The following is a 144179-nucleotide window of genomic DNA, read 5'->3' on the forward strand; positions in this document are numbered from 1 at the left end:
AGTTTGAAATTGTGTTGCTTTAGGAGTGATGTACACTGTGGCAGTATGGTGGATGATCCATCCAGACACTACATCATGCAGCCAGAGACTGCAGCCAGTTAATCATCTTATACAGGTAAACGTGTAGAAAAATACACATACATCTGTGTACACATGATTTTAATATTTTTCTCTGTTTTCTTTTTTCTATTTGTTGTTAACTACTATGTTGGCTTAGCATTTTTCATTTAAATTCCTTGTGGAAAAAAAGAATATGTCATTGTTCTTACAGTATCGCTGGGAGCTCAGTAGTAAGAAAATAATATTTCTGAAATACGTAGTTGTATATGACCCTAAAGTGTACATGTTTAAAAGTGCAGTTAGGTTTAAAAGTTATATGTACTACCATAGTCATTAGATATGTCTATAATAATAATATCCATTAAAGAAATCAATAAATGACAGGTTTTCAGTGTAACTTTTACAGTGGCAACAGAATTAACCATCACCTAACACAATTCTAATTGTCTGTTACTAACCCATTTACAAATATTTGTTCCTAAATTTTAACCTATACATTCTCTTCTGTTACCTGCTCTTTTTTATTCCTTATTTTCTCATTTCTTTCACTGCAGATTTCGATTTTCTGCATGCTGTTTGCTTCTTTCGCCTACTCAGAACTCGCAGAACTCAACTCCCAGACTTCCTTGCTCTCTCCTGTCTGATACTGTATATTTACTCAGTGGTTCCTCTCCATGTCAGAGCCTACTGTTTCCAGCCCTCTCTCTTGTAGTCCTGTCTTGTATATCTCACAGCACTTCTGCATGTCTGTCCTGTATAGTTTCAAAGGAAAAAACAAAAGAACAAAGCATAAATTATATATTTTGACACATATATTACGTGCAAACACTTTGGGGCATGATTTGCCAAAGCATTAGTACATGCAAGAGAATAAGAGAAATGTACAAAACTAGCATGCACTAAAGCCATTGGTGAATCAGAACCACGGAAACACAAAACCGCTGCAGCCACTGGAGAATCTTCTAGACTCTACCCCGTAGACTTTTTGCTGAGCCTTAAAATAGCCGCTGTTCACACCTACCGCCATCATGCAGATTCATGCGTGTGCTTATTTGCACGCCTCTATATTATTGACATAAAGCTGCAAGTGTGAATGTGTTGATGTGTACAATTTGATACACATGCCATATCCATGTACTGACTACCTCCAGATACTCTAACATCTTTGTAAATGCTAATAAAAATGCCATCTACTTAGGTTAAATTATGTGAGGCTCAGTATGGGGAAAAATACTTGCATCATTATATTAAATATCACATTAAGTTTTAAGCTCATGGAAATAGACTGAAACTGCTAGTTTTTGGGAACTGACCTGGGATTTAAGGTGTCATACTTATCACTAATTGCTCATGAATGAGGATGGTTCCCTTTCGCTGGTAACATCCTGATCAACCAATCAGGATAGGAGAAAAAACAGGAACTACTGCTTGCCATCACCTGTAAGTGAGTTATGTTGCATGTTTGCTCCAGCACTTTTAAACACACGGTCTGCCAGCCTTGTGCGTGTGCACGCATTCATGCAGATTTTGAGCAGGTCACTCTACATAGAGGGTTTTTGGAGATTCTCGAGATGTGTTTAAAGATGCGTGTCTGTTATGCCTGTTGTCTTCCAGTCTGTCACCCCACCACCAACCACTCTCTCTTTTCCCTCTATACCCTATATTCTTGTTCTTGTATATCAGTTTGACCTGTGTATATCCCATATGTTATCAGAAGAAAAATTAGCATTAGGAACCTAGTAGAAGCTTCTCCCAAATGCTGATACAGGAATAGGTGATCTTACCAATATTTCTACTGTAATCGTCCACTTCTACAGGACTAAACCTTATTAGCGAGTGAGCGACTGGGACTTGAGAGTGTCTACACAAATGCTGAAGTATGTTACCCCATATTTTATGTTCTGCTCCAAGTGTGTACATCATTGTAGTTTATGTAGTTTGTTGGTTACCAGTTGCAAGAGATAAATGTTCATTAAAGACAATGACAAGGATTATATTTGTGTATGTGTGTTTGTGTTGGGGAATGGGGTAGTGCTAAACAACAAGGGTGGTAGAATAGTGATGAGAAAATTATTTTGGTTACGATGTATCCGTTATCTCATTCTTTTGTCCATTACCCAATGCTCGTAACAACTGGTAAAAGTGGGGACAAAGATTCACTGTTAAATGGAGAGCTTTTTCTAGTAGATAACCATGGCCTCAGACTTGGAGGTGCTGATCCATAGACCTCTTTCAATTTGGCTGTAGATTAATCAAGGGCATGCTTGAGGCCTGAGTTAAAAGAGCCCAGCAGGACAACATTATATGCAAATAGAGATGCTACCATCTGAGCCCCCAACACAAGCCCTTCTGTCTCTAGCTATGCCTTGCAACCCTGTCCATGAAAATAAAGAACAAAATTGGAGACAAGGCACAAACTTGACAGAGCTTAACACCCACAGTGAACACTTCACACAGAGGATGGAATCACAATTCACACTCTGAGCATAGAGGAGTGAATGGCTTTGATCAGAGGGGCCCTGGCACACCATACATCCCTACAAAATATCTTGGGGAATATGGACACATGGAGTCACCACCCTAGTTTTCCAGACCAGAGGCACTGTTCCCATTTGCTACACCCCAAACACATTTGTCAATACTCTCTGCATAGGAGGCATGTCTCTCTAGTTAAGGATTTCCTCAGGGTGCTCATGCAAATGCCTGACAATATCCTGTCGAGTGTAGTTTAATGCCATGATTGTTAATGCAGATTCTAAATCAATGGAAAAGGGGACATATTTAATCTTGAGTATGCCATAATGTGGTTGTTTGGGCAGTCTTTTATTTCACTCTGGTCCTTGACAACCTCTGAAAGCCATTTGGGTGTTTGGATTACAATCATTTGAGACACATTGGAACCCTTTCACACCTGTACTTCCTGCCCATTTATGATCAACTCCCCTAAGATGGGTGTTAATGCAAGGTGTGAATGGGAGTGAAGATGCACTTTGTCCACATTGTCCTTTTGAACTCCTTTACCAAGAGCTGTCTGTGCAGTTATAAGAGATTCAGCCATTTCAGCAGGCTTAACCCATCTGGCTAACTGTATTAGCCAGCCACAAGGTTCTAAAGCAAAGAAATTATGTCTAAGTAGCTCTGGCAGGGATGTGGATTAAGCATATTGAAGCCACAATGTTCTAGAAGCTATAGAACATAAATCAAGTAATGACATATTGATTAAAAAAAGAATCTGTATTGTTATAGAGCCCTGTGAAGGACTGGTGCCCCCTCCAGGGTGTATTCCTGCCTTGCGCCCAATGATTCCAGGTAGGCTCTGGACCCACCGTGACCCTGAATTGGATAAGCGGTTACAGATAATGAATGAATGAATGAATGAATGAATGTATTGTTATAGATTCATTAATTGTGATTAAATAGCTCCGGTGAATATTTGACATCGCAAATATGCCTCTGAATCTGCATTTGCCACTTCTGATTTTGCCATTTTAATCTTAATTCTCCAGTTTTAGGGGACTAAATATTATTGGACAAGCTAAACTTACTATTGTTTTTCAGCATAAGGACAAAAGAAGTGTGAATAGCAGGGGTGCAGACATCATAAGACAAAGAACTGGTACATTGTTAGAAGCAAAAACCCACCAGTGATTTATCAGTAGCAAACAAACCAGTAAACTACAGAAGAAATGTGACCCAAGAAAGTAGAGTTGTACACCGAAGTGCTTGTAATTTCTGAATCTTGTCTAATTAAAAACTAACACAATGGCATTTACAAGTCATTCCATTTATATGGCTGAACTTTTAGGTTTTTCTGGCAATATTAATGTAATCTTCTCATTCCAGCACTGCTTGGTTAGTCCCCCATGGGCCCAGAACTGTACTCTCATTTGTCCACATTTTAAAAATTTATCTAAAGGTATCTCACAAAACTACTAACACCAGAAGGACAATGTTTGTGTTTCATGGAAATTGTCCAGTACCAGTAGAGTTGTGGAAATATTTGTGTTGGTGAAACCTAATAAAAGCTAATATGAACAAACAAATCATAATTTATTCTTATTTATTACAATATTTGGCACTCCTAGAAGTGTTGTATAAAAGCAATATCACATAAATGTTTGGCTGTTATATTAAATACATTATTTATTTGTCTCCACAAAACACATATACAAAATATACACATAAAATATATATATATATTAAATATGATAGCACACCCTCGTGTGATATTGCTAAATAATTATTCATTCTTTCGTTGTCTATAATCACTTATCCAGGGTTAAAAAATGGTGTTTTGAAAGATATTGCTTTGTCCAAAGTCATTATGTAAAACTGTCTGGTCTGTGGTGGGTTAGTGGAGTCTGCATGACCGGCGGTGACCAGCGGGCGGCGGTAAACGCGAGTCTGTAGCGAGAAGGAGGGGGGAGGGCTGTGACGACAGCGGTGGTCTCGGGTGAAAGTTGACTGGAGCGCATTGTGTTGTCTTTGTAGAGAAGAGTGGAGTCTGATCACGCAGTTGTGTGTCTTCCCTCTTCCCCCGAATCCTCTCTAAATTCCCTCCCGAACCTTCCCCCTTTTACCCTCTGGACCCTACCCCTCCCCTCAGCGCCGAGCCAGGGCTCCGCCAGGTGAGACACACGCTTATTTGAGTCTTTCTGGGTTTTTTTTTTCGGAGTGTTTTCGCGCTTCTGTTGGGCAGGGGAGACTCGCGACGGAGTGCGTACTCCACTAGGCCGCAGCGAACACTCTCCCGCGGATTAGCACTGAAATGCAGCTCGATATAACGTCAATTAAAGAGCTCCTAAGGCTAAATTAAGGGTGTGCGATGATTTTATTGCCGTCATTTGACGTTAACGATTTATATATTGTGAGTTTGCTGCTTTATGTAGCAGGGAAAATGTTTATCCCGTGATCGAGGTTAGCTAGTTAGCTTGCTAACGGTAGCTAGGCAAATTGATCTATGCTAAGCTAAGGCGCGCGAGTCATTTGCAGGAGCGGGAGACAGTGAATATTAGCGCAGCGGCTAATACTAGCTCGGGCACACAACGAAACCAAAGCGTTTAAAACCACTTAACTGAGTAACTGTGTGGCGCTTAATTTAATATAACAGCGACCCAATGTCAACACGTGACCTCTCATATTAACCTACTGGTCTTGTGTAATCGTGTGAGTCGAAATGATCCATAACGTCAATAGTAATTTTACTGTACGCTAAGCCATTTCAGGACGTCGGATTTTTTTTTAACGTGGCTTAATGAGACCAACAGATCTAGAGAGCGGCAAATTTCACACAAGTACACATGTGCCAAAGGGCAGTGGTTCTTACAATGAGATTTGGCAGTAGAAACATAAAAATCTAAATTTGGTTTAAGGAACACGAATATCGTGGTAGTTATAATTAATATTTATATATATCTCTCTCCTGCCATAAGAACCGTAAAGTGATATGTAGCATACATTTTGTTCGGAGAATTTACATAGGGGAATAAACGAAAAAGCCTACATGTCAGTCATTTTTTGAGAATATACAGGTGAATTTTTCTGCATTAGACGGTGCGCAAGACCCGTAACATATAAAAGATTTAATGTTCTTAGGTTGTTTGTTATTTTAGTAAATCAAGCGTTTTTTATATATTTGTTTTAGAATGTATTTTTAATTAGCGTTGATGCATGGATCCACCCTTGGGGTGCTTTAAAATCTCACTAGATTGATACCTAACCTTATTTAACAAAACTCGAGTCAGTGTTATTTCCACCAGTTAATGGTTATTACTTTGTATCATTGTTTCTTTCTGAACGTTAGACTGTTATTTTCAAAGGTAGATTTACCGCAAGCTATTTGGTTTAAACTTATTTATTATCTAATGTACTGAAATATGTTTTTGTATCTTTCTGTAACATTGTAAGCTTTCATTGCGCTTCCAGGCAGTTATCTAATGTTTTTTCAGAGTGTTTCTTTATTGGAATTGAGCCTGCAAGAAAGTCACCTTCCTAATGTATTATTCCAGGAATTTGATAAAAATTTGTTTTTCCCTGTGGCTGTTAGAGTAATTAAACCCCAAGTCATATTTTTTTCCATAAGAGCTGAAATGTATAGTGCTCTTATAATAATAGCAGCCTTACTGAAATGTTGAACATATTTCCCCAATTTTTAAAATTACCATTTTATTGTGGTCAGCACCTCTCTACTGTAGGGAAGGGTGACAGGCCATTGTCCCAAAATACAATGACACAGTGCAATGTGATGCCCACATGTGCTGTGCTCATAAATATGAAAAGTATACAGGCCTAAACTTTAATAACAGCTGTGAATTTTATTTATTACAATTTTTTTATTGTTTGCAAAAATTGGAAATATGGTGTTGAAAGTGTGCAGTTTAAAAAAATTATTACATTACAGAGAAATATATGTATTGTGCACTATTTGGGTGGAAGTTTTACTTTTTCTTGTTCAACCTTGTGCACTACATAGGGTGGAGGAATTAATTTGAGACTGCCATTAGTCTTTGCTCCTCAAGGGGGGGAACTCTTTCTTGTCTACTGTTCTTAAAATGGAAAGAGAAATACAGATTTTATTTTCGGAGATAAAAAAAATTAGGAGTGATTCTGTGAATTAAACAGTAGTTATTGTTCAGAAATATGCATCCCCAGTAGTAGACCTGACTTTACAGACAAGTTAGGTTGGGATGGTGTAAAGTGTCTGCAGTACTAGTTGCCAACAATGCTATGTGCTTTCTCTTGCCTGTTAAATTTGCCTAAACAAAGCACTCTACTGTCTGAGTTTAATCATTTAAACGTGAAAGTGACTCCAGCCTTTTACAACCTCCATGCAGCAACAGAGCAAACTTCTCATACTTCATCCAGTGCAAACATAATGTAATTAGGCTGGAGTCAGTGTGAGGCAGTGTTACAGTGAACACACAAGCCAACCTTGCCAAACACCCCGTAGCCTGGGAGAAATTAGTGCTGCTAGGCCAAAAAGTGATGAAAAACCTCTGAGGTGCGAAGGAATTGTTACCAAAAAGAGCAGACACATCTGTTGGAATGCTATGGTTTTAGGTGAGATGACCATACTTGGTCTAAATCTTATGCAAAGTATGCCAAGCTGTTGTGGATGCTGTAACGGGGAACATGACAAACCTTGTCGATCAGTTAAGGCACAGCCACAAACTAATGTAAGAGGAAGGTTAAAAAAAACACTGTTATAGCTTTGAAAGAATTAACATGTACAATTTCTGCTCCTGGACTTGTGATCGACCCCATCACAAAGTACCTGGCTAAATATGTTGTGCAAGAGAACACCTAACCCTAGAGCTGGCTCAGAATATTGGGCTATTCAGATATTTGTTTGTTGGGCAGATATTCTGTTTTTCATTTTGAGATTCAGATATTAGGTGGGGTTTTTTTAAAAAATATTTTAATTTAATGTTGCTATTGTTAAAGTCTCCACCACACCCGTATCCCGGCTCTACAGCATGAAGAAGAAGAAAAAAAAAACTCTGCTCCCCCTGCACTCCACCTGATTCAGCCTTGCCAACATAAATGTCCTGAATGAAGCATAAAACAGCCCAACATAATACAACACCCTACTTACAACAAAGCATGACGTAGTGACAGTTAATTTTGTCAGCTTTGTACCTTGACTTGATCCACCTTCATGAAGCTCTGGTTATACAATACTATCAAATCAAAATCAAAGTATCCAGTATATACTTTGAGCAGAGACACAGCACAGCCTTGGGACTTGAAAGCTCGTGTCAGACACAGATTTTCTGAATGACACACATCCTCCCCCAACCCAGCCACCCTTGAATAGTCACAGAATATTATTCTTGAAGCTGTAAAGTGATATTTGGAACAGTCATACACATTGCAAAATTAAAATATCAAAAACAATTATATAAACATGCTACAATATATGTAGCACACTTCTACTGTATTAATCATCTTTACTAAGAGAACACTCCTCTGTTTGGTAACTTCTATTGAGTTCTTACAGTTGTACAGCAGGGCTGTGCCCTTGGAGACAATGAACCGTTCAATTAACCAGCATTCAGCTGGGCCCTGTTCCCTACTGCAGGGAAGTGGAGACCACTGCTGCATCCTTATAAGACTGAATTGTGTTGCAGAACGGAGTTGGCTTGTGCCCTTCACCATGGATATCTTCACAAGATAGCACTGTGCAGCTGTTAAGTGACTTCTCTTACCACACCTTCTGGTCTAGTTACCACACATCGGCTCCATCTGGATTTTGTGAATCTCATTTAGCACAGATTAGTTCCACAAGGACTGAACAATAGCAAAAGGAATCTTAGCATAATACATTTTTCATTTACACAGTAATTGAAGTATGTATTAATTTATGCTAAATTGTAATTGTGCATAGTAATATAAACTTAAATGTGTTACTCTCCAGCATCTCAACACTGAATACCACCTTATTATAATCAGTACTGATATCATTATTTAAGAGCGTGTGTATAATTTTAGTTTTGCTAAAAAGTGAATTATAGCACCACATAACAAAAAGGAAGTAATTTAAATATGAATACAAAAAAGGAACGTCCCATGCAAGTATATTGTATTCAGCTATTTGAGTAAGCATAGCATATGAGACAAACCTGAACCCAGAGACAATGTGCTGTTAAGTTAGCTGGATATTAAATGCCATCCTTATAAGATATGGGAAAACCTGCTGACCAGCAAATATAATTTGAACGTGTACAATCTGTACAGCTTTTATTCTGAAATAACCATTCCAAGAAAACAATTGCTTTGATTGCAGCATGTATGTCTCTAAAAACCCAAAATAAGCCGCCTCCTGAGCAGTACCATCACATATATGCGGGTCACCCATGCGGTAAGCACTGATACATTCCAGTACCATAACAGATGTTAGCTTTTGCACTTGATGCTGATGACAATCTGGATGGTCCCTTTTGTCTTGAACACAGAGGAATGTGTTTCCATATTTTTTGTATTTTATTTATATATATATATATATATATATATATATATATATATATATATATATATATATATATATATATATATATATATATATATATACTTTTAACAAATACAACCTGGAATGTGTACACCTGTGACAACAGCAGTTTCAGTATTTTTAGGATGATTTGATATGAGCATTTCTGTGTAGAACTCAAATTTCTTGTCCTTGTGTAACGGATTTTAAGTTAAATGACAACCATTTTCTAAATTACTTTTGAGCTCACATGACTATTTTTAATCATTGTATCTTCATGGTTTCTTTTACAGTAACATCTAAGGGCTAAAGTCATTTCCGTACTTGCATATCTGACTTTTTCCATTCCTGGAATCTTTCACAATATCTTGTATTGAGAATTGCAAGTTCTATTTCAACTGTCTCATAATTTGACACTGAGACACAATACGTCATTGGTTGAAAAAAACGGACCCTGTGGCAGAAGCTTCTTTTATCTTCTTTCTTTATTTTTATTTATTTTTTCCAAATATTGCTTATAGTGTAATATTTAAAAAAATAAAATAAAAAATCGTAGATATTCAGTTTTTCAGCATTATTCTTTGCTCCTGTGTCGCAAGCATCAAATTCCGAATTTGTTTATGCTTATAAATTATAATCAAGTTAGTCAATAAAAACAAGAAATTTCTTTTTTGTCAATTCAACTTTTGCTAAGTAAATTGATACATAAAATTAATTGGGAAATGATATGTTGGTTCAAAAGCCACAAGTGGAAAAACTATTAGCTTTCTTGAAGACCACGGACACTTTATACACAGTTAATTGTTTGTGTTCCAAGGGACAGATTTACATCTGAATATCATGTGCATCATATTGTATGATTTAGGTTTTTCTTGTCTAAAGGTCTTACCCCCAGTGTAGTAACCACTTGGGCAGCCCCAATGCGTGCCCCTGTTTTTGAAATATATGCAGTGGTTGCCTGGTCACCACCTCGTGGTTTCAGTCAGCTCTGCTTGGTAATTGTTACCTTGAGTGCCAAGTTTCTGGCTTGTTAAACTGGCTCATCCAACTGTGGGTGAGTGTGTGCTTCCTTCCAGTTTTGTTGGTATTTTGTCATTTTTGGTGCAGAGCTGAGCACTAGACAGAGAAATACTTTTAAAATCAAAAGTTAAATGTTTTAGAAAAGGTAAAAATTTATTTTTAAATTATGTTCACTATGTAAATTAAGTCACTCTGGTTTTTGACTAAAGATCATTTGTTCTTAAAAAATAAACATATTTTGAAGCCATTTCCAAGAAAACAACTCCATAAGCGATATTCATAGGATAAGATTTCCCTGGGGGTCTTAATGAAATGGTGGTGACATGCTTTGCTCAGTGACCAATGTCTGATTTTAGTGCTTGTTCCTTTAAATCAGAATATGCCCACTCATCTCAAGAGCCTATAAATGGGGCGAGTGAGCTGAATGTGGTTTTTAGCCATTCATTTGGTTCTCTTCCTTTTTGTTCACATATTTCACAGTATTTAATCAGTACAGGTATTTCTCTGCAGTCATTGTTTGTTTTGCTCCGTTTAACCATGTCTTGGTACTATCGCTTAAATGCGGGTCCAGCTGACATTTCTAACATATCAGCAAACTACACTAGATGCAGAATGACTCCTTTTATCCCATGTTTACTGACAGAACAGACCAAAATATTTTGAAGGCTGGGTTTTATTTTAGTTTGTTGGTAGGTAGGCAATCCAGATACCCAAAATTCAATGTGCTTATGCACTGAAAAACAGACTTTTGTCCTTAGGACCCCTTTATCTCTATCACCAAAGTAGTAATCATGTCTATTTGTGTTTTAACAGAAGGAGCATATTTAGGAAGAGCACATTTACCTATATTTTCTCAAGTACCAGATATACCTTAAAAAATAAATAAATGACACTTTTATCTTTATTTTAACTTGATAGTCATATTAAGGTCAAATTTGCTCTGAATTGACTTCATAAATAATTCGTAATTTCCTTTGTGACAGGTGTAACATTTGGTGACCAAAGAGCATACAGCAGAACCAGGTAGATCTCCAAAGCACAGGGATGGACTCTGGCGTGATTGAAGGTGGACTCAATGTCACTCTCACCATCAGGCTCCTCATGCATGGTAAAGAGGTTGGCAGCATTATTGGAAAGGTCAGTTTTGTGGTTTATACTTGAAACTAAATGTTTTTTTTTTCTTTCTTTCTTAATTTTAAGGTTTTTAATAAGCATTAATCAACGGCAGTTATTTTACTGTCAGTGGTCCCTTGCTACCTGGAAATCAAGTTGCTAATTTTCTAGTCATAAAACAATGGACAATGAGAAGGAAATTAAATATCTTGGAAAATCTTTTATTGTCCTTGAAACTTACATCAGCATTCATTTATGTTCCTTTGGCTTAGAATGAACTTCTAGGCCAGGTGTCACGAATAGGCGGTCCAAGTCCCGACCTGTAACTGAAACTATTATGAGTGTTTTAATTTTAAACAGAGTGTTTGTTTTAAATGGTGTGACCCTAGTCATTACAGTTCAGGTTTAGGACTCCGGGACTCGCATGGGTTTACACATGAAGCTACTCAGTCAATCAGATCTGTGCATTAGATGAGCTGTGACTAGAATAAGTGACACACACAGGGCAGGGCTCCAGACCTGAGAGCACCGTTCGTTGCATGTTGTTTTTTCGTCTCAATTTTCTCCACTCGCAAATATTCAGTTGGATCCGTACGGCATAGATCAGGCTGCTTCTCTTAAAAAACACTCCCAAGAGTGGAACTCTTTCCACCTGGGTAAGCTCTGGAACCACCGGCATCCTGAACCGGATAACGGGTTACAGACAATGAATGAAGGCGTGAAACGGAAAACGTTCCAGCTTTCCTACTGTTCCAAGCACTGTTCTAAGCCTGGTAATGGGGAAAAATGCAATATGTTTACAGTTCAGCACTTGGGAGTATTTTATTTATTTATCATTATAAGTTCCTCTTAATCTATCTTTTTACTCTTTCTGCTTCTTTGAACGCTTGAGCTGGTAATGCCCCAACAATATTTTCATGACACAAGATGTAGATATCATTACTTTTTTGTGGTAAGAAAATGTTATTCCAGTGAAATCCTTCCTTGTGATTACACACACACACGTGTCCTTTTTGTCACAATGTGACAATGTTAATATAGTGATAAATATCAAGATTTATCTAAAAATAAATGATCATGATAACATTTTTGGCCATATTGTCCAGCTCTAATGTCTAATGTAATATACTGGGTCATGAAGTGTTTCTTTTGTAGCAGTAGAACACAGTGGCTGTAATTTCTTATTTAAAAACTCCAGTTAATATATGGAGGGATAAACTGAGCCTCTTCACAATCATAGCAAGCACTACTCCAAGTCATACGTTTAGGTATGTAAAGTTCAATCGGTTTGTCATTACGCTGTCCTGTTATTGATATTGAGAGCAGTTCAGATGGCAGTGATCAAATTAATAAAGTGTATGAATTGATAACTGTAATAAAATAAGAGCCAAGTGTAAGAAGTAATTTAGTATTGACGTTAAAACGTCTAAAGGTCCTCCAGTTAGTGAGTGACAGTGTTAGGTAGAACAAATTCAAGGATGTACAGAATACCACCAGTTCAGACTGACTAACGAACATATCAGAAGATGCAATGTATGTAGGCCTTATTGCAATTTTTGCAACATGTCTTTTCATATTTGTATTATGGGCATCTGAGCACTGGAATTTTGCAAGAGGGAAAGGCCATGTCAAAATAGAAATTGCAATGTTACACTACTCAACTCGTTTTTCATTTTTTTTAAATAAACACATCCATCATTACCTGTCAGATGTTGATAGCCAGTGCAATAGCTAGTTTTCATGGGGTGCAACAAAATGGGCTTACTTTCTATTTTTTAGGGCATGTTTCAAAGTGCATCAACTATACAAGAATGATGCATGTAACATGTAAAGCAGAAAGAACAGCTATAAAACAGACAATTAGGTAGGAAGGTTTACATTTTGAGGGTTCCATGGCAGTGGTTACATGTCTCATCAGCAGTGTGAGGTGACTTAGTTGAATTGAAAAAATGCAACAGCATTGCCTCAAATCTGGATATGTTGATTCCAGACAGATGCCCATTTTTTTTAAGTGCTATTCCACCATGAAAAAGTTTGTCCTGCCTTTTTCAAAAGGAAAGATGGAGAAGAAGCCATCTGTCTGCCTGCTTACACTGGACCCACAAGAAAAAGCTATCCATGTGCCACTCAGTCAGCTGGACATGGCTCTTGCCAAAAAGCAATTGTTTAGGGAGGGCACCTGAAAGTTTGAGAAAAATACAGTGAATATAACGGAGTTCAAGAAAGAATATGTCTCTTTTCTTGGCTCAATGAGCTCCCTTGAGGTTGTGACCATGGTAACAGAAGCTAAAAGTGTAGCAGCGATTATTTGAGAAACTCCTACAGGTTCTCTTCAATGCAGGATGGTGCTAGCTAAAAGCATGAAATTATTATTGAGCAGTATAAAACATTCACATTGAATGTCACTGAAAATGATGAATCCGATTTCCGAGATTTTTTAAGGGGTTGTTGAATTTCATGGAAGATTTGGTTAGATATATCAGTGATCACTTGAAGTCTCCTCTCACTGTCCCATGGACAAGCTACAGTAGGATGAGGTTACTGTCAGCAAAGAGATGCTCCGTAGAGGAGTCTAGCAGCATTGTACTTGGTCCAGATTACAACAGCTGGACATGCAAAAGATGTAGTTCTTTCAAAAGCACTACAAAGGAGGAAGATTGATTTATTCGCAGTACAGAAATGGTTTGAAAAATGGACAGTGTTTTGAAAAAATTATATAAGGACAAACATATTACTGACAAAAACACCTCCATCATGGAATGGCAAGTTCAAACAGCAAAGAATAATGAGAAGCAGTGAGAGGATGTATTAAAAGGTGGACAAAATGGCAGTCAGAACCTAGAAAAAAGACTTCACATTTCTGTCAACATTTAATATGTATATGTTGCAGGAAAACAGGGAAGTTGCATCAAACTCTGTCTACATTAAAATCTGTTGTTTGTTTTAAACATTTGTTTAAATGTGACATAAGCAATATTCTTAAGCAAAGTTCTGCTGCTCACACGGTCCATGATACAGTAGGTATTTTAAGCTATCATGAACATTCAAATTTTATTCTTCTCTTTTTGCAACAGTTTATTTTAGACATGCACTGATCTTCCCCTGATTTTTGAGTAAGGCAGGTTCCATATTATGCTGGGTCCTTATTTTGTCGTTAGCATAGATGGAGATGGAAGAGAATTTGGGCAACAATGGTAGCTGTAATACTACAGTTCTGTTCATCTGCTTGTGTGTCTGCATTCCTTGATCAGTTCAGTATATTTTCTAAGCATGTTAAATCAGACTCCCATGGAGAAGAACATGTTAGTCTGTGGTGCAATCTGTCTGTCATTCACAGTTCTGTCTGTCAGACAAGAACTATGCACATGGAAAAAATGTTACAAGAATTATAGGTATCGTATGGTTGTAATAAATTTAGTTTTTTTTTTTAGGCCTAATAAAATATTTGAGCCTCTTGTAGCATGCATTAGATTATTGCCATTGTTTCTGATTCTAATGTTTTTCTTCTCCTCTTTAGAAGGGCGAATCTGTAAAGAAAATGCGAGAGGAGGTGAGTTCTATTCTGGAATACATGATTGTTGCAATGGTTTTCAGTTAAATTGAAATTGCTGCAAGTCATGCACATTAATATTCCCCTCCTCATAGTTCAGTTGTCTTTACTGATGCAGCATAGAAAGATTATTATTTATTTTTTAAATGTTTGACCCAGATACTCAGGCTCTTTCTTTGTTTGCATCTTGCAGAGTGGTGCTCGCATCAATATTTCTGAAGGGAACTGCCCAGAGAGAATCATCACTTTGGCAGGGCCCACAACTGCCATCTTTAAAGCCTTCTCCATGATCATTGACAAACTCGAAGAGGTATAGATTCATCATCCTTCTATGACTCTTCTGTTTAGTACCAATTATTCTGAAATGGGAGTATAAATGCCTGACCTGATTCAGTTTTGTTCTTGTTTGGAAAGATCTCACGATTTTATCTCCCACATAATTGAATTAATCCCATACAAAGAAATTGTGTGTTTATTTATTTATTTAAACATAAGAGCACATTTGTTGTACAATTGGTGCATTAGAATAATCCATCTTCAGATCACTGCATGACTGTCTGGCTTGTGTAGATGTGCAGATGGTTCTTTGTGATGCACAAGTCACAGAGCTCAAATACAGTGTGTTTTCAAAGCTCTGATTGAATGTTTTTATAAATAAAATTCGGCACTTGCCATTTTCTCTGCTTATGGTGCACTTGAACCTCAGATTCCAGTAAGTTGTTTTCTACTTTGTTCGGTGAATCAAAACGCTGGACTCATTTTTGATTTCATTCACCATTAAAAATCAGTTTGTGTCGCTCTGTTTAACTGAGTCTTTGTGCCCAAACGTAAACGTGGGTCCAGTAATGTGATTGCAAAGACTCAGACGAGGCAGGACATTCCTAAAGTGCCTGCTATCTATAAAATATGCAAAAATCAGAAAGACTTGTTTTATCCAGTGTTCTCAGACTTGGGCAGATCACAAAAACTGAATGGGTTTGTTTTATTTGTGCGCTGGTTGGCTCCAGATCCCCAAATCATTGTGTTCATGCACATTTTTTCAATAATGTGCCCTTTTTAACAGTGTTTTTTCATTTCTTTTTTTCATCAGGACATCAGCAGCTCCATGTCCAATAGTACAGCCACCTCTAAGCCTCCTGTCACACTGCGCATTGTTGTGCCTGCCAGCCAGTGTGGCTCTCTCATTGGCAAAGGTGGCTGCAAGATCAAAGAGATCAGGGAGGTATGTAGTTTTTAATATGCAGGATGTTCAGCTTTTTTAGTGTCTCTTTTAGTAGTTTGTATATTATCTCTTTCAAACTTAAGTTTGTAAGTGTGTGTGTGTATATATACCTTTTTATATCTATAAATATTCTCAAAAAATGCTGGGTAGATTATTGGGGCTAAATTTAAAGTGGGGGAAGAAATTGTTACTACAAAAACTAGTTTAAGTTACCTTGGCTGTGAAATGGATTGATCTTTATTAGGTGAAGTTATGACTCGGAGAACCTTGGCTAAAATGAATTTGAAAATAAAATGTATCACCTGATACAGATACATGCGGATATTGCCAGGAGCATTGGTTTAGTCTCATTTGACTTTACTAGCACATGATCTACTGGTTTAGCTCAGAAATGTAAGAATAAATTAAAAAAGTCTAAAAATAAATTGCTTAGGGATGTTTTAAATATGCATCCATGTAAGTGAATTGGTTAAGCATAGGTGATAGTTGCATAAGTTATGTTTACTTACATCATTAAATAAAATATGGTCCCAGCATTTTTAACAGTGACTTTTTTCTTTGCATTTGGAGACACTCATGCTCATTTTATACAAGGAAGCTCCATAAATTTTCAATCTTTTAGTTTCGAAACAACTGGGAAAGAAAACATTGTGTGTTTTTGGAATTGGGTTCCTGTTAGATCAAATTTAGCCCAATAAGAAAAACATTTAAACAGATTTATAAAAGATGGCTATCCAGGAATATACCAGCAACCATTACACTAATTCAGTGAGTTTATGAAAATAGACATTAACACCACAAAAGCTGTTCTCTTCATAATAGTCTAAAGGTCTTTATAATTGCAACTTATAAATGATGTTTTAGTTAATTTGTGTCACTTTTTTTTCCCCTTTCTTTCACTTTAAGTCAACGGGAGCTCAGGTACAGGTGGCAGGAGACATGCTACCTAACTCCACTGAAAGAGCCATTACCATTGCCGGGACACCACTGTCCATTATTGAGTGTGTTAAACAGATTTGTGTGGTCATGCTGGAGGTATGCAATCCTATTTACTAGAGCTGCACACTATAGGGTACATGTTGATATTATTATTAAGGTTGTTACCAGTAAGCCAGTAGCTGTGCATGTAAAAACTTGCTATATTAAAGTTGTATTTGAAAATGAGAGCAAAAGTAGACAGCCTAGGCTTTAGGGATTTCTGTTTGCACTGTTACAGACAGGGCTTCAAAGTGTGGGGTTTTCTTGTAACATGCAGTGTTATAAATATTTTCCTGTTTTACAGTGAATAATATATTCCATTTATGGTAAAAAATATATATTTCGAGACAGGTTTTTGAATAGTTTAGTGTAAATTATTCTCTCAGCCTTAAATGTTGATACTGCACAAATAATTGGCAGTGCCCCCCACACTTTGTGGAAAATTAGTTTGTAATGACCTCTAGACCCCCTACACATCACTCTAATTGCAATAAAAATTAACTGCCAATGCAAGTGTTATTCATTTAAGTATTTATTTTAATTCATTGAAACACCATTACAATCAAAGTAATTCCTCGCAGGATCTTTTTTTACTTACTTTTGTATTTTGTATTTTTTTTTACTTATTTATTTATCTTTTGCCCAGTCTCCCCCTAAAGGTGTCACCATCCCGTATCGACCTAAACCCTCAGGTTCGCCTGTTATCTTCGCTGGAGGACAGGTGGGTGTCTTTTTATGGAAGTCTCTGGTTGTCAGAATAGAAAATTTTAGTTTAAATGTTGTGATTAATCTTGACACTGAAATACTGATCTTACAGGCATATGCGGTGCAGGGACAGCATGCCATTCCTCAACCTGATGTAAGACATATTTTCAGTATACATTGTTCACAGCTGTAAGCATTCAGCCAATACCCTGTACTGGTTGTAACGTCGTGTTTTATTTATTTATTTATTTATTTATTTATTTTATTTTTTATTTTTTTCTCTTCCCCCCCCCTCCTACAGCTCACTAAACTTCACCAGTTGGCAATGCAGCAAAACCCATTTCCTTTGGCTCCGAGCAGTCAAGGCTTCACTCGTGAGTGCATTCAGACTAGCATGAGTTCTGTGCTTACTCTGTTTTTACAGTCTGTTAATTTGTCCTGTTTTTTTCTTTCCCTTTAGCTGGGATTGATGCCACCGCACAGACTGGCTCTCATGAACTGACCATTCCAAATGACGTGAGATACTTTTTAAACCCTGTCTTTTAATACTGGGAAATCTGTAATTTTGCTGACCATGTCTAAGACTGTGCATATAATTTAGTAGGGCTGCCAATATTTTCACATTTTATTATTTTCTTTATCTTTTTATAATAATAATTTATTATTATTATAATATATGCAATCAAAGATTAAGGTACTCAAAACAGCTTTATTCCACAATATGCAGTAAAAGTTTTGTTGGTTTTAGTCTACGTTTATGTACTATTGTCTTTCATTATGAAATGGTGAAAGTATTAGTCTTGTTTTAAGTGATGTGTTCATTTGAGGGTGCAAATCACTTACACACGCTCGTGTAAAATCTTGTTTGTGTAGTTGATTGGCTGCATCATTGGCCGTCAAGGTGCCAAGATAAATGAGATCCGTCAGATGTCTGGAGCACAGATCAAGATAGCCAACCCTGTTGAGGGCTCCAATGATCGCCAGGTTACCATCACTGGCTCCCCTGCAAGCATCAGCCTGGCCGAATACCTCATTAATGCTAGGTAAAATGCATGTATGCTTTATTTATGTAATGTAAACCTGTTTGTATCAGTGTGTCTAGATAAATATAAATAACATTAGGTGGAAAAGAAGGTTCAATACACTCATAATTGGCTGGAATTCACTTAGCTTCTGCTAAGTGTCTGCAGGGTTTTTCGAGTTGGGCTATTAATTACAAAACCACAACTATTTGGTCTGACCATAACCTAACAATGACAAATGCAGAACTGTAATATTAGGCCTGTCCTTAAGGTCTCAGAGGCTTTGAGAGTTCCCAATTACTTATAATTATTCTCTCACTCTGAAAGTCTTATTACCTTAAGTTCAAAGATGTTTTTGCTCTTATGTGCAGGATGTCAGATTATTGTTTGGTCTATGTTTAAACTTGCCTTTTTACAAAATTGTTTTGCTTCATCTTGCAGACTCTCCTCTGAGGCTACAGGACTGGCTGCAAACTGATCTCATACGCCGCATCTCCATTTAGCCAGTTACCCCCCACCCCCAACTTCAAACACACAGTTGTGCGCACACTCACTTTCTGTGCAAAAAAAAAAGCAACCAAGTATTCTCAACCTAGCTTTTGTCCTCACTCACCCAAGCTGTGCTTCATGAATATATGCTTCATGAATATATTTTTTGGAAGTAAATATGCATAGGTATTTTATTTATTTATTTCATGGACATGTTTTTAAAATCCCTTTGCTTATAGTTTTTAACACTTTTGGTTTTCAGTGTATATCCTGTTGTACACATTAAGATTTGAAAGTAATAGGGGAAAATCTGACAAAGACAAATATCAACTTTTTTGTTCTCAGATTTTTCTTACAAAACACATGGAAAAATAATAAAAAAAAACACAGTAACAGATGATAAATCCACAGCTTTTTTTTTTCTCCCCCATGTATCATACAAAATTTGTGTATTTATTTTAATTTATACTTAGGAAATATTGGATGAATTTGAGCATACAAGCTCAGTCTGTTACCTGATTCCGGTTTTTTTTTTTTTTTTGTCTTGTTTATTTCCCCATCTTTCTGTCACCAGTTGTGGGGTGTTTCAGTGGATTTAAGACTGCAGTGGTTTTGTTGTTTTTTGTTGGTCAAATATTTTGTCATTCCTGTATGTTTTGTATTTTTTTATTTTTTTTCCCCAGAAGTTGAAGGCCATTTTGATAAAAGGATGGGCAAGAGTGTCTTGGACGTTTCTGATAAATTGATAAATATTACTGATATAATAATGAGTTGAAAATATTTCTTTTAAACAGAGAGAATATTTTTTTTAACCTATTGGGGTGGGGAGCCTGCAAAGGATTCCAAACTGACTCATTGTTTATATGGTGCGACTGATTAATCAACTAGAAGGATCATTCTAGAAGTAACACTAGTTTCCTTTTTCTCTATTTGCTTGGTTAAAATTTTTATTTTGTAAAGGAGAACCTAAAACCTTTTTTGTGCACGTTTTCAGAATATTGTAGATTTGAAGTGCAACAGGAATGAAGAATTATAAATGCAAATTAAAATGATGTGAAATGCTGAAACAACTAATTCATATTAACGTGCTTTTGTTTTCAAGAGTGGTGGGTGTAGGAGGTGAAATAATATTGGTTAATTTTGCCTGCTTGCTCGTGCACAGTAATGTAATCAAGAATCAGAAGGTGTATTGAATTCTTGATTGTAGTCACAGGGCATTTCCCCAGAATCAATATCTGCAAGTGGTATGATTAAACTGTAACAATCTTTTTACTAGCTTTTAGATGTGATGCCGCCTTTTCAAATATTGGAAACACTTGAATGGTGCTCATTTTTCTGACGTCTTCAGATTTCTGTATAACCATTTGTGCAGACAATGAGACAAATTACTTAATAGCTTGTGTAGTCACGAGTGGGTTTGGAGCAGTTACCAACTAAGGTGGAAAATATAATACTATAAAACAGGTCTGCTGTAATGGAACTTAATTGGAATTGTGATTATAGTTACCTGAGAAAGTGTGGGCATATAACTTCCGTGCGTTTAAATTTACATTGCACACACATCCATAAACCCAAACTACGAAATTAATGCAGCACCATCTAAAGGGAACGTCTACAATTGTGTGGAATGTCTGTTCTCTCTTTTACGTTCAGAAGCTCTGCGTCTTTTTAAGGTGGTACGGAATTTCTCAGGAGGAAAACGACTAAGGCTTAAATGTAATTTGTCTTTTTTTTAACCACACAAACTCATTTGAAACTCAAGTTGTTTAGGTTTGGAGCAGTCTGCTACACAGCCCATATGGACTTATAATGCAGTGAGCACCTGAATTTTCCACCAGTTCCACCTTAAGTAATCAGAAAAAGCAAAAACAAGTCAATATTACTCACCTTACGGAGCAGGAGTTTAGCAATAATCCTCATCTCGGTTTGTGCTATTCATCGTTTGCAGTTCTCCCTCTTGTCTATAAACCCCAGATGCCTTTTCTATGTGAGACATTTTAATTTGACCTATTTTCAGGCAGTGGGCATTCATATACACGTAGGATCGGTTTCAAACATGTAAACCAAATGGAAAGCTAGCCAATGGTAAAGTATCATTATTAGAAATATATAAATGTGTTTTTTGAATAAAATCATGAACGTCGTCAATAAGTCTGTTGACATTTCTGGTTAAGTGTACTGTTAATGTGAGCTAAACAAATAACAAATACATTTTAACATTTCTGTACCCACAAGCTTCTTATGAATAAAACTCCACAGTATATTAATATAATTATTAAAATATAATGTACATTTAAATGCAATCATTTTTATTTAAAATATTCTGAAAATAATTTCAAACACATATTTAGAAAACACAAAAATTAATGTCTGGAGGTTCTTAATTGCATGGACATAAAATAGAGGTGGGGAAATGAGATGGGTGCTCATTATTATATGCCCAAAGAACAAGAACAGGTTTCTCACCCTCTCGCCCACCAGAGAGGGCTAAGGAGCTCCGCTCTGAGCCCGGTCTCCCGGATCTCGCTTTCCCATTGGTTGATGAAAGAGGTGGGGGGTGGGGCAAAAGTAGGTAGGTTCTGGCAACTTCAGGTTTTTGATTGGCTGATGCAAGAGATCCCAGTACTCACGCGCATTTGGCTTCCGTATTGTGTTTCGTTTTGTTGAGAAAGAAATTATTGACAGTATCTTCATCTACTTGATACATTTGTTCTGTGGGTTGCGATTTTTAGCTAATGTGCATGTGAAATGATGAAATTGGGGATGGAAAACATTATTTGAGAACCTAATAGTTTTTGAGATATTTACTTTCTTTTTAAATGTTTTAACAATAAAATTTTTACACATTCATATTTAATTTCCGTGTTAAATTATGGGCTAAAAGCTTATCCAGTTTTTTGTTAAGCACACATTAGTGTTTCTGGTTGATCTGTCTCATCTCAGTGCAGTTGATGAACACCATGATGTTAGGTAAAACTAAGCTGTTCCAAATAATTTTTGATTATACTTTCAGCTCTACAAGTAAGTAATTTATTTTCATATGACAGTTTTCCTTATTTACAGTTAAAGTTAAAACAGCTTTCCATAGAAACTAATTCAATAGCACATGGCTTTGTAAATCACACCTAAACTTGCACTGAATTCATATATTTAACACAAACAGAAAACAACTTATTGAGGTCTAGTACAGATTTTTATTTTTGATCATCATTATAATTTATTTAAATATATTTTGTATATTAGTTACATTTACAGAGTCTATCAGAGGTGGTGGTGGGGGGGAGGGTCCTTTTATCAATTTATTCTAAAATAAAATATAAAAATTCAGTATGCACACAAAATGACCTGTGATTCAAGATAAACACACCCAGGTTATTTTGTGCACATAACACTGCATTTCCAGAGAAGAAACCTAATACTAATATTTTGTTCTGAATGGCTGACCACTCCAAACGACAGCAAATGATATCATTCTCAAATCTAAAGATGTTAACATGTCTTGATGATGAAATTGGAATCATTAGGTTTTAATAATAATAATAAATAATAAGTGAGGCTGTCCCAATCACAGATCATACATTTACATAAATATCAGATACAGAAAAGTAAAAAAGGAATGTCCTCTGATAGACTCCATACAGTAATGTAAAGCAGCACTAAAAATAAAAAATAAATAGTCAAATAAAAAAGTATAGTAATACAAAGATGTCATGCTGTTCCCTACTACTAAAGGACAGCTTTACCAGAGTCTCTGGAGCTTCGGCTGAGGATGCTCATTTACCTCAAGGAGTTGCAGCTTCTGATTTAGAACCAGCTATTTTTTTCCTTTTTTCTTTCTTTTTTTAAACAAAAATCCAAGTAAAACTAATTTCAGCTCAGTACCAGTAGGCTACAGTTAGACAGACAGAATATTTCAGCTTTTCCTCATGGAAAAGGATTCCAGATTGCTTCAATTTTGCAACCAAAGGAAATTTTGCTGTCTAATGAGCCAAAGGGGAAGTTAGGCAGCGTCCGTCCAGTTTCTAAATGGCAGTGCTCCATTTACTTGCCAAAAAAAGAAACCTTTCAAGATCTGAAATAACTAAATTAAAAAGAAGGCTTAAGTTCTGCATTTTATGTAAAGCACTAATGTACAGTGTTTACATACTTTTACAAGAGGCCTGATTTTATTCTGGATTCTGACAATTTTTTCATTGTAGGGTGAGCTTAATACACAAAGCATGTGTCTTCTTTAAAGAGACCAAGACCATTAGCAAAAGCTTGTACTTCCATGCCCTTTCAATCACTTTTTACTGAATTCTGCCCAATTTTTAACAGAGAAAATACATAATGCTTTATTTGATGCCACAGATTTTCGAGATGCCAGACAAGTTAGGATACAGGTGTCACCAAGAATTGTCATGTGTGAGGTAGTGAGCAATCATTCCAAGCTTTCACCCTTGGCCTGTGGTCATTTTGAATCATACAAGATGTTGGAATGTTACAAAAAAGGAGAATCCCATAATGCCACCTATCTTCATTCTACAATATACACTGGCCTAGTTTTCCTGGGAGATTTAAGATTAGCCTTGGGCTAAATTATATCAGTACTAAGCCTTTTTTTAAACAGATTTAAGACTGTGTTTAACCAGTGCCCAGAAACCTGCCCTGTAGTGACTTCTTTATATATATATATATATATATATATATATATATATATATATATATATATATATATATATATATATATATATATATATATATGCATTAACATACATAATGCCTCTTATATAATTCAGCAATACACACACATTTATCAACATGTGTCTTATTTTAACATGATTACTGTGAAAAGACAAACTCCCTGGATTACAGTGTTACACTGACTTCTAAAGATTACAATTTTGCACCCTTACCTTATATGAAGTAGCCTACATAGGTATCACTTTTAGTGTAAGATCTATACTGATTTATTTACTTATTCAAATTTTTAAACAACGCAGTGTTCTTAGGGCCAGATTTCAAACTGTGAAATTGCAAACATAAATAGAAATATTCAGTCTCACGTACATGGTAGAACCATAGTACTGTTTTTGTATGCTATGCTGGACCACATAAATAAAATTCTATGTTGTACTGAAAAACAGGCATAAAACTGATCCTGATCCAGGATCACAAGCATAATAAATTTATAATTTTGTAGGAGACGAACATGGGAGACACCATGAGTGCAGTGCACTGCTCGCTATTGTTTTTGAAGAATCTATGTCATAGAAATGAACTTTCCTCCCAGAGATCTACTAAACTATAGTACTATGCAAGAATCAGAGACCATCCTTCATTTATAAATTCCAGTCAAAACAGCCATTTTGTCCTTTGCGGGTTGTCATGCTGGTTGGAAGAGGGGGTTGCAGTTTGTTCAATGTTCAATTAGTCTAAATTCTTAGAGAATTACCTCAGTTACCTCAATTACAAATTATTGTAGTGTTTATCTTCCCTGTGAATGGAAATATATGGTTTACATTTTCAGGTTCTAAGGAAAAGTCTTGTTACCTATAATTGACAGGGTCATGTTGATGAAACATAATATTCATTTCTCAGTAACTGCTTCTAGACAGCTACACATCTTTTCAGACCTAAAGCACTGAGTTATCTTTTCACAGAAGGAGAGGCACACCCCTATGTATGAGTCATTTTGCAGATCTGAAGCAATAGTTAATATTCATTCACTCATTCACTGTCTGTAACCGCTTATCCAGTTCAGGGTGGGTCCAGAGGCTACCCAGAATCATTGTGCACAAGGCGGGAATACACCCTGGAACAGGACTCCAGTCCTTCACAGGGCGACACACACACTTATGGACACTTTTGAGTAGCCAATCCACCTACTAACATGTTTTTGGACCGTGGGAGGAATCCGGAGCACCCGGAGGAAACCCACGCAGGCAGAACACACCAAACTCCTCACAGACAGTCACCCGGAGCGGGAATCGAACCCACAACCTCCAGGTCCCTAGAGTTGTGTGACAACGACACTACCTGCTGCACAACCGTGCCGCCCAACAGTTAAGATTTTTATTTTATTTCTTTTGATTTTTCGCCTATAAAGTCTCTAAAGTATCCTTGAGTTTGTGAAAGGCGCTACATAAGTTGAACTAATTATTATTATTATTGGGGCGGCACGGTGGCGCAGCCACACAGGGACCTGGAGGTTGTGGGTTCGATTCCCGGTCCAGGTGACTGTCTGTGAGGAGTTGGTGTGTTCTCCCCGTGGGTTTCCTCTGGGTGCTCCGGTTTTCTCCCGGTTTGACTCCAGTCCAAAAACACACGTTGGTAGGTGGATTGGTGACTCCAAAGTGTCCATGTGAATGTGTGACTGTGTGTGTTGCCCTGTGAAGGACTGGCGCCCCCTCCAGGGTGTATTCCTGCCTTGCGCCCAATGATTCCAGGTAGGCTCTGGACCCACTGTGACCCTGAATTGGATAAGCGGTTACAGATAATGAATGAATGAATAAATTATTATTATTGCTAACTGTGGAACTTGATTTTTGATTTTTAATATATAAGAGCTTTAAGTATTGTTTACGTGATGGTGATGGTTTTGGTGGTCTACCAGATCTTGTTTACTTCTTGTACTTGAAAGAAAACTACATATTATATTTACCTTAAAATGACCTGTAATAAGGAGAATAGAGGCTCTGTTATTGCTACTCAGCACTGCAGAGACTGCATTTTGTAGCTTTTGGAACAGGGTAGAAAACCAACCTTCCTCCCTCCACTTCCCTTTTATTAAAAAAGAAGAAGAAGAAGAAGAAGAAGAAGAAGAAGAAGAAGAAGAAGAATTACACTAGGGGGAGCCCCAGGAGCAAAAATAAATAAATTAATAAATAAATAAAAAATCTTATCTTAGTGTTCTTTTAATGGTCATTTTGACTGGAAACTGAAAAAAAAATTCTTTCTGAATTTTGCATAGTATTTTATACAGTTTAGTTCCAACCCTAAACTTGACACTATCACTGCATCTTTAGGAAATGTTGACTAGCAGAATCAAGAGTGTTGGATTTAGCTTGGAACTGAACCCTGTAGGTAGGTAGATGTTTAGGAGGTAGATTGTTAAACAATTTTCTCCCAAGTCATTTCTGAAGCATGCCATGACAACCCCATTATGATGTTTTGAATAATTTCTCATTTCTTCTATTTAAAAAGACACTGTAAAAAGCTGCGGACATTCTGGTCTTTGATGACCTTGATCCTTTGTTCCTGATCCAAGCTCATTTCTCCACTGAAAACAACAATTTCAGTGTCATGAGAAGGTGACAAGTTAGTGGACATAAACATCCTATTGTAAAGTGCCTACAAGCAACACAACAGTATCACACACATTCAAGGTAAAAAAAAAAAAAAAAGTGCAAACGTTTTTTAGATTTATAAAAACAATGAATCCAAAATTAAAATGCATACAAACATATTTCATGCATTTTTTTCTTTACACCTCTTCAACTCAAAACTTTCAAGTTAAAATTCTCATACATCAAAAAATTAGTTTCGTTTTTTGTTTTGTTTTGTTTTGCTATGTGTTTTTTACAGAAAGTACAGAAAATAAAAGTGTTGTTTTCAGAATATTTGTAATGTACATATTGCATGTCCCTATTGAAGAAAAAAGAATCTAAATGTAGTCAGGAGGCAAGAGGAAGATGGAGAGTATTAGAATATTAATTCAATGTAGCTTCTAAGTTACTTCCTTAAGATCCTAAAAATGTCATCGAGGTGAAACGTCAGTTCAGTTTTGTTTAAATACATTGATCTATTCATGCTTGCATTCCATTTTCCCAACGGTTTTTCAGCATTCTGAGTAGTTGGGCAGATATCATTACCCAGTTGATAATGAGAAATCCTAATCTGACAGATTTAAAAATTTTAAATTCATTCATCATTTATTTTCTAAAAACTGGTGATTAAATAAAAAAGGTTTGTGTTTTATGGAAGAGTTACATCTTTTTTTTCTTTTTGTCCGTGGCATTTTCCTGGGCCCCATTCTTCATAGGCTGTACGTACAAGTTTAGGTTCTCAACTCTGGAGTTCCTGGAGAAGACACCATCCTGCTGAGTGTTTTCCTTGCTCTAACATTCCCATTTCAACCCAGAAAGGAATTGTTAATGGGGTGATTAGTTGGATTAGGTGTGTTAGAGTACGGAGAACAAATAATGTGCAGGGAAATGGGCAGTCAAAGACCAGATTTGTGAACACTTTACACAAGCTTTTTTTTTTATAATATAACAATTCTTATAACAACATATTTTAAGTGGCGTATACTTGATTGCTCAAAGACAAGTTAAGACCGAAACGGGTATTCTGTCCTGTTCTTTCAGTCCATCATTTTTCAGGCCCCCACAACATATTCAGGCGCAGATTTTCAAATACTGTGCCAGAAACTGGTAAAGCTCCACCTACACCCTCATATTTGCCTGCTCTAACTGACTGAAATGGCATTGGAAGAAATAAATGTGCAAATAAATTTTCTTTTTTTTTTTTACTATTTTTGTTAATTATTTAACTGTAGTCTTAATTCTGTGTCATAATTTGTTGGAAATGCAGCAAAATCTCCGTATTTTGTTTTGCTAAAGCAGAGGTAAAATAATGTAACTGCCTCTGAGGAAGCTGCAGAAGGTTATAATGCTATAGTGCCTCTGAGGCAGACTCTGAAAAACTAATTTCCTGCACATTTGGGTTATGACTCTTGCTCTGCTTCTTCCGAGGCACAGGCTAAGGCAAAGTGGAATAGCACCTCATTGCTGACTCTGAGGAAGCAGAGCATTAGTGTGTAACATTTTGTAGCTCCTTCAGAGGCAGCAAAAAAACTCAAGTTTACAAAATGTAATTCTTTTGAATCTGCTTCAGAGGCAGGTAAATTTTATTGTCTAACATTCTGTAGCTTCCCCTGAGGCAGAAGTCATAACTCAAATGTGCAGCAAAGTATTTCTTCAGTATTTGCCTCAGAGGCAGCAGAGCATATAACATTCTGCAGCTTCCTCAGAGACAGTTATATTATCCTCCGTTCAAGCAAAATTCAAACAAAATGCTAGAATTTTTGCGACAGTTCTAACAAATTACGAAACAATTAAACAAGTCTAAAATAAAATAAAATAAAATTATTTTTCACCTTTCTTTCTTTTAAAGTCATTTCTGGAAGTCAAAGCTGGAAAACAAAGGGGTCTAGACGAAGCTTTGTCAGTTTATGGTGCTCTATTTGAAATACCCCCCCCCCCGCCATGTGTTAACCAATCAGATTCATCCCTGCTTTCTGCCTGGTAACCAATTACATCCCTTTTGCCTCAAAGGCAGTGCTGCCTTCAGAACCATTTTGAGTATTGGATTTGCACACGAGCAGCTAAAATATAATTGTATGTAGACATTTGGACACCGCTGGTCAAACGACAAGCTTTGTTAGTTTCTCAAGCTTTGTTAGTGAAAATCACTTAGAACTATGTGTTATATGGAGAACACACTTTTGTAATGTTACACTCTTAGTGCCTTTTACAAATCCAGTGTCGCTTTACAATGCCAGGGGGGAAAAAACAACAATTCAGCTACTGTAAGATGCACATTGGTTGCCACAGCTGTTGAAAATCAATAAGCAATTGAATAGAATGCTCTCTATGGAACTCTCAAGTGATGGAGCTCCAATCTAATACTTGGTGCCTGTGATCCAGAACTCATCACCTGAGTACTTAATCTCACTAAAGCTTATGTGGCTGAATGTAATTGAATATTCACTTAAATATTACAATATGTGGTGTAATACCTTTTCCAGAAAAGTAGACGCTGCTGCTAAAGCAATTCACATCAATAAGTTCTATGAATGCAGATCACTTGTTTCTTTGATTTAGCCTGTTCTTGAGCATCTCAGTAATGCTTGGAACCTTGAACTTGCTTTGAGTAACCAAAAAGCCATATTAGAATCTAGTTTCATGCAAGCCATTGACAAAAAAATGGGACCCTGGTCTTTGGAATTTCAAAAACATCTTAACCAAGTTCTGCATGTGTGTTGTTCTTAAAGTGGCTAATAGTTGCTTTTGATACATTGATTCTACATCACCAGTTTGTGTTACAGGCCCAAAGATAGGGTGGAAGTGTATGTCTGTGTACGTGGGGTATCACGTTTTTCAGTGACACTACATAGGAGAAAGTGAGCTGGCATCCTGTAGATGTTTTGTGTGAACATATATACAGTATGTACAGAGATTTGTGGGAGTGTATGTGTGCGTATGTGTGTATATGTGTGTTAGTTCTGAGGACCCTGACCCCAGCCTCCTGCACTTGGTGGGCGACTAGGTTCTCCGCTCCCTGACTGGTCCAGTTCAGCGCTGTCACAATCTGAATCCTCGCACAATGCACGAGTCTGAGAAAGACAGACGCGAGATTTTGACCAGAGCCAAGACACTGATAAATATAATCACAAATTTAGAAACTGCTGTCATTGTTCATCATCTGTCATACTTCTTGTACTCAAATAAACCATTGTGTTTTTACATTAGGCATCTTCAACATAGAAAAAGGCCCCATCGCAACCCTACACTGGATAAGCAATTACAGATAATGAATGAATGAATGATTTTAAATATATTATTTACTTTTGGGACATTAAAATAGTGCCTTACTGAAATAGCCATGAATATTTCTGCATTTATTATTTTTCTGCAACAGTTTTGAGCAGTAGCATGCTAGCTTTACTGCAAGGGATTGATTAGTGAGAAAAGTAGTTCGGCTCACTGATGTTAAGTCCTACAAAAATCTGAAAAGTATGATGACTTTTAAAACATGTTATATTGTTCTGTGTTAGAAAAATGATGGCAAAAATAGTAACCACTTACAAACTGCAAATCTGTACAACAGCACTCTAGAATTTCAGATTCTCTCAGAAGACCCCTGTAGTATCAGATCAACCCAGAAAATATTATTAACATTCAAATATGTTCTGCTTTTACCTCTAAGATGTTTTGCTCCAGATCAAAGTTTGCTCTTTCCTGTTCTAGGGCGGCAGCCTCTTTCTCAGACAGAGCAGGGTCGGTGATGTCAGCTGGGATTTCAGAGCCCTGTGAGATGAGGTCATCACTGCGATCATCTAGCCGCTCATCCGTATTAGTGCTGACCACATCTGGTGTACCACTGTGGGAGTGATCAGTAGTGTGGCCCTCTTCTCCATCTGAGACTGACAAGTTTTCTGAGCTGAAGGTGGATACCGACTGGCACTTGGTTATACTGGTGGGCCGCCTGTAAATAAACATTAACAAATAAATAAACGTGAAATATGTAAGCTTCCTGAAATTGGCATGAGCAAGCGCTTTTATTAAATAAAAATTCCTCATCATCTCTTCAGTGTTTCATTTTATATTGTATCTTTGCAGGGAATTTCTGTACCACCCTTGTCTGGCTCACGATGGCTCACATTTGCTATTGCCAAGAGACATCACCATCAGCACAAATTCTCCACCATTCTGCATTTCAGAGATGCACTCTTGGCCTACATGTCTTCACAGATTTTCTTTTTTGTTGAGAAACCTCTTGTTATTTATTACAGATCTTATCTTAGTCGTAATTTCCACCCAGCAGCATTTTGTAGGTAAATATTCCATGATAAAAGATGGCTCAAATATATTTGGAATAAGATCTTTTGTTTCTTTTTGTTTCATGTTTCTTTTTTTTTTTTTAGAATGTTAAGAATTGGTTTCAATTAAAAAATTATTTTTGGGGTTTTCTTACAACAACAATGGTAATTTAGTACTAAGTCTGCAATACAGTGCAACTAATAAACACTGTTTAACTGTTAAGCTGCAAAAGAATACACTATTATTTAACTTTTATTTTATAAATTTATATTATCTTCATCCAGAGATATAGTTTGAGTAACATGTACTCATTCCCTAATTTTATATCTGGATGTTGATTATTTAATTTCATGCAACCCTTTGACATTAAATGGAAATTAAGCAAATTCATATATTCCCGTGTTTGTAGATTTTTGCTTATCAGTCCATTGGTTTTTATAATCCATTCAGTGTTTAAGCAAGGTCCACCTAGCACTGAATCCAAACCTTTATTACATTTATATATTACGATTTACCTTTCCTTACTTATTACTTGGACAGTTTAGAAGTTATTCTTAGTCTTTTCATGCAGAATTTTATAGACTGTGAAAACGGAGGCATCATTACTCACCGTCGCCTTGGTAATTCTACTTCACTATCCACCTCTCCCTCTTCTTCCTCTGAAGAGACGCCACGACGCTGAGCAACACCAGCACACACAGATTTGCATTGCATTTCATTTAACATAATTAGGACAGAATGGCAGATGGGTTTATTATAAGGTTGTAAAGATCATCAGTGCATCAGTACATTTATGGAGGATTGTGCCTGAGGGTGTCAAATGGAATGCATTTAAATAATATAAAAACTCAGCCATACATTTTTGGAAAATAAGATTGGTGTATTGTTTGTATTTTCTATAGTCACATGATTACACTCAAACTGATTAAACCTAATATATAATTCTTTATGATAAAATGTACCTGTTTGCGTGTAATAGCTGCCCTGTAGAGTATAGCTGATGGAGTTAGATGACTGCCACTGGCTCCTCTTGGTAACCGAACAGCACCGGCTCCTTCCTCTCTCTCCTCACCCCGCCCCACTGCCACACCCCTCCCACAGGGTGAATCTGGGCTACTGGAGAAAGGGAGTGAAGCTGCATCCTCACTAGCCGTGTCACTTCGTGGTGGAGTCTCATCCACTCCTGCTCCTGCTTCTGTCGTGCCTCTGGCTCCACCTCCAAGACCTTCACTCAGGCTACCAGTGCCCCCGCTGGCTCCTCCCTCTGCCCCATGAGTGGAGCACAGCAGGTCTGGACTGGAGGAGGACAGCTTTAGTGGGGGAGTGTCCAGCTGACCTCCTCTTGAAGCAGCAGCTGCTTGGTCATTAGTAGGAGTCCCACTGGGAGCTGCAGTAGTGGATGTGGGCGTCTCTCTCTCTCTGTTGGAGGCACCAGTGTGGTGTTTGGGTCCTGAGAGGTCACCGCTGCTGCCCCGGCCTCCCCTGCGGTGGCGAGTTTTAATCCTGCGGGCACGGCTTGGAGAAGTGGAGCTTCGATTAGGACAAGATGGAACTGTCACCTGCAGCACGCCAGGGTCCATTTTGGGGAGAATGACCTCTGACCTTAAGAGGTCAGGTCTGGTTATAGGCAAAAAGAAAGAAAATGGGGAAAATATTTTATTTTATTTTATATATATATATTGTATATATATATAAAATATATATGTATATTTCATATACATTTAGGAGTTCTTATAAAAAGTAAACTTTTTTCCAGACTTTTTCAATTATTACCATTACCATTCTTAGTGGAATTGGCCTGGAAATTTAGAGTGGTCTTTGATATCTGCAAACTACTCATTTGTTCAGGATTCCAGAACAAGGGGTTAAAACTTTGCCAGCAACAACCATGTTCATTGTTTTAAATATCACAGTAGGCTGAATATACACATACAAACCCATTTCCAAAGAAATTTGAACACTGTGCAAATTGTAAATATAAAAAAAAAATGCAATGATGCGCAAATCACTTAAACACTATATTTAACTGAAAACAATATAAATTCAACATTTTACATGTTAAAACTGAGAAAGGTTTATGTTTTTTGAAAAATATTTGCCCATTTCAAATTTGATGCCAGCAACATGTTTCAACATGCTTCAAAACGTTAGGACATTTGTATTTTTTTTAGTTAGCCACTGTGTTTCATCGCCTGTAAAAGGTTTGGGAACTGAGGAGAACAAGTGCTGTAGATTTGAAAGTGTAATGTTGACCCATTCTTGCGTGTTATGTGATTTGATCTGCTCATCAGCACTGTTAAAGTGGCTTTTGTTTCATAAGGCACCAAATGATTTTCAGTGGGTGACAGGACCCTTTTACTAAGGAACCATGTTGTTATAATCCATTCTGAGTGTGGATTAGCCTTGTCTTACAAAAGTAACCAGTGACTTCCCTGAAAAAAATGGATGGATGGCAACATGTTGCTCCAAAAACCTGTGTACTCCCCTACCACCACAGACACTAGCTTTTGAACTGTACACTTTTAACAAGATGGATGGTCCCTCTCCCAAGACGGCAACAGCCTTTCAGGATCTTGTTAATATATGGTTTGCATGAATTGTAACTTTTCACAGACAATTGTTTTGGGAAGTATATCTGAGCCCATACATTGATTTTGACTAAATAATTATTTTCTGTTTTTAATGTTGTGCCACCTGAGGGCCTGAAGATCACAACATTTGGGCCTTATCCATTGCACATAGAGGTATCTCCAGATTCTCTGAACCTTTTAATGATACTACGTAGTTTAGATAACAAAATCACCAGGTTTTGATATTTTAATTCTCGGGTTGTTGCACCATTCGCCTGCTCACTTTTTCACAGTGTGTTCAAGCTCTCCCCATCTTTACTTGTGAAATATTCAAGCTTCCTGAGATGCTCTTTTTTAAACTCAGTCATGTCACTGACCAGTTGCTTAGTAACCTAAATTGATTTATACTAGCATTACACATCTTTACCAGTTTTTGTTGCTCCTGTCCTTGTTCCAATGGTCATATATTTTTCCATAAACAATGACATTTCTCAGTTCCTACATATTATTTTCAATCAAATATAGCGTGTAAATGAGTGCAAATCATTGCATTCTGTTTTTATTATAGATTTTGCAGTGTCCCAACATTTCCCAAAACCTGTCCTGTTTTTTTGACTTCCAAGTATTGTCTACACCAGCAAATCTATTGCCTCTTTTTATCCCATAATAGAACCACTACTGTGAACATTACAAGCTCCCTCATGCATATTTTATACACATGATCTTAATTTCCCCAGATAATATCTTTGTCTTTGACACGACATATGTGAAAACTGGTCTCAGATTAGAAGCAAAGGACAACCACAACTGTAACTACAAACTGAAAGCACTCACCTCTTGCCATGGGAAGGCAGTTTCTGGGGTACATTCCTTTTCTTAATAAGTTTGTCCACTGTGTTTGAAGGGTGGTGTTTAAACAGGCCAGGATATTTTTTGTCCAGGCATTGTTCCCTCCTACAAACACAACATGGGTATCAGTTTAGCACTACAAACATCAGGGTTATGAAGCATGTTTCTTTTTTGTCCAGATATTTATAATTCATACATGATGATTTCAGTTTAGTCCCATTGTTCAAAGCAGAAAGATAACAAACTTGTTGGATGTATTGTTGATCCATTGCTTTGTTATCTGGACTGTGGCATATGATTTGTTGTTGTTGTTGTTGTTGTTTTGGATGGATTTATCCATGTCAGTGATAGTAAGTTTGTGGGGTTTTACCTGAGAAGTTCTTTCTCTTTCAGCTCCAGTTGAAGCATGACAGCATTCAGCTCCATATAGAGGTTGTTGGCTCGTTCCAACTTCCTCTCATAATGTTCTCTGATATCCAAGGCATGTCTGTTTGGAGCACATAAAAATGATGAAATCATTTCTGCTTCAAGTACAACTATACAGGGCTTCATAATTTTAATGCTTCATAATGGGTCATTTTATGCAGCCCAGCACAAACTGGAATACTGGAACGCTTTCTGCTTCTTTCTCATATATTTTTTATGCATTCTTCAAAACTTTTTTGCTCTATTAAGTCTTTTGCATGTTTTTAGAGCTTCAATCATTCACGTGGGTTTTAGTAATAACCAAGGGTTTGTGATAACTTCCTATGTTTGTGTGTCTAACAAATAAAATGTAACATATTAATAATAGTACTTCATTACATAAATAAAATAAAATAATAAAAAAATAATAATTCTGTCCCAGATATGACTACAATAGTTTATGCCAACAAAAATTAATATCATCAGATATAAGCTCACACACTATTTATGCCACAGCTGTTAGTCAGATGCATTTTAGCAGTTTAACTTACTGAGACATGATATGAGCTTTGCAGGATCTTGTGCTATAACACAGTAGAGGGTAACACTAAAAGTCTGGTTATTTAACACAGGGCTTTTTCTGATTTTAGCTGAAAGATACTAGAAAGCAAGACAGATAATCTTTAACTTTCAGATCATTTTAGATTTGTGCAGTAATAAAATTTTTTAGTCTATTAAAAATATTGAGAAAATCAGCAAAACCATTTTCTGAGGTGTTAAGTGTACAAATACGTTTTAAAGGATTTTTGTGAAATGTACATTTTTCATTTTAATTTAATTCAATTTAATTAATTAATTAATTCATTCATTCATTCATTCATTATCTGTAACCGCTTATCCAGTTCAGGGTCGCGGTGGGTCCAGAGCCTACCTGGAATCACTAGGTGCAAGGCGGGAATACACCCTGGAGGGGGTGCCAGTCCTTCACCTGTCATTTAAAGGTAACTGTTGCATTGTAATACAAATGACAATTGTCAAGTATATAAAAAAGTATTAATATGCTAAGTTAACAATTGCTAACACAGAGCTCAACATTTTTAAATAATCTAAACCAAAACACATGCATCATTTTAGATACAATATGCTTACCAAGAACAGAACAAATCGGCTTGCTTTTGCAGCACTTTCTCCTTGATGGTACTCACAATGACTGCATTGATGAATAAATAATTCTCACTTGCCATTTTCAAACGACTTAAGTTTTAGGTCATTTTAAAAAATAATATGAAAATTGTCATTTTAACACTGTGCAACAGTTGCCATACGATTGAAAAAGAGCAGGAGAATATTTGAATTTTGAATTGCAGTTGTAAGTTATGCAAATGTGCTTTAAATTTTATTTTATACACATAACAATTTTTATTTAAATTGCTTAAATAACCATGTGGAATTTTGAATTTCATGTAAACTATCTCTCATCTCGCCCACTCTCTTCTCTAGCACACTTTTTCACCCCAGCTCTCTCCTTCTGAAGTTTGGAGCAATGTTGGTGGTGCTGATGGCAAACCCGATGAACCACTCTTTCCCTATACCAAGATTCATTTTTGTGCATTTGTGTTAATATGACTAACTGTGACTTGAAGCTAGTAAATAATAGTTGTCCACTAATGCTGCTACTAATGAACCTTCCATTTTCATTTCTTATTAGCAAACCTAGGATTTTGTGACTCATTTGACTATTAGTATGGAAGATTCTACAGGATTCTGTGTGATTCTCTTGATTTTTGGGACCACTTTAGAAATGCTGGATTTTGTAGAAAACTTGCTGCTTGTTGCTATGGTACTGACCTGAGCTCCTCGCGGCGGCGGTTAATGAGCTCCTCATCCAGTCGGTGAAGACATGTTCCCTCAGACTTGATCTTCTCAAAGTGCTGTTTCACCTCCTCACGCCATTCAGCCTACACAACAAGCCAGCGTGCACACATAAAAAATAAAATACAGACGCAAACTCACGCAGATGAGATACAGACTCTACCTGAAGTGATAAGCAAAAATTTGTGCATCACTGGTCAAATGACACCTTATATTTTTTTAATGGGATAATAAATACACAAACTCAACAGAGAACACATGCACATTTTAATGGTCTATTGTTATTTGTTTGCTTAATTTCACATATTGGGAAAATTAAGAATGGCAAGAGCAAATTTTATGGCACATTTAATATTGGATTTTTTTTTAAATATGTGAACTCCAGGGACCTGGAGGTTGTGGGTTCAAGTCCTGCTCTGGGTGACTGTCTGTGAGGAGTTTGGTGTGTTCTCCCTGTGTCTGCATGGGTTTCCTCCGGGTGCTCCGGTTTCCTCCCACAGTCCAAAAACACACATTGGTAGGTGGATTGGCGACTCAAAAGTTTCCATAGGTTTGAGTGTGTGAGTGAATGTGTGAGTGTGTGTCGGCGTGTGAAGGACTGGCGCCCCCTCCAGGGTGTGTTCCTGCCTAGCGCCCAGTGATTCTGGGTAGGCTCCAGACCCACCACGACCCTAAATTGAATAAGCGGTTATAGACAATGAATGAATGAACATTACTAATAAAATTAAATTGAGGTAATAAAAAATTAGGATATGTTTAAGAAATGGGCAAAAGTCAGTACACTTAATTAAAGAATGAATGAATATATAAAATAGATAAATGAACCAGAGTGTCAAAATGTTTATATTTATGTGTGTGTGTTACCTGTGATTTGAAGTAGGTTTCCTGTGGGGTAGACAGTACATCAGCTGAGGCTATGTCCAGGTGGAGCAGAATCTGTCTGAATGATGGCCTGTTCCTGGGCTTGCAGTTCCTGCACACATATCACCATTATCAAAGTTCCAACTTCTGCTCCTAGATCATTTCCAGCTGTTTGCTTGTGTAAAATAGAGTGTGCAGCCAGAGAGAGTACTGTGTTTCTAGCAAAGGTTATTAAAGAATTTCCTCTTTTGTGTGCATGGGATTTTAGTCATTTGATTCTTCTTATTAAAAGTCTGCACCAAAAAATGTATTAAAGCTTGTAAACATTTTGACTGTTGTCATTTCATAGGAGGAGGATTTTGAGTCTTGCCTCTTCTCGATGTTTCTTTTCTTACACTCTGAGGGAGTTTTTCCTGGCCACTGTTGCCTTAGTTTGCTCAATCAAGACTAAGACCTGGAATTCTGTAAAGCTGCTTTGTTACAACACTTGTTATAAAATGCACTCTATAAATAAAACTGAATTGAATATATATATTTTTTATTTTATAACACACACATCGGGGTACATGTTTAGTATAGTATAGAATGTTTAATACAGGAATACACTCATATAGGACTAGTGGGCCATTTTAAATCTATTTTCTAACTATTTCTAAACATTCTATCTGTCTGTTTCTGTATCTGTTAATCACTAAAACATTTCTGTGTATTTGAAATCCAGACACAGATAAGGCATTTAAAAAAAATTAACATTTTTTAATGTAAACTTGTCTGATTGTAAACATCAGTAAAAGTCTGGCTGTAGTTGCAAATCATAGGGAGTCACTTAACACAAAGTTAAGAATATTATATTTTCCTCCGGTCTGAAATCACAGGGAGAAGTGAGCACAGAAAATGCAGACAGCACAGACACAGACATGACTGCATCTAAAGCTAGCGATGTAGAATGGGCATACACCAGGACAGGGTTTATGCAGTGGCTTTTATGAAGTGGCTAAAAAATATTATAGGTTAAAATACACTAATCAAATAACAATTCAAATACATGGCGTAAACATCTATCACATTTATTTTAGAGAACCAAATACCTGCAAATATCTTTATATGGTTTTAAGCACTATTAAACAGATATAGTACCAAGCATTTTTAATCCATCACAGATCATGCTCACCAGCATTGCTTGAGAAGAATCTTGAAGCCATCAGGGCAGCTTTCAGGGAGGGGCAGCTGCAGACTGTTATTTCCCACTCCCCAGATTATAGCTGAGGAGTCTACGTCTTTGTAGGGGATTTCACCTGTGAGCATCTCCCAAAGAACCACACCAAATGACCTACAGAGAGGGCAGAGAGATATGATGGGAAGGGCATTGGCTGTGATGGTCTTGGTGTGCTACAATTCCCACTGGAATGTGCATAGCACACATGCATGTATAATTCATATATTGTTTGCCAATGCTGTAAAAATGAACTTGTAAATAAACCTTTAACATACCAGAAGATATTTAAAGTAGACATTTAAACTATTGGAAACTGTATCCCAAAGCTGACATCTAATATATTTCATGTACTTATATGCCCATGAAAATGCAAATGTTAATATAGCATTTCCAAAATATACAAAGTGTCTTAAATATAAATTCAGGTGACAATGTCTGCACATCCTAAAAGAGAGGAACTGAGACTAGCAAACATTTGTCCCTGAGCCAGATGTATTGACAAACCCTGCTGCAGTTCCTAATTAGTTTTTTGAAAAGATATTTTTGAACTTGTACTCTTTGTGGTTGTTTGTGATTTGGTCTTTTGTTTGCTTTATTATTTTAAGCAATTTCCAATACTTTTACTAATTTCTACCTTCCCACTATAACATTCAAGCTGTTCATTCACATCCATTAGTATTTTCACAAAAACTCATACCAGATATCCACTTTCTCTGACACAGGTTCATTTCGTATGACCTCAGGTGCCATCCAGGCTACTGTGCCAGCAAAAGACATTTTGGTGCTCTTATCCCGCAACTCCTTTGATGTGCCAAAATCTGAGATCTTGACCAAATCATCATGGGTGATCAGCATACTAATAGCAAATAAAACACATAATTGGAAAGCAATGAATAAGACACATGAAGCTAACCAGGATCATATTCTCTCTTGTTTTGCAGAAAATAAAACCTTTTTATAAAAGTCAACGTTTTTACCATTTTTAATCTGTCCATGGCCATATTAAGCATGATAAATACATCATTATAAAGACTGAACTATTGGTTATTCAAATTCTTTAATTAAGTGTACTGACTTTTGCCCATTTCTTAAACATATCCTAATTTTTTATTACCTCAATATTATTTTATTAGTAATGTCCATTCATTCATTGTTTGTAACCACTTATCCAATTCAGGGTCGCGGTGGGTTCAGAGCCTACCCAGAATCTCTGGGCGCAAGGCAGGAACACACACTGGAGGGGGCACCAGTCCTTCACAGGGTGATACACACTCACTCACACCTATGGAGAGTTTTGAGTAATCAATCCACCTACCAACATGTGATTTTGGACTGTGGAAAAAATAGTTTCCTCTATTTTTAGCTTTAAATGATGCTGCAATGAACATTTAGCCATAATATCATTATAAACTCTTACTGAATAATCTACAAAACTCATAGGTGCTTCAGATCCTCTTTGGCAACCTTAGGAAGAACAATCAGCAAGATGATATGGTACCATTTTGTAAAATTAAGAAATATTTACAGTTTATTTCATCAAATAGCCAAGATATTTTTGTTACTTGAAATTTCATTCTTTTGTATTGCACTGAAAATATAAGCTACCTAATAATATCCACATTACTTTTACACTTATGTAGTATGAATCTATAAACCTTTCTAAAATTGGGCAAAAGTATATCAGAGAGTTAAAAGGTTTAGCAGCAAGCAATCAGGCTTTAAAAATATAGGAGGTTTGCAGACCTAAATTCAGCTAATAGGTCTTTATAGGTGTGAGTATATAGGTGTTGCAGAACTTACTTGGGTGATTTGAGGTCTCTGTGAATGATCTTGTGCAGGTGGAGGTAGTTCATGCCACCTGCGATCCCCATGGCCCAGTCGACCAGCAGTGATGGTGTGATCTTTCTTCCTGCTCGCAAAACCTCATACAGCTGCCCCTGTGCACAGTACTCCATGATAATACAGTAACATGGAGCTTGTGTGCACACACCCCTAAAAGGCACACGTGTAAATGTCAGAGCCTCATATAAAAACTCCAGTATGTATTAATGTCATTTGTAATGTCAGCTGGTATTTACAGTATGTGAACTTTCATGAAAATAAGACAAATAGAGATATTTAATAATTATGTCTGCCTTGAATGTACATTGAAATCTAGTTCTTCAGTGTTACCATCTTGGGAAGACTATGTGGTGTTACCACAGCAACTACACAGTACGCTTATATACACCAATCCACTATAAGATTAAAACCCCTCGTGAAGTGAGTAACATTTGTTATCCTGTGCCAATGGCACCTGTCCAGGGAAGGAATATTAGTCACCACTTTTAGTATGCACTAACCACTTCATACTGGAAACAATCTACAATACTTGCTATATTAGAGATGCCCTGACCATAACAATGTGCCCATAGCACTATTTGGCCCTAGTCAAAGTCACTCACATCATTTTGCTTGTCCATTTCTTAGACACATAAACTCCAAGAACTGAAATTCCTGTCTAATATACCCCATCTCTTGCGGCCTAATACATTCCACCCCTTGACAATGACCGCTGTACGGAGACAATCAATTTTATTCACTTCACCTGTCAGTGGTTTTAACCTTTTGGCTGATAAGGGAATAACTGTAGATGTCTTCTTCACTGTATCCCTAAAGTTTTTATTGCTGTTTAAATGTCTCTACTTTCCCATAACAGTTACATTTTTTAATCAGGACTAGGAAAAACCTATTATACCTAAGCAATACTATATAATTCACAAAATCACTTCTTTTTATTTGGGGAACAACTCAAAACTGTGCACTTAATTTGAACTACACAAACAAAGACTATGCTTTTTACACTCTGACATAGATGCTCAGAATTTGAATGAATATAAACATATAATTCTAATTAAAAATTCCAACATAGCATTAATAAAATAGTTAGTGTTACACACATACTATGCAGTAGTTACCATAAAAAGACTAACGAGTGGGAGATTGTTTGAATTTGAATAACAATTAAACACAAAATTGTTTCAAACATATTTAATATTAAATTTATTAGACTTATTATTAGACTGAATTATTATACATTTATATTGTTGCTTATTGTTTAATAGTTTTCTAATTTATATTTTTCTTCACTAACAGTTTAAATGGATTGCCATGGTCAGCTCTGTCCACAGGAACAGAATTTTTTTTCAGTTAACACTGGTTTATGATTCTTTTTGTCAATTTTGTCAATACTTCTTTTGAAACAGAAATGTTCAGTGCTGTTTCCATTGCTAAACATATCAAATGTGGACTAAATCTGGGCCAGTTGATGTGTCTTAGAGCAGAACTGATGAGGGGTAAAATCTAAAACCCTTAACCAGAAACCAATGCATTCTAAACCACAAGGCCTGTGAGTGTTTACTCACTTAAATGTGATGATGTTGGGGTGTTTGAGCTTGCGTAGGTGCTTGATCTCGGTTTCCTTTATATCTCTCACTTTCTTCACAGCCACCTCTTCGCCGTGGAATTTGCCCAGGAAGACTGCTCCTTGTGCCCCGCTGCCCACCCACTGCAGCTCCGAGATCTCCTCAAATGGCACCTCCCATGATTCTGAGGGGAACATTGGATTGTTTATTGTTTTTCCCCCAAAATGACCATGGACCAGACACGGATTAATTCTAGATTCTAGATTAATTCTAGGTTTTACATTGAGAAGGACAAAAGACATAATCTGTGTCTGGAAGGCTAGCTTTAATCCTTTAAACCCTAAAGAACCCATATGTGGGTCCACACCTCAGATCCTCTCTCTCATGACTACATAAGCTTCCACATAACTTACATAATTGTTAATAAATAATTTATTTCAAAAACTTCAGATTGATACCTGTGTAATAAGCCTACAATATAAAGGTTTGTAATGTATGCTTATGCTTAAAAGTGGGAAATCCGAGTAACTGTGCTAGGTTCCTAAAGGTTATTTAATAGTGTTTAAAGTGGACGGAAGTTTCTAGAAAAAATGGTAGAACCTTCACATTTTACACATAGCTTTTACAAAAATGCTTATCTAAAGAACCAAGTATTGAAAGGTTCTGCAAGACACCAACAATAATTCTTCTATGGCATCTCTCCAAAGAGCCTTTTTTAGCTCCTTTATTTTTATCAGTGTTCAGTCTCTTACTCACCTTCTTGGCTCTGTTTGTTTTCTGTGGAGTAGGCTTTGCCAATCATGGTCCAGACTGGCTTTAAGCAACCAAATAATCCCTCCAGAAATCCCCCGCCTCCTGCCTGCAGTCTGAAGCTGTCTGATTGGCTGCGCACAGCTCCTCCCTCAGCTCCACCCTCCTGCAGCTTCAGCACGCTGTTGGAGAACTGTGATGGCTCGTCACTAGGGGTAGGGCTGTTGTGGGTGTTGTTCCCATCAATAATAGGATCGATTGACAGTACATTGCGGAGGACACACTGTGTGGGGGTGAGTTCGGTGTCAGGGGTGCAGGCAGTTACATCAGAGTCAGGCCGGCGAAACGGGGTCTCGGATATTGGGGTATTGAATCCCGAAAGGGAGGGGGAGGGAGCACAATGCTCATGGACGCAAGCCATGGGCAGCCACACTCATCTATGAGCCCCCCAAGATTAGTGGTCTTTAATGTTCACATAAACAGGGTGAAATCTTTATATTTTCCAAAACACCTGGAATGAGAATTGAGACAAACAGAGGAGTGAGGAGTAGGATTTCACAATACTGCTACAGCACAGTATTTGAAGGTTTTCACAGTACATGATACATACATCGTATACATATGAATCCAGTTCAACAACTTCCATACTGTTCATTCTAGTAGAACACTTTATATCCTCATCTAAGATGTCTTTTGAAAAACAAAGCTTTTCAGTGTCCAGGATATGTTGACATATATAAGAAAAGCTCATTGTAACATAATGTAGCCCCGTTCTATAATGAACCAGACCTCTATAATGACATTTTCACCCACAGAATAGATGATAACCAAAACAATTTTCCCCATATTAGTGCAATTATATTAACAACAATGACAATATATTAGCTTTGTGTGTGTGTGATGTGCTGCTAGCAAGAAATGAAGGATGAAAAGAATGTGATGACAACTCAACAATTCACATCTTTCGACAAACATTGCCATACTAAATAAACTGAAATGTCTCTGGAAGAAAGGAATTTGTCTGACTAGCCCATTAGTTCCAGTGAAGCAAACTCTTGATGCTTAAGCATAACAAAAGAAGACAATTTCATACTCCCAGTTTTGCAGGAACAGTTTGGGGATGGCCCTTTCTTGTTCCAAAATGACTGTGCACCAGTGCACAAAGCAAGGTCCATAAAGACATGGATGAGAAGGTTTGGTATGGAAGAATTGGAGTGGCCTGCACAGATTCCTTACATCAACCTGACAGAACAACTTTGGAATGAATTAGGGCAGAGACTGCGAGAAAGGCCTTCTTGTCCAACATTAATGTCTGACCTCACATTCTGGAAGAATGGTAAAATATTCCAATGAACACACTCCTAAACCTTCTCTTCCCAGAAGAGTTGAAGCTGTCATGGCTGCAAAGGGTGGGCCAACATCAAAGTAAACACTATGGATAAAGGATGGGATATTATTTCAGTTCATATGCATGCAAAGGCATATGAGGGGACACTTCTGGCAATATTGTGTAAATTATAAAAATGTAATCAAAATATTTTCCATAAACCTTACTGAAGAAATATTTAATAGAGCAAAGCCTGAGTATACTCCCAAATCATATTGCCCAACTCTAGTTATGACAGAGAGGGTCAATGGGTCATTAGTAAAAGCAGATAATGTCAAAATGAAATCAGAATTAGGAAATTATTCCCAATAGACGATGGAAACAATCTGATATTTTAGTTTCACCAGCAATAGTGTTCGCCTCTGCAATGTACAGCTTCATGTTTTTCTGCTCTAACACACCTGATTCAGCTCATGAGGAGTGCAATCATTTGCTGCTGGTATGAATCAGGTGTGTTACAGCAGGTGTTAGAGCTAGACTGTGCAGTGAAAGCAGTTCTCTAGGACAGCAATTTGGAAGCACTTAGTTATTAGAGTCTATGCTGGATGACATATACATACAATTATATGCCCTTTTTTGTATTGAGTAGCTGTACAAACATTTACATTATATACTTAATCAATAGTGACATTTGTAGTAAAAAACTGGTAATAAATGTACTACTATCAAATCCCATCAATATCTGACACTGTATCAGTATATCATACAATTTACCATAACACAAAACAGCGGGGAAGCTTATGTTAATATGGAACACCACATAGATGCTAACAAGAAAAAATTGACTACCATCAAGATGTTTGTCAAAAGTATTATATTATTTGCATATCAATATAGCATAGCAGCTAACATAAAAAATGTGCAATTATTTGGCATTGTACAAAATAAAACAAAATGTGTCTTTAACATTTATCCCATATGTGGCATATATATACTTGGTTAGAATTTGGTGTTTTGGTCTTTTAATTGCTTGTCATGAATTGAACGCTTAGTGCAGCCTGTCAAAGGCTTCACACAATACCTCTCTGGAATTTTAACCCATTCCAACTTAACTGGCTGTAAATCTGTCAAGTTTGTGGGCCTCCATATTTAAAGACTTGTTTTCAGTTATTCCACAATCGTTCTATAGGATCAAGTTCAGAACTTCCCAATGACTATTTGAATAAATTTTCCATCTTGTCTTCTAGATATTGTGTTGTGGCTTTGGAGGAATGCTTCAGATCGTTGTCTTGCTGGAAGACACAGATTTGCAATGAAATGACAGCTTTCTGATTGATGCCTTGATGTTATGCTTCAATGTTTCTAAACTATCCTCCTTCTTCTTTATGCTATCTACTCTCTGAAGTGCACCTGTCCCTTTCTTATCAAACAGCCTAATAACATGATGCTGCGACCTCCATGATTCACACCTGAGATGGTGCTCTTTGGATTAAAAGTCTCAGCCTTACTCACACAGTATGGAGATAAAAAAATATAATAATACTCATTTGTACTGATTATGATTATGGCCTAAGTGTTTAAAGCTTGCTTCATTACATAGAACACTGTTCCAACAGACTAGGTCTTAGACTTGATGTTCATTTCCAAACTTCAATCTAACTTTTTTATGCTGTTCCCAGAGTAAGTGCCCCTTGCTTGCATGGCAGCCTTTTCAAGCTTTGGTGATGTAGCATTTTCTTAATGCTTGATGTACACACTTTGGTACTTGATGTCTCAAGCTCCTTCATCAGTTCCTTTGTTGGTGTGTTTGGTTTTATTTGAAACATCCAAAACCAAATTGGCTTTGTCCTGGGACTTATTTTACACCTACTATGTGAACGGAGTAGTCTTTGTGTAAATTGTGAAATTGCTCCTAAGGAGGAGCTGTACTTGTAGAGCTTGGCTAAATTGCTTGCACCTTCCTGCTGTATAAGGAGCTAAAATGTATTAGCTGTACAGCAAGACTCTCAATACAATTAACTAATCATCTGGACATTGACCAATGTGTAGCTTCCAAAACCAACTTTTAAACATTTAAACCATTTAAAGGTTCAGTCAGCTTGATGAATGCAATTTTTTTTGAAAATCTGATTAAATCTGAGCAAATTAAAACTAAATACTCTCTCTTAAATCAACAGTTTTAAAATTATGTGTACAAATTATCAAAAATGTACCAGATAACATTAAATGTATTTAATTGCAGGTAGACAAATGGGACCAGTCAAAAACTGGTCCATGTGCTGTGTACACAAAAACGCAACCACTACCACAAATAGCCATAAGCCTCAAGCTAGAAGAAGCTAATATCACAATACTGGTCACAAAAATCACAATTACAGTAGATAGTCCCTTTAAACCATTCATCCCTAGATCTTTGTTTGTGTTGTCCACAGTCTAGCCTTATACTGAGAGAGTCACACTGTGACATAATAAATGTCGTCAGATTGCCGGTGAAAGTAGAGGATACCCATTAGCCTATGGACGATATTACCAGGCCTTTTGTGTTCCAGTCAGTCAAAAGCTTTTTAGTATTTCACAGGATTTCACGTAACTCAGGGCAGTAATGTGATAGAGCCATGTTTGTGTAGAAACGCCTCGCATTTTTAGGACGATCTCTGACTGTGGGGCACTATGCAGAAGACTCCACAAAGCTGTACAGTAAGCTATGTGCATCCTTCAGCTCTGCGCTACTTGCGTAGGGCGCCCCAAACAAGCAGCGCTTACGTAGGACACGCGCGTACGTCATTTTCGGTTTCCGCACAATACGATTAAATTGCATAACAGTGCACTAAGGCGTACCAGTGTTCCTCAGCCAGTCTCTGTGGACCTGCTGCTCGAATACAGAGACACATAAACAGCAGTACTTGCTTTATACTGTGTGTTCGCACGCGTCCATGTCACATGACGTGTGTCTGTTTGTGTGTCTTTTCACGCTTAAATGTGCCCTGCAGCGAGCTAACAACGACGCTGCACCATCGTCCGCGCGAAAAACGAAATAAAAGGTCGGTGCGGCGGCGTGTGTGCGCGTGCGCGACCGTTTGCGTGTGTGTGTGAGTGTGTGTGTGTGTGTGTGTATATGTGTGTGCGCGCGCGTGTGTAGCGTAAAATGGAGAAGCGGTGTTACAGATGGGGGAGGCAAAAACAAACAAACAAACAAACAAAAAAAAACCACCATAAACAGGAAGCATCGACGGCCGATGCGAAGCGCGTTCACTCATGCGCTGAGCGCATAGTGCCGCAATGTCTGTACGAGGATGATAGGCTTCACGCACGCTCACAAGCGCGCGCGCGCCCGCTCGCTTCCCTCGCGCCTCACACATTTTCAAGCTCCGATTTTTTTAAGCGATTTTCGCTGACGTCCCTCTTCGCGATAACGCTACCGCCGCAGTGAGTTTTGGTAACGGAAGTTTATGGACGTCGGATACGTTAGAAAATACATCTCACCGTGTCTCGGCAGCTGGCTGTTGTCGCGTTGTCAAGTGAGGGGTGGGATCAGATTTTTCTCTCTCCCCTCTCGAGTCCGTGCGCGCTGTTGTTGTCTCTCCGCTCCGTTCTCCCTCTCTTCGTATTCCTCGTTCTCAACGGTCCCTGCACGCGCGGACAATTCACAGCGAGTCCCATCGGGCGGATGGCCCTCGTCGAGGAGGAGAGGAGGTTGGTGGTGATGATGATGATGGAGAGAGTGAGAGAGAGAGAGAGAGAGAGAGAGGGAACTGTTCTACCGTCCGGTGCTGAACTGACGTCACGCGGCAGCAGTAACTCCCGCAAGGGGGCGCGAGCGCAGCTCGATCTAAAATGGAGCTGACTGAGTAACTGAATGAGTGCTGAAATGGCCCTGAGCCTCATCGTCTCTGTACGTCGCTACAAACACTTAGAGCAAAGCAGCCTTCTCCTCACACAGCTATACTTCATCTGTGATCATATAAACTGTTTTTTTAATAAAAATAATTAAACCATAGGCCTATCACAGAGCAGGATTTTCTAATTTAGCCAGATAACTTAAGGATTGTCCAGTTCGCTTTGGGCTTAAAGGGACAATAAGTTTTTCTTTTTCTTTTACTTTTCTTTTCTTTTACTTTTGAGGATAGTCCTGAGTAGGAAAAGTTGGTTTACTTCAAAGTTGTTCCTGGACACTATATATGTAAACAAATATATACCTTTCTGAAAAAAACAACATAGAGAAGCATGAATGCTGGGCTAAGTTGGTCTAAACTGGTTTACAGTTGTCTGCTGGGTGGTTATTTAGCCTCACAGTGTTATACTGATTGACCAAAAGAAGTTTAAGAGATGACTGGGCATTTTTGTTGGTTTGTAGTTTGGAGTATACTTTGTGTTTGTTTGTTTGTTTGTTTTATTTTTTCCATTAAACATAATTTTAATAAATAAATTATTTCATCCAGCTTCTGTAAATCTTTCATCCTGATCAGAAAATGTTTTTTTGTGTGTGTGTGTGTGTGTGTGGGGGGGGGGGGGGCTCGCTCCACCCCTTATCCTTATCAGGGTCATGGTGGTTCCAGAGCTTATAGAACTACAACAGAAGTGAGAACAAGTCAGATTATTTTTATTTATTACTATTTTATTTCTTTCATGTGCATAAATAATGTATAAGCATAAATCTTTAATAACATTTTGTGCTTTTTGCCATGGGCTATGATCATACTCGTGCTGTAATATTAATTATGGGATGTCTTGGTAATGGGAATTTTATGTTTTTTATGTATACCATTCACAACCCCATCTTAAGTCCTCTACATAAGTCCTCTAAGCTTAATTATACAAGCCTATAATAGCACATTCCCCTCCAATTACAGTTGGCAACAAGCAGTGATTGTGGTAATCTTTGAAAGGTTGACACCAAACTTACTAAACATCACCAGGCATTCCTTCTAAGATTATTTACAGACCTTATACTGGCAGTTTTGTAGTAATTCACTGATTGCCTCTTGGATGCCAGCCATAGATGATGATGAAATAACAATGCTGCACTGTCAGTGCTCTCCCTGACAATCAGTTCTGTTTTTGAGTGTAAGATTGTGTGAATATCAGATTCAAATAGATTTGTAGCCCTTGTAAGTGATGTGTTCTTATTTGTGTTTACAAAATAGTGCTTACAAAAAAATATTAATTGACAAAAGGTGTCCAAATATTTGTTATTTGCTGCTGAAAGGATCACCCTGGAAAACCTGAAAAAAAGTTTGTGTGTACTACATGATTTGTGCCAATTGTTGGCCTGGGGACTCCTTAGTTTTAGTGAAGGGAAATCTTTTGGACATACATGCTTCCAAATTTTTGGGAAGTTTGATGAAAGCCATTTCTGTTCCAGCATGAATGTGCCCAGTGCATAAAGCAAGGTCCATAAAGGCATGAATGGAGGAACATAACTGGCCAGCAGAGAACTCTGACCTTAACCCCATCATACACAATTGGGATGAAAACTGAGATTGCAAGCTAGGCCCTCTCATCCAACATCAGAGTCTGACCTAATAAATAAATAAATAAATAAATAATCACATAAATACTCTCCAAATTATTGTATTTTATTGAACCACACTTTGTGTTTTAGAAGATGCAGAATAAGGCCTGCTTGCCTTGCTGAAATAACAATGGATTTCCCAGGAAAGGATGTCACCTTGATGACAGCATATGTCTCCCTAATATCGCAATATACACCTCTACTATTGGGACCTTCTTACATATGCAAATCACCCATTCCATTGGCATTGATGCACCCCATGACAGATATTGACATTTACCCAATTATAATATCGTCACCTATTAACAATTCATCTGCTTATTGTGCAATGTTTGAAACTGGTGTATATTCTCTAAACATTCCATGTTTATTTTCCCTTTACAGTTTGTTGTGAATGTTGCAGGCATCAAATTTCTACATTCTAAATTTACCGAACACAACTGAGAGAACAAAGTGGTTACACAAGACAATTAATAAATAAATGAATGAAAGTTGGGCAGCTTCACAAAGAGGGATTTCTGAATAAGCCAGATAAATTTAACCCAGAGGCGGCAAGGTGGCGCAGCAGGTATTGTCCCAGTCACACAGCTGCAGGGTACCCGCTCCAGGCGAGTGTCTATGAGGAGATTGGTGTGTTCTTCCTGTGTCTGCTGGGTTACCTCCCATTGCCCCAGTTTTCTCCTACGGTCCAAAAACACACGTTGGTAGGTTAGGGTCTTAAAACACAAATTGGTAGGTGGATTGGTGACTTGGAAAATTGTTGATTGTGTGAGTGCATGTGTGTTGCCCAGTGAAGGACTGGCGCGCCCTCCAGAGTGTGTTCCTGCGTTGCACCCAATGATTCCAGGTAGGCTCCAGACCCACTGCGACCCTGAACTGGATAAGCGGTTACAGACAATGAATGAATTAAAAAAATTGAACCCAGTTGCAGGACTGTCCTTCAGCCTTATTTAGACAGGCTTGACTTTGTGCTCAAGATATGGTGAAACAAATATTTTGATTTGAAAACTCAAACCCTCACTTCCTTAGCGACCTCTGTTGTGTCCAAAACTGTGCTCTATTCACTATATCCCTATGATTATTTTGGTGTTCCTTTAGAGTCTACTAACATAGTGGACAATTTTAAGTGTACTCAAGCAATCCCACAATGCGTTGCAATATTGTACAACCCATGTACACTAGCAGATAGCAATTACCCATAATAATCCTCTATGTTGTTTGAGAAAAAAAGGCATTGTCTAAAATAATATAGGTAATAGCATACAGTTAGCCAGTTCTGACACATGTGCTGTTTTGAAACTGTGTCCTTGTCACTGTATAATGCACTATTTTGAGGTTCTTCCATTTCTTAGTAGTGTCCAAAACATAGTGGACTACAACAATCCCACACTGCACTGCAAAAAGAAGTGTACATCCCATGTACGCTGGCAGATAGCATTATCCTACACTGTGTTGTTCTGTATACCCTCATGATGTGGTTTCTGAAATCAGATTACCCTCCTAAATCGAGTTATTATACTATATAGTGAAAAGTTATATAGGAAAGAGTAAATAGGGGGCCATTTTGGACACATAAATAGATAGATTGTAGATTTGTCCATTTTTTTTGTCAAATATGTTTATTTTTGTCTTGAGGCTTTTGTTGTCTGAATATTCAGTCAAAATTGGTAAGTAATTTCTTTTTATTTTGTCAGTTAAACGGGTCCAAAAGTATTACCAAGTCATATGCTTGATTTATTACGTTTAATTGCCCTAACTTTTTTATGTCAGGCGGTCTGTTCTGTGATGTTTGTCCTTCTCGGGGAGCCGTAGCTGAGAGCATGGCGCGATTTCTGGAGCATAACTGAAGTGAAAACTGGTTTGTCTGACTAATTGTTCTTCATTTTACAGTATTTTCAAAAGTACTTTTTTAGAGTATAGGTAACGGAATGCAGACGTTTTCGGACATAGAACCTAGTTTCATGTTTATTTTTGTGCGCGTACTACGTTTGATCACCCGCTACATGTGTTAACTGAAAAACGAAATAATATATTAACTAACTTGATATTTTCAGCATTTAAAAAAACAAAACATAACAATACCGCTTTTTTATTTATACGGTCACTGTTGTGTGTGTTAATGCCACGTTCAAGGCTGGCGTTTACTTTGAATTTACCGTTCTACCTTAAATAGTACGGCTGCCAATATTGAACTGCTGACCGATTTAAGGTGGAACGGAAAGGAAAATATAGAAGTAGTTGACGAATAAAAAGACAACTCCTGTCTCTTACGATCGCATCTTTTATCTGTAGTGTCTTTCTGGCTAATATTTGAGAGCCGTGTTAAGACTCCCTGTGATGTGTTTTTCAGAGTAATATCAGAATGTTGTGCTCTCTTGCCTTGTTTCCTGCGCCGCCGCCGAGCGGACAGATCACATTATATGAAGCCAACAATGAAATGGTGTCGGGCAAACCGCCGGACTCCTTTGAGAAACAGGTGAACACATGATAAAGGTCCAATCTTTCTTTCTCACATTTACCTATAAAAGAATATATCACTAGCTAAACTATGGGTCGTGCTTGATTTCCAAATGGCATTTACACAAATATATGTGGACAACTGCTCATCTATAACTTTTGAAATGAAAAGTATTAAAGGAACTGTATGTAACATTTGGGTTTTTAGCTCCTGGGGCTCCTCCTAGTGTAATTCAGTTTTACAGCACTCTACTGAAATCAATGGCGAGGGAGAAAGGGTGGTTTCCTACCCCCACCATAAGGTACATAGTGTAGTTTTTGCAGTGCTGAGCTCATAGTATCATTTTCCCCCCTAATTTATCAGGATGCTGTATTTTAAGGTTAAATAAGGTGAGTTAAAAATATTACATAGTGTTACTTTTTATAGGTATACTTTGCCATTGTGGGAACAATTTACACTATATATTGGGCAATCACTGTGAGGATTTGATAGCATATTTGGCTGTGGGAGCCTGGAAGGTTACTGTGAACATTTGGTTGAGCTGAGCTATGGGCACATTAGTGAGATAACTTTGATTCATCCCAAAGGTTTTCTGTTAATTTGAGGTCAGGACTCTGCAGGGCAGTCAGGTTTTTCCACACCAAACTCATTCATCCATGTCTTTATATATCTTGCTTTGTGCACTGGTGCACATTATTGTTCGAACTGGAAGGGCCCATTCCCAGATTTTTCTACAAGGTAGGGAGCATGAAATTGTTCAAAATCTCTTGGTGTGCTGAAGCATTAAGAATTACTTTCATTGCTACTATGGGGGCCAACTCCTGAAAAATAACCACACATCTTAATCACCCTCCACCAAACTTTACACTCGGCACAGTGCAGTAAGACAAGTACCGTTCTCTTGGCAACTGCCAAACCCAGACACGTCCATTGGATTGCCAAACAGAGAAGTGTGTTTTGTCACTTCAGAGAACATATCTCCAGTGTTCTAGAGTCCACTGGTGGTGTCCTTTACACCACTGCATTCTTTGCATGTTGATGTGTAAAGCTTGGATGCAGCTGCTCGGTCAAGAGAAACCCATTCCATGAAGCTCTGTACTCACTATTCTTGAGCTAATCTAAAGGCCACCTGAAGTTTAGATCACATCCATTACTGAGTTAAAATGTAAATAATGCACCCATTATTTTATTTATCTCCCATAATTTTGTATTCTATATGTTTATTAACATACTTAACTGAACTTTCTTGCACATCTCTCTATTTGAGGTATTATAGTTCTGTATTTAAAAACAACTGGCTGCTATGACAACTTAATTTCCTTCCAGGGATTTATAAAATTAATAAAACCTAGCTAGCAACAGCAGTCTTCCAGTTCGTAGGAGCAGGCTGGAACAAGACTGAACTGGAAGAAAGCTGAACGCATAACCACTTCAAAACAACAGAAATATTTCTTTAATAGGAATATGATGTTGAATATATCATAGACTTAACTTATTTTAACAGTCATGTTCATATCTTCAGGCTTCTCCATGAACAGTTTATATATTTAGTAAAATTATCCTATTAATTAAAACCAACTAGTTTGAAATTTATATCCCCTTGTCCTTTTTGCACTACACGGGATGTTTTGATACTCTTTCCACCTCTGGTTAAATGCAAAGTCCACATTTTGTTGTATTGCACATTTCATGTTAGATGGTTTCTTTTTGGGTGACAAAAAACATTCCAAGCCATTCTCCAAATGAAATGGTACTGAAAAATTTCTAATGACGGGGGCTGGTGGGGGTGGCAGAGCGTTGCCTTTATTGACTAGCCGCATTTATTTTAAAATAACAAATAACTGAACTGAAATAACTACCAGATAAATGAATATCAGAACAGATGAATATTTGGGGCCAGCCTTTTTCATTTCTGGCTATTTGATTTATTTTGAAGATTTATTGGTTTAATATAAAAGAGTCTTGGTTTTTTCATTAAGCTATTCTGAGATTCTGTTAACACTTGAAATGTTAGAAATGTGAGTTGTTGATGCAGAATGTGTATATTTGTGATGTTGCCCTAAAAATATTTCCATTACCCTCTGTGTGTGTGCTCACTTTTTAGCACTGGGATCCCCCTTGTCTGAATTTTCCTAGGGAAACACTGAAGCCTCATAGTCGTCCAGAGAGCAGCAGCAAATCCGCTTTCCTGGATCATAAAGACACACTGTGGATGAGGAGTGCAGGAGCTTGGTACGCATTGCTTACAAAATCTCTCTTTACTTATTTCAGAAAAGTTTCACTTTTTTTTGACCAAGGGATTGTATGAGTATGTCATTGCTATTCTGTAGTTTTCAGAAACAATTGTGAATACAAAAATATTTTTAACTGCTAAGAAAATTGCATCCTGACTGTTTTCTTTTAAACCTGTGTAGGCGTGATGCAGGACTTTCTGGTCTTTTAGATGAAATCACTAATAGTGCAGAGGAAGGTATGTAAATATACTTTTTAAACACATAAACCAGTTTCTCCTCTATTTTGACATAAAACCAGTTTTACAAACTGTTGACATGTGAAATTTTGCCATAAGTGTTTGTTTGATTCCCACAGTGCCTAAGTGGCTGAGAATGAGTTCTGGGTGTATTTTGGCTCTGCTGCGATGGATGTCTTCATTCCATGGTTCTCTGTTCCCACATCTGACTGTGAGCACTGTCATATCACATCTAGAATTTCTATTGTTAATTTTATGCCAGACTGTCTACCAGGCCAGCCTAGAAGATGCATTTTCCTTTACTGACCGACTGATTGACTGACTGTCTCACTGACTCCTAATGTTGAAACACTTATGTGTGAATAAGAATGTTATTCCAGCTTCTGCTGTTAATTCTGCCATATTTTACAAGGTGGTGCCACTACACCCTCTGTTGTTAGTTTAGCCATGTTTCACATAGAGCTTTACCACCAACAAGGAACTGGAACGGTTACAGTTCGTAAACCAAATTTGGAACCTTTCGGTGTGATTCCATCGGGATAAACTGGTTCACAAACCGGAAAAATTTGTTCCCGGCTGGAACCAAAGAAGAGTAGGTTCTTCAACCTGAACCGTGGCTTCGTTTGTAGGCGTTGAGGTTCAGTAACTCAAGAAAAAGCTCAGCGCCTCAAACACATCGTTATCGCCCAGTGGAGCTGGACTGTGTCATTTAAAATGTCTCATATAAACAAATAACAGGAAAAAAAACATGAACATGCTCCATTTGTGTGTGCTTCTGGGGCTGTGTTTGGCTCTAGGTTACTTACATTTCTCCGCTGTTCACAAGCTCAGCAGGATGACTCGGAATTTGAAAACGTTTACACACGTATTATATATCACAGAGAGAGGAAAGCTGCAGAATTTGACTTATTTTGCGTGTGTCTTTGCCTAAAATATGGAATATTGTAAATGGAAGTGGTGGGGAGACATTTTGTGGCGTTAGTGTGCTTATAAAACTCCATATCACTGCACACAGTGTCATTAAACTTCACTTGCTTCATCTGTTACATTGAATAAATAAGTAATTTATTAAATTTTTTAAATCAACAAAACGTTCTTGGTCTTCTTTGTTCTTTGGTGGTAGATCATCTAGTATTTATTTTTTAATAAAATGAACAAGAAACTTGAACTTTGTGCTCCTTCTTTCATTACTGCAATTATTAGTCCTGCTCTCCATATTTTCTGTACAACACAATCACATAATAAAAACCACATGTAAACAAAGATATTGATATGAAGCACCAAAGCTTCTTCAGATCTTCCAGTGACAAGGGTATGTATTGAGCTTTCCTGTTTTTCAAATGCCAGAAACTACTCTATGACAAAGCCTATATGGCTAATGGAGGTCCAGTAAAACTAGGCTTGCCTAGTTTTGTTTTTTTATTTTCCTTTTAGTTGTCTTTTCTGAATTAGTGTATGTTTTTTGAAAGATACTTTGTTTTTTCCTGTAGTTAAGTGGTGAGGAAATGGTTGCTGAATTTTCACAAGTGCTTGATTGGTAAGTTGCTTTTATAGTGTTGTTCTTTTCAAATCCGTAGATGTTCAAATTTATCTTAAATGTGTACTTGCCTATTTGGAGGTATTATCAATAACTGCAGCAACGATGTTCTCAGTGTTAATTTGATAAAGATTGAAAATGTTACAATCTTTTTTTTTTATTTTTTTTTAAGGTCCGATAGTTCTGTCCGAAGCATTGCATGGCATCCTCACACTGAAAAATTTGCAGTAGCCCTCCTAGATGACTCCATCAGGATCTACAACTCTCGGAGGTAATTTGTATGGCAAAATTATGAATATAGCCATATAGGAATAGTCTGTATATATTCTACTACTGTTCTGTTCAATACTACATTAGGGTCCATCATTGTTACACAATAATTTATATCTAAAATGACAGTCCATAACAAGTCATTGAAACTTCATTTCGTTGAACCAAATCTACCGTAAGCATATTAATCTATGATTTCCAAAAATAATTTAAAATATTGAATTGTCAAATCACAGGACTCTTCCATCTTACATCAGCTCAGGCCCAAAGAAGGCGGCAGCAGCAGTGATTTCCTCTGCAGTGATTTCCACTATAGAAACCTGTATGTTTATATTCCAGGGCCACCTGAGGTCCTGAAGATCACAGCCAGCCAATAATGTTATTATTTACCATTATAATGAAATCCCACTTTTTTTTTTTTTAATATTATTTATTTATTTATTTATTTATTTTTGTAATAAATGCATTGCTGTTGTGCGATTTGAAGTATTAAAGGTGTAGATGGTAGCCTTCTTTACATAGGATTACCTATACCAGATTATACCAGTTATTAAGTAATCATTGGGCGGCACGGTGGCGCAGCAAGTAGTGTCGCAGTCACACAGCTCCAGGAACCTGGAGGTTGTGGGTTCGATTCCCACTCCGGGTGACTGTCTGTGAGGAGTTGGTGTGTTCTCCCCGTGTCCGCGTGGGTTTCCTCCGGGTGCTCCGGTTTCCTCCCACAGTCCAAAAACACACGTTGCAGGTGGATTGGCGACTCGAAAGTGTCCGTAGGTGTGTGTGTGTCTGTGTTGCCCTGTGAAGGACTGGCGTCCCCTCCAGGGTGTATTCCCGCCTTGCGCCCGATGATTCCAGGTAGGCTCTGGACCCCCCGCGACCCTAAATTGGATAAGCGGTTACAGATAATGGATGGATGGATGGAAGTAATCATTTAAAATAAGTTCCTATACTGTCATAATATTCTTCACAATAAATACCTTTTGTGAGCAGTTCTAACTAATAATACATGTTAAGAACTTTTCTTGACGTATTTGCTTTGTTTGTTCTCAGTTCCACAGCTCCGACTCTGAAGCACCGCCTGCAGAGGAATGTGAGTGCTATGCAGTGGAAGCCTCTGTGTGCATCTGCTCTGGCTGTGGCTTGTCACAGCTGTCTGCTCATATGGCATGTGGATCCTACTTCACTGTCTACACGGTACAGTAGATGGATACTATCTGCTATCCCTTTCCATGTACCGTTATGTTACAAATATTGTAAACTTTATTTTTTTCTCTCTTAGACCATCGTCTGGATGTGCTCAGGTGTTGTCCCATCCTGGTCACTCGCCAGTCACTTCTATTGCTTGGTCTCCTTCTGGTTCTTTACTGGTGTCTGCCTCCCCTGTGGACACTTCTATGATGGTTTGTTTTAGTAATGATTGAAATTTAAAGAATATTTAATTCATTAATCACATGTAATATCTGGTGATGTATTCTATTTCCATATCTTGTAAAATAATTTTACAATGTATAGAAAAAAGCATATTTCCATTTTGTAACTGTTCTTATTTCTAAACTGTATTTAGAAGGCCCACAATCCTACATGTTTCCATTATGCCTCCTTTATTACTTAATTATATCTACTGAAATAGTATTGTTATACATTTATTTTACAAACATGCTACATTACCAAGGCTGGTATTTATTTATTTATTTATTTATTTATTTATTTATTTATTTATTTATTTATTTATTTTTTAAATTACCTCAGCTCTGATTAGCTGTCCTTTATTGTGCCATAAACAATAATGGCTAAAACAGTTATATCTCAGAGCTGTGAATTCTGAGCTAATGTTGCCAGAAGAGGCATATGCACTTAATGACATCTAATTTTGAAATGCGCATGCGCGAGTAGGAACTGTTAATTCAGCCGTATTTCACAGAGAGAACTTAAGGTGGTGCCACTACACTGTCTGTTAGTTTAGCCATATTTCACATTCCAGTTTGTGAACTAAATTTGGAACAGTGGTGACCAGATGTCCTCTTTTCTCTGGACAAGTACTCTTTTTGGGACCTAAAGAAATGTGTGTTGATGGTGTCAGAGAGTTGAGAGCTGAATTGGGACACAGTCTCGCTGCTTCAGCGCTGTAAGTCCACCATCCACCGCAGTGAGCAGCTCAGTGTTTTACTGGAGCCTCTGACAGAAATCTGTTGAACGTTGTTGAGGTAATATATATCATAGTCTCTTCTTTATGTTTGGAGAATGTTTCTGTGACCCAGCCTTTTGATTTCTACTATATATTTAACAAACAAAGTCATCTTGTCTGTCCCTATAACGACACAAATACACAGACGCATCTCACCGTTACTGACTTTCTGACGAGTAAAGTACATCTGCACAGCTCTTTGTTTAACTTTACGCGAAAACTGACAAAATCTCTGCCTTATTAGAGCCAGATCACCAGAATGTGTTACTCAAAATAAATGAGGCTGTGAATTTGTTACAGCACAGTTTTATAAGTCAGAGCCTTATAGAAATGTAAGTCAGTACATAAACATCTAGTTCCAGCAATGCCCTGTTTCTTAATCAAGTGTAGATTACCTGGTTGATAAAATGTTAAGATGCTTGGTTTTAGAAATGTTCAAAAATAAATAATAAACTAATTTTATAGTTTATTACTTGTTGTTATTGTAAACAAAAGCATTGATATGAAGCACCAAAGCTTATCCAGACCTACCAATGACAAGGGTATGTATTTTGGGCTAATGGCTAATAGTGGTCTGGCTAAACTAGGCTTGCCTAGTTTCTCTTTGCTCTTGTTGTGCTGTTTCTGTATATGCACTGTATGGCTTGAGGAATTTATGTTCTGAACTTGTACAGTCTTTACATACTGCAAACCTTATTTTGAAAATGTGAGGGGGAATTCAGTTTTCCATGAAATGTAACTTTTACACTGAGGCCTGGAGGCTGTAAAACACTTCTCGGTTGCTGAAGTGCTACATGATATGCTTTTGTGTTTTGTAGGTTTGGGATGTTGCTGCAGAGAACTTTGTTCCACTTCAGCGAGTGGGAGGTGGTGGAGTCACAAATGTATCTTGGTCACCAGATGGCAGTCATCTGTTGGCAGCTACTCCCTCTGCCCTGTTCAGGTATACATCCACATCAAGATTAACAAGGGCACACATATGGCAAAATAATATGTAATAGTTATTAGTTATATAGTTGAACAATTCAAATATATAACTACCAATTTCTATTTCTCGTCTGCCTTTTCTGTATGAGTAGCCTACAAAGAAAAAAAAAAGCTGTGTGAATATCCTCTAAGTGCATTGATTTTGGAATTGTTGCAAGAGGTAGTAGTAGTTTTATTTTTCCCATATATTTATTTATTTTTATTATTATTTTTTTTTTTTACCAAAATCAGTACAGTAGTATATGGTTATGTCTTTGTTTAACTAATGGCCCCTTTTCTGGGTTACCCCCTCGATCAGACAGCAGTAATCCTGTTTTGTCCCCCCAACCCCCACTGTGCACAGGGACAAAAATTCTACCGTTCTATTTCTTTTGTAGAATAACATCTTGAACAGCTCTTTATAACCACAAAACATCTACTAATTTCTTTGTATTTTTTTGTGTGTGCGTGTCTGTGCATGCAGGGTTTGGGAAACCAGAATGTGGACATGTGAAAGGTGGCCTGGTCTGAAAGGGCGATGTCAGGTGATATTGCAATTGCTTGTAATATGCAGTGTTTCTGACCCATGATAAGATTAAATGCTACCCGTAACTCATATTTATTTAATCTATGTCTTGTATCTCCTAGTCTGCATGCTGGAGTCCCGATGGAAGTCGATTATTGTTTTGTGTTCAGGGAGAAATGTTGATATATGCGCTGACTTTTTCAGACATGACAGGTAATTTAATGTAACAACACTAAATATTTTTAAGCATTTTCAGCATTTATCCTGGACATAGTACTTGTTTCAATATAATGATGAAATTCATGTAGCTCTATATCAATTTTGTCACTGATTTTCTTTGACATACAGGCTTTTTTTTTTTTTTGCTACTGATCACATATTGCCCACCAGATGTTCTTCTATGATGTCATCTACTGTTCTGTGCAGTGATGTTTTTAGCAACCAGATGGCACTCTTTTCCTTATCTGATCACCAGTATTGGCCTGATTTACTTATTTCTCTTAGGCTTTTCTACTAAGGCAACATAAAAGTATGCAAGTGTTACCTTGACTTTGTAAAACCTTGAGGATGTTACATTCTCAAATTAGGACAAGTTGGGATGGTATGGATAATGCAAATAAATTAGTTTTCATTTACATGTTTGCACATGGCTTAGAAATATGTGAGAACATTTTTAAAATGTTTATAAACAGTGTTCCTCAAAGAACAGTAGAATGAAATTAGGACATTTCAATATCTTTGATGCATAACTTAATTAAAATGGAAGGAAGCTAGAGACATTTCGGTTTGTAAAAGGCAAGGGTGGAAACCTAAGATGAGTAACAGTGATATGTTTTCTCAGATGGCATTGCATCCAAAACCATCTTTCATTTATAATAAATATAAACACATCAGGATTACTTTGGCAAAAACATTGTCAAGCACTACAATATACAGTTATATTCACAAATGCTAGTTAAAATTTTAACTCCAAAAAGTTTTATTGATTGTGTCCAGGAGTGCCATCAAATTCTCTGGTCTTGGAGGCATTCAGGATGGATTGTTAAACAGTAAAAATGTGTATTTTGGTCAGACGGATCAATATTTCAAATCATATTCGACCTGTGTCCACTGGAGGATATGCAGGAATGCAAAAAGCATCACAAAGGCCTTGTATTTAAAAAAAAGTTTGGAATAAATAAAATTATTATTATTATTATTATTTTTTTTAGTTGTTGTGAAAAGGAATGGCATATGTGATAAAAGCTTTACTGTCCAACATTTAATAATAATTGCTCCAAAATTGAAATAAGTCATTTTAACATAAACAATAAATTAATAATTAATAAAGTCAAACATTGTGAAAGGCCATAAATCACTGGGATAATTAACTATATGTTAATATGATCAATGAATTTCACAAATTTGAATTATTTGAGTGTTGTCTGAACTTTTCATGTTGAATCTTATTTCATGTGATACAGCACATTAAAAAATATATAGGATTGCTCTCTGTTGGTTTTTATTTTATGAGGTAAATGTCATGTAATATGCTGTATTATACCTGTTCACACCAAAACCACTACTGTTATTTGTGACCAAAAAGCTCCTAACTATCAGCATAGTATTTGATTTCGGTTGAAATTCTAGCCATCTTTTGCAAGCTCCATACCTTATTACAGTAGACTTGGTGTTCCCAAAATATAAGCATATATTTTTCCACATTTAACACATTGTTTCAAATGTATTCTTCTTCTTAATTTTTATATAAATTTTATATAATTTTAATATATATATATATATATATATATATATATATATATATATATATATATCTTATGTCTATGGTCATATCATCTTATGTCTTCAATTTTGATAGGTATGACTAGGATGAAACAGGATGCTCTGAGTCATTCACACAAACATATCTTTTACATTTTTAATTATAAATTCTGGGTAAACAATAACCGTAATGTTTTTCAAGGATTTTTGTTGGAAGAGAATGGAAAATAAAAGTGAGTTTTCTCAAAGTTTAATGTAATTTTATGAACTTTCTATGAGTTTTCTTTTTCCTGTTTCAGGAGGCCATAAAGCTGCAGAGGTTGTGGCTGATCTTTCTGAGACAACATTTAATGGGACTGATGGTGATATCACGTAAGCTTTGTGTTTGTATGTAATTCTATGTGCTAGTTTTATCATGTAGGTAAAAATGTAATGTGTTACTCTGTTTTTATTTGCATATTTACTGACCAGTGTTGGAGGGGAGGTCCAGTCACTTGCTTGGGATCCCTCTGGAGAGAGGCTAGCTGTACTCCTAAAAGGTACAATCTGGCAGATCAAACTTGATGTAAAAAGTGCTGTAATAGACATCACAGAATTGACACTGAGATATGGTATCTATATTGCCAGAGAACTACCTTGTAAACTTTTAACCTTTCTCCTTAGCTGCTGATAAATATGTTGTATGAGAAATCCATTCTCTGCGCTGTAATAATGATTTTATATATAGTTATACACCTGCAATAAAGTATTTGCTTTCTTGCATTTCCCTTCCTCCTGTATTTTCCAGCCAAAAAATTTATGTCTATTAATACACAGGGCTTGTTCCCTTGTGAGCCATGGCACACTAGGGTGCTGGCTGCCACACTAGGAAAATGCCACCTAGAATATAATAGTATTTTCCTACGACTAAGACCTTGTCTCCCCCTTTGGTATAAATGATAACTGCACATTTTTCAAAGCCGCATGTTCTGTCCAATCAAAAACGTATCTCCCAAAATAGCAATTTTACAGGTGATGAAATACCAAATAAAATACTCTTAAGTTTCAGTGGAAGTAATTGTCAGAAATTTGTATTGATCCACTCATCATGAAATTTTCACAGAGCGTGAAGGACAGGTGCTGTGTCCTTAGGATGTAGTAAAATAAAAATTAACAAAAATGGAGATGCCTCTTTTTGATAGGACAGTGACAATATATAAGTATAAAACAAAGCGTATGAACTTGGACAGTAGACACATGGCAAAGCTAAAATGCTGGTTACTGTTGGTTCTGTGTACAAACAGTAAAAAAGGCTCTCATGTAATTTCCCATTTCTGTGTTTTCCATCAGGAAATTTGGAAGCTTCTGGTCATCCTGCTGTCATTGCAGTATTTAAAACACGCTCCAGACCCATTTTTGAGTTACTTCCTTGGTGAGTATATCATACTGTTTAAAGAAAAGAAAAAAAAAATATATATATATGTATATATTCAGGTCTTATTATTTAGATTTAGTACCGTTTATGGCCTATGCAGTCCATAGCACGGTCTCAGTCCACTGCAGACCAAATTTCTGCAAGACATTTCTTGCTCTGCTGTGGTACCTCCATTGGGAGCACTTAGTCCGTATACTTCAGAACAAAGGGCAAATTTTCATCATCCAATAGGTCACATCACGTTTGAAGTCAGGTCAGTTTGAAAGGTGTCCGATACCCGAGTTGGCAATGACTTTCCCATGGGAGATACCGAATCAAAGATTACTCTCAAAGCCTTGTTTCTCCAAATCAGGAATGTGGCATCTCACCAGTCTATGATTCAGTAAAAGTCTACACTAGCCAGTATATGGAACATAACTTAAGACAGTGAGAGATCCACAAGAGAGTGACTGATGTAGCATTATTACCAGCCGTAGTTTACACAAACCACTTTAAAATATTGTGCTGCTAGATATATTAGGATTTATTAGAATTTATTATGAGTTATATAATTTTATATTTAATTTTTTTTTTTATATAATTTTTTTTTTCTTTGCAAATTTGTTACAGCGGTTTTGTGCAAGGGGAGGCAGGAGAAGAGCCTAGACTGATTCAGTTCCATCCTCACTTCCAGCATGGCGCATTGCTCACAGTGGTGAGTTATTTAGTAGTGTTGAATATTATCTTAGTTTGTCCATAATCACCATAAAAATATTAATTTGTATATGGACAATGTTATCTGTGGGAAAATGTAAAATTTCATATGGAAAGTAGTGCTTGAACCTTAGTATTAAGCAAACTATTCTAGAAAAAATACTTCAGACTGTGCCTGATGTGATCATTTTATATTTAGAACATGCTACTAAAAATACTTTCACAAACGTGACTCCAAAAAATACTTCAAATGATTCCTTTTTTTAAATCATTCTTTTGAATATTGTGTAGTAACATTCTCTTTAAACTTATTAAAAAAAGACGAGGATGACTTAATTGATCATGATCTTACTGTAAACAATTCCACAGCTTAATTTCTATTTATTGATTTTATACTCTACTTATATAAATTTATTTCATATTTATCCATCTTCGTGAGACAAAGAAATTTCACAGCAGTTCAGATAAAGATGGGGGAAATATCTGATGCAGTTGTTGGCACCAAAACTGACATGAACAGTTATGTTATTTAAGGGGAAAACAAATAAAAAGCTTAAGTTTTAGATTGTAATAAAATTTTGGTCAGTTAGTTTTTCAAATCTGTTTACACTGATTTTTCTGACTTGCCACATTTTAAAAGAAAATCACTCTAATTTTTCATCATCTATGTTTTTCTTTGCAGTGCTGGTCTAATGGGCGGATTTCTCATGTGCCTTTCTACTTTGTTAGTGTGGGGAGGTCACATTCCAGCAGTAGCCCTCCATTTCCTAACTTCACTAAGACAGAAGATGCCAATACACACATGCTGTACACAGAAAAGATGTCCTAAGCATATTTGTTTGCACAAATGAATTAAAATACATTTTCTTTTCATTGTAAGTTCAATTTCATTATATGTGAGATGAGTTGGACTGAATTTGTTTCATCTCTGGGTTTGCATCCCAAAGAGATCATAGCCATTAGTGACTTGTACTCAAAGAAAGTAGATATGGTGTTAAGGTCTTGATGACAGAAATTTACTACTTACAGGCCAGTCGTGCCACATGAATAAATAAATAAATAATTTTAGCACTCTTGTCTAAGCATGTTCTGCTGCCCCTAAGGTGTTGTGTGAGCATCATTTCTAAAAACAGATATGATGCCCAGCTTCACATGCCTAGAGGTGTGTCTTGGAGGGAGGTGGGGGCATGGCCAAATGCTTGCCTTAAAGCTCCCCTCTTGGTTGCTTCTTACAATAGGGCTCCACATTCTGGTGGGATCTGGTAGCGACATTAAGGATATAAAAGCTTTCCAGATGCTAAAGTCAATTTGACCGGGACCAGCTATTTGGCCATATATTTATTTACGATCTCATCAAAACCACAGTCATCACAAATATGTTTGGCATTATATGTAGACATTTGGTCTAGCATTGAGGGCAAGCCTGACCATTTTATCCAATACCGGTGGGAGGGTTCAAACCTTTTATATTGGACGTTTTGCAGAAAGCTTTGATGCAACAATTAAGCTTGTACTTGCATATGAATCACATACATGAAACATCCTGCTTAAATCTAATGTTCAGCTATTCATTTTTTACAACTGCTTCATGTCTCAAAATACTACAATATAAATGTGTAATTATATACAATATAAAATACTAAATACAAATGCGTAAATATTAATCCACAAACAAGTCACAAATATGTTTCACTATTCACAAATTAGCTAATACATTCCAATCTGTCTCATGGTCTGCAATTTGTACAAATACTATTCACAAATGTTTTTGGTTTTCATAGATCATATTTTTATGCAAAAATTAAAACATTTGTTTAAATTTACATTACATATATTTTTAAAGTCGAAGTCTCGAATTTAAAATTTATTTGTAAATTGTAGGATCTGCATTTGTGAATCGAGTCACTTGCGTGTTTTTCGTAACGTGTATATGTTCATTTTGGATTTTGAGACTTTTGCATTTCGCCCGATCCAAATACAAATGCAGCCTGATCCACAAATGTGGTCAGCAGGCAAAGACTGTTGTTTTAGGACGTATGGGGCCAAATTAAACGCAGACACATTTGAGCAACGTTTAATGTGGAAGTTCGAACAACAACCGCCCAAGCCACTGAATTCAGCTTCATAGCACAGACAGTTAGGAGTGGGTCAAGGTCCTGCGGAACTTCCCTAATGTCGCTGCAGACTATGGTTGTCAAATAAAATACTTTAAAAGCACCCCGTATTTGGACACTACAAGCCGTGTTGCGTATTGGGCTGTTACGTGATGTGTTGTGTTCCGTAATTTTGAGATTGGATTGTTAAAACGGGTGGTTTATTTCAGACAGACAGATGCTCTCCCTCAGCCGGAGGGAGGGGCAGATTCCCCACGGTTACGAAATAAAAAATGCCCTTCTCATTGATTATCACGTTTATTTAGCCAATCAACAGCCAGAATTATTTGGTCATCATTTACTGCGGCAGCCAATGGAGTCACAGTCCCACCAGTCAGTCTTGAAACAGTGGGGAAAACAACAGTGCCCCATAGCGATGGCTTGTTCGCCTACTGGCCACATTTGTGGACCAGGCTGCATTTCTATTTAATTCATTCAGTTCATGGTCACAGTGGGTCCAGAGCCTACCTGGAATCATTGGGCACAAGGCGGGAATACACCCTGGAGGGGGCGCCCGTCCTTCACTGCATTTGTATTTGGATCGGGTGAAATGAGAAAGGAAATTCTCAAAATCCAAGAACCCGCGAGAGGAAATGAACAAATACACGTAACAAAAAACACGTGTCTTGATCCACAATTGCAGATTCCCCAATTTACAAATAAATTTCAAATTTGAGACTTTGACTTTACAAATATATGGAATGTAAATTTAAACAAATATATTCATAAAATTACTATATATCTATGAAACCCAAAAACATGTATTTATTAATTGAACTATATTTGTACAAATTGCAGACCTTGAGACAGATTTGAATGTATTCATTTGTGAATAGTGAAACATATTTGTGACTTGTGTTTCATTTGTGAAATAACATTTATGCATTTGTAAAGTATTTCAGGGTTGCAGTGAGTCCAAAGCCCACTTTGAATCACTTACTGTCAGTATCTCTCTCTCTCTCTCTCTCTCTCTCTCTCTCTCTCTCTGTGTGTGTGTGTGTGTGTGTGTGTGTGTATATATATACATATATATATATATATATATATATATATATACTCACTGTCCAATCTCTCAACTCTACTGACTATGAACAGTGGAACAATTATACAGAGCATGTATAATTTTATAATTTGGGTTGTAGAGCATCATATGCGCTGCACTGATGTGAATGTGTTGTGTTGTGTTGGTATGCTTGGAGCAGAAACAATAGAGATGTTGGCATTTTTTAGCACTCACTGCCCACACATAACTTGCTGGTCCCCCTTGTAGATGTAAACTCTGTGTATGTGTAAATTACATATATATTAATAGGAATGGGTGATCTAATCACCAATTCCATAGTGTTTGATCACATTGAGCAGCCTCTGTTGTGGCTCTTTCATCATTAGTGTAGAAGAAAGGGTCTTATGAAAGTGTCTGCATGCACAGTGAGTGCTTAATAAGACAATGACCCAAATTGAGTGGGGGATGGTGGCTGTGTTATGCCCTGGACAAGTAAATATCCAAAATATGCATTTCACAAATCTGAAAAGTGGAAGGGGAAGGTTCGGAAAATATTTGAGGCAAGGCATTTGTAACCATATAATATCATACTTTGTTGAATAGTATATTCGGGTGCAGTGGGCATATCATATATTAAGTGTCCTTCCACAATTAAGTGTGATCCCACAATTAAGCATTTTACCATTTTAATGAATTAAGCTTGATTTAAATAATAATAATAATAATAAAAATTAAATGAAAAATCATAATTATGACAATGAATATTACTTTGCAAACAATCTATAAATGTATGACAAATGTGTATATTATTATTATTATTATTTTATAGCATAAATCTACAAATACAAATGCCTAACAGCTGGTAATAATAACCATCCATGTTCATGGCATGAGTATTAATTATTCAAATACCTCAAATCATTTATTTCTATACATTTTTATTTGTCTTAATTTTAGGTAACATTTGCTGACTTTCAAAGAGATCTTTCTGTGTGCAGCTCAATACTGGTGAAAACAAACAAATGAAATACAATTAATTATATGTTTTTAAAGCTCATCCAATATATTATTTACAGGAAATTGGGATTATGTTTGAGGTTTTGATTTTGGAATATTCTAAACATTTCATAATATTGTGAATGTGTTCAGGTAACTACTGAGTGAAAGTAGCCTACATTTTAGGTAACAAAGGATGATTAGATTAAAAGGACTTTAAGCACTTTACGATAAATGTATTCACAGTGCAAAACTAATGTTACACTGACTACATTCAAGGTAAGCAAAATATATTAAAAGTATTTTAAAATATTAAAAGTTGTTTTAATAGATGTCTAGTCGTTTTTATCTGAAATATGTATATAATAATGTTAATTGAAGAATTGTAAAATAATTGTCTACATTTGTAATCCTATTATGGAATCTCATTTAAACGGTGGTGGGGCATTTGTATATATTTTAAATATATAATACGGAAATCCTTAAACCTCAGTGTTTGAAAACTGGTTTTGGGAGTTACAGATCTGTCATCGTTGCAGTGTTCAGAGGGCCGGGTGATTCCTCTGTGCTCGTAATTTCTCTTTCGGTGCAGGACAAGGATGGGCTTTTTACTGCTGCTCCGCACAAAGTCTGAGAGGGGTCTCAGTGACATCAGCGGCCAAGAATCACAGCGTCCTGCCGCTGACCTGTGAACCATGTTCGTGTAAATTTAGGCTGTGCTTTTTCTGGAGAATTCCCGTTTCTTTCGGCGTTGAGATAGCGAAGTTTGCCGCAGTGAGTTGTGTCCGGACGCTGGGACACTGCAGCTGGAGCGGCGGCCCGTATCCGGATCCAGCGCAGGTAACGTTGATGACTGGAGTGTGTTAGCATACGCTAGCTCTTTTTACTTAACGTTAACGTGCATATCCGACTCTTGTTTTTCTGGATAATTTGGGCACTCTCGAGCCTTAATATAATTTCTTATTACCAGCTCTGCTTATGTGGGTGCATACCAGTTCATATACTGTTCATACATCAAGTTAATTCACGGCAGAGATGCTGAAGGGCACAATGGTGTTTTGTTCGTTATCCCGTTCGGTTCCTATTCTCTGGGAACGGCAAATAAGACAAACTCAGAGGGACTCGGTAAGGGAAGAAGGGCTAGTGTTAGGCTCCTACTACTCCAACTACTCCGCTGGTGCTAGCCAACTCGAGCCAGATAAAAAAACAGCAGAGATGCTAACGATAGTTGCCTCCCCGGGACCAATTGACCAACAGTCATAGATACAACGGAACTAACCACGAGACAATATTCTCAAGTATATCTAAAACAAACTGTTTTTGTTTCGGCATCCACAGAATTTGCCGACAAACTTAACTCGCAGGACTAGGAAGTCCTCAGAAAGTGGCTAGACACGTTAGCTAACCTCAATGTTATGTCTATAAAAGAACCATGCTACCTAACCTTAGCTCACCGGCTGCCTATTAGCTTGAACTAATTTTTACGCCGAGTTTAGCTTTATCAAAGGAAAACGAAGATGAAATATCGGGGACAAAGTCAGTTTCATTCAAAATGTATCCTCGTTTGTCCTTTGTGAAGCACATTTCAGTCGGACTCTGGCCCAGGAAAATATTGGCTGCTTCACAGCAAACAGCCATAGTGCAGCACTGCAAGTATAAAAGATGGGTTACCTTCCAGTAGATATGATTTACATTACACTATAAGGCCAAAAGTTCGTGGACACCGGTTAATCCATCGTTCTTTCTAAAATGAAAGTCTGTTAATAAGTAATTCAGCCCCTGAGATGCTGTAACAGGTTCTATTCCGTGAAGTCTTTAAACTTTGTTGTAAATTTTCTGTGTGTATCTGATGGCATTCAGTCATGAAAATTAGGGAGGATTTGTTCTGGGTCACAAACCTTGCTTCAGCTCATTCCAGAGGATCACTCCAAAGTTCCACTGCTCCAGAGCCAATTCTGGGAGTTTTAAACACCTCTAATTGATGCTTGGCAATGAGATAATTGAATATGTTTTTGTGCAGGTACTCAAAAGCATCTCTCTTTCTCGCTCTGGATGTCAAACAGTCTGCTCAGATGAATCCTTGTGTCCATTCAGGGTTCATTATGGTAGCTGAATAGGTGGTGTCTACAAACATGAATAAGATATTTAACTTCAAGGAACATACTGCAACAGTTATACTATACATATATTAATAGTAAAGACTTGACTTGATTTATGTGTTAAAACAATAAAAAAATTTAAAAGGGTGTGTAAAGAACTTAATTACATCATATAAAGAATATAATTTTCTATTTCACAGAGCAAAGGGGAAAACACAGAGTTTAATTGTCCTGCAATTAACCTTTAGAGAACACTGTAACTCTCAGGACTACTGCATATTGTTGAAGGGAGTAATAGACACTCATCACTGAAAAACACCAATTTTTGTATGTATATTTGTAAAACTATTTTTGAATATGATACTTCAATGTGTCAGCAGTTTCAAATAATTTATTGGAACCAGGCCAATAGAGGGGAATCTTGTGTCCAGAATAATAAATTAAGCTGTGGGCAATTCCAGCATGACTAAGCATTAGCAGAAATAATGCCTCCTTACTTAAAAATCAATGAGCAAATGCAGTTCATCATTCTCAGATCATCATAGATATATTACTGTAGTCTAATAGGTAAAGCACTTTTCACACTATCCCTGATTTTTGTTGTGACCTCATAGATATTGTCAGAGAACTCATATTTCCAAATTGTTAGGTATAAACCTTCAAAACTATTATTGTATAACATATAAAAGTTCATGTAAAAAAAAAATAAAACCAGATTTCAAACTGTGCATTCATCAATATATATTTTTACAGTGTAAAGTACAGCTGGACTGTGCAGATTATGTTGAAATATGAAAAATAAGATTTTGTTCCAAAGAGAATTATATTTTTGCTGAAACCTGCAGAAAATATTTACATGATGATATTTAATATAAAGTTATGTTGCTTAAAAAGTAGCTCGCACAGATATTAACTACAAACGTCACTACGTTGTGTTTCGTTAGGAGGGAACTAGTATACATGCACAGTGACTATTTAAATTTGTTCATAAAATTTTGAAATGTCAGGCTTTGTTTACGTTGAACTAGCAGGTTTAACCAAACTGGAATTCAGTGAAGCCAGTCTCTGATTTGTTTTTCAGTAAAAATGTAAGAGATGTTATAAGATCCATTGCTGGAAATTATGCTACAGAAAGTTTACAAAATGCTCAACAAAAGTGTTGTAAAATCTTTTTGATAAAATTTAAAATAATGACAAAATAAGGCAAAATCCACAATTTCAGCATCTATATCATATTCATTCATTATCTGTAACCGCTTATCCAATTCAGGGTCGCGGGGAGGGGGGGTTCAGAGCCTACCTGGAATCATTGGGCGCAAGGCGGGAATACACCCTGGAGGGGGCGCCAGTCCTTCACAGGGCAACACAGACATTCACTCACAGACATGGACACTTTTGAGTCGCCAATCCACCTATCAACGTGTGTTTTTGGACTGTGGGAGGAAACTGGAGCACCCGGAGGAAACCCACGGGGAGAACACACCAACTCCTCACAGACAGTCACCCGGAGCGGGAATCGAACCCACAACCTCCAGGTCCCTGGAGCTGTGTGACACTACCTACTGCGCCACCGTGCCGCCCTCTAAATCATATTATTTTCTCTAAACAAACACACTTTTATTTTATTGTTTATTTCTGCTGTGGATCTTGACCAATTTGTAATGTCTTTGTAGGCCCTCAAATGAAGTGAGCTCTGATGGACCGGATGAAGATTATCAAGAGACGTTTGTCCATGAGCCTGCGCAGTGCTCGGCCAGTGGACGAAAACCTCTCTGAGCTCACAGAAAACACAGCTACAGAGGAAGCCCCAGTGTCTCGGGAAAATGGTGAGAAAACACAGAGAAGTGAAGAGAATGGCTCAGTACTAACTTTCCTGCATTGTTAATAAGGCTGTGGTTAATGATTTGAACAATTTTCATATTTACTATTGAAATCTCATTTACATTTTACAGTTTTTCAGCTTCATCAGGAATATAATTATTTACTACATTAGATGATTTCAGATAAACTGAGAATGTACAGTGTCTTTGAATCAAAATGAATTAATTCATGGTATTAAAAAAAAATGTCTATGCGACCAAAAAAAAATCTATATGGTTACAACAAAAGCCTGTCAACATATGATTTAATTATCCAAAGACTATAACTAAGCACACAAACATTCTGATTAATACACTCTTAAAACAAATTTCAGAAGTAGAAAAAATACTTTAATGATTTTCAGTGCTTGTTGCACATTAATTTGGGGTCTGGAGTCGTACCTACACAAAAACTGAAAGAAGTCCACCTAATCAAGTTTTGTTTGTTTGTTTATTTGTTTTTGTGCATGTGAGAAGACATGGGATAATATGCATGAAACTGCCCTCCCATTTGTGCATCTCTGTGCCATACTGACATTTATGTGAGCAAAGGCAGGGTTAAACTGTGTAAAACAGACATGAGTGGATAAATGAGAAAATCAACAAAACCAAGAGTTGAAACATGGAAGATACTTACAAAACCTGTGAAAATGAGAGTAGAGTAGGAAGGGAACCAAGCTAAAACAGAGCTTCTGTCTGCTTCTTGTAGCTTCACACTTGTGGGTGAGCTATGTGTGGCTCATTGTCATTTAAAGAACAGGCACTGAAACCAGTCATTCTGCAAAGGGCAGTATAGGCAGGGGGAAACTTATGCTGTTTTGTTTAATACATGTGGTGTTTCATCAAAATGAAATGAAACGAAGACCCCAAGGAACTGTGTTAATTTGTGATTAAGTGCTATTACATTTAATTGTCATTATAGGGCATCACACACTCAAACATTCACACAAACACACACCTATGGGCAATTTTGAGTAGCCAATCTACCTACCAACATGGGTTTTTGGGTTGTTGGAAGGAAACACAGGGAGAACACACCAAACTCATCACAGACAGTGACCAGAAGTAGTGTTAGAACCCACAACCACAGAACTCCAGTTGATAAGTTCATTGCCCTGTGTGTTTGTTTGTTTGTTTGTTTTATTGTCACTACCACAGATGGGGTAAATGCAAAAGGTACATTTAGTTGTACATTGTACAGTAACCAGTAAGTTAAATGTTTTAACTTAAAGGTAGCTACCAGGGATGTCACTAGACCCGATATACGGGGGCATATACTCAATTGTGCCCCACTAAAGTTACAAATATAAAACGTCACTTTTATCCTGAACTGCTGAGCCGAACTAGAAGACAACCATGCATATTCACTATGGGCACTACATTCCCCATGTTGCCAGCAACTTTCAAACACTTGAGCAGCTAAAACTTTAATCAGAGCCAGTTAATGAATTCATTTATTTTTTGCAGAGACATTTGTGAATATTTAAAGGAAAGTCAGCTACAAAACAGATTAATTATAGCTCATAGTGATATATTTTGGTTATAGCAACAAATAAATTTAATCTACCAAAAATTCATAATACACCACTAAAACAAAGAGTCAGATATTCCCTGCCCACAGAAAACAAAGGTAGGGACAGGTAACACCGCAAAGCTTGACAAGCTTTTTCTTCTAAAGACTTTTATGAATAATTCTAGACAATGTCTTATTTAATTTGGAGCTGCAGAAGGTATCTAGCTCTCATGTTCCAGTGTACCCCATGTGTATGTCAGAGGAATGTGGATGCAGTTTTGGCAAATGGTGCAAACCTAAGAAGATTTATACTGTTACTTTTTTATTCGTTTAAAACAGTACTCAAAACCAGAATGAAAGCAATTACTACAAATGTCTTTAGTGTTCATTTATTAATTTCTCATCCATGGCAGAGTAATGCCCAATTTAATCTTAAATCAGTTAAACTGTTCAGTGTTTAACAGGCTTTTTATTAGAGGTGCTTTTGACCTTATGACTGATTGGCAAGCAGAGGGGTGCAGCAGTAACCCTCTAAATTCTGTGTGTATTTAAGTCTTACGGAAGTAATATTGTTAAATTTCAGTTACACAAAATAGCCGGTTTCTTGTGTAGACTAAACTTGGTATTATAATCTGCCCTAAACTGTTTGAGTACAAATTAACTATACAGAACAGGAGTTGTCCACCTTTTTTAATGACTACATCACTGCTTCTCATTCAATAATAAAAGAGCTTAGTGAGGACCTCTGAGGGGAATGTATGTCTGCTCATATGATGATGGAAAAGACAATACAGCTATGAAAGGATATAAAGCTATATCATGTGCACCCAGAGCAAAGCATAGTCAAATATTAGGAGTTCCAACTTATCTCAAAAGGGGAGTTGTGTGAAGCCAAATGTGACTCTGCACTGGGAAACTGGTAGTGTGGCCATACTCATGAATCTGAGCAAATCTGGTATGAATCTCAGCATGCATTCCATCAGACATTGCAGAGTACTGGTTTCCATAAAGCTAACCTAGGAGGACACTATTTCTTCAAGTCAGGCATGCCAAAGTTGCCTAGCCTTTGCAAAGCTTATTTGGGTCAAGAAGACATGTTTTGTTCATCAGTTCTTGAATTTCCCTCAGGGATCAATAAAGTATCCATCCATCCATCCATCCATCCATCCAGTGTTTGTGTACCATTATGTGACATTTACTTGGCAAAGGATAGGAGAACCATTCAACCCAAGAACATCTCCCCAGTTAATCATGGTGGTGTTTTCAGGCAATGGGTTTCTTGAGCTACACACACCGATCAACCATAACATTATGACCACCTCCTTGTTTCTACACTCACTGTCCATAGATGGCAAAAATGACTGACCAGGATGACCGCCAGCTCATTCGAATGTCAATCAAAAACTTTAGGATGATATTGTGACCTAAAAAAAAGGCAAATGGCAGCCGAGGGGAAGTGCATGGCCAAGAGTTTCTAGAGGCAGGGTGGAAGTCATGTAAAGCTAGAATTAAGGCATTCATCAAAAAAAAGAAAAGAAATGCCAGGTTGGGGCTTATACAATATTGTGCAAAAGTTTTAGTCACCAGAGATTCCACCAGAGAGTTTTAAAAACCTATATATCTGAGCAGTAAGTTTTTATTTGCTAAAAACAAACAAACAAATAATGCCCAACATTGTAAAATCAAATAACATTGTTCCAGTAAGTGCAATATTTTGTGTGTGAATATGTTGCTTTAACTTTTTCCAAATCTCTGTTCGTTGGCAGTCCGTATTATTTGAGGTTATCATCCAATACCTAGTTTTACTGTTTAATAAATAATGATTTTAAATAATGTGTGCTGCTGATTTAACTTAATTTAAAATTCATGCAATGAAGGAGAATCTGAACATTGTTCCTCAAATTCACTCTCACCTACTACTTTATAGAATAAAATGATCTTATTTTTTATTTGTTTCATATTATTATTTTTTTTTTGTATTTACTGTGTTTATATATAAATTTATACAAGCCCCACGCTTATTAAGAAGAAATTATTTTAAATATATATAATTATTTTAGGTGCCTAAGACTTCTGCACAGTTCTGTAGATGTCGGTAAAATTTGGACAGTACCAAACTGGAGTAAGATCGTATTTTCTGAAGGGTCTTAATTTCAGTTTAGGCCAACACCTGTGTTTTTAATGATTGGACTGAGGCCTGGAGAGGCCTAGAAGCCAAAGTGACTCTCACCCACAGAGAAATTTGTTGGAGCATCTGTGATGACCTTGGGAAGCTGCAGTGAAGAGGTGGATATCTGTCTTTGTGATGCATGCATGAATCAAGCAAATTAAAAGGTTATTGTGCTCTGACAATGTTCCCCATCTCTGAGAATAGTTTATTTTTCTCCTAGCAAGGCTATGCAACAAGGTCAAGGTGTTGAAGGAGGACTATTAGATTAAAGGCGATGTTCACGATTTAGGTCAAAAGACACTAATAAAATTCACAATTTGCTAGCCCTGCAATCTGTTAGTGCACTGAAGACAGGTCTGATGTGTTTATGAAGCCCAAGCATTAATAGACATTTAAAAATTAAACAAAAAACAAACAAAGGGGTTCTTTCTAATATTGTCGCTCAAGGCAGAGAATTGGCATTTGGAGTTGATTAGACAGTGAAGAGACATAGAAATGTTGAAAGTCATCCTTCTGTGAGTAATACGGACTTATTTTTACTGTTACAGATAACTTAATATGGCCTTGTTGCCAAAGTCAGTTATCCTAACTGCATAACATAAACGCACACCAAAAGTGCTACAAAACTAAACAGTTGCAAAATAACAGATGAGTTTCTGGTAATTCAAACCCTTCTTTCAGAGGATTAGACGTCTCTTGCCTGTCTCTTTCTTTCCCTTGCATGTCCCAACTGTCGTGTATATTATTTCTTTATTTCTCTCTCTCGCTCTCTCTCTCTTTCTCTCTCTCTCTCAGAGCCCATGGTTTGCCCTGTGCCCCCACCTGCATCCCACAGTGCGCCCTCTTTCTTGCGTCAGTACGCAGGGGGTTTGGGCCGTGGTGCTATTCGCAGAGATGGCTTGGACCGACCTTACCTCTCCCTTCACCGGACTGGCTCTCTCGGTGACTCTCTGTCCCAATTATTTCCTACCTCCATTTATTTATGTCTTTCCTACCCTATTTCTTTTTTATGTGTAGTAGTATGTAAAATTTGGTCATTCCTGATAAAAGTTTGGACACATATTGTAATTGTAAAATATGCAAAATCATACCAGAATTTAAAATTGTACCAGAATGTTTAAGTATAGTAAATTATACTTAGGAATTTCTATTTTTTTTTCACTTGGACAATAAACAAAATGCACTTTTAACAGGTATGCCCAAACTTTTACATATGACAGTAGATCTACTTGCAATTGTCATTGGAGTTTGAGCGTATATGAGGGAACAGTATAAATGCACATAATTTTTTTTGTTATCCATAAATTGCAGCACATTTGTAACATAAAAAAATTACTGTAAATAACACTGCACCCGTTTATTTATCCAGGCAGTGCAGTCAAGACAAATTTACGAATATTTATAAAATTTCTGTGTTATTTAAAAAAAATAAAATCAGCCAAATAGATCATTTTAAAAGGTTTGTAGATTTTTTAGTTTCATAGTTAAAAAAAAACAAACTGCTGCCTGGTACCATTTAATACACCACAACTTGTACTGATTAGATAAATGGAAAATGTATGGAGTGTCATTTTTATTTATTAGGAAACAGAAAAGCATGAAGTAATTTATATATTCTTATACATTTTATTACCAGGTTAAGTCAAAATCTTCAGAAAGATAATAAAGTAATTTTCGGACAGTGGTGAGCATTTCCAAATAAAATTACACTGAAATGTCAGAAAAAGTGTGGTTCTTTGTCCAGAATTGGAAGTCATAATTAGGTTTACAACTATAGTTACAAATAATTTTTATGAACCACAGTATATGTTTTGTAGAATTCTATTAAATTAAACTTTTCCCTAACCCCAAACTTAAAACGCATTCTAATGCTAAACCTAATCCTAATCTTGTCCTTACGTCAAAGCCTAAACCTGATTCTAACCCCAGAGCTTAACCCTACTAATAAAGCTATTGGTAGCTGTGTTTCATCAGATTGTTAATGATTAAGTTGTATAGGACTTTAGAAATAACAACTGACTGGTTAAGAGTAGTAAAGATATACTAGGTTTAGGCAACTGTGCCATTTTAGAGAAACATCTTATTTGTTTAAGGAAAATCCTGTCTTAATTCAAGGATGATATCTTATCATGTAACATTTTTATATACACTATATTACTAAAAGTATTTGCTCGGCTGCCATTGCACATCTATGAATTTGAGTGACATCCCATTCTTAATCCATAGGGTTTAATATGATGTCGGCCAACCCTTTACAGCTAAAACAGATTAAACTCTTTTGGGAAGGCTTTCCTCAAGGTTTCAAGGCAGACTTATGAGTCAACGCAGAGCCTACACTGTTGTTAGCGTTTATACTTCTGAGCTCTGCAATTACACTGCTACAGCACTAGGGCTGAATCTCAAACATTCCTCTACACTAGTACACAATGTAATGGTGTAGTAGAATTACTTTTATAAGTCTTTAAAGTACACTATTTAGGTAGTTGGTTGTTGTAACACGCTGGAATTCACTGAGATCCTGACAATGACCCATTCTTCACAAATGTTTGTAGAAGCAGTGTGTATGCCTTGAGCTTGGCCATGGATTTAATGATTTGGATGGGTGAGTGAATACATTTGGCAGTATAGTGTAGGACAGTGATAATTGCTGTACGAAGTTTAGTCATGTTGACTAAATAGGATTGTAGAGGTAGAATTTTTGTTTCTGCAATATGGCCACTGCTGAGGGTTGGGTAAGGCTTAGAATTAGAAAATATTATACTTAGAATAAGCTTTAGGTTATCACATGTATCACATGCAGGCTTTAAAATAACCCTGGTTAACTACATATTTTGATATTCTAAAATGTCCTCTACAGGGAACAAAATTATCTTGCAACATTTAGTGCTGTGCACATTTTTTTTGTTTGTATTTACATTATATTTTACAATAAGCAAATAAACTGTAATTTTGTATTAAAACAAAGGTCTGTGTTCATTTTAGGGGTTGTGCTTTTATTTGCACCGAAAGGACCAATCAGTCAATTTGGTCAATTATTCCTTATCATATACTGACACCTAGTGGCCTGGATGTATTAGAGATTCTTTAATAAATCTAAACTTAGCAAAAAAATTAAGAAAATGTGTGTTTGGTAGATTATTTCTTTGTTGCAACAGTGGTTCTTGGCAGTAAATCTTATACAGTTGGAAAGGCTGTTATATTCCCTTTTTAATGGTTACACATTTCTAAGGAACATGCATTTGTGGGATGAGCAGTAAAAATGAGTATGTGGGCTGTGCCCATGAAAAATTGGCCAAATCTTCTCTGCCAATGCCAAATAGCTTATTCTGCCATTAACTTGTTGCTGTTGCTATTGACACTTGTTTTGAGCTTCTGGTACCCCCAGGTGCAGTACCTGTCAGCATGGGCCCTGCTATAGTGGTCAGTAGGTGTCTGCTTCAAGAATCGGCATGCCAGGTTTGACTGATCTGGATAGGGCCCATGCTATCGCAACTTCAAGCTGGTTCCGCAAAACCAAGTTGTGGCATTATTTGGAGTGAGCCCTAGTACAATCTCCAAATTGAATATCAAGTTCCATTTAACAGGGGATGTCATAGACAGGCCGCGAAATGGGCATCCCAAGAAGACCACACCCCAAGAAGATCGTTTACTCACCCTGTCAGCACTTCACTCGCTGGAAAAATGTGGCTATCGTCATTGGAGGCAATCTCAATGAAGAGAGATATCGAGATGAAATTCTGCAACCAGTGGCAATCCCATTCTGTCCTCCAAGATGACAACACTCTGCCCCACAGAGTGGGGTTTATCAGAGACTACCTCCAGAATTTGGGAGTGGGGAGGATGGAATGGCCTGCCAGCGTCCTGACCTCAACCCCATTGAACACTTGTGGGATCAGCTTGGACATACTGTTCGTGCCAGAGTGACCAAAACAACCACGTTGGCTGACTTGTGACAAATGATGGTTGAAGAATGCCATCCCACAGCAGTGTGTGACCAGGCTGCTGACCAGGCAGTTGTAGTTGTGTATGGTTTTTTCACACTTGACTGAGGCTCCTTTTTTGTTAAATGAATAAATTGTTAAATTGCCAATATGTCTTGTTTCTTCAAACTTCAGTCATCCAGTCCACCAGACACCAAACGAGTCAATGGCAGAATAAGCTGTTTGGCATTGGCAGAGAGGATTTGGCAAATTTTTTTATGGGCGCAATCCATATACTCAGCTCTATTGCTCATCCCACAAATGAATGTTCCTTACAAATGTGGCATCATTTAAAAGGTAAATTAACAGGCTTTCCAACGGTATAAGATTTATAGCCAAGAAGCAATACAACAAAGAAATAATCTACCAAACACAAATTTCCTTTTTGTGCTAAGCTTATTTAAAACAGAAGGCCTATTATATAGAGCATGAACTGATTCATTCAGGACATAAAAAGCCTTGATATATATATATAGATATATATATATATATATATATATATATATATATATATATATATATATATATATATATATATATATATATATATATATATATATATAATATAAAGTAAAATAATGTTTCATGTTTTTGGTGCTAAAATGCCTTAATGCTCCTTTTAAAAAATCAAAAATCAGGTTATATTAACAGCAGTGTGCGCTTTTTTTCTGTGTGTGCGTGTGTGTAGGCATAGTACATGAGAATGTGAAAATGGGATCAGATGGGGAGAGTGATCAGGCTTCAGGCACTTCATCAGACGAAGTGCAGAGTCCTGTCAGAGTCCGCATGCGTAACAACCATTCTCGACGGATTTCCAATGAGGTAACAGAACCTTACAGAAGCAAAATCTAACACCAAACTATATGGCCAAATGTTGTGGTGACATGTTCATCTAAAATGTCCTCTGAAATGAATGGCAGTAATAGGTTGGTTGCCCCTCTTTACTGGAATAACAAATTCTACTTTTTGTGAAGGCTTAGCCTGGATTTAATGATACATGTCTGTGGGGATCTACAATAGTATAATGAGCTCAGGTAATTATAAAGAATAATTAGTTTTAGAGCAAATAAATCTGCTCAAACCTAGCCAGACTGTTTTAAATCATGCAACATTTCCATTACTAATGCTGCTTACAAACCATAACATTTAAGGCTTTATAATATAGAATAAATCGGTTTTTCAGATAGCCTTTCTAGATTGTGAATTCTGATACCCATATTGCATAAGTTCAGCATGTACAATCTCTGTTTTAAAAGCGGAAATGGCCCTGAAGTTACCACATCAAATTCTTCAATAGATGGTTATGAAACCCTGTAACAGTTGGCTGTGTAGCACTGAAACTGCTCTCTGTAGTGATGGAGCAGACCAGACTTTATTGAAGTACTTTATCATTGAATGCAATAGAATCCTCACAGAAATGTTTCAAAATCTGGTATTTTTAACTTAATACCCCTGATTAAGAGAGAAGCTAAAGTTTTAAAATGTAACACTTGTAATGCTTATTAAATGTAATGCTTATTGCTTTTGCCTGGCAGCACTGTTTGCCTTTCCTCATTCTTATTTGTACTTTTTTTTTTTTTTTTCCCCTCCCTTCCCCTTCCACTGAAGGACATTAATAAGCGACTGTCACTGCCAGTGGATATTCGTTTGCCGGAGGGCTACCTGGAGAAATTTGCTATGAACAGTCCTCCATTTGACAAACCTTTGAGTCGAAGGTTAAGACGTGCTTCACTGGTAATGTATTTTATCCTTCTTTCTTTGTGCCACTGTTTTTCTTTCAATCTGTTTTCGTATCTATATTTCGCAACACACAGGCATTATATGATATTTACTGAAGCGAGCATGGACAGTATTGCATAATTACAACAAGTAATTTATTGTTTTTTTTTTTTTTTTTTTTTTTTTTTTTTTTTTTTTTTTTTTTTTTTTTTTTATATTCAGGTACACTAGTACTTCACAGTAGAGTGTGTTTAGTTGATGGGTTTTGTGATATATTTATAGGATAGTTCAGTTTTGAGTGATCTGTTTAAATGTTACCCATCACAATATTCATGCATTGGTCTTACATGGCTTTATAGCGTGATCTATGACCAGAAGAACAACAATTTGAAATACACTGTAAACCTATTGTGAAAACTTCCAAAGACTTTATTTCATGCAGAGGTGGGTGGCTTATTCTCTGTCTAGCAATGACCTGGTGGGGTATAAAAATTCCAGTAGGCACTGCTGTGTCCGATCCACTTGCACTGTGCAACACAAGAAAAAACACCACCACCACACCAGTGTCCTGCCGTGGCACTGACAATAGTCAACTACGTAAATCTGTGGTGGTCTGATGGGGGTCCTGAACTTGGCAGAATAGGGTGAAAAGGGGCAAGCTAATTATGCAGAGCAAATATTTGAATACCATGATGTCTGATACTTCAGACTTTGAACACTACTTGAATATGTAATATGTTATTAAATGATGTTTTCTTAAGTATATGCTTAACATTAAAATGATCAGGGGACCTATTTTACTTGGACCAAATTGTTGACCATTCATGCAGTTTTTTGAGTGTTACAGAAAATTGTTGATATGCCTATTTTTGTCTGAATCCTTAAATTTGTTGTTCAATTTACTGTGAAAAACTGAAAACTACTGATGATGAATATTTGTCATTTGTCCTCTGAGTTGGCACTGTCTCAAAAAATTTACAGACGACCGTCTGTGTTCGAGAGAGAGAGAGAGAGAGAGAGAGAGATTGAAAGGGGGAAACTGAGAATGAAGTAGATCACATGCTTCATTTGTTAAGTTGGTCAGTGGAGATGCTGATGATATAGGACACATGGAATGGAGAGAGTACATTTAGCCTCTAGTGGAAACTCAGCTGTAAGGTGGAAAAAATACAGTATACACACTTTATGCTCCTGGGTTTGAATTAGCCTAGTTTCTGACACTGCAGTGACCAATGCATTTCTGTACCCAGCAGGCACAGAAGAAAGGGAAAGAAAATTGTTGGAGACAAGGGAAGGCATGGAAAACTAGATAGCAGGGTTGAGATGCTGTATACCAATTTCAGAGTCTTAGCTGAATTAAACTAGCAGTTTCAGGACATGTTTTGAATAAGATATACGTAGTTCCTTTAAATAAAAATTGCTTTGTGTGTTTTCCCTCAATTTTTCTTTCCAGTGTTCTTGTCATATTCCTTATGGTCCAATTTATTTTCATATTCAGGTCTTGCTTAAAACAGAGACTTGGTTAATACAGTAATGATAATTCTTGGTCAATATAACGCAATTCTGCCCCAGAAAGGGTTATTTTATTGTGTTAAGGTTACATTGCAAGGTTCTGATTAGAGATTCATTACCAGGATATTTTTTGTCCCAAACCTATGCTTGGCCGGTTTTATTATTTGAATATCCAATTTATGTTAAAATTTTGTGAGTTAAGTACAGACCTTGTGCTATATTTGAAATCTGCTGCTACACCTATACACAAATATCATAGGAATATTGGTCTATCATAGTGATAGCCAACTTCATTTAAATGTCATGTTGCCCTTTTTCAAAGAGCAACTTTTACTTATTTTTTTGCCTGTGTTTATTAGCCATAATCAGAAGATCACACTGTATTGTGTTTCTTGTTTTTTTTCATTTGGCCAGCATGGTGTAAGTTTCTTGTGTAAAACATGACTGATTTTATTATTTATTTGCCAATTGGCTGTAAGTAAAAATGAAATAGATTTGACAAAATGTTTAGTGTTTTTATTTTGTATTATAGCGTTAGATTGTATAGTACACCATTTATAACCAACATTAAAGGTGTTGGCTCATAAATGTACAGAAATGTAATGCTTTATAATTAGTTAATCTCAAGTCCCTTCCTTGATCTTTAGAACAGGCTTTGATCTCCTGTTTGCAGTGCATTGATGACGAACAATGAACCATTATTGTTTTTGTCTCTCTCACACAGTCTGAAATTGGCTTTGGGAAACTGGAGACATACATCAAACTAGATAAACTTGGAGAGGTAGGAAAATAACATTCATAGCATTATTCATCTTTATTTTCATTTGTGATTGAGAATCAATCTGTCTGCTGATGATGCTAGCTGTCACTGGGGTTTTGTTTTTAAAAAGTGTATGTAATGATAAATTTGAAATTTTTATAGCAAATTTGACTAATTTAAACTCAAGTATAAATCAGCTTTTTTTTACTTGCAAAACCATTCATGTTCACTAACATGATTTAAATGCTTAAAAATCACTGTTTCCTCTCCTGCACTGCTCAGAATGAAGTCATTACAATAATGTAATAATTACCAGTAATAGTCAGTAAAAATAAAGATACATGAATGGAAAACGTTCCCATTCTGTGTTAGATAATATTTGAGAATATGTTTGATTGTTACAACTATGTTTATTAAAATTAATCAAAGTTGGAGTAATGCTAAAAGAAATTAAGTTTATAAAGAACATTCTTATTTTTTTCCTGTATAGGGCACGTATGCGACTGTCTTTAAGGGCCGCAGCAAACTGACTGACAGTCTGGTGGCTCTGAAAGAGATTAGGTTGGAACATGAAGAAGGGGCACCCTGTACAGCTATACGTGAAGGTAAAGAACATAGGGTTTTGCTTGACCTTTAACCTTTATAAAGGTATTTTACATGGCTGTAGGCATGCATAAAATAAAGCCACGTTTTCTTATAACTCTCCTTTCTTTTCTTTTTATTTAGTGTCCCTCTTGAAGGATTTAAAACATGCCAACATTGTCACCCTTCATGACATCATCCATACAGACAAGTGCCTCACACTAGTCTTTGAATACTTGGTCAGTCTATAAGTATATGAAGTGTGTGTGTGTGTGTGTGTGTGTGTGTGTGTGTGTGTGTGTGTGTGTGTGTCAATGAGTGTGGAGTTTCTAACAAACTTGTCTTTCTGATGAATACTCAGGAGAGGGATTTAAAGCAGTACATGGATGACTGTGCAAACATCATGAGCGTTCACAATGTCAAAGTGAGTTTCTGCAGATGGATATGCTTTGTTATGGAAAGATCTGCTTAAACAGGGGCACACACGCACTACTTTTTAGAGTTTTATTTTTTTCACACTCTATTTTGCTTTAATCTTCCTGGTCAATTATTACTTGTCCCTTCTCATTATAGGATAATCTCACTAAAGTTTTAATAGGTACTAACAGTGTTATTATGGTCCTCTGAAGAGGGGCGTAGTGTTGGCATATTCAATAGATAAATGGCTACAGAGTTGTAGACAGATGTATAGAAGAGGTAAGCGTCCAAAAAATAGAATTTGTGTTTATTGATTTTTGTTCTGCAAATTTATTTTGGTTTTAAGGCTGGCTGATCTGATATTAATCCTGTTTTTCCATTGTCTGACCTGTCTTAAAAATAGGTGCATGGGCGCTTTAAACCTAAAATAATTCTTATAAATCCACATAAATTATTTTTTGGTCTAATTTTATCTCTCTGGATTATTACTGATCTGTGCTCTATAGATCTTCCTGTTCCAGTTGTTGCGAGGACTAGCGTATTGCCACCGGCGTAAAGTTCTACACAGAGACTTAAAACCACAAAACCTCCTCATTAATGACAAGGGAGAACTTAAATTAGCTGACTTTGGTGAGTATACAAAGTATTGTTCTGTCAATGCCATATGAAAACATACACACCCATTATAATGTTTGACAAGTAATGTTATTGTATTTGAAATCATTGGGGTCAAGGTTTTCATGAACTGGATTCTGGTGTTGTAGGTCTTGCTCGAGCAAAGTCTGTGCCGACTAAGACTTATTCCAATGAGGTGGTCACACTCTGGTACAGACCTCCTGATGTGCTTCTAGGATCAACTGAGTACTCCACTCCCATTGACATGTGGTGAGAAACACACATGAATGCGCCTGACTTTTTTTTCCCCCTTTTTCACATAGAACACAGTGTAAAAAAAAATTAAAACATAGTTTTAATACTAAATTATTAATCGACATTCAGAAAATTTGAATGAAAACAGTGTAGAAACAAAACAGCAATGTTTATATGCTCTAATCAGGCTTGGCTGGTTGGGTTCTCTTAGTTAAAAAAATTAAGGTCTTCTGTTGAATGATGAGGCAAGTTCAAAGCATGAATGAATGGACAAGTGCCTGAAGCCACACACAAATGAAATACATGACAAAAGAAATGAATAAACAGGCTGACACACAGATGAGCTACAGTCCTAGATCAGTTATGCAAGCTACATTTAGCTTTTGTTCAAATTTCTTTACAGTAGGAAACCAAACATTACTTAACTATGGTGGCAAGAACACTGCTAAAAATAAGATTATGACTTTGTACTTTGTATATCATCAGCCCACAAGAGAAAAATGGTCTCCCCAATTAGAAATAATAAAAAAAATTATAATAATCAATTCATAAATGATTTATGATTTACCAAGACTGGACACAGTTTAAGTAAAATCTTTCTTGTTCTGTTGTCACTCCACTTTTGTCATACACAAATCTAGTACTTAAAAAAGCATTTTTATTCTAAACATTTTTTAATTCCATATCAGCAAAAAAAGACATTGCCTACTATGGATATCTCATGCTGCTAAAATTTGGAACAGGTTTCAATGTTCCATTTAGTCTCTGGTTTCTTTGTGGGTAGGAACTACACTTGTATGAATAGTTATATACCCAAAGGTGTGATTATAGATAACTGTTTATAGATGACTATATTTAGGAGCCTAAGACCAGTGAGCAGAGCACAGAGTACACCAACTGTATTTATGTATTTAAAGGGGCCTGAGTCAAACTATAATTTGTGGAATTACTGTCTGACTTCTCTGAGATTCATCTGTATGTGAATGTGAAATCATCATAGATCTACCCTCTTTTTTTTGGATTTTTGGAACATATAGTGGCTTTAGGCATTTTATATATCTTTACAAGTAGATTGTGGTTCTGAAATCAAAGTTTAGCTTTGCTCTCTGTAGCCATTTCTGTTTACTGTGTTCACTTTGCTCCACTTGAAATGAATGTACCAACATCATCTAAGACATTCTAAAAACTAAACGCACAGGCCAGTGCCGATTAGTCTACTGTTGCAGTATATAATACAAATATTTATATAAATATGTACCAGTTAATGTTTTAATGTACATATAAATAATAATAATATAAATACAAAACATTTAATTATTTAATTTTATTTCACAGTTTTCTTCATTCAAATATATGTGAATATCTGCATATGTACATGCATAGTTTCCTGTGAAATATAATTTGAGATGGAGGGAAATGGCTAGCTATAAATATACTGTCTTTTAAGTCTTTTAAAATGTTTTTTAGTATGGGGTATTACAAATAATATTCAGTCGTAAAATTACAAACTTACAGAAAACAGAAGACTGTTATATTAGCCCTTCATTATTGTTCACAGATTTGACCAAACCGAATGAAGTATGCACCATTCATTGTCTGATTCATGAAATTTCCATACTATGTTGAAACTAGTGAGATTTAAATGCAGCTTTATCCCTTTGATTTTATATTTTTTATATTGTTAAAATGACCAGGACTGCAAAATTGTGGCGCAGAAAGAAAAAATAGGCAGTAGAATAATGATTAATGTAGTGTAAAAATACATTAATTAATATTAATATATATATATATATATATATATATATATATATTAGTGTTTTTAATGATTTATACTGCATTGGCTCTATATGTTTATTATGTCTTTTAGTGGAATATGTAGTAGGTGTTTGTTTATAACAGTGAATGTGTAAAAATAATGACACCCTCTTTTGTACAGGATTGCCATGTGTACAAATTATTATTATTTTTATTGTTTATTCATGTTTTATTGCATGGCTTTATTATTGCTATTAGAAACTGTTGATATTTGTTTAATATACAAACGGTCAGTGAAAGTTACATGAACTAATGTCAGATAAGATTTGACCATACACCAGGTTGATAAAGGGCCAGTATTTATTTATTTTTTGTTATCTTTTTCCCTTTTGCTGTGTCTCTCATTCACTCATTTATCTTTGCACCTAGGGGGGTTGGTTGCATTTTCTATGAGATGATAACAGGACGGCCACTTTTTCCTGGATCGACGGTGGAGGATGAACTTCATCTCATATTTCGTATCCTAGGTAACTTAAATTAACTGTACTTCAATGCACACACAACTTATGTGGCTTGCTTGGTGTTTAATAAATATCAGGACCCTAAGTGGCTCAGTATTTTGAGATTTTTATGTTAGATATTAGATCAGGGCAGAGTTATGTGTGTTTTTTTAATCTGTTATTTTATTAAACTTTGTCTTTCTAGGCACTCCTACTGAAGAATCATGGCCAGGGGGCAGTAACAGTGAAGAGTTTAAAACCTATAATTTCCCTCTATATCGCCCTGAACCTCTTGTCAACCATGCACCCAGGTAAGTGTGTGTAATCTTTCCTTCAGCTGAAGAGACCATTGTAAAATGATATTAAAAGTTTTCTTCTCTTTCTTTGCTCACAGGATAGACAGTGATGGTCATGACTTAATTAATCAATTATTACAGGTCAGTGCACACGTTATAAATGAAACGGGCATTAAAATTTTTACTTAAACTGTGCTGATACCCTTATTGAAGAAGATACTATAATTATTGTGGGTCTAAGGGACAGTAAATGTGTTTAAGGTTTTGTGCTTGTGTGTGTGTAGTTTGAGGCAAGGAAACGTGTCTCTGCAGAAGATGCTCTTCGACATCCTTATTTCAAGAGTCTGGGAGAGCAGGTCCAGCACCTGTCTGACAGTAAGACCTACATTAACACTTGGGGAAAATATGTCATTTCATGTTTTCTGAACAATATTGCAACTGCAGTTGAAATTGAAAATTGATATTTCAATAAATTAATCTCCAGGCCATTTGTCCCTGAAGATCAGCACAGCTTTTTAGGCTTTTAGGTTTGTTCAGGCCAGTTTACATGCTCTGAGATATTATGTTAAACTTAAAATGTTTACACTTTTTCAAGCATTATAGATTTAAATCAGATTTAACAAACACATACATGGTTATCTGCCCCCTCCAGGGTGTGTTCACGCCTTGCGCCCAATGGTTCCGGGTAGACTCCGGACCCACCGCAACCCTGAACTGGATAAGCAGTTTCAGACAAAGAATGAATTAATGAATACACAGTTATCTGATGATAGGGATCTACAAACCTCATTTCAGGAATAACTAAGGTTCTTTTTAATGAGAAAAGCTACCTCTAAAAGCTGAAATTTCTGAAGATGTATTGTCTTCTGTGATTACAAGAAGCACAGAAATCAAACCTGATCCAGATTGGATTCTCTAAGTTCTGCTTATTGTAGCCAATTTTAATATCTAGTGTTAGTCCTCAGATTTTAAAGCAACGGCTTGTTAGAAAGTTGAGGGGAAAACAATAGGAACACTGCTCCCACCTGGCTTGGAGATATAATGTAAAAAATAGAAACAAAACAAATTTAAAATGAGTAGACCTGAGAATTTAAAGGGGGGAAGCCTGTCTTGTCAGAACCTCTGTCTGCTTATGCCTCCCATGTTTAAGCATACTAAGAGTGACATATGGACTAAATATTTATCCATGTTAGTATGGAATAAAATTGTGTTGCCAACTATTTTTATGATTGTTTTTTCTTGTAGTTCTACTTATATACACTGTAAACATCTTTTTGTGCTGTTTGTGTGACTATCTGCTAAATTCCTCTCCAGCTGCTTCCATCTTCTCTGTGAAGGACATCCAACTTCAGAAAGACCCAGGAAAACGTTCTATAGCATATTCTGAGTCAGGTAAGTGTGATTATAATACCGTCGTCCAAGCTTGTTTATGTTTTCTGACAATGTTGACTGGTTGATTGGGAAGATGTCCTTTTGAATCTGGAAATTAGATAGCATATAAATAGTTAAAAAAATACACATTCTCTCTTTGCTGTATGTCATGCCTTTGTGTGCGATCTACTCATGACCAACATGTTTTGACTGCATTATTCTTACATCATCGTTGATTTTGTCTAGACAAGCACTTTCAATATTCTGTGCTCCATCTTAAAATGTGCTATATCTACATCAGTCATCCTCTGTAGAAATCTGTCCCAATGTTTTCCTCTTTCTTTCATTCTCTCTCTCAAGCACATGTTTCTTATGCTTCTCTGCACCACCCTTTTCCATTTTCTATCTCTCTTTTCCTTAAACTCTGCCCAACGTGCCCTTTAAAGCGATGCCCCATAAGATGGGTCCCACGCATTTGGAATTTTTCCAGAGAGAAGGAGCAAAACCCACGTTGCATCCTGCCCCCTCTTCCCCCTCTACCGGCTGACTCATTATACCACTCTGGTAAATAAACACTCTTTTCTGTCCCTTTCTCTCCCGTCCCAGCTTTTATTGTCTCCGTCCTCTTTTTCACTGTCTTCTTAATAGTCACTGTGTAATGTTCTTTGCCTTCAGTTTTGTCACACACTTAATTGTGCCTCTTGTCTTCACTGTATACATTGCTATTCAATCTGTCCCTCTCTCTTTTCCACATCTAAAGGCTCAGCTCAGTAATTATACTCTTTTAGGTGTGCACCCACTCACATCACTTTTTATTTCCAAACGTCAGAGAAGGTAGGCTCAGTTCTCTTCTGAGTTTCTGACTATGTATATTTTGAAGCATTTTATTCAGTTGGTAAAAAATTTTGGGTTAAAATATAGGTAAAAAAAAAAATAATAATAAGCAGTAATAATGAAAGTAGTGTTTTAAATGTGTTTCAGTGTTCCATGAATAAAGTGTGTTTGTGTTTTGAAAAAGGCTACAAGTTCAATCAGATTCAAGTTACATTTGTAGGTATTTTCAAACATCAAGGAAGATGTTTTTATTTATTACATATGTCTTCATTAATTACATTTTAAATTTAAAATAATCCCTTTAATTTCTTTTTAATATCTGCTTCATCCTAAAATTATTATGCAGAATTTTGATTTAGTTTTGATTAATCCCTATTTTATTTAAGGAAAGCTGGCTAAAAGCTGTGGCTAACCTGGACAACCGACAAGGTGGCAGCAAAGCCATTTCTACATCACGTTCATTTTTCACTTTATGGGGAAAAAAAAGCACAAAACACTAAGGTGTTGTTTCATATTTTTAATTAAAAAACGTTAGATATAATGGTAGTCTTGCATGATTATAAATATTTCATTATCAAATGTTTAAAGTACCTCAAATATGCAGAAACTGCATGTTCTAACTTATAATATTACTAATAGTAAAGTTATGTCTAATTTATTTGTTAGGTGCTTTTTACAAACTGATGGTGTCACAAAGCAGCTTTGCAACCCAAATATATCAAAATGAATAAATAAATAAAATGAACAACCACATTTGAACAATTCTCTGGTCAAACCATTGGATTACAAATGCCACAGATATAAACTAGTAAGTATGGAGTGGTGGTTTGGATTGTGACAGATGCCAGGAAAGGGCAGGTAAATAGTCTCTAATCTGGACAGTTTTCCCATCAGAGCTGCACTGTATTTATGTCATGGCAATCATTATAACATGGAAAAGAGTGGAGAGATGTCATTAGTTCCTTATGGAAAACAAAGATCATGTATAAACCTGTCAACAAATATGTGTGATCAAATGTGAGATGTGGGGGGAGTAGCATCAACAACTCAGTTTACCACAGTGTCAATTAATCCCTGAATCTACAAACTTTATCTTTTGTGAAATGTTAATTACTAAAAATTCCATCAAACAAGTAAATTTTCAGTCTAGACTTAACTGAAGAGTCCAAAACATTAACTGAAAAGACAGGGGGGCTGTATATCATTGCTGTCCAATTTAAAAACCTGCATCTTCATTTTTGTGGATTTTTAGTTTACTGCATCTTCTGTGTGATGATAAATGGAATAAAATCTTTTTACACTGACTTCCATTAAAAGATAAAAATATGTTTTCTTCTCCTGTAAAATTACTATTATGGGAGATAAATGTTTTTCATTGGACAGCAACTATATGACAAAGCTTTTCCCCCTCAATGAAGCCTTTAGAATTTTTGGGAATAGTAGAAAGCCAGCTTTGTGATCTAAGTGGATGTGATGGTTCATAATAGGAAATGAGGTCTTCAGATGTATTCAGCCTTATACGTCAGTAGAATAGTTTTATAATCAGTATGAAATGTAACTGGAAGCCAGTGCTGCATTGATAGAATTAGATTGATATAATAATTTTTTCTGTTTGTAGTAATGACTCTGGCTGCACTATTCTGAACAAGTTAAACTTCACATAAGCACCCTGACAACAGTGTGTTACAATAACTGTGTATTACATGTATTAAAGGCATTAACTAATTGTTCCGCATCAGCATGTTGCATGTAAGGATAGGGCATTTCTTAACAATAGTTTGAGGATTAAGAAAGTTTGGCAAATATGGTACACATGAATAGATTGTGACTCATATGCCCATAAGCAGAACCTCTGTTTTGTCTGACTTCAGAGAAAGGAAATTATGTGACATCAAGTGTTTTAGGGATGTTTTATGCCATGCCGTCATTGATGTCATGTTTACTTATAACTGTGCCCACTGGCGGCATGTATAAAATGAATAAAAACAATCCTAAAACACTCCTGTTAATTTTGTATGATTGGAGAGTACATTGTTTACCTTTCAGAAATGATTATATTCAGTTAGGTCGGATTTAAACCAGGATAGAGCTTTTCCTTTGATTTCAAACATGCTTTCTAATCTTGCTAACCACATTCAGACCTGCACTGTAACCCAGAACTTTTCCAAACATTACCCAGAGGAGATGTATGTGTGAACGCTGTGGTTTGAATCAGTTCTGCCAGGCATTACCTGGACTTCATCACCATAGAGCTGGCGATATTCCAGCAAATTCATCAAGTGCATTCACTTCATTTACATTCACAGCATTTAACAGACACCCTTATTCAGAGTGACTTCCAAAAGTGCTTTGTGTTTGGTCAGGGTTTTATTCCATCTAATATGTATAGGTTAGAGTCTAAGCATTCAGCTCAGACACTGCCAGAACAGGGCCAGTGCTGACATGAAATGAAATAGAATGCTTTGGAATAGCTACATAAGCCCAAGGTCACGGAGCTCTTGTCAAGGATGAGCTAGAAAGGTATAAAACCCCCTCTTTGGGATGTGGAGCAGTGGAACTACTCTGAAATAATGGAGATCCATTCAATACCTTTGGGAGAGTTTTTGGAGTGGTTGTGATTCATATTTTGTGTTTGTGAACTTGTTTTCCAACATCAGCACCAGACATTAGTAATGGTCTTGTGGCTGATTTGCTTATTTCAGTAATTTCCAAATATATTTATTTTTTATTAACATAGTTAATTCAAAGTAAAAGAAAAAAAAATACATTTATTTCTGATATATATTTAATATTAAATCTGAATCATTAGTATTTGCTATTATATATATTATTGTGTTCTCCTTCTCTCTTTTTTATCTCTACCTCACAGCCCAAGGGAAGTCCCGCCGACAGAGTGTTTTGTTTTAAGGAAGAGGCTTATGTCAACGCACGTAATGCACAAACAGAAGATATCACCACATCAAAATCAAAAGAACCTAGGAACTCAACAACAGAAAAGAGAACCTTAGTTTTGCACCACAAGAAGAAGGGAAAGAGTAATGTTCGCTATGTTTTCACTAAGCAGGAATATTTACTACAATCAAGAAAAGGGATTGGAGTCTTCACATGAGAGGAATAACATACGTGCAGCTCATGAAGACTGACGAGAAGTATCTTCAGCTGCTTGTAGGGATACAGAGGTTTTATTCTTCTCTCCAAGGAGACTTCTGATGTAGTGCGTCTATACAGGAAGAAGAGACTCTGGTCTGGTTAGATATATGCTCTGTCCAGGCACAGATCAACCTGAAAGCATCTTAGGACACTATACATTCAGAAAGGGCATATTTTCCTCGTTTTATTTTTAGATTCAGACAAGAGGCTAAGCTGCTTTTTCATGTTTACGTCATATCACGATACATGCTCTTACCTACCTGTGCACTCAAACATGTAATCCACACCATGCAAGCCTCATGTCTGTCACAGGGTACCTCATTCCTGTCCATAGGTCCAACATCTGCCCACCCTGTGATTGCCTATCCTTCTATTTGGTATAAGTATGCTGGAAATGTTGGTGTTAAGTTACAGCACTGTGCAGACGTCAGAGACCACTCTTCATTATTTAATGTCCAGTCAAAGCTGTCATTAAGAAAATTTGGATTTTTTGTTTTGTAAAATGTGTTTTGTTACTTCCCTTGAATTTTTAACCAAAAAAAAAAGTTCCCATGTTTTCTCTGAACAACATGATTTGTATTTTCTAAATATAAACAAATTTAGAATTTGATACCTGCAACACCAAAAATGTTTTCCTACACCCTAAAACTTGGACTTAACTGACCACAGCACCTATTTCTACTGTCTTTTCACCAACAGGACTAAGTGGCTTCGCATAGAACTGCCTATACAGACTATAGAATCTTTTCACAATAGATTGTGAAGGCCATAAACCCATTTTTTTTCCCTCTTTTGAAAATCCTCTCATGAAATTTGGCACAAAGAGCTCATGGCACATCTTCACACATTTTCAACAAAGTCTTTGTCGGATGCTCTTTATACATTTATATTTTCTTTGTTTATAGGGGATTCCTAAACATATGACCAGAATCTTTTTTTTTTAATATTCTAATGTCTACCTCTTCTTTTGCTCCTGTCCCAACATTTTTGGATTGTGTTGCAGGGTTCAAATTCAGGATTTGCTTACATATACATGATACACTCCAGAATGTCAGGCAAAAGCCTGGATATCTTTACATCTATCGGTTAAATAAGATTTCAAGATAATTAACATGTCATTTATTCTAGTTTTTATTGCATTTGACTAAAATTCTCCAGAAATGGGGTTTTTACATTTTTTTCTATTCTTTTGTTTTATATTTGATTGTATTACACTGTTTTCAAGACACTTGCCTTCTGTTTTTCAGTGAAATCTGCAAAGAAATCTTGCCATAAATTCTGTCTTAGTATTCAGTCCAGGTATTCCCTAGGACGTTAAATAATTTTCATGCCTGGGCTCTCGGGTCGTTGCTCCGTTGTTCTGAGAACACCAGCAGCTTTTCTTTTTAGTCTGCTTTCCTTTCTAAGTAATTAATTCCTAAGTGCTGCGCTTTGAGTGAATTATCTTTTATCAAAACTCCTCATAATTATGCCTTGGATAATCAGTCAGTTCAGTGTGATGGCAGTTTTGACTAGAAATTAAATCAGTGAAGGTTGGCCGTCTCTGACTTTTGTACTGATATTATTTTCAATTGCATTACGGTCAGATGTTGCCTTTTCATATTTGCAGTATACATCCTTGACCCCCTGTCTCACCTGTTGATATGGACTAACTTTTGGCACCTTATGAAAGTTAAGCTCAGGCTGTAATCTGTAAATATAGTAAACGACTCACCTTGGAGGACTGAAAATAAAAAAAACACATATGCCATGAAATTTCAGAGGAAAGATGATTTGTAATGTGGAGTATATAATTATAAACACAAACGTGACTGCTAAATGGGAAAATGTGCATATTCTAGCATGCTCATTGGATGAATTCAAGTATTACACCTCTAAATATCCAGACCAGAAAGGGTATTACAGACTGAAGAGTGTTATGCTACTTTATAGTTTTCAGTAAGTGGTGATAGGAAGATGAATATGGTAAGCTATAGACTCAACTTCTCAACTAATTCCAAACATCAACCGTTATGTTAGATAGAATTGTGGAACACTCCACGTTATCTAGTTTATCACTGTTGAGTGAGGAAAAAAGAACTGTACTGGTTTATTTATGTGCAGTAGTGTAGCACTGTGTGATCAAATAGCATAGCCAAGGACTCTGGATGCTGTAGTCTGGTGGAATGAAAATCAGGAATTGGAACCTTTCGTAGGCTGAAGCCACAGAAGCAGCACACTCACTACACTTACATATATACTATATGCCATCTCACAACACTGTTAAATTTGTTCTTTTGCAATACTTTAATAATTTAGAAAATAACTTTAAAAATTACATTATTAATATTTTTGTCAGGCAATAGTCAAAAATAATACTTGATTCACTACACACTACTAAATTATATTACACTCTTCACTGGTGGTTGCCTTCCCACACTCTGGAGTTCACATGGATTGGACTTGCAGAAATGTGTCAGTTTTCAAATAAATAATAACTGAAGTTTGAATATGTGCATGGTGACTGTACAGCTCTAAATCCTGTAAATCCAAAACCTGTTAATTATGTTAAAAGTCTACAATGCCACATTACTAATGAAAGTTTGATTGTGTTTTACTATGTTTTTAGAGATTGACAGGTTGTTGTTGTTATTATTATTTTGCTCTTTATAGCTTGATGATGAACAATAACTATAAGACAACTGTATAGCATGGAGATATTTAAGTGTCAAATGTGGAAAGAAAGTCATCCAAGCATACTGAACTGCCCAGTGTTGACTTCACAAGTCCCTGAGGAAGTATTGACTAGCCTTCACACTCTCAGCTTGATAGCATTGAGTGATTTGGGGAAGAGGTAATGAGTGTGTGGAATTGGCAATAACTAAGGACTGTGGAGATAATTAGTTAAAAAAGAAAAAACTAAAAAATTAAAAAGGCTTATTTATTTATTTGCACATTTTACAAAAGGTTAAATCCAGGTTTTTTGGTGGGTTGTGGGATTAGTCAAGAGATAAAGAAAGATCATTTGTATTTTCAGTTTTCAGCATGTTTAAGATTTGGGAATATTTCTTCTCTTGTGTTTACAATTTTGAAAGGCTATGTCTTTTCTTTCTGTGTGTGTGTGTGTGTGTTTTTTTTTTTTTTTTAAACCATCAGGCTGAACCATAAACAACAGAATTTCTAATGGTTCAAAATAGTTTTTTTCTTTAATAATTATATTTCAAACACTGAGATGGACTGTGTTCAGCTGTTAATTTTTACTTGAATTTCTGAACTTATGTTTACCACTTCCATGCTTCATTACATTTATTGCTGTAGGTAATGCAGACAAAGCAGAATTGTGTTGGTACATGCTTTCAAACTGGTTTGTCTTAATTCTGTATGTTATTTTTGTAGACATTTTACAAATGTAATAAGAAAGCCAGGAGTGCTGCACTTTAGAAAAATTCAGACTTCATACAAGTTGGAATTCTAGTTTCATGTATATTTAAAAATTTTCTGTAGTTCTTGTTTGCTTGTACTAATTTGAAATCATGTCTTCCTTTAAAAGTTGGACATTCAGCTTATAACATGATCAACTGTTTAAGGCTACTGACTCTTAACTCTCACCTCTTTTGTGTGTGTAATGTGTGCTGTCTGTCTTGAAATAACAGTATCGCCCAAATTAATTCCTATAACGTTATAACATATTTAAAGCTACTTAACAAGCCAGGATATGAATGTCAAGTATGTAATCTTTTAGAACTTGAGAGATGATATAATTCATCTGTTCACTAATCAGTTTAGTTTACTAATTACCAGTTCACTAAAAACAGGATATTCACACCATCTGGCAAAAGATTTGTGGACTCCTGCTCGTTCATGTAAGATTTTTCCCCGGTTTTTGGATGTGGTAACAGATTCTAAATTTCTTGGGATGTTTAGACTATATTTTGGAACATTTCTGTGATGGGTTTCACCCACAAGCACATTAATCATGTTAGATTTGATCCACATTTTAGATAGCAAACATCACTCCACCTCAAGTGTTCAGTTAAAACTTGACATGCATACCAACATGCATAGCAAGCAACTGCTCCAAAGCTTTCCATTCAATTATATACATTTTCCCCAATCTGTGTATGAAAGCCTGTGTTCAAAATGGCTCCATCTTAAAGCAGCAAAATTCACAAACTACAATGGTCCACTTTTAGATATATAGTGTAGAAGGCGACTGATACATAAAAGCTTTGCCAAAGAGCAGATATTTTCTGATAAGCTTATTCTAAAATTAAATAGAAACCAGCATCATTTGACTAGGTTTTACAGCATTAACTCCTACCATTTAAAATAGGATATGGTGTTATTTCACCAAAGCTTTTGTAATTACAACATTTGTTATCATAGTGTCTTTGTTCAGTTTCATCTTTAAATTTTCCAGCCTCCCCTTTCCAGTATCACAAAATAAATGATGGTGGAAAAAACCCCAATATGGCAATATGATTTTAAAGGAATACTCTAAATTTACAGCTTCAAAATCATTGTGATGCACTATTGACCGGTTATAGGGGGAATAGAGCATCAGTCATTGCTATTCAGGGCTCAGCACTGCAGAAACTGCACTATATAACTTTTGGCAGCTACAGATGCTCCATACATGTACATGTACTTAGGAAGTACATGAAGAGACTGATACCTTCAGTGTGGTAAGCTGGCCTCACTGGCAGGATTCTGCCAGTTGAATTCTGATTGGATATTGGTAACTACGTATTCGCACTTCAGTGTGTCATTTTGGTATTGGCTCTCGTCCAATGGGAATCAAAGATTGCTTGATTCTACATATCATGCCAAAATTATGCAGACTTGTGATTGGTCCTATTGTCAGTTAAACTTCTTTTCCTGCAGTAGTATGCTGTTCCTGGCCATGTAAAATAGGGAAAGGTACCCTGGCAGAGCAACACACACACATGGCCCTCACGTCACCTTTCAACGTGATTTCAAGACATTGCTGTAAAAGTGAATTACACTCTGTTGTAGGGCTGGGTGATATGACTAAAAAACTCATAGAAATGGTGATATACAATATTTTGAAAACCATAACAAAATATAAAGTCAAAGTATTAATTTTTATTTGTAACACCAAGTAAAACATGCTGCATTATCTAACTAATTATAACTGACTAAGAATGTATGACTAAGAAATAGTGATGTCCTGATCAAGTTTTTTGCCCTGATCTGAGTCTTTTAATATTGACTATCTGCCGATTCCGAGTCCCAATCTGATACTTAGATTTCCCTAGATAGCACTGTTACACAGTGCACACTTCAAGTAAACTCAGCCCAGTGTATCTGCTTTAGACGGAATATCTTGCATTAAGAAGCAAACTGCCTGCATCCAAGCTCCTGTTTATTATTTTTTAACAACAAAATAAACAAATGATATCTTCACAAAAAGTTCATATGCATAACTTAATATCATTTTTAATCTTAAATTATATAATGTGATTTTATGTATAAAGTATTACTTTCATTTAAAAAGTGAGTTTTAATTGTTATCACAGATATGTTGAGGGAAAAATTTAATTGTTTCTTCGAGACACGGTGCTAAAACAAGTGTTGATGTTTTTGTGTGTGTGTTTGTGTTTTAAGCACTGACCTGTTTCTCTCAACACCGCCACAAAACCAACAAACCCCAACAAAAAGGCGGGACTGTGACTCCATTGGACAGCTAACTCTAGCAGCTGATAGGCTTAATAAAAGTGACGACCAATGAGAGGCGCATTCTGTTTGGGGCCCGGGGAGTGTTTGCCCCTCCCTTCGGTAGAAGGAGAGAAGCGTTTCTCAAAAAAATCATGGTCTTAACAGTGCTCTTTTTTTTTTTTGGAACTAAAGCTTCGCCACTGGTTTCATCTTCGTCAAGTTTTGACTTACTCACAGTTATCAGATGTAGACGTGAATGCGTGAGATATATGTGGTGAGAACTACTCCAGCACCATACACGAAAAAGGACACAATTGTGTGTTTGTGTGCTAGCGCATGGGTAGTTGGGTGCGCGCGCGAGAGAAAAGCAACTGAACGGGACATTTGTGCACTGTTTTAAATGTACTCAGATGGAAACCTGCGTATCCTCAGCATACTCGATATAACGAATATGGTCATTTTCAAAATTGTGTAATATATATATATATACTATCTAATATATCCCCCACATTCAGCTTGAGCTCAAGTCACGTTCACGCGCCTGTGTTAGAAGCGTGCGCTCGCGATATGGCAAAAATCTTATCGAATTTAAGCCTAGCCTAGAAGCCAACATAAAATCTTACCTAGTGCTCCTTTAAATGGAACTATTCTTGAACCCGCAAATGGCTGACTCATGAATTTCCATAGGAAAATACGTTTAACTAATATGTTTAATTGAGCAAATCTTCCTATGGATTTTTTTCTTATTTGCTGAATTTAAAAGTGAGAGAAAATAAGACACAATGTGCTACATGTTAACCCACTCTTATTTTATGTTGTATGTGAATAAAATTGTTTCCATTGTTTCTTTTTATAGGAGCGCACAGGTTTTTATTTAGATAATCAACTAAATGTAACCTGACCAAGGGTGCCCAACATTTTTTTTTACACAATTGTAGCTTAGTCTTCCCATTTAGAGTTTAAGTATTTTCCCCCCTGTGCCTACAGTATATAGCCAAATGTTTGTGGACACCTGCTTATTTAACACTTCTGAAATGAAGGTTTCAATAAGAAGTTTGTCTTGTTTTGCTGAGGTAACCACTGCTTTTCTAGGAATTATTTAGACTCAAGTTATTAAATGCAGCTGTATATCACTCCAAGGTAGTTTTACCTGCTCACAGTCTAAATGCCTAAGGGCTTTATACCTCTCTAGCCAACTATAGGCATTAGTAATAGTGACCTTATGCTCCTTAGACCTATGTGCAGCTGCTCCAGAGCATCCCATTTTATTTCATATTTTCATCATCCAAGCTGAATGGACACTTTGATGCAGCTGAAGTAATCATAAGACATATCTATAAAATTGTGGAAATAGAGTGTTAAGTCTAAAAATAAAGAGGAATTCTTTAAAATGTTGAAGTGAACCAAAATTGGTTCTTCTTCTTAGACTGATTCATTTTCAAGTAGTCATGAACTTAGCTGTCTGTCATAAAGCTGCTTATAGGTCATTAGCTTGTGAAACTGCCTTATGATCACTTGTGAGGGACATAAATTATGAATTTACCACAGATTAAATGTGTAGTTGGTAAAAATAATTCATTAAGCTGACTGAAAAAAGTATCTTCAAAAATAATCTTGTTTTTGTACTACTTTGTGTCTCTTTCAGTTTTACTAGATATTCTTGGTAACAATAAAAAAGCTGCTTCCTATGAAATTGAATTTTGGTTATTTGAGGTTTCTTTCTCCCAAAACTTATTATAAATGTAATTTTTGTAAATTTAAATGAAAGTAAGTGATGATCCTGTCACAGCACGGTATATTCTAGTAGCTGATCTGATGATGTATTGGTATAGCCATAAGAAATAATATACACATTATATTAAAACTCTAACTTTTTTTTCTCCTCTTGGGTGGAACAATGTTTTACATGTTGGGAACTTCATGCATCAGAAAAATCTTTAAGGTAGGAAGTTTCTAAGGACTTAGATTTTTTTGACCACTAGAGGGAAGCACCAATCCACATTTATTTCTATGGCTACTTCAAGAAACTCGAGAAGAAAGTCCTTGTCAGTCTAGTATGGAGAGGGACTAGTCTCAAAATACTTTACAAATGCGTAAATGTTAATCTACAAATTAAACACAAGTAACAAATATGTTTCACTATTCACAAATGAATACATTCCAATCTGTATCTCACAGTCTGCAATTTCTACAAATACATGTTTTATGTTTTCATAGATATATCATATTTTATGTGAAAATAAATACATTTGTTTAAATTTACATTGCATATGTACATACAAAAATCTTGAATTTCAAATATACTTGTTGATTCTGCATTTGTGGATCAAGTCGCTCACATGTTTTCCGTGACGTGTATTTGTTCATTTCCTCTCGCAGGTTTTTGGATTTTCAGACTTTCCTTTCATATTTCACCTGATCCAAATACAAATGCGGCCATCAGTAAAAACAAACCACCGCTAGGAGTGGTTTGTTCGCCTAGGTGGCACTGTTGTTTTCCCCAGTGTTTCAGGATTGACCTGTTGCTCTCATGGCGGCAGCAAAACAACCCCCTGTAGGCAGGACTGTGACTCATTTGCCCAAGTAAATGATAGACAGCTAACGCTAAATAAAAGTGATGACCAATGAGAAGCGCATTTTCTTTTTAGGAGCCGTGGGGTATCTGCCCCTCCCTCCGGCTGAGGGAGAGCATCTGTCTGTCTGAAATAAACCACCCGTTCTATCAAACCAATCTCAAAAATACGGAACACATCACGTATCAACCCAATACCCAACACAGCTTGTAGTGTCCAAATACGGGATGATTTTAAAATATTTTATTTGACAACCTGCAGCAAAATTAGGGAAGTTCCGCTGGATTTTAACGTCTTTAAATTTAGGGCACCTTCAAAAGCGTTCCCCAGTGATCACCTGCTTCTGTCTGTTATATGAACCTGAGTTCAACAGCTTGGGCGGTTGTTCGAACTTAAATTAAATATTAACATTAAATGTTGCGCAAATGTTGCTTATCCAGTTCAGGGTCGCAGTGGGTCCAGAGCCTACCCATTGGGCGCAAGGCAATGATTCCAGGAATACACCCTGGAGGAGGCACCAGTCCTTCACAAGGCAACACACACACATTCACTCACACACACTTTTGAGTCGCCAATCAACCTACCAACGTGAGCTTTTGGACTGTGGGAGGACCCGGAGGAAACCCACACGGACATGGGGGGAACACACCAAACTCCTCGCAGACAGTCACCCGGAGTGGGAATCGAACCCACAACCTCCAGGCCCCTGGAGCTGTGTGACTGCGACACTACCTGGTGCACCACCGTGCCGCCCAATGCAGATTCAGTCATTTACAAATATTATTTATTAATTCATTCATTATCTGTAACCGCTTATCCAATTCAGGGTCGCGGTGGGTCCAGAGCCTACCTGGAATCATTGGGCAAAAGGCGGGAATACACTCTAGAGGGGGCACCAGTCCTTCACAGAGCAACACAGACACACACTCACACCTACGGACACTTTTGAGTCGCCAATCCACCTACCAACATGTGTTTTTGGACTGTGGGAGGAAACCGGAGCACCCGGAGGAAACCCATGCGGACACGGGGAGAACACACCAACTCCTCACAGACAGTCACCTGGAGCGGGAATCAAACCCACAACCTCCAGGCCCCTGGAGCTGTGTGACTGTAACACTAACTGCTGCGCCACCGTGCCGCCCTAATATTATTTATTATAAATATTATTTATTCCTTGCACTTTACAAAATTATGAAGGTGCTAATTTAAACAATATTTATTTTTGCATAAAATTATTATATAGCTATGATAACCAAAAAGTTATATTCATAAATACATATATGAAAATTGCACACTGTGAGAGACAGATTGGGATGTATTCATTTGTGAATAGTGAAAAATATTTGTGACATGTTTAATTTGTGGAATAACATTTACGAATTTGTAAAGTATTTTGAGACTAATCTCTCTCCATAGCTCTTTCAACACGACCTTCAAAATTTGAAAACACACCTACCAGAAGTTGGCACAGTTATTCTAGCCAAATGTACATTTTTTAAAAGTTGGTCATTTAATTCAGAAAGAAAGGCTTTAAAGGTGGTACCAACACAAAAAAGGAAGTGAACATTTAAAGGAAAACTACCCAGACAGCGAGCATGTATCGGTCCACTGGCATAAAAAGGCTGGCACACCACTGACTGTATAGACCACTGCTGATCCACCATCGGACCACTCAGATTACTGTCCTGTACAGGATATAACACAGTTATAATCTCCTCAAACAGATTTTAAATTTACAGAGACTTTTATTCTGGAAAACAAACTAATACAAATATTACCAACAACCATGAGATATCTAATAATGAGTATAAGCCTGATATAAAATGATAATCAACATAGTGTAAATACCAGGCAGCACTGACAATGCCTGAGGCAACATTTCATGCGTTTTAAATCAGTGTAGTATAAAAATTAGTTTGACCACATTTTAAGTTAATAAATCTACATTATGTTGCTTTAGTATAGACCAGTGGTCCCCAACCACCGGGTCTATACTTTTTTTTTAATTGATTATCAGTCTAAATGTTGATGTTTTGTTTTGAAAAGTGACTCTGCACTCTGAAAAGTCATTCCGCACAGACGCATAGTCGTCTTTTCAATGTCCGTGTTTGGACGTCTTTTGAACTTAAATTTTCAGCCTTGAGAACGTGGATTAGACGGCAGTCATTACGTTATTTCAATGCTGAATCAACGGCTAAATGTTTACTGGGCAGGGCTCTCAGTAATTAAAATTATTATTATTTGATTGACTTGTTCACCTTTTTATATAGAAATGACCAGTATTGTCACTTAAATCGAGTTAAGTTTTTTATTATAATATATTAAATATAATTATAATAAAAATATTATCTAATATTTCTTATTAGAAAGGATTTTTGTTCTAAAATAAATATTTTCGTTTACAGAGATGTTGTTGATTATTAATTTATGAACAAAGGTTGTTTATTGTCTGTTTATGTTTGCATTTGACATAGACCACTGTGGCTGATTTATTATTAGATTACGTCATTAACGATTATCGAGCAAATGTAGGCCTGAGCATATGAAGGCCGGTCCGTGAAAATATTGTCTTAGATGAAACCGGTCCGTGGCGCAAAAAAGGTTGGGGACCGCTGGTATAGACAGCAGATATCAGCCTCACTGTCAGGATTCAGCCTGTTTCATTCTGATTGGCTATCTGACTCCATCTACAGGCTTGTGATTGGTCATTTTGCATGTCAGTCAAATCTCTTTTCCTGCTGTAGTAGGTGGTTAAGTGCTGAATAGTACCAGACTCTCCGTAGAGAGTCTGGTAATGCAAGAGTGGGTCAGTATAGACACAGGACCACTTCCTGGCAGATTCTTAACATCTTTAACATTCATAACTGAACATTCATAAAATTATTAAACGTCTTATGGATTGCCCTGATAATAGGAATTGGCATTTCCAACTATTTAGCTATTTTCTTTTAGCCATTTCATGATTTTTGCAGCTACTGCATGTAATCATTTGTCTGACGGTGAAGGGAATTTGATGTATGCCCCGTCATATTTATGCCCAATTGGCAGTGTATCAAATACTTATTTTCCCTACTGTAGATGTGGTGGAGACCACTGTAAAACATAGGAGCCACTGATACGTTGTTTGTCCTGTGTTCAATCCGGTGTGTCAGCCAGAACCACTTGAGGCCAGAGTTAACTCAAGAATTTATTAATCCATGGACATGAGGAATGGGAGCTATGTGTGATCTGTGGAAAAAAAATACAGAGAATACTACAAATAATAACACAAGGAATAATGAATGAATAATAAAGTAATACAACATATGTCACGCCGATAAACGGTTGCGGTTCTAAGCTCAGGATTCAGTACAGAAACATCAGAGCATTAATCATTATAAATAGTACTGAGACACCACCTAGCGGTCAGTTTCTGTAACTGACTCAATGATATTCAGAGAAGACGATGGCAGCATTACTACAGTTCCTCCACCCAACAATTCAATGTCCATGACATAAATGAAGAATATTACATGTATATGAACATATAACGTATAGAGTTAATAAATCTACACTTAAAATATGACACTATCAACGAGAGATAAATTCACAGTTCACAACCAAGAGACAATTGTAATGTAGTGTAGTACACACTCGTAATACATTTGCTCACAACAAAAGGCACTAGGGTTGTGTACTAGCTGCTGGCACAGAACTGTCCTCATCATCTTCAGAAGGGAGGGCCGGTAGGTCTACCAGTCTTGCAACAGGCCAAGTGTATGTTTTGCCCTTCACCTCCACATCAGCTGTCCTAATGTAACCATCAGGGCTAGGGTGAACCTTGACAACTTGACCGATTGGCAAGAGGGCTTTTGGCAACTGTGGGTCTACCATCATAACTACTGAACTTTCAATGAGATCAGCTGTTCTGGAAAGCCAAATCTGGCGTGATTACAGACAGGGTAAGTATAGACGAATTAAACAAGTCCAGAAGTGGTCAGCCAGTATTTGTGAGTGTCTCCACCGACAACGACTTAGAAGCTCATTCTTGGGATAAACGATCCGCGGAAGAGATACATCTGGCCGCCCCATCAAAAGGATGTTTGGAGTCACAGGATCTGGGTCACTAATATGCGACGAGACATAACCCAGGGGTTTGGAATTGAGGATTCCTTCAACCTCAAGAAGCACAGTGCGAAGGACTTATTCAGTGACAAGTTGTGCACCAATGGTGGTGTAAAGTGCAGTCTTCACTGAACGAATCTCCCAGTCCCATACACCTCCAAAGTGAGGAGCAGCCAGGGGTTGAAGCGGAAATGGATCTTCTGCTTGGTCAATTGATGTTGTAGTTCTGGGGCCAGTAACTTAAATGCTTCCATCAACTCTCTTTCGCTGCCTAGGAAATTTGTTCCCTGGTCAGAGAACAGCTCGGTCAGAGTTCCCCTGCATGCAATGAATCTCTGCAGAGCCATCAAGAATGAATTAGCATCAGTTGAGGTAAGAATATGCAAATGTAGCGCTTGGGTTGTGAGACACTTAAATATTATCCCCCACCTCTTTTCAGTACGGCGTCCCATTTTGATCTCAAAAGGCCAGAAACAGTCCATTCCTGTTGAATAGAAAACAGCTGTAAAAGACCTGTAACTCTTCAGGAAAACTGTCTAACTGAGCCATTCTAAAGAGGAATGTCTCTGCCTTGTGGTAGTCATAAGCAGTAGGTTTACTCTTCTCATCTGCCGCCCTATGCAACCTCTGCATGGTAATCTATAGAAGCTCTTTCCAAGTCTTGCACCGACTCAGATCTATCCCAGGATAGTGTGTCACAGTAGAAGTGAGACCGCATAGCTTGGACTTGCGTAGCTCGGAGGAGTCATACTTTAGATAAGTTGCTGGATTCTTTGGCCACAAGTCTGGGGTCAGCAAGAAAAAGGGAGGTCTTTGGCTCCACCTGTTTGGTTCCACTAGTTCTCGAAATGTCTTGCCATGGGTGATTGTTGCAATTGTTTCATTGTTGTGTGTGATGATTCTATGTTCAGAATCAACATACTACCAGGCACTGAGATCCATAAGGTCTTGAATTTCTGCAACTCTAGTTCCGACAAAATGAAATAGCAAGACTCAAACTTCAGCCACATCAGCACAGTGGTGGAGTCTGTCCACAGCACTCTCATCTATCCTCAGAGTGAGCTCCGCCCATACCAGTCGAGAGAGTTGAGCTCCAATGAGTGCAGCACAGAGCTCTAGTCTGGGCATGGATTAGAAGTGCTTGGGAGCAACCCTAGAATGAGGCATCACAAATGACAGGTAAGCTCTGCCTTGATGATCTACTGTTCTCAAGTAAGCGACTGAGCCATAGGCTTGCTCAGATGTGTCACAGGACACATGCATCTCTCTATAGATATCAGGCTGTTTAACATCATGAGGTACATATGGCCTGGGAAATACAATTTGGGGTAGGAATTTGAGCTCTTCCTCCCAGTCCTTTCACCTCTGTAAGAGGTCTGGGAGTACAAGGGCGTCGTCCCAGCCTCTGTTTTTATCCCACAGACATGGTAAGACCATGTAGATGATACGCATTGTGAAGACCCCATAATCTACTGGGTGATATTTGTAACTCAGTGTGTCACTTTGGAAGTGCCAGCGAAGCCCCAAGGTTGATTCTGGTGAGTCGGTTTTATCCTGAGCAAGCCAGAGTTCTGCATTGTTTGATCTTAAATCCTTGGGCAAATGAGAGATGACACTTGGCTCATTGCTAGCCCACTGACACAATTCAAATCCAGCTGACGACAGGTGTGATCTTAACTTATCCACCAAATGTTTTGCCTCTGGGATAGTGGGTAGGCTTTGCAGACAATTGTCCATATCAATACATCTCTCAACTAAGAATCTCACCTCATCATCTGGTGAGCTGTTTTTGATGACATGACGTGGCAAAGTGAAAGTAGCGCAGCATGTGCTACAACTTGTGCCAAAGGGAAGTATGCACCACTCAAACGGCTACATACTCACTTTGACACAAGTCACGCCATACAAAGTGTAACAAAGAAGGTCTTCGGGTAAGAGATGGACCTGATGGAACATCTCCTGAAAGGGCCACAGCCATGTTCCCAGAACCGTAACATCTATCAGTGATGGCCTAAATTTCGGTCCAGGTAGCAGGTAATCATTCAGGTTCTATCCTCTACACTGGTAAGAACATTTGAAGACCAGACGATCCTTACCATTGTCGCTCACCATATGATGGGGAACATACATGTCTCCTCCTCCCTTTCCAGCGCCTGGGGACTCAGCTTGACCATTGACCATGCCTGAATCAGCTTATCCATCTCAGCTTTATGGGCTTTAACCCGTTCTGGATTCCTAGAGAGCCTCTGCTCTACACCACTCAAGCTTGGCATGACTGCTTCCTTTGATGCTTGCAGATGTGGCATACTCTTTCTATGGAGCAGTGGAGTGGCTTAGCGGAGTATATCGTTCACTTCCACATGAGTGGTCTTTGACTCAAGCAGAGCAATTGCATCACAATCCTGTCTTGAGCAAGTCACAGATTTTTCTCTTCGAAGTGGGACATTATCTACAACTGTTCAACATGTTTCATCAGTTGACTCATTTGGGGTGTTACTGATGTAACCAAGCACTGCTGTGGGCATGCGGCATGCTGGATAGCTCTTGCTGGGCCCTGCAATGTCCAGCCCAGCCTAGTACGAATTTCAGCAGGGTCTCCGGCAGGGCCCAATCTGACTGGTTCAGTTGGGGTAATAAGATGTGGATAAAAGATGGTATGGGTAAATCAACAAGGTGTTTATATATCTTCATAAGGAGCTTTGTGGGGTAAGTGTGATCAGCCAAGTCAATTTGTGTGTCAGTGAAGGCTCCAGTGATCTGGTATTTATTCTTTGGTCGGGCAGGGATGAGACCGAGAAAGAGACCGAAGCACCATGGAGTACATCCTGTCTGATAGTACGTAAGGGTAAGTGCTCTGGAGTGCCTCGTAGTCCCAAACTCTGGACTGCAGAGGGTAATAACATCTGACCCATCATCCAATACTGAAAAGGTATCAATAGTCTTATAGCCTTGATGAATGAGAACACGCACAACTTTCAATAAGACTCTGTGGCCTTCAGTTGTTTGATCCAAATAGAGCACATCTGTTGTTGGTCTCAACTTTCTCTGTTGCTGTAGACATAACTAACCCCCGTGATGGCTTTTCATTGACCTCCTGCAAAATCTGCAAATGTTACAAAGTTCCTTTAGATTACATTGTGCAGCCTGATGTAATTGTACACATTGTGAGCATCTTTTGTTTGCCTTTATCCAGTTTGCTATTTGGTCTGAAGAGAGCTGGGAATTGGTGATACACTTACTGAGGTAATAATCTGAATTACCACAAAATGGACAGTATGGTTTTCCCTTGCCGTTTACTGTAGTGGCATTAAGTAGCCGTTCTTAATGGGCTGTACACAGAATCTAGCTTCTCCCACTTATGGTAGCTAGCAGTTTCACTGCTGAGAATTTCTCCATGCATGCAAACTTCCTATCTTGTGCTTTAAACCATGAAATATTCAGCATTCTATCATTAAACACTCAAACAGCTAAAAACTCACTTTAGTGAAACCTATTTTTTGTGTTTATAGTACTAAACAAAGTATTTTCACTATTTCCCACAGTCAGCACACAGAGCTCTAACCAGCCTCTTCTATTGTCCCTGAATGCACTGTTACTGGCTGTTACTGTGATATGGAAATGCCCCCAAATGGTCTCAAAAGGAGAGAAACCCATTGACGCTTCTTTATTAAAGTAGATTAAACTAATAGGGTCTATTTATCACCTGACTACATACGTTACATTAAAAATGTAAATAATTTTGAATCTTCGAAATGTTATTCACTGTTTCTTAGTTTTACATTTTGATAAAACATCTAAAGAGGCACAAAAGTCTGGAAATTTTAATAGGTCATAATTAGGGCAGTTTGACACTGCATTCACGCCATCCGACACTCAAATTTCTTGGTCTCGCTATCAGACGCTAAAGAGCAATCAGCTCTCAAGGCTAAAAAAGTCACTAAAATGTCTATAAATGGTACAATATGATGCTGACAGACCTTAAATAGTTCATATTGTTCTATGATGTGAAGCTAGACTGCTTATGTTGTCACTTTTGCTGCACTCAATACTACACTAAAAGAAGACGTTTTCTGTTAGATGGCGACAGCTGCAATGGAAGGCCAACCAGCTCAAAAGAATAGATGAAAAGGTGTTTGTTCTCCACTATCTAACATATTATATATTTGATATCTAACACATTCTATATTTTCTGTATTTCTTTGTTTTCCACATTGTTATATTTCTGTTTGCTTACTGAATTGATTTAAAAACTTTAAAAATGACTTATTTAAATTCTTCCTACATAAAAAGAACATGTTTTTAACTTCTTAAAAACTTAAATCTTTGTCCATTTCCATTTTTTAGTTCCACCTTGGATTTGTTCCCAAAACCCACATCACATACATCAATAACTACCATAAAATGGCTGTTTTAAAGTTTACCTGGTGAACAAGTTGCATATGGGTACAACTGTTTGAAATAAATTCTATTTAGACAATCAAAATGGGCGAATTTAATTTACATGTGTTTAAAATCACCTTTTTACATGAACTTATGGAGGAACCAAGGTAGCCACATACTCTGTGTGTTGTTTGGTTACGAATTATGTAAATTCATGGGTTGGTCTGAATAATATTACTTTTTGTTAACATATAATCTTTTATATTGCAAAAGCATGGTTCAGAATCTTTGGATATTTATTCAACAGGAAAGTTTCTTAAGTCTTTGCCTTGTCAAGTGTCATAAATTGGGTACAGGAAACATCCAATCAGGAGCAAGACATGCTCAAATTCTCAATCCCTGAGGACCAAACAGGCATTAAAGGCAGGTTTCCTAAAATCTGGTTAAAACCCAGATTTTTTTTTCATGGCGCAAAAAAAAAAACTCAGAACAGAAGCGACCAGAACAAGAAGAGATGGAGAAGCAAGTTTTTTGTTTCAATCAGTTCATTCATTTATACTGTGACTAGTCATTAGTTCAGGGGGAATTCCCAATTAAGGGACAGCCCCAGCTCTCTCTAGAGGTCTCAGCTCAGAGTTCAGGTCTTCGAAATTCAGCTCTTCAGCTCTCTTCAGGCTTGGGCTCCTCAAGTAGGGTCCAGACAGAACAAACCCAGAACTTCCAACCAGAAGTTTTATTTATATTTTTAGTAGAAAAACTATAGAAAAAATATTTAGTTTATTCCAGCAAAGCTCAATGCAACGCCCAGAGCATGAAGGAGACTTCAGACCTCTGACCCTCTGTCACGGTCAGACAGGTTGCAGACATATGCGGAGTGTAAGAAGTACAAGTTTTATTAAACACAATTCCAAGAAGAGTAGTCAAAAAACAGGCAAGATTCTAAACACTGAATTACAATTACAAGTAGGCAAGACGAAAAGGCGAAAACCAGAAAACAGGCGTAAGGTCAAAAACACAGAGATCAAAACAGACTTAGAGAACGCTTCGTAAGGCAACGGAAATAATGTTGGCAATACTCCCCAGTAAACAAGGAATGTCCCTGAACGTTCAAAATAGGTCTAAAAGTAGTCTGTCCGTCAAGGACATATTTTAAATGTCAATGGATGTCTAAAATCCATCTTAAGTTAGTTAAGTGGTGACAAATCTATAACGTCAGTGGACGTCCAAAATGCGTTTTATACAAGTAATTTATTTCAGGACCAATTAATAACGTCAATGGACGTTCAAAATGTGTCTAATACGTCGTCTTTTCAATGTCTGTGTTTGGACGTCTTTTCAACTTTCATTTTCAACCTTAAAAGAACGTTGATTAGACGGCAGTCATTACGTGATTTCAATGTTGAATCAACGGCTAAATGTTTACTGGGTCTGCAATGATTTGAACTGTGGACAGGGTTTATATAGGGTGGAGAACAGGTGTAAATGATTAGAACTCAGGGGAGTTAGACCGGTGCAATGTCATGTGAGTGTGGTTTGGATTCACGTGACTATCCTGTGCTTCCTGGGAGTTGGAGTTTACAGAGGATGAGTTAACCGGAATGGTAGGCGTGACACCCTCAAAGTGGTGACAAGATCTTCAGGATCAGCAGCGAAGAAGAAGGCCTAATGCTCCCTCAGAATAATCTTCTGAGCAAAGGCCCAGGAGAGACCTGCATGGATGTGTCTCTCACAAGGAGGCAGATCATCGATGACTAAGAATCCCCAAAGAGACCTTCAGAACGCTTCCAGCTCCAACGGAGTGGTCGCTGAGAGACACAGCCTAAAGGGAGAAGAGGAATGGCTGCTGCTGCAATGCTACAAGGCATGTGTCTACAATGCTCCAGGAAGCACCACGTGTCAGGGACATACTTCCAGCTATCACATGATTTAATTTCTTTCATAGCTCAGGAGATTGGTGCTGAATGCTGGAATATACTATAGCCTTTTAAAATTTAGGGTAATTATCATATAGAAATTCCCTCATATATTAATCTCCCTGCTCCCTCATGTATCACTGTAATCCATTTCATTATATGAATGTATAATCAATATTCACTATTTGATATTACATTTAATAAACCAGTTGTGTGATAAAACCAATTCATGGTTATTTGTGTGCGCACCTTTCTTGTACGGAATTATTACTTTTAGTTCAGATTCAATTTTGGAGCCAAGAACCTACAGTTGGTCAATGAGCATAATAATTCATTAATATTAATTAATTCTAGCTAATTCTACTATATAATATTTAAAGTCATTCAAAATGATGACCTACATGTCCAAGCTAAATTGGGCAGGTAAAGAAACTACATATTATTTAATGGCTCCTAAACATGGAGCTTAGCAAAATGAATTAAATAATTAATTATTAATCAAATAATAATTAATTATCACTAACTCCCCTGCGTATAATTTATGCCACCGCAACATGGGTCATAACTATTTTACTACATATAATTTGCCCTTTACAAATTTCAGACAAAGATAAATATTACATATAAAAATCAAATGATTTAATTTATTAACTGCAAAAAGCTATCCAAACCAACCTGGTTCTATGTGAAATAACACACCAACGCTAGCTTGCTGCCAGACATGTAGAATCAAGAAATCACTTAAATAGAACTTGCCTTACAACATGAAGTAGGCTAAAAGTTCTCAAAAAGCAACACATTATGTGCCGATCTTAAAAACCTATGGGGAAACAAAGTCATCAGTCTGGAAAAACCATTTCACAAATGGCTTTCACTGTGATTCAATCCAGTAAACCATAGTAAAAGCCATTAATCACAAAAACAGAAAACATGGAACAATGGTGAACCTTCCCAGCAGTGTCCACCAAAATGACTCAAAGAGCTTATCAACAACTCATCCAGGAGATCACAAAGGAACTTAGAACAACATCTGCAGGTCTCACTTGCCTCAATTAAGGTCAGTGTTCAGGATTCATTCATAAGATGAGACTGGGCAAAAATGGTATTCATGGGAGATTTCTAAGGCAAAAACCACTGCTGACCAAAAAGAACACAAAGGCCCATCTCATATTTGCCAAAAAACTTCTTGATTAATAATCTCCAAGACTTTTAGGGAAATATTCTGTGGACTAACGAAACAAAAGTAGGACTTTTTGAAAGGTTATCCCACTACATCTGGCATAAACCTAACACAGCATTTCAGAAAAAGAACATCATACCCATAGTCAAATATGGTGGTGGTAGTGCGATGGTCTGGGGCTACTTTGCTGCTTCAGGATGTGGGCGACTTGCTGTAATTGATGAAACCATGAATTCTGTTCTCTCCCAGAAACTTCTGCAGGAGAATGTCCAGCCCTCAGTTCATTAACCTACAATGTGGCTGAATTGAAACAATTTTATAAAGAAGAGTGGGCCAAAGTTCCTCCACAGAGATGTGAAAGACTTATTGCCAGTTATCACAAACACTTGATTGCAGTTGTTGCTGCTAAGGGTGGCATTGAAAGCCATTGAAACATAGTTACTGTAATCAGGGATTTGTACAAAATGTTCAAAGTGAAATTTAAGTTCAAAGTGAAATTAAAAACATTTCTGATCCCAGGTGTGTTGACTTGGCTGGCCTTCCTGAATAAGAGGGTGATTATTTTCAGGAATTATGGATCTTTTCAAAACTACAGCCATTTATATTAGTTCCTGTAATCGGGGATATAGATATAATGATAAAGTCCAAAGTGAAATAAAGAAAGAATCTGACAGTAAAATGATCTGATACTAAGTACGTTGACTTGGCTACCCTTCCTGAATAAGATGGTGTCCATTGTTTTTGAAATTATGGATCTTTTCAAAACTACAGCCATTTAAATTAGTTCCTGTAATCTGGGATATAGATATAATGACAAAGTCCAAAGTGAAATTAAAAAAGAATCTGACAGTAACAATTTCTGATATCAAGTGTGTTGACTTGACTGCTCTTCCTGTATAAGATGGTGGTCATTGTGTTTAGAAATTATGGGTCTTTTCAAAAGTACAGCCATTGTAAAGTAGTTACTGTAATCAGGGATTGGTACAAAATGACAAAGTTCAAAGTGAAGCAAAACAAAACCCTGACATTTTTTTATACAAACTGTGTTGACTTGGCTGACCTTCCTGAATAAGATGGTGGTGATTGTTTTCAGGAATTATGGATCTTTTCAAAACTACAGTCATTTTAAGTAGTTACTGTAATGTATGATATTGACATAATGACAAAATTGAAAGTGAAAAAAAAAAAAACCTTGACAGTAAAAATTTCTGATCCCAGGTGTGTTGACTTGGCTGGCCTTCCTGAATAAGAGGGTGGTGATTGTTTTCAGGAATTATGGATCTTTTCAAAACTACAGCCAATTAAAATAGTTACTGTAATCAGGGATTTGTACAAAATGACAAAGTTCAAAGTGAAATAAAAAGAAAACCTGACAGTAAAACTGTTAGGAAACAGGAATTATGGATCTTTTCAAAACTACAGCCATTGAAATAGTTAAAGTAATCTAGGATATAGACACAATGAAAGAAAACCCGACAGTAAAATGATCTGATATTAAGTGTGTTGACTTGGCTGACCTTCCTGAATAACATGGTGGTCATTGTAGTCAGAAATTATGTTAATTATGTTTTGAAAACTACAGCCATTTAAACATAGCTACTGTAATGTATGATATTGACATAATGACACATTTCTAAGTGAAATTAGAAGATAAACTGACAATAAATATGTCTGATACCAAGGCGGCCCTTCCTGAACTACATGGTGGTCTCTGTTTTCAGAAATTATGGATCTTTTTAAAAATACAGCCATTTACATGTATCTACTGCAATGTGTGATATTGACATAATGAGTTCAAAGTAAAATTAAAAAAGAAATTGAATAGAAATGAATGGCTAAATGTAGGCAGAAAACAAGGGACTTTAAAACTACTACAGCCATTTTATGATAGTTATTGATATATGTGATGTGGGTTTTGGGAACAAATCCAAGGTGGAATTAAAAAAGACAAAGATTTACAAGTTGAAAAATATTATTTTTATATAGAAACAATTTTAATCAGCCATTTTTAAAGCATTTAAAAAAATTCAGTAAGCAAACAGATATATAACAGTAATAAAATACAGAAAATATAGAATATGTTAGATATCAAAAGCAGTGGAGAACAAACACCTTTTCATCTACTCTTTTGAGCTCGTTCACCTTCCATAGCGGCAGTCACCGTCTAACAGAGAATGTCTTCCTTTAGTATAGTATTGTGTGCGGCAAAAGTGACAACATAAGCAGTCTAGCTTCACATCGTAGATCAATATGAACTATTTAAGGTCTGTCAGCATCATATTGTACCCTCTATAGACGTGTTAGTGACTTTTTTAGCCTCAGAGAGTTGATTGCTCTTTAGCGTCTGATAGCGTCTGATATATATAATATTTTTTTGTGCAGAATATAAGCACAACCATTTAAAATGCCAATTTTAATTTTTTTGAATACCTGAAGACTCCAGTGCCTGATCAACATTTGCTACCAATTGTTTTTCAAAGTCCCACACCCTTATGTCAACAAGCAGCTGTTTTTTTGTTAGACCCTTCTGTCGAGGTACTCTCATATGAATAACGTAAGACACATTGACAGGGACCCTATAGATATCCTTCAGAACTTTAACTGGGTTATGCACTGATATTTGCACCACACTCCTTGGGTCGACAATCATCTTTGCAGGGTTAAAGATCTTAGCTGTATCAGGTTCTTTGTAAATGTGCTCTAAAATATTAACACCAGGAATATTTTTCCATTTTGGCCTTTTGAAAAGTCCTGTTTCCTCAAACACTGTCTTGGGGAAAATCTGATTCTCGATGATAAACACACCCACATTTCTGTGCTTTGGCTGGAGAGTCTCCATCAGTAATGAAAGGTTAGCGTGTTTTTTAGGCATAATGATCTCATCTATGTCATTCAGGAGAATATATCTGGACTGATACATATTTCTATAGATGCATTCATTGAGTGTTACCAGTTGGCCATAGTACTGAAGCTCCCCTGAGTGACGTTTTGAGTCCCATCCTGTTGAAGGGGTAAGGAACTGGTCAATAGGCCATGGGACAACTTCCAGAATACCCTCTCTCCTGTAGTGCTGTAAAAGCTTCTCCAGGTCAGGACCACAGCTGGTGTTGTAGATCACTACATGTTGCACACCTAGAAGCTTGTACATCTCCATGGTTTGGGCAAACTGCAGAACATTATTGTAGGCCCCAAAAAGGCTGGAGACACAGACAGTGAAGTTGAACCGAAATGTTTCATGTTCCACTCTGTTCTTTATTGGCAAGAAATCCATATTGTGAACGTCTGAGATGTTAGCTGTTGTTGAAACAGCTACGTGTGTTGCATTTTGAATGTCTTTTCCCTGACACAGCATGTCTGAAGCCCCAAAAGCAAATCCAAAATGATCACGATAAATCTGAACTACAGCTTTAACACTGTGGCAGACATCATCAGAGCAACATATACAATAAAGAGGTTGCAGACTGTCTCTTTTAATTATGCTGATAACTCGTATGGTTTCAATAAATCTATGATCGATGAAAGCAGACACCATTAAATGCTTTGTATGCTTAATGGGAATGATGAATTTTCTGGATTCTGTGATTCTGTTTGCATCTTTTTGAAGAGTGGTATGAGGTATCACCATTAAACGAGTAATCAGGATGATGGCGATACCCATAAAAATCAAAATAAAAAAAAGCCGTTTTACGATGTCCCTTTGCATCTTAGGCCACAGTCCTGCACTCCTCGATACCTATCACCTGAAACAAAATTATGTTGTTGTTATTGTTTTGATTTTGAATAGTGGTGTGCTTTTTAAATGAACTATAGTTAGGATTAGGAAAAAGTGAGTCTGGCTGAGTATTTTAATTTAAATTTCCCTCCACATATAATTGCCCCCTAAGAAAAACCCTTAATGCTTTTTGACCACATTTGGGGTCAGTATATAGACACGTTCTATTCTCAGTATGAAAGTCATAATTTATTTTCAACGTATTTTGAATTGCTCTGTTATAAGCATTTTCAAGTGTTGTTTTTTCTATTAGATATTTTCAGGTATTTGCAGCTCATTGTTGCACACTTAGTGTGCTCTAAAATAAAATTGGACGTCATACAACCACAGGTAAGATAAATTGTTCAGCTCTTCTTAATTATGAATATCTAAATTATAAATAATAACAACTGAACAGTTTGTCTCACCTGCATCTAGCTGTACAATGGCCTACATGCTCCTGTCTCTGCAGTGGCAGTCTATTGAATTGAACTGCTGTCCGAAAGAAATTTTTTTTAAAGTATGTACTCTATGTATCCTTTAATACCTTTAATACATAAACACTCCACTGTAACTATGTAGAAAATAGCACATAAGTAACAGACTGAAAATAAATGTTTTTTTAACTGGATAATTACCACATCAAATATTTAATTCATCCTCCAATAACAAAATAAAATTTTTTTTAAATATATTTTTATCATCTCTGAAAATTTAAACATAATAAATGTTTAGTGTTGCAACATTAACACAGTTAACAACTGGTATTATGCAAACTCCTGATTTAAAAGAGTGGATTAACAATATAATTGGAATGGCACCTTATGACTTTATGTTAGGAAGAATTAATTGGAAGGGTTAAGTGAAACATCTATGGGATAATTTTTGAAATCACATGCAACTGAACTGAATTTTCAAGAATGATCATGTATTCTATTTTATAATTATCATTATTATTATTATTATTATTAATATCATCATCATCATTATCATTATGTAGTTACTGGATATTGTTTTTGTGATGACTCTGTTTATAGTTCCTTTTCTCTTGTATTTGTAAGTGCATGGCAATTTTTAAAAAATGGTATATAAATGCTGTGCTGTACCCATAATAAACAGAGAAATAAATCAATATCTATTTTGCATCCAGCAGTATTTATTTTTAAAAGGGAAGTAAGTAAAATAAATTAATGTAAACAAAAAACTTTTCAAAACTGTCAATAGATTAACCCATTATTATTATAATAATTAACTACAACCCTATCATAAATATAGTTTATAACTGATATGGAAACTCATATCACACACATATACATATGCTTAAAACAATTAATTTGTATTATCTGTTCCTCTTACCTGTTGAGTGCTGTTCCGTTTCACAGCTCTGTCTGGTTCACAGTATTCAACAGAGACAAAGTATTTGTGAGTTTCATCATTGTAATGTGACTACAAGCAAAGTTATTTTTGTGCATCACAAGGGTAAGGTAAGAAAAAGCTCAAAGCAAAGATGAAGTATTGTGTGACACAACTGGCCCAGCAAGACCATGGGCTTAATATGTTTTCCTCTGTAGCTCATATTACAAATACACTAATCATAGTGCGGTTGAAAATAAAATTTGGGGAAGAATAATTAACTTTATTTGGGCAAATATTTCCCAAGAGAAAAAACACAATATAGGTCAAAGAAATTGTAAAGTTCTGTTCGGACGTATATGCCAGCAGTGGCAATTTTATCCCAGCTAAAAAGAGGTCCCATGGACTTCCTTGAACAAATACTGCATGAGTCCTCTGAATATTTTTGGTAGGGTTGTCAAAATGTTATAGGGAACATTTTAGGATGTTTGTAGGACCACCAGGAAACAGCCAGAGGACTGAGGGACATTTTATGGAAAATCTACTATTAAATTCACTTTTGGACTACCAGGGCCCATCCAGAGGACTATGATTGTACATTTGATCAAAATAACTGAATGCCATGCAGCATATGCTGAAGAGTGTATACGGTATATATGCTGTAAATGTCCTAGGATGGTGTTATTAAAATGTTCAGAAACACCATCCAACACCACTTCATGAAGACTGTCCTTCTGCTGCTGCAATCTCAGTTTCTAATGGTCTGCAAGTTGAAGAAAACACAACTTCCCTTTCTTGCTGCCTTGACAGAGGCGATAGTGGGAGTACATCCATGATAGTGCCTGTATGGATTTCCACATCCACTCCCAAGGAAACAGAGATCTTAGTGTATGCCTTACTGGATACACAGAGTAGCAGCACCAGCAGGAACGTTCTCATATTCCTACCTCTGAAACTGCTAAAGGATGGAAACATCTGAAGAGAATAGCACATGAAATGCCACAGTTGGTGAATTGTGAGGTTGGACTTTTAATTGGCTATGACTGCTCCAGGGCATTGGCTCCATGACAAGTCATCACAGGTTGATGAGCCATATGCCATGATGATGAGCAATATGCCATCAACACTGATTTGGGGTGGTGTATAGTCGGCAGCTCAACAAAGGCTGCAAAGGCAACAGAAGTGACAGGTCTCTGCCAAATATTGTGGCACGGCTTTGAATGATCATTTCCTGACTGGGCCTGATCTTACAAATGGACTAACAGGAGTGCTTTTCAGATTTCGTAAATTCCAGTCATCTGTGATGTAGAAAAAATGTTTTACAGGTTCCATGTAAACCAAAATGACAGAGATTTTTTAAGATTCCTGTGGTGGGAAAACAGTGATACAAATACAGAGCCAAATGAGTATCGCATGAAGGTCCATCTGTTTGGAGCAGCTTCCTCTCCTGGCTGCGCAAATTACAAAATGAGAAGTAGATGAAGAAGTATCCTCCAGCAGCCAGTTTCATCAGGAGGAGCTTTTATGTTGATGATGGGCTTATCAGCATGAAGCCTGTGGACTCAGTTATCAAACTAATAAAGGATGCACAAAATGTGTGTGCAAAAGGGAGTGTGGGCATATCTCCACAAATTCATATCCAATAACAGAGAAGTCTTGGAGTCGGTTCCTGAAAGTGAACGAGCTAATGGAATCCAAGATGTGGACTTGAATTATGAAGAGCTTACAATTCAACGTGTTGGGAGTAAGGTGGAGTGCAAACAGCGATACCTTCTCCTTTAAAGTTACCCTGGATGAGAAACCAGCAACACAGAGAGAACTACTCTGTAACTGTAACTTCTGCATTTGACCCATTAGGATTCCTAGCTCCCTTTGTTCTTCTGGGAAAGAAATTACTGCAGGAGATATGTCAAAAGGGTATTGGATGGGATGAACCACTGCCCTCACAATTAAAGTCACAGTGGCAGAGTAGCTGAATGGCCTAGAGGATCAGCAGAAACCCCAGATCCCGAGGTGCTTCATTAGGAAAGTCTAAAGAACTGAACTGCATCATTTTTCGGATGCAGCAGCCATGGATATGGTCAATGTTCATATATTTGAATAGTGAGTGAAGATAAAATGCACTGCTGTCTAGTCATAGGTAACGCAAGGATTGCACCCACTAAGGTTGTAACAATACCAAGGCAGGAGTTAACAGCTGCAGTGGTTTCCTCAGCAGTCAGCCATATGTTAAGGGAGGAGTTGGAGCTTAAAATTGACCAGGAGTACTTTTTCGACGGATTCACAGGTAGTCTTGGGGTATATTATCAATGAAGCCCAAAGATTTCATGTTTTTGTTGCTAATCGAGCCAAATCAGAGAAATGACTGATCCAGCTCAGTGGCACTATATAGACACCAGTGGTGGATGCTGGTCTTTCAAGGAGGGGAAGCTCAATTTCGGCCTACATCATAAAATGTGTCGATTTATTTATACGTAAATTCTACCCTCTGTTCCTTTTCAAGAAAATGATCTGTGACACTGTCGTACCAACAAGGCGTCTTTTCCAGGGACTTGACTAGTGTCCTCTCAATGGCCAGCAGAGCTAGGCTGCTTAAACGGTCTTGGCCCATGTGAAGTGTGTCCACCTGTGCTCCCACGGATCTTTACACCAAAGGATTGCTGATTCGCTCATTTCGCTGTCAATCAAAAAGGGATTCAGCCTCAGACAGATCATCCAATCATCATGCAGAAGCTGAGCGTCCGGGCCAGCCGAGGCCAGCCCACTGCCCCATAGACCCCCAGAGACGCTGAGCATCCGATGGGCGGAACAAAGCCCAGCATTTATCCAATGGCTCGTCTTGTTTCGCTGCACTTCGCTGCTTTGCTATTGAATTCTGTGTACGCTCAGCGTCCACACTGTTTAATGGACCGTGAAGCAGGAATGATTGAGAGGAAAGCCACGTCTTTACCAGTGATAAGAAGCTGATTCTGAACAAAAGTTGAGCGCGTTGTAGTGCATATTTATTCAATGACATGTACACACAACACTATACATTTGATAACTTATTTTTTGACATTTTAGGGGAAGCTGAGCTTCCCTTGCAGTCTTAGAGCAATCGCCACTGACAGACACTGACCAAAATCCAGCAGATCACGCTTTCAGAGGCCTCAAGGTGGCAGATTTGATAAGTTCAGATTGGCTTACTGGACCCAAGTTCCTGTTGGAAAGAGAGATTTTCACACCAATATAAGCACCGGGGCTTCTAATGGGTGATCCTGAAATCAAAGAGAGAGAACAATTTCTTGGACATGCTCAAAAGGTTCTCAAAATGGCATATAGCACTGAATGTCATATCTCAAATTCAACAACTAACGAAAAGAGCAAAAACTTCAGAATACTTGAATGTAAAAGACAGAAGACAGAAGAAGGCCAGTTTGGTACTTCTAAAATTAGAACAAAGCATGCCTTCAAAGATGAAATGCAAATAATGAGACATGGCAAACTTCCAAATAACCATCGATTGTTTCAGCTTGACCCAGTAATGTTAGATGAAGTTCTCAGGGTGGGAGGACGATTAAAGAATGCTTCTCTACCTCTTGACTTGAAGCATCCAGTAATCCTACCAAAAGATGGTGTGGTCACAAGTTTGATCTTAGATTACTGCCATGAAAAAACTCAGCCTCAAGGCAGAGGACAAACCCTTAATGAATTGAGAGCAAATGGCTATTGGGTTTTAGGTGGCAGCAAAGTAGTGGTGAATCACATTAAGAAATGTGTTACATGTAGGAGAATTCGCAGGCCAACAGAAACACAAATGATGGCTGATCTACCTGCTATCAGGGTCAATCCTTCACCCCCATTTTCCTACCGTGGAATGGACGTTTTTGGACCGATTCATTCTAAACAGGGTTATAAAGAGTATAAGAGATAGGTGCTCATATTCACCTGCCTGTCCTCGAGGGCAATTCAGATAGAAATGCTAGAAGAACTAACAACCGATGCCTTCATAAATGCCTTTTGTTGTTTTATAGCAATTCGTAGGGCTGTAAGGCAAATAGATCAGATCATTCATTCATTTATTCATTCATTCATTATCTGTAACCACTTATCCAGTTTAGGGTCACGGGGGGTCCAGAGCCTACCTGGAATCATTGGGTGCAAGGAGGGAATACACCCTGGAGGGGGCGCCAGTTCTAAAAATAATAATCATTTTAATTGATACAAAATGAAACTCTTTTATTATTAGAAAATAGTGATACCACTACTACTAGTAAAAATAATAATATAATAATTGTTTATTAGGCAATAAACATTATAACATGACCCGCATACACTAGTTTCCAACTTGTGTCTACATTTTCTGTTTTATGTGTTTAATTTGTCAGGTTTTCAGCTTCTTTTAAATATGTGGCGTTTACGAGTCCTTGTGAGCAAAACATGCTCACAGCAGCAAAATGGAGCACCTCAGGGTAAAGCAAAGCTGTTTAGTTCATTTAAAACAATGGCCCAAACCTGCTTTTTCCCCCATACTGTTAGTGTTTTAATTGTTTTAGTTTATTTTAGCTGCAGAGATGCATATATAATGCATGTGTGTATATATGTATGCAGGTTTTCCTCTTTAACACTAGAAGCATTTGTGGTAGACTGCAGGTCTTTTTTACCTCCCAAATGCCAGGTAACTTCTTTTGGGCTAGTTCTTTCTCTTGTTATATGACAACCCTGGTCAGCAGACTCAGGAAAATGTACTTCACATAGAGTTTTTAAATGCGGAGTGTGGGGAAGAAGTGCTACATTCCGAGACATTAGCCAGATGCACATGCACATTCACAAAATGTATCTAAACTTTCATGTATTTGGATACAGGTTTATACATGGCTATTATGGATTACCCATCTTGTTCATTTGGGTAAAAAATTGTATTCAGGTCGGCCTCAATCAGACTGGTCTGTTTCGATTGAGCTATTACTTGGACTATTAATAGATTATCATGCTGGATGTAAGTAACCTCACTGCACTGTAGTTTTCTTTTGTTCACTACTGTTATTTACCCCTTACACTTTTGTTATTGATTTGTTTGATATTGCATAAGCTGACAGAGTGTCATTTGTTTTTGTTTCTCTTTTGCAGTGAATGGTGCTGTGAGTGTGGTAGAATGTTGCTGTGAATGTGGCATGGTAAGGCAATGCATCAGTTTTACAAAGCAGGTCCCATGTATTAAAGCATTATCGAGTGAAACATAGATATTATGGAAATAATAATCATTTTCCTTGTGTATATGAAAACTGCCCGTGTAATTTTAGGACATGGTGTGCACTTTTAATTCATTTGCATAAATGTCAGGTGCCCACGCCATCTTACAGTTAGAAAAAAAAACAGCAGGATTACAACACGGAAGTGGTGGTAAAAAAAAGAAGGTCCCAGACTGTGCCTTAAGAAGCACAGTGTGTGATCTTGAAAAAAACAACACCTTTAGCACACAAAGCAATACACACAAATAGTTTCAGTGACGTAGACAAAAAGCAGTAGGAGGCGTGTTCAAGGGGGAAAGGGGGAGGGCCAGGTTCAGTTCGTGAAAATGTCCAAGAATGTAGTAGCGGTCAAGTGTCCTTGAGCCCGCAGCTCAGACAGGGGAGGTGCAGCAGATCTCCATGACGACCGTTCCTTCTGGAGGAGTTGAAATTATTAGCAGCCAAGGCCACTGATAGCAGGAGCAGCCAAAACAGATAAAGTTCAGCTTGTTAGAATCAGAGACCTGAGCTGATTTTTTTTAGCTAGTAGTCCCTCTGATTTAAAGTTCCATTTTTGCACTGGTCTTCGAAACATTCAATCTTGGCATTCAAAGCCGTTAGTTGCTCCTTGATGGAATCGAAGCTTCTACTCACAGTCCCAGTCTGTGAGCCAACGGCTCTGCCCATCCCATCAATCATGTTGGTCAGTTTCCTTGGGCTGTTTACAACTGACTCAACTCTTCTAATTTTCCGATAAACCAGGGCACGACCTAATCCAATCAGCAGAAAGCCCACGATCATAAATCCAAATAGGTATACACCTTCAATGTCCTCAATGGAAAGAGGTGCCAGACATACCACGCACCACCTCTCCCATCCATTCATGGCATATCCAGCCGGTGTCGTTCCAACAGCTTTAGACAAGGAATCAAATGAGGTTAGGTTAGGACTATTCAATCTAAACAGCCCTAGATATTGGCAGTAGCTGTTTTGGAGTTAAAAGAGCTTGTTGTCTGACTAAAGCACTTTCCTATTTCCATGTATTTCCAGTGGCTACCCTCCTGACATTGCCCATGATCTTTTTGAAGGCATTGTGCCAGTTGAAATTGCACAGTGTCTCTCATTATTAATATCAAAGAAATACATAACAGACCATAGGCAAAGATATCAAGAGGTATTTCCTAACAAAAAAACTTCTCCTCAAACACCACTTCATAGAACATATAAACAACTAATAAGGCTGTTTGAGCTTCTTGTGAAACTGTGGACCATCAGGTTTGAGGCAAAGCACAGTTTTTTTTAAAAAGGCAATTAAACATACCAGTTGCTTTAAAAACATGCCTGTTTCTCTGGCTGTAAAACATCTCCAAGTATTGACAAACCAGTGCTGGATGTCGCTGATGTATCCCTTGTTAAATTAGATGTTTTAAAGGAGGACTTAGCTCAAGCTTTTAAACAGAAAGATCCTGATTTGTCTGAAATACACATTGCAAAAAAATGTTTGGAGCAAGGGAATAATCTACAGGACCAGTATGATAGTCGCCCATGCGTCTGAAGGTGGCTTGTCTGAATTAAGGGAAATAAATCAAATATACATTTTGCATCAGAGACTGTTTTTTGTATTGAAAAATTGGATGGTATAGTGAGCACTACATAGCCTTTGAGCTGACTCCATCTCCAACACGAGAATTTGCTCATGTGGAAGTCTGAACTGGTTGAACAAGGAAGTATCCCTCGGCTGCTTGTCTGGTTGGGTTTATGAGAATGGTAATCTTGAAGAGGTCAAGCTGTGTCTGAGGCAAGGAAACAAATTAAAAAATGTGGACAGGTACATGTTGTCACATGAATAGGCAGACAAACCTTTTCAGTTCTATTTTTGTCTTAGGTTTCTTTTCTCCAAGGCATAGTGTTGCAACAACCGGATACTCAAGATCATCCCATGTTTGTGAAGACAATCAAATAATTTTGGTGACATGTACCTCTGGAAATATAACAAATTCTAACCTTTTATTGTTTATATACTCTTTCTTAACAGACTGTAGAAAGACCATGGCTACTTCTGCTATTCTAAAAGTGATCCCTAAATTTTCATATGATGCTGAGCTGAAGCTTGAGAAGTCGCACAATGCTTTCAGAGAAAAAGGAATACTGCTCATCCCTGATCCAAAGCTGAAGTCTGATATACTAGAAGGGTTGATTTAGGAGATTGTTAAATACAAAGTGTATGTCACAGACAGTGAGTTTGACCAAGTTGCTGAGGCACTTGTGATGAGGCATCCATGTTTGCAAGAAAAAAGCTCAGCTACTGGCTATGGGGGATGGATGACCAGTCTAAAGTAAAGGTTGTGTAATTACCGTACACATCGCCGTAATGTAGGGTGTCCTGAAGTGTGTTAATGTTTTGAAACACAAACCAGATGGGAAACGTTCTCCTGCCTTTGACGTTAAAAAACCAAGAGAGGTGAAGTGGCTTATTAACCCTCATTCCCACATGGAGAAAGCAACCAGTCCCTGGAGAAGATGAGAGTCGAACTACTTTTAGATATCAAGAAACATAATAACAGAGACAGTTAAGACTAAAATGGAGAAGATGTTTGCATTAGATTCCAAGTAGGCTCTGGACCCACCGCGACCCTGAACTGGATAAGCGGTTACAGATAATGAATGAATGAATGAATGAATGAATGAATGAATGAATGTTTGCATTAAGAAAACAGGAAATAATTCTTGATGCTCATATTATTACTGATGTTCAAGAGAGATGGCCAGCTCTTTTTAATATAATTGAGTAAGTGACTAGTGCTGTAGATGGTATGCGCAGCTGTTTGACTAATGCTTTCTACACTCACTGTCTATTATATCAGCTTTGTTTACTATATAGGAGCTCTTTGTAGTTCTACAATTACAGTCTGTTCCTCTGTTTTTCTCTGCATAGTGTGCGTGTGTAGTTGTCATTTCAGAAAAGGCCTTAATTGTTGGTGATTTCAATTTTCACTTTTAAAAGGATCATGATCCACTTAAAATTGCATTTTAATCAATTTTGAATGCGCTAGGGTTCACTCAGAATGTTACTGGGCCCACTCATCAATGCAAACACCTAGTGTTAACACGGGGCATTGAGATAAAGAATCTTTCCAATCTCTCGCTACATGAGACCATCTCTGATCACCATCTAATATATGAAATTGCATTAAACTTTGATATTTGTCCACGGCCACGCTATATTGGAAAGCGCACTATAACATCCTCAACAGCTAGTGATTTTATCGATAACCTTCCAGACCTTACCACCATTTCTATTCCAACTCACCCTAATGACCTCAAGCTCATTACAAACAACCTATAAACTTAACTGCGTACAAACCTAGATAGTGTTGCACCAGTCAAGACCAACCAATTTAGAGAGAAAAGGCTTGCTTCATGGTACAGTGACAGCACACATGCCTTAAAACTGGCTGCTCGTAACCATGAACATAAATGGAGACACACAAAACTAGAATGTTTCCGAATTGCATGGCAGCACAGCCTCTCTGACTAAAAACATACCTTATCTAAAACCAAATCACAGTACATCTCTTCTCTTATAGAAAACAAAGACAACCCTAGATTCCTTTTTAGCACTGTATCAAATCTAATTGGCAACAAAAAGGAAATCAACTCCATTGTCCCCTCTGATTTCTGAAGTAATGACTTTATGAGATTTTTTTAATGCTAAAATTGATTGCATTCGACTCAAAATCCAAAATCAGTCCAAAGTCACATCGGCTCTTGTAGATGAACCCCCCTCCAGCTCTGCGGTGCACTTAGACTACTTGAATTATGTCAATGAAAATGACTTGCTTAGTTTAATTAGCTCATCTAAATCATCTTCATGCTTACTGGATCCTATACCAACACAATTATTTAAACAAATCTTACCTAAAGTCATTAGACCATTGCTCACAATAATAAACTCATCCCTCAACATTGGATATGTACCTAAACCTCTGAAACTAGTGGTAATCAAACCAATTATTAAAAAATCCAATCTTGACCCTCTTGTACTCGCAAACTACAGGCCAATATCAAACCTCCCTTTTATTGCTAAGATTCTAGAAAAAGTCGTGTCACAGCAGTTGTGCTCTTACCTAAAAAGCAATGACATTCATGACATTTTTCAGTCTGGATTTAGACCAAATCACAGCACAAACAGCTCTAACAAGTGTAACTAATGACTTACTCCTTTCACTTGATAAGGGCTATATCTCTATTCTGGTGCTGCTTGACCTTAGCACAGCATTTGATACCATAGATCATGTGATGCTTCTTGATAGGCTAGAAAATCTGGTAGGAATAAAAGGATCTGCCCTCTCTTGTTTCAGATCCTATTTATCTGAACGTTATTAATTTGTTTATCTGAATAATAAATCCTCTAATCATACTTTAGTTAAATATGGTGTTCCACAAGGATCAGTGCTTGGCCCTGTATTGTTCACACTCTACATGCTGCCACTGGGTAGACTAATCCGTAAGCATGGTATTCAATTATATCAATTATATCAATATATATTCAATTTTATCCTTAAAAGATGCAGAGAAACTAGCGCATGCTTTTATAACTTCACGTCTAGACTACTGCAATGCTCTCCTGGCAGGGAGCTTGTGCAAAGCACAACAAAAGGTTCAGTTAGTTCAAAATGCAGCAGCCAGGGTGCTCACGAAAGCTAGAAAATTCGACCATATAACCCCAGTTCTCTCGTCCTTACACTGGCTACCGGTAAAATTTCGCATTGACTATAAAATTCTCCTTTTAGCTTATAAATCTCTAAATGGTTTAGGCCCACAGTATCTTACTGAACTCCTCTTACCTTATCGCCTGTCACGTACACTCAGTTCACAGGATGCCCATCTACTCTTAGTTCCTCGCATTAGGAAAAACACTGCAGGAGGAAGTGAATTTTCTCACAAAGCTCCTCAACTCTGGAATAGCCTTCCGGTTACTGTTAGGGGCTCAGACATACTCTCAATCTTTAAATTTAGATTAAAAACCTACATTTTCAAACAAGCTTTTGGTTAATCACTCACTTTCATGTTACTCATTCGCTACTGGTGTTAGAACTGGTTTTCATATTATTACTACTTTGTATTAACCCTGTCATACTACTGTAACTACTGCTTTTTTAGTTAGCTTTCTGGTAGCCACCAACATGTTGTCTGTTGCTGGGTTCTCTTGACTGACCCGTGGAAGCTTTTTTCGCCGGACAATTTGTCCTGTTCTTTATCATGAACCTACTAACCTCTGTATTTTTATTTCTTGCCTTTATCTGGTACTTTCTCTTTATCTATTCTTTCTCTTGTCTTTCTCATGCTTTGAGATTTCCTGCTGCTCTCCAGGTGTTGCCCTGATCCAGCCCCTGTGTGTCGTGTGCAAGATCCTGGCCTTGTCTCATCTACACTATCATGCTTGGCCATGCTGTTTTATCTCTAATTAACTCTGCACCTACTTTTACCTCACACAGATTCACTGATCACCTCCTCCTTCCTCAGACCCATATATCACCAATATTCTACATTCACATTACAATAACCCATTCATCTGTCGTCGGTTCACTTTTACTTCTGTTCTCTAGTGTGTCTCTGGTGTTGACCCGAGGAGGATGGGTTCCCTGTATGAGTCTTGGTTCCTTCCAAGGTTTCTTCCTCGTGTGCTGAGGGAGTTTTTCCTTGCCACTGTTGCCCCTGTCTTGCTCATAGGAGACTTGGACCCGGAGAGATCCTATGAGTCTCCTATATATATATATATATATATATATATATATATATATATATATATATATATATATATATATGCATACTTCTCAACACTGAAATTACAATACCAAGAAGGGAATGTCATGGAATTATGAAAATCAAAGGGTTGATGCACATGTTGGTAATATGTAACTAATGAAAAATGGGAACAAAATATTAAAAACATCTTCATTTGTTCGGTACCAAGTATGAGTGCCACACGAAGAAATGCATGCACTTGCACACCTTGGCATACTATCAGTAAGGTTATAATTGGTTGTCTGAGGAATGTCCTGCCAATTGGGTATACAAGTAATCAAGATCCGCTGCTATGAATGTCATGTGACACAGTTTTGAATAACACCACTTGCAGGGTTACTTGTGTGGGCTTTGGTGTTCTTTTTGTTTGGTATGACATGGCAGTGAGCTGTGTTGTAAAATGGTTTCATCTTTCAGATAAATGCAGAGTTCAGGTGCATTACAACTATCCCTTTACAGTCAAGGTTTCTGTCACTGCTTGACCTGCACTCTGCAGATCTCCTGAGAAGGTTTGTGAAGCGATCAGGGCCACAGGGCAAGAAGGCTAGAGACATGATTGCCATGATCACAGTAAGAATTTTTTATAATTTAAAGGAGAAATTAAAGTGTTGTTTTGTGGAAGGATTTTGCTGCATAGACAAAAAAAAAATCCTGATTCAACTTGTCAGCTGATAGCCAGGTTTGGTAGGTGTAAAAGTGCAGGAAATCATCTCTCCTGATCCAGGAATGCCACCCCTGCTATAGAGGGTGCATAACTTTATTTGTGCCCAGGCAACCCTGATTTGACTGCAGATTGTATAAACCTCAGGGTTGCCTGGGCACAAATAAAGTACCTAGTTAATAGAACTAGCATAACCTAGTTATACTAGTTATACTAGTAATAAACTAGTAAATAGTTTGCCACAGCAATTATTATTTAAATAAAAAAATTACAAAGCACATTGGTGCTTTGTGTTTTATTGTGCGTTTTAATCTGCCGTAAAACCAGTTACACCTCTGAGTACAAATGAAGGTATACACTTGGGAATATGAAAAAACTCTGGTAAGACTGTTGGTGTGTTACAGCAGTTTGGTGCACAGTAATTATTCTGGGAGATTATGTCTGCCATTGTTTAATCCTGTTATACATAGGTGAACAGCTAGGAGCTTCTGAATTTTGCTTTTCAGATAGTTTATGCCAATGCCAGCCTCAGGTTAAATATTACAAAACATTTTTGCCCATCCGTGCTGTTGACAATTAGAGTTAAATGGTCTCCATGTTCTTTGTTTTAATCCTTGAGGTTCATGTTGATGCTGGTAGAGTGCATCATGAAAGGACTGTGCTTGTACCTCAACGAGGATCCTGAGAATCAGGTGCAGGAGTACATGGTGAGTATTTAAATAGAACTAAAGAAAATAAAGAATTAAAGAAAATGAATCAGTTCTTTGTTTGGATAAATCATTGCAACATATATACGATTAATAAATTAACAGTGTTAAAAAAAAGTTGGATACTGCTTCATCTGTCTAATCACTTTATACTGTATACTTTGATGTCAAAAATGAGTGTAAATATTAAACCCAGGTGATGCCATTTGAAGAAACAAATTTAATGTAGAGTTGTTTTGGTGCAAAAGAAATTTCCATTCGGTTGGGATGAACATTGTGACTATTTTACCAGTGTTCTTATTGACTAATCTAAGTCATTAAGCAATTTGGATGTGTCAAACTTTCAAATTATCAATTGCAGAGTTATGTGATTATATGGCAAAATGCTGAGTGCGAAGATTCCTGAAAATAGAGCTAGTGGTTGAGATTGTCTGTGTATGTTAAAACATGCCATTTCTTAATGGGTAAAAAAAGGCCAACCCCTAAAGATATTCTTTTGCTTTATCAAGGAAATTACTGAGGCCAACACACTAAGTGCCAAAGAGGGAACAACAGTGTGGATCTATGTTGCCAGAGACTCCCAGCAGTAACTCTTCTGATGTTGTATTAGTCCTTGAGGGTGTGATGGTGCTTCATAATCTGGAGAATGTGGCCCTTGCAACTGCCATGCTGTTTGGACTTTTTTATGCCTTAAATATCCATCAAAGCTGCACTACACCTTGGAAGTTATTCAAAAGGTAATGCAGCCAATCTATAAAAAAGGCCCAAAGCTTGAAAACTAAAATACACCAGTGAGGAGAAATGAGTTCTTGTTCTTGGCTCACCATTTGTGTAAAGGAAATGGATATCTCTATGTTTCTGGAATGAGTAGTGTGGCTGGATTTACTGCTACACCTTGGAAGGTATTCAAAAGGTACTAATGGGTGCAGAAAGGCCCAAAGATTGAAAACTAAGATATACCAGCAAGGAGAATAGAGTTCTTGTTCTTGACACATCGTTCCTATAAAAAGAAACATAACTAAATTCCTGGACTGTGTAATCTGGCTGCTATGCCTTGGAACACCAGTGAGCAGGCCTGTCGCAATTTTAAGATCATTAATCCACTGTTATGCATTTAGGTCCCTTTAATTATTATGAATATTCAGACATTGGAATTGAAATATTAAAAAAAATGTTTAAATATATGGGGCGATATTGGTCATGGCCATGATATGTCCATGTCCATGGGTATGATAATTTGATAATGTAATTTTCAGGCCTGTCAGAGAGAGAAAAGCTCTTACTAATCTTTCCTGTAAAAGAAATCTGTAGCTCTGCATTCCTGGCTTGTTTTAGCAATACACCTTGGCAGTTATTCAAAAATTAACAATGAATTTGGATGCAGCTGATCTATCAAGAAAGGCCCAAAGTCTGAAAACTAAAATACACAAGTGAGCAGGCCTGACATGATAATATATTTTCTTGAATAATATATTGGTCCAGAAATAATTGCAGTAAACAATTATTAATTTTAAGAATGTTTTATTCCACTAATAATCAGTTACATCATTTTGAACTGCAATGCAATTTTAATTATTGGGAATATTCAAGAATTGGATTTGGAATATTAACATATATATATGTAAGATATATATATATATATAAATATATTCTTCTGACAGAGCAGAGAAAAGAACAGGATAGCAAGACTGGTTAAAGTATTGGTGAAGTACATTATTATGTAAACAAACAAAAGTAAACACAATGAGGCGATATTGAGGTCAGCAAAAATTTGAGGTCATGGCCATGTGTTGTAAGAAGTTGATAAATATTATGATAGGTGATGTCACGTGATATCGTGATACTTTTAAAACAAATGTTTTAATCTGCGTTCCTGGACTGAGTAGTGTGGCCAGTTCTGGTCAGTTTTAATTGCGATGAAGTGGCCTATTCGACTATTCTGGTTGTAATTACTGTGCAGTTTGCTACATATTTGATTTTACTATTTTGTTTTGTCATATCAAAGTCATTGTTGAATAATATTGATATTGTTGCACTTTAAATTTACTGGGTTAAAACACTGGTATATGCAGAGCTTTTCTTTTTCATTTTTGTATTAGTTACAAACATATGACATTTTGTGACACTGATTTGGTAAATTTGAAGTGGGGGCACCTGCTGTGCATCCATTTTTTGCAATAAAAGTTTTATAACAACTGTCATTGTTTTCAGTTTAAAAAAAAATAGATAATGTTAATGATGAAGAAATGGTTTATTAGAAATATTAGTCAAGAAAATAATTGCTGACAATTTAATGTATACTTTAAAGGTAATATTTGCAGGAAATTACGTTTAAAAAATAAATTTATTTTTTGCTGTATGGAGTTTAAGTTTTACAGTTATGAAAACATTGATATTAAAATATTGGGAGTTTACTCAGTGTAAGAATTGGGACCAAAAGTAAGATATTGCTAGTTGGGGTGATCAAATAATACTGGAATTAAGGGATTGTCTCTTGTTGTAATAAGAGTTTAAGGTATTTTATCTAATCAGATTTCAGCAACTTTGCATCAATAAAGTACATGGGTTAACCATAAATATTTTGTCTTAAATTTAATATATAGAATTATGCTAAAACAAATTACATTTTTAAAATTTTCAATCAACACAAAGTACTCCTGATGATTAAACAAAATTGCTTTAGAAGAAAGAAATGTACGGAATTGTGTTAAATCAGAACAAACCATTATTTTCAGTATTATGAAGTACTTGGACTGACTGAACATAAATAGATTGTTTTGACTTTGCATGACCTGCATGTTGCTGCCAAAACAAATTGTCCACTGTTGAATTAAGTAAATCCAATGTGTTTTTTTTTTCAGTGCAATAATTGGAACCAATTACTGTTAATAATAAAGACATGAAACGTATCTAAATATACAGATATTTATATGATAAAAATCTGAAATCGCTTATGTATGCCTTAGATGAGAGGAATTCAATCATTTTATTGAAGGAGGAATGTGAGATTGCCATCATGAACCTGTTTAATACTCATTTCCTTGTATTTCACAATAACAGATTACATTACCCACACAGATCCCTGGTTCTTGGTTGTGTAGGACCTGATATGTCGACTTTAAAAGTGAAATCTGTATTTGTGTTTCAATGTAGTGTTGGGGTCTTCCATTTTCCATTTCCCATCAATTTAGACAGCATATGCACCACTAATCCTCTCAGTAAACTCAAAATTCATGTCTTCTCTTTATTAGTGATCATGATATCACAGCAGTTTTCAACTTGGCAAGTTTTTAATCCGCCTTAATACATGCAGGTAATGTTAATGAGATTAACAGGGTTGAGGGAGTTGCAGTTACATTCTGTTCCACCTAAATGCCGAAGTAAATCTTTAAGGGTGCAGCAGTTAACGGATCAAATATAAACCCACAAACACTATGAATAAATATATTAAATGTGTTATACTGTAGCTCTGCAGTTTATATTCACTAGATTTAAGAATATGAAGACATGTTTGTGTGAATATTAATGTTTAGAATAGTGTGAAGTAGGGCTGTGCCATAATCATACCATTTGCAATAATATTGTCATCATTTTTAAAATTATATTTCAAAACATCAGTACTGTGATAACAGTGATATTCTGACTTGTTTACATAAGTGGTGGAAAGTGGACCTAATGTAAAGGAATTTGCTCCAAAAAGAAGAGTGATTTCATTAGTGTGGAGGTGGTTTGGTTACAAAATATCAAACATACAATATACCATGATATTATGTTAGAAATGAAAAATGCCGTAAATATTAATATATATTAGATACGTTTAGTTTAATATTAAATTTATTTTGTTGCAATAGTCAGTTCTTGAAATTAATAAATGTATTTTTCAGTGTCACCAAGAATCTTGTTATCGCCAAAATACCCTGAAATATTGTGATATTATTTAAGGGCCATATCGCCCACCCCTAGTGTGAAGAAACTTCTTGTCTGAGTTAATTATTCCATAATCTGGACAGGTTTTGTTTTTCTTCAGATATTTTGTGTTTAACAGCCTGTAGGCGCTTACAGACCATCCAAAATAAGCTCAAAATAATGTATTTTATGACATGTCATCCACACTGACACCCACCCCTTTCTTCCACCACCACTATTCTGCTATCTAGAGCTTCTTATACACATGTATCTATTATACACATTAACCCTAACTTAAAAAATTTCCTGACTTTGCCCAGTTGAGCTGTATGTATGAAATTTCCAGGTAATAGCTGAGTGAGCGTGTGAAAAGAGCTGGTAATGTTCCAAAGAATTGTGGTGTATCTCCTGCACATGCTGTACAGGTACCACCCAATGCCTAAAGAATGCCAAACAATGCCAAACATTTCCAACTGTGAGAATGTACCGGGCACTGAATAGCTGTCAAATACATGTGTGAAATGACAAATCTGGAAAATGTCCAGGCCTTGTTCTTTGTTTGCAAAACATCCACTTTAATTATAATCATACACAGGCTAAAATGAAAAAAAGTCCTATGCCAATTCAGATTCATATGGGTTCTGTAAATGCTTTAATGGAAAAAAAAAATGGACAGAAATTAATATTTATCTCTCTCTCTCTCTCTGACACACACACACACACACATAGGTGTATCTCAATAAATTAAAACATCAAAAGTGAATTTATTTCAGTAATTCAGTTCAAAAAGTGAAACTCATATATAGATTCATAACAAATAGAGTGATCTATTTCAAGTGTTTATTTATTTTAATGTTGATGATTATGACTTATAGCCAATGAAAACTCAAAAGTCATTTTCTCATATGGCAGTTGCAGTACATGTATGTCCGTGAGACGTCATATTTATATCAGTATATAGTCAAAACATCGTGTTCCATTTTCGAACGTCTTGTGTGTATCACCTGTACATCGGACGTGCAATCTAAAGCGTCATAGTCATCGCAGTTACATCACCGCGACGTCAGAACAGCCTCACCAAAACAGTAGCATGACAGCAGCTTAAACTCATCGTCCTGACAACCCTTTGCGATTGTTTCCATACAGATCACCCATGAAACATTTACATTTTCATTTGTAGGGTTCAAACTAGGCCTATAAAAAGCTTGTGTTCTGAATTTGGGGTACAAGCAGACAAAAACATCTTATAAGTCCACTCTACAATGGCTCTACTGCATTTTGTTAGTTTGGAGCAGTGGACATGTTTCAAGAGGAATTCAACCTTCTGTAACATATTTGGGAAGATACTTTACACAAAATAGCGTTAAACTAAGCAGATTGATACAAAATAAAATGATCAGGCAAATTATTTTAAGAATATCTTAAATTTATGAATGTTAATGACATTACTGAATCTACAAGTTGTCAAAATTTGTAAAAAAAAATGGATAACTGAAAATAGGCCATGCAAAATACATCAGATAGCCACTTCATTAAGTTCACGCTCTACACATCTTTTATTTTATCAGTTCTATTTACCATAGGACCACTTTGTAGTTCCAAAATTAGACAGCAATCCATCTGTTGCTTGGCACACAATCTTTCTCCCTGTTCTGCCATGGTCAGTACACCCCACCATGAAAATTTTGTTTTAAACTCCAGCAGTACTGCACTCGATCCAGCACCACACAAGTGTCACTGTAGTGCTGAAAATGATATACCACCCAAATAATACCTGCTTTATGGAGGTCCTGTGCATGTAAGAAATATATAAATAAGAGTAAAATTAATTAAAATACAATTAACCACATACAATGAATGCAGTAATAATATTGTAAAATCAAGAAGGCTATACATTCACTTTTGAATGTTTTGTTTGTTCTTGTTAAATGGTCCATATTTATGATTTTTCTCAGTGTAGGATCAATGATTTAACATTAGACCCCTCTTATTTGCTATGACTTGCATCAGTTTCCAGACCAGCACTCCAACTTTGAGACACTTCATGAATACAGGCCAGTGTTTGCAACTATTAAAAAAAACAAGCCTAAATATAAAAGCCCAATTTGGCCATTTTTTTACCTTATTTTTCTAGCTACACTGTCAGGAAGGGGGAAATAAAAGATTTAAAATAATAATAATAATAATAATAATACTGTACTGGCATATTCACTGTAAAAAAGTTGAACTGGGGTCAGTAGTTAAAAACTAATAGTAACTTAATAAAAAAGACTTTATGTAGTTTGAAATCAAGTTGAGCTAAATTCAACAAATTTAAACAAAGTATTAATTGCAATTTACACAATTTTGGCTGAATAAAAGTAGCTGGGATATGTTGAATAGAAGTTATTAATATTTTATCAGTAACACCAAAGATCCAGAAAATGTAATAGATTTTACTCATTGGGAGGTCTTTAATTTTAATCATCATACACTTGTGCCCACGCATTTTGAAACTCCTGGACACCAGCATTACTGGGTTCTGAACGTCCTCGGACTTCCCAAAGTGAACAGCTTTTAAATTATTAATAGGTGTTGTAGAAAACAATTTTATTACTTTGTGTTAGTGGACAAATATTCTTAAATGATTAGTTAAAATTAGAAAGTATAATTACATATACATTGTATGAGAACTTGTATTTTATATGCACTCATATGAATAACTAACCAGCATTTACACATATAGTAAACATTTTAGATTCTGCACACTAACTGGCATGATGACTCACCTTTTTAAATTCCTAAACGTTTAACCTTGAATATAGTGCACTTAGGCTTATACCAAGCTCACATTAATCATAAGCGTTGGTCAGCACGGCTGAAGTGTAGGGGCACGGGGTGACCTGAAGTCCATTAGTGTCTCTCTCTCTAAATTTGGGTGACATGGGAGGCATGGGAAGAGAAGGTGTATTGTCTAGACTGGGCAGAATGAATGTCTTTGGGGTCACGGTGCATGTGAAACTTGCACGCGAGAAAGTTGAGTACTAACATGTGAAATTATGCATATTAATATATGTTAATCAGCCAGAAACGCCTCACCACCAGGCTATACGTCATAGGGGGTATAAATGTGGGGTCAGACCGGGTGGAGCTCAGAACTTTGCGTGGAAGGGCATTAGGCTGTTTTTTCATGTATTAAGTTCTCCTGGATCCAATATTATTAAATTTTTTTTTGCTTTGATTTGCTTTGAACTTCACTCGACTGGTTTTAACAAAGCTTCCGAACAGCACGTTTCCCCGAAGAGGGAGGGTGTATTTTGGACCTTTTGGATATTTTTAAATTTTAATTACTTTGAGAACGGTCCAAAATAACATTTTAATCTTCAATTGGTGACCCCGACGTGCGGGAAGCTGGAGAATTAGGACGACTTCGGATTTCCTTTCCACTCGCGGCCGCAATGAAATAAGGTGGGTGCGCAGACCCTGTTTATTCAAATTCTGCATATTGGGCTTTTTAAATTGGAAGTGGTGCGGAGGTCCGACGGCGGTCCGGAGTGGGGTATTGAGCAAATCAATTTATTTTAAATATGTTTTTATAATTTTTTATCAGTTTATACATTTGGGGTTGCTTGTTTAAAAAAATTAATTATTGAATTTAAAATATAATAGATGGATGCTGGTTCCCATCTTTCAAACTGAGAGGTGGCGTGCTCCACTCGGAACCTGACGAGGTACCGAGTTAATTGCCCGGTCGAAGGTCGTCCGTGTGGGGTGGTTCCCTCTGAAGTTTAATCACTACTAACAACTAATTCAGTAGTTCATAAAATTTTGTTTTCGCCTGCTATAATATATCTTGTGATTTCACTGTGGCTTGTTGACTGTTAAGTGTGTCCGGTAACTTGTTTTTGTTCCTAAAATATAGTCGTTGGTTTAATTCTGTGTTGTGAGATACTTGTCCTGCTTTTCTTGCTTTTTCCATTTACTACAAATTTTATTTCATATATTGGCGTGTTATTTGCTTCTGCCTAATAAGCTTTTTCGGTCCGTGGGCCGGTTTCATAATTAATGTAAATTAGGCTTGGCTTGCTTTTGATTGAATATTGTTTGAGAACACGCTTATGTTTTCTATCCACCTGTGAAATTATTCACAGGGATGAGGTGGTCCTGCTTTTATTGGCTGTGTTTAAACCTGACTTTAAAACTTGGACTTTTTTTTTTTCTTTCTTCTCTCTCTTTTCTATATACCGTCCGAGGTTGTGTGGGCGCTGTCTGGGGGAGACCCTGGAAAACTGTTTTAGTTCACTCTGAATTGTGATGAAACCTTGCGGTGATAATTGATTTGCAATTAAAGGGTGAACTAGAACGAAGACCTATTCAGGTAAGGTCCAATTTTTTTAATCAGCTCCTTACAGACAATATGGCTACTACTAGGGACTTACATAATGAATTAAACGCCATTTACGGCGTGGGGAATTGGGAATGGAAACCGTTAGTTCAGCAAATTCAAATGATCGCTGAGGGAGTGAAAAATGGAGTAATAAATTTGAAAACGCGGGATATTGTTCACAAAAGTGTGCTTAAGAGATTTGATGACTGGGTTAAAACACACACAGGGGACACTGCATCTTTGATAACCTGCATTAATCAGTTGAAGAGAGAAAAGGAGCAAATATTACGTCAGGCTGAAGCAGAGGTTAGTAGGGCTAGCCTTTTCAACAGATTTAAGGCACAGAAAAGTTTGAAAATAGCTAAAACGGACATTGCGGAGTTAACAGCTGTTAAAATGGCATTCCTCAGTCTCACTCCGCAGCTCGTTATATTGAAAACACCAGGTCCGTCACACTCGAACACTGTATCACTTACTGCCGAGAACACGGAAGTGGAAATTGAGTATACAAACCACAAGGGGGAGGAGCCTACAGCTCCGCCTCCGCCATACAAACTAGGTCACGTCACACCAGGTGATAATGTCCTGCCTGTCTTCAGTGTAGACTCTGGCACGGTGAGTTTACGGATGGACACCGAAGGGAGGGGCTCTGCTTGTGAGCAGGCAGCCCACAGAGTCACACACACAAACGTACACACACAAGATCCATTTCAATTGCGAAGGCCACATGAGTCAATTTCAATTGCACACACAAATATTAACACGGACTGTTCTGACATTATAGATACCACAGGAAATTATATTGAACAGGATAAACCGCGCATTGACAATAAACAAACACTGACAACACCATTTAAGAACCCGATGCCACGTAAAAATAAACAAAACATCAGGATTAAAGCAGATTTAGAGGGACATGTCACAACGGATGACTCTGACCAAGATGAGGGACTTATAGCAGATGATGAGGACAGTGCGAATGGACGACATGGTGGTAGACGGATTATTGATTTGAACAATACATTGCGTACCATGGAAGACCTCATACTAGAAGAAAAGAGACAATTGGAATAAAACCAACAGACTTTAGAATGCGACATGCACACCTCAGACAAAACGGACATTTTGAGACGAAGCACCAGACCCCGACATCCGCCTGACAGATATAGGACTGACACTAACGTCGGCACTATGTTTCCATTAGTGGCCACTAGTACAGGAACATATAAATATGTACCAGCTTCCGCCTTTATGTAGTGGAGCGGCTGCCTGGATAAGAAAGCTGGACAGTCTGACAGGTGGCATGACTCTAGCACTTGGGGATTTTAGAAACATTATTAAAAGATCGACTACTTCCATGAAAGCAGCTGAAATAGAGAGACAGGCTCAGACATCTATTCAACCTAACTATGATCTTTTCCACACTCACTCGCAGCGCCTCACTGACGCTATGAGAGAAATGTGGCCTACCAGAGCAGCGTCCACAATCCCATCATATGCCTGGGATGGAAAACTTAGCCCAGGGGAATATATGGGTAAAGCAGTTGAGGATTGGACTAACACTACAGGGCTTCACCCTGCTAGGGGGCAGCAGGTGGTTTGGTTTAGAACTGCAGTTGTGAAAGGCTTGCCAGCCCTCATAAAGGATAAAATTGAGGACGATCCTAATATGGGCCCTGACGCACCACATGACCTGTGGGTTAGACACGTTTTGTTCCATATGAACAAATATAAGGAAAAATTAGATAACAAAGAGAAGGAGACACTTAAGTTACAAAGAGACCTACTAACTGTTCAACTAGCAGAAGCCAGGAAATCTATAAATGATAATAAAAAGCAAACAAAGTCTGACACCATGATGCCTATGACTGCACTGTCACCATCTAATATGCAATCACCACAAACATTTATGAACACAAACACATACATGCCTACCCAATCAGGGCCACCACAAAACCCACCGTATAATTATGGACCAAGTCCATATTTCCCATACCAGCCCTACTCAGGGGGCAGGGGGCGCGGTAATGGCAGGTGGAGGGGCAGGGTCGTGTCAATCGGCATGGAACACACCGATTCTGCCGGTTCTGAAAAAGGAGCCTGGCCAATATTGGATTGCCCATGATTTAAGAGCCGTGAATGCAGCCTTAGCTACTGCCACTGTTCCGGTTCCTAACCCTAACACCGCTCTGTCGGAACTAGGTCCAGACATGAAATGGTTCACTTGCATTGATTTGGCTAACGCATTTTTCTGTATTCCACTGGCAGAACACTGCAGAGATATATGTGCATTCACACATAAAGGTATACAATACAGATACACTAGATTACCTCAAGGTTTTGCTCTCTCTCCAGGATTGTTTAATCAGGCCCTGAGGCGGAGTCTGGACTCATGCCAACTGCCAGAAGGCTCCTTATTGATACAATATGTTGATGATATTGCTTTGGCGGCTAAAGCACCGGAAATCTGCCTTGAAGCAACCAAGGTGGTTCTTCAATGCTTAGCAGACGCGGGGTACAAGGTATCTAAACAGAAATTACAGTGCTGCAGATCTAGGGTTAATTTCTTAGGGAGAGTAGTAACACAGGGTTCCACGGGCTTGTCCGCCACACACCGTTCCGCTATACTGTCACACACAAAACCTGAAACTGTGAAAGACATGTTAGCATTTTTAGGACTGACTGGCTACAGCAGACAATACATTCCTGACTTTGTCGGACGTACACAACCTCTTAGAGACATGGTGAAATCTCTAGGGATGAGAAATTTGTCTGGTAAGCTCACCTGGACGATGGAGTCGGAACAGGCGTTTATAGATGTTAAACAAGCCTTATCCGTTGCAGTTGACTTAGCCAGACCTGACTATTCATTACCTTTTTACATGGATGTTTCTGAAACAGACACTGTGATTAATGGTGTACTGTTTCAGAAAAAGGGGGAAGGTAGAGCAGTACTAATGTATTTAAGTGTCCCATTGGACCTTATAGAGAGGAGACAACCACAGTGCACAAGACATTTAGCAGGACTGACCAAATTAGTACAGAAAACAGCACATCTGGTAGCAGGATACCCATTGCGCATTCTAACCACACATGGAGTAGTAGCGTACATAAACTCAGAGATGTTCACACTCACTCCATTGAGACAGAGACGCATTCACAAAGCATTGACTGCACCCAACATCACCTACACACACGAAGGAGTTAACATGGCAGATGGGATGCTGGAAGGCCCACCACACGAGTGTGAGGAACAGGTGGAAAGGCAAGGAAAAGTAAGACCAGACTTACAAGCCACACCCATTCCAGGGTCATGGAATTTATGGACGGATGGGTGTGGGTACAGGGCAGATACAGGTGAAGTCAGAGCAGGATACGCAGTAGTTCAGGAAGTAAAGGGGGAAACGCATGAGTTTCAGACAGTTATTGCAGACGAAGTGAAACAAAACCCATCGGCGCAGAAGGCAGAACTGCTAGCAGTAATTTCAGCATTAGAAGTGGCAGAAGGAAGGGACGTCACTATTTATAGTGACTCAGCATACGTAGTCACAGCTGCGCACGTAGACATTCCACATTGGAAGCAGGTTGGATATGTTACAAGCGCAGGGAAACCAGTCAAACACAAGACAGAACTGATGCGATTGGAAGCAGCTATACACAAGCCAAATAAGGTAGCGATTGTGAAGTGTAAAGGACACCAAAAGGGAGACACAATAATAAACAGAGGGAATGAGGCTGCAGATGAGGCAGCAAAAAGGGCAGCAGGATACATGGAACCCAACAACATGCTTGTGTTGGACTCCAGTGTACTCTGGGAACCGATTCCCACAGGGCAAGAGCTTAGACACATACAGGATCAGGCAAGTCCAGAAGAAAAGTCAGTATGGCTAGCAAAGGGAGCTAGCCCAAACAGTCAGGTGTGGACGTCACAAGAAGGACAAGTAGTTTTACCAATGTCATTAGCAGAAGCAGTTTTAGAGGAAGCACACACAGTGGCGCACGTAGGAAGACGACAGACAATGGAAAATCTAAAACAATGGTGGCACCCATACATGTCAGCATTAGTGGTTGATTACATCACTAAATGTCAGATTTGTAACACACAGAACGTAGCAAAAGCATTTAAACTAGCTCCAGGAAGGTTTCCATTGCCAGATTCTCATGGACATGAGATTCAAATGGATTACACAGATATGATTGACCCCATTAGGAGATATAGATATCTCCTGGTCGTTGTAGATCGATTCTCGGGGTGGGTAGAGGCACTCCCCACTCTGAGGGAAGATGCAAAATCAGTCTGTAAGTTTCTGATTAATTGTTGGATTCCGAACCATGGGTTTCCTAGGAAAAATTTTTCAGATAACGGGAGTCATTTCACGAGCAAAACACTGCAGTTGGTGGAGCAGTCGTTGGGGCTGCGCCATAGCTATGGTTGTGTGTATCATCCTGCCTCACAAGGTCAGGTGGAGAGGATGAATCAAAATTTGAAATCAAAATTAGTTAAGATTACACTGACCACGGGCATGAATTGGCTTGATGCCCTACCAATTGCCCTGATCAGTATTCGGACTTCAATTAATAGAAGCACAGGCTTCTCCCCATTTGAACTGGTCAGAGGTGTAGCATTTCCAGGCCCGAAAACAAGACTGAGTCCTGATGCGGGCTCGCCTGGGACGAACACAGATGAGTATCGTCAACTGTTTTTGAAACTAAAATCAGTGTGTGAGGAACTATCTGTGCAGGTACGGAGAAACAGAGGAGGAGACGAGGAGCATGAGATACCTCCCGAGGTGCTTTCGCCATCGAGCGAAAGTGGTCAGAACCTCGCTGGACAGGCCCATTCCGGGTGACAGAGAGAACCAGCCACGCGGTACGACTCAAGGGTAAAGGCTGCTCATGGTACCACCTGTCTCAGTGCAAGCCAGCACTGCCACCAGAGGAGCACCAGATGGAGAAGCAAGCATCTAATTAGTAACAAGTGCCAGATGGACACTCTGCGAACAACAGATGTCAACGGAGAGCTGTCTGAAGCTGTTGAAGATCCAGAACACATTATTATTTTCTTTACAGGTTGTCATGGACTGTTCTTCTTTTTACAGGTTGCTTGGACTGTTAATTTTTTCCTTTTTTGCAGGTTGAACTTTCTAAACACATTGTAAAAAAAAAAAAAAAAAACACACACCCTGTAACTTTAACACTTACACATATAAGGGTTTAGATAATATTTTCTTAATTAGAAGGAAACTTAGTGGGGAAACACATTGATTGTTTAATGATAGCTTGGTATGGTA

The 144179-nt window shown here is 37.2% G+C and overlaps 6 protein-coding genes across 11 annotated transcripts in view; 4 read left to right on the forward strand and 2 right to left on the reverse strand.

The window, feature by feature from the left end:
• Positions 1-2045, forward strand: part of kif5aa (kinesin family member 5A, a) — a 30046-nt gene extending 28001 nt beyond the window's left edge. The window contains exons 29-30 of the mRNA XM_066644057.1: positions 24-115; positions 615-2045. Of these exons, the coding sequence (XP_066500154.1) occupies positions 24-102 (79 nt within the window). The 3' untranslated portion in view covers positions 103-115; positions 615-2045. The remainder of the gene's footprint in view (positions 1-23; positions 116-614) is intronic.
• Positions 2046-4482: 2437 nt separating this feature from the next.
• On the forward strand, positions 4483-21290 carry pcbp2 (poly(rC) binding protein 2). 2 transcript variants are annotated; one of them, XM_066643868.1, is made up of 12 exons: positions 4491-4688; positions 11050-11203; positions 14697-14729; positions 14923-15039; positions 15820-15951; positions 16858-16986; positions 17576-17650; positions 17747-17788; positions 17936-18008; positions 18095-18150; positions 18508-18677; positions 19098-21286. In XM_066643868.1, exons 2-12 carry the CDS (start codon positions 11111-11113, stop codon positions 19132-19134), a joined length of 957 nt encoding a protein of 318 aa, XP_066499965.1. In that variant the 5' UTR covers positions 4491-4688; positions 11050-11110; the 3' UTR covers positions 19135-21286. The 2 variants fall into 2 exon arrangements, with proteins under 2 accessions (XP_066499963.1, XP_066499965.1); XM_066643866.1 differs by having other exon boundaries at positions 4483-4688; positions 17576-17788; positions 19098-21290.
• Positions 21291-26133: 4843 nt separating this feature from the next.
• Positions 26134-47650, reverse strand: map3k12 (mitogen-activated protein kinase kinase kinase 12). 2 transcript variants are annotated; one of them, XM_066644148.1, is made up of 14 exons: positions 47468-47650; positions 42664-43168; positions 41908-42091; positions 40304-40495; positions 39201-39359; positions 38459-38617; positions 37291-37399; positions 36403-36512; positions 34520-34636; positions 34135-34254; positions 31693-32245; positions 31341-31408; positions 30110-30395; positions 26134-29523 (listed from the first exon to the last, which is right to left on the reverse strand). In XM_066644148.1, the coding sequence occupies exons 2-14, from the start codon at positions 43076-43078 to the stop codon at positions 29407-29409; spliced, it is 2589 nt and encodes an 862-aa protein (XP_066500245.1). In that variant the 5' UTR covers positions 43079-43168; positions 47468-47650; the 3' UTR covers positions 26134-29406. The 2 variants fall into 2 exon arrangements, with proteins under 2 accessions (XP_066500245.1, XP_066500243.1); XM_066644146.1 differs by having other exon boundaries at positions 31693-32347.
• A 3616-nt stretch (positions 47651-51266) lies between these two features.
• Positions 51267-64824, forward strand: aaas (achalasia, adrenocortical insufficiency, alacrimia). Of its 2 annotated transcripts, XM_066644142.1 has the most exons (17): positions 51267-51354; positions 51847-51972; positions 54059-54186; positions 54369-54424; positions 54544-54635; positions 55915-55961; positions 56134-56232; positions 57282-57425; positions 57511-57631; positions 59235-59359; positions 59867-59927; positions 60031-60121; positions 61969-62041; positions 62141-62208; positions 62999-63080; positions 63693-63777; positions 64459-64823. In XM_066644142.1, exons 2-17 carry the CDS (start codon positions 51859-51861, stop codon positions 64603-64605), a joined length of 1533 nt encoding a protein of 510 aa, XP_066500239.1. In that variant the 5' UTR covers positions 51267-51354; positions 51847-51858; the 3' UTR covers positions 64606-64823. The 2 variants fall into 2 exon arrangements, with proteins under 2 accessions (XP_066500239.1, XP_066500240.1); XM_066644143.1 differs by lacking the exon at positions 51847-51972 and having other exon boundaries at positions 51299-51354; positions 64459-64824.
• A 3650-nt stretch (positions 64825-68474) lies between these two features.
• LOC136665680 (cyclin-dependent kinase 17) lies at positions 68475-96896 on the forward strand. Of its 3 annotated transcripts, XM_066643351.1 has the most exons (18): positions 68475-68768; positions 71701-71853; positions 76365-76511; positions 80238-80371; positions 81158-81283; positions 83505-83561; positions 84031-84145; positions 84267-84361; positions 84484-84546; positions 85046-85169; positions 85304-85424; positions 87594-87691; positions 87870-87975; positions 88059-88101; positions 88245-88335; positions 89275-89352; positions 89822-89895; positions 93035-96896. In XM_066643351.1, the coding sequence occupies exons 2-18, from the start codon at positions 71724-71726 to the stop codon at positions 93272-93274; spliced, it is 1842 nt and encodes a 613-aa protein (XP_066499448.1). In that variant the 5' UTR covers positions 68475-68768; positions 71701-71723; the 3' UTR covers positions 93275-96896. The 3 variants fall into 3 exon arrangements, with proteins under 3 accessions (XP_066499448.1, XP_066499446.1, XP_066499447.1); XM_066643349.1 differs by lacking the exon at positions 89822-89895 and having other exon boundaries at positions 93035-93204; XM_066643350.1 differs by lacking the exons at positions 76365-76511; positions 89822-89895 and having other exon boundaries at positions 93035-93204.
• An 18643-nt stretch (positions 96897-115539) lies between these two features.
• On the reverse strand, positions 115540-116784 carry LOC136666322 (beta-1,4-galactosyltransferase galt-1-like). Its single transcript, XM_066644430.1, has one exon. It carries the CDS (start codon positions 116782-116784, stop codon positions 115540-115542), a length of 1245 nt encoding a protein of 414 aa, XP_066500527.1.
• Between the last annotated feature and the right edge of the window lie 27395 nt (positions 116785-144179).

The sequence above is a fragment of the Hoplias malabaricus genome, chromosome 14 (assembly GCF_029633855.1).
Source record: "Hoplias malabaricus isolate fHopMal1 chromosome 14, fHopMal1.hap1, whole genome shotgun sequence".
In the NCBI taxonomy this organism is placed as follows: domain Eukaryota; kingdom Metazoa; phylum Chordata; class Actinopteri; order Characiformes; family Erythrinidae; genus Hoplias; species Hoplias malabaricus.

Excerpts from the sequence above, each read along its gene's own strand:
- pcbp2 (XM_066643866.1), top strand. The coding sequence starts at position 11,111 with ATGGACTCTGGCGTGATTGAAGGTGGACTCAATGTCACTCTCACCATC. Across the intron at positions 17,789-17,935 it reads ATGCCATTCCTCAACCTGAT|CTCACTAAACTTCACCAGTT; the intron begins GTAAGACATATT and ends CCCCTCCTACAG. Across the intron at positions 18,678-19,097 it reads GAATACCTCATTAATGCTAG|ACTCTCCTCTGAGGCTACAG; the intron begins GTAAAATGCATG and ends TTCATCTTGCAG.
- map3k12 (XM_066644146.1), bottom strand. The coding sequence starts at position 43,078 with ATGGCTTGCGTCCATGAGCATTGTGCTCCCTCCCCCTCCCTTTCGGGA. Across the intron at positions 38,618-39,200 it reads TCAGAGAAAGTGGATATCTG|GTCATTTGGTGTGGTTCTTT; the intron begins GTATGAGTTTTT and ends CCCTCTCTGTAG. Across the intron at positions 34,637-36,402 it reads CGCCGCCGCGAGGAGCTCAG|ACATGCCTTGGATATCAGAG; the intron begins GTCAGTACCATA and ends TGCTCCAAACAG.
- aaas (XM_066644142.1), top strand. The coding sequence starts at position 51,859 with ATGTTGTGCTCTCTTGCCTTGTTTCCTGCGCCGCCGCCGAGCGGACAG. Across the intron at positions 51,973-54,058 it reads CGGACTCCTTTGAGAAACAG|CACTGGGATCCCCCTTGTCT; the intron begins GTGAACACATGA and ends CTCACTTTTTAG. Across the intron at positions 62,209-62,998 it reads GCTAGCTGTACTCCTAAAAG|GAAATTTGGAAGCTTCTGGT; the intron begins GTACAATCTGGC and ends GTTTTCCATCAG.
- LOC136665680 (XM_066643351.1), top strand. The coding sequence starts at position 71,724 with ATGGACCGGATGAAGATTATCAAGAGACGTTTGTCCATGAGCCTGCGC. Across the intron at positions 81,284-83,504 it reads GGTTAAGACGTGCTTCACTG|TCTGAAATTGGCTTTGGGAA; the intron begins GTAATGTATTTT and ends TCTCTCACACAG. Across the intron at positions 89,896-93,034 it reads TGACTCATTATACCACTCTG|CCCAAGGGAAGTCCCGCCGA; the intron begins GTAAATAAACAC and ends TCTACCTCACAG.
- LOC136666322 (XM_066644430.1), bottom strand. The coding sequence starts at position 116,784 with ATGGGTATCGCCATCATCCTGATTACTCGTTTAATGGTGATACCTCAT.